This window comes from Oryctolagus cuniculus, chromosome 9, assembly GCF_051225735.1.
Source record: "Oryctolagus cuniculus isolate XC-2025 breed Fujian yellow rabbit chromosome 9, ASM5122573v1, whole genome shotgun sequence".
NCBI lineage: Eukaryota > Metazoa > Chordata > Mammalia > Lagomorpha > Leporidae > Oryctolagus > Oryctolagus cuniculus.
In genome coordinates this window covers 62284476-62428654 of record NC_142875.1, presented here as the reverse complement: position 1 = coordinate 62428654, position 144179 = coordinate 62284476, and the positions used below count along the sequence as shown (strand labels likewise).

The following is a 144179-nucleotide window of genomic DNA, read 5'->3' as shown; positions in this document are numbered from 1 at the left end:
AATTGAGTTAGAAGATGCATTTCCTTGAAGTGTACCAGGTACATCCTCCCTCCTATCATCTCCTGGAACATTTTACCTCTGCTTCCCTCCGTTTAATACTTCCCTCCCTCGTATCTCGATTTTTAAGCATTTCTTTCTCTGCCTGACTTTGATCCCCAAGGCTAAGTCCATGCCTGATTCATCTTTTTCATAAGCAGTGCCATCTTTTTCCTGTAATAGTTACTCAGCAAGTGTTGATGGGTAAAAGGGAAGGAAAGGAGGATGTACAGAAAGCAGAAAGGAAGCAGGGGAAAGAGAGGAAGAAGGAGGAGGTGGAAGTGATACCGGTGAATGGCAGGGTTCTTGTCTTCGCGCAAGAAAGAATTCAGGCCAGAAGGAGAAAAGAAACAAGCAAATCCTAAAATGAAACCAGCCTCCACTATGGAAGGCTGACCTCCATCCTAGCCTCTAATGACATTTGAGAAGTCTTCATTCCAGGATGTCTAGCGTCCCTGAGCCCCACCTGATAAGAGCAGCAAGTTCCCTCTAGTCAATGCAAACACAGGCACCTGCATTACCAACTGCTGGAGGAGGCAGCTGGGACTCTGAGCTGAAAGGGTTCACACATTCCCATCCAGCCCAGCCTCAGGACAAGTGTGGGCATTGTTTTTTCCATGCTCCCAACTCATTCCACTACCCCTTTATGTTTCGTTTGATTTTATGATAGGATTATTCATGGCCCTGTTTGGGGACAGGATGACTAAATAAAGTGCAAATGTGCTCAATATTCATTACCTACCTACAAGACAAGGGGCATACAATGATCCACAGGGAATTGGTGGATAAGGACATTGTCCTAGCAAGCCATTCAGTTCAGAAAAACACTTGTTCTTTTGTTCTATTGGGACAGAGTCTTTTATATATTCAATCAGCAAACCTATTGATTAGATACTATATGTCAGGTATCCTGGTAAATGCTGAGTACATGGATATAAGTAGAACACAGTCCCTGTCTTCATGGAGTTTGTGATCCAATGATGGAGACAGATGTGACCATACTGCAGGAGCTCAGGAAACACTACTCCAAATATATTTTAAACTGGAGGAATTTGAGGAGATAGCAGAAGCAGGAACTTCACTGGCACCTCCCCCCCAGCCTCCCTTCTCCCCTGAAGCAGGTCATAAAACCTAGGGAGGAGAAGAACAGCATTATCTCTGCAAACAAGTGGCCCAAAGGGTGAAGGTTTTGTGGCGCAGCAGGTTAAGGTACCCCTTGGATGTCTGTATCTCATATCAGAGTGCCAGCTTGAGTCCTGGCACCTCTGCTCCTGATCCAGCTTCCTGCTAATGCATCCTGGCAGGCAGAGGATGATGGCCAAAGTGACTGGGTTCCTGCCACCAGTGGGAGATCCTGGCTGGCATTCCTGGCTCCTGGCTTCAGCTTGACCCAGCGCTGGCTGTTGCAGGCATTTGGGAACTGAACCCACAGATGGAAGATTTGTCATTCTTTCTCTCTCTCTGACTTTCAGGTAGATGGAAATATATAATTTTTTTAAAAAAGTGACACAAAGAAGAATCTGAACAAACAAGCCGTGCTAAGTTTCCACAGTTTTTTTTTTTTTTTTTTTTTTTTTTTTTTTTGACAGGCAGAGTGGACAGTGAGAGAGAGAGAGAGAGAAAGGTCTTCCTTTGCCGTTGGTTCACCCTCCAATGGCCGCCGCGGCCGGCGCGCTGCGACCGGCGCACCGCGCTGATCCGATGGCAGGAGCCAGGAGCCAGGTGCTTTTCCTGGTCTCCCATGGGGTGCAGGGCCCAAGCACTTGGGCCATCCTCCACTGCACTCCCTGGCCACAGCAGAGAGCTGGCCTGGAAGAGGGGCAACCAGGACAGAATCCGGCGCCCCACCCAGGACTAGAACCCGGTGTGCCAACGCCGCTAGGCGGAGGATTAGCCTAGTGAGCCGCGGCGCCGGCCAGTTTCCACAGTTTATTACCATCATTAGATCTTACTCTTTGCTCTAATATGTCTCCATGACTGTCCACACTTCATCAAGCCTCCTACAAAAAATGCACAGGTTTAGCATTTCTTTGAAACTTCATTTCCTTAAGAAGTCTCCCAAGTCACAGAAAACCTATATAAATATGTAAACTTTTCCTTTCCTAATCTGCCTTTTGTCCTAGGACCCTCAGCCATGAACCACAGGTGGAGAGAGGAAGAGACAGTTTTCCTCTACTTTAAAACAATGACAATATAGCACGTCAACTGTTCTGATGGTGGCAAAGACCCTGAGGGACATGGCTGAGTGTGTTCATTTCAGCAGCTATTCAGGGACACTCAAAAAGGGCTAAGCAGCGAGCAGTCCACACCGGGCTCTTCCCATCACAGTCGAGGTGGGCCCCTGGTGGTGAGGTGGCGATACACAGAGTCACCAAGAACAGGTTCCACTCAAGCCCTTGAGCTCTGGGCTCCACAAGCAAGGAGACAGCTGGTGCTAACGCACAATCTAGTTTACGACTGGACGAGATGATCCTTGTTTGTCTTTCCCACTAGAGGCCAGCCAACGCATCAGCCTCTCGCTTGCTTAATGACTTGCTTCCCAGAACGAAGCATCGCACGAACACACGGACGTGTGCACTGAACAGATTTATCGTCTCTCCCGGTGAAATACGTGTCTGGGCAAGCTCTTCCATTGAATGCATTCACTTACAAGTGTCACTCCACCCTCCTCCCCCCACCACCGCTTGCCAAGAAATAGGAGCCCAGGACTGGCTGCATGACCCTAAATAGATGTATAAAATGCACACCCTGAATTAGTCCTTAAAGATGAAAAGCTGAGTGCTTGGAAGTCCTTAAATCTTTGTTCAGATTTCTGCTTCCTCCTGCTTCCACGGTGGGTGCCGACTGTAATTCATCAGGCCTCCCTCCTGCTCTGCCTTCAGACATGCTGAGAAATGACCCAATAATTCCAGAAGAAGATGAGCCCGTCGGGGCTCTGAATTTTCAGAACCTCAGGCGGTGTGGCCACCGAGAGAATGAGGCCGTACCAACATGTCAGGGCGGGTGCATTGGGGTGCATTGCATGGGGCGTTTGCAGCCCAGGACTGGGGATCAACAGACATGCACTAACGACCTTGTCTGTAGAGTGTTGTGTGCATCCCAGCGCCCACCCCACCCGGGGAGCTGTGCATGGTGTACATGGCTGTGCACTTGCATGTGTCTGCCCTGTGGTCTCAAGCCCTTATTTGCAAACTCTGCAGGTGTAAACAGCAAAGGAAATCCACTCAAGTGAGACAGGAAGGCATTTTAAAGTGCTCTGTAAACTACAGAGCACATATGGATGACAGTTGTTAGTTGCCTTTGTGGTATTAGTGCCGGTTTAAATCTCTCATTGTCACAATTAGTTAGCATCATCGACATAGAGGGAGGGGCCTCTTGGCTGTCTAGAAAGCTGTGACTGGAGAGTTCCTTCTAGGACTAGAACTGTCTCTTACAAAACACTGTGCTCAAAATCCTTGATGCAACAGGTACAACCCCAATGACTTCACCCCAAGGAGACAGACAAGCAAAGGTTAGGAAAGAGGCAATCAGAAAAGAGGGAAAGGGAGAGGGCCAGAGTCTGGGAGTCGTGGTTTCCAAGGACTTGTTGAACTGGAGGACTTAACTATGAATCTGGGTTGTGTGATGTTGCATTATAAATCCCCCCCCCCCATTTCCCTAAAGCTTCAGGAAGCTTCTGTGTGCCTGACCTGATGGGGCAGACGTATTTAGAGAAGTGAAGGAGGCAGGGGTGGCAGGGAGGAGAGAATCACAGAGGGCGAAGTGGCAGCACAGTCCTTGGAGCCACTCGTCTTTGATGCAGCAGAAATCCAGAACCAGAAGGTTCTAGAAGGGGCAGAGTAACACGGGTGCTCACCACTGTTCCTAGTGCTTTACTTGCAAAAGTTTATGGAATCATCACCACACATTTTTACATGCTAGTATGTGCATTTTGTAGGAAAAGAAACAGAGGTCATATCAGCTGCGCATGGTCACACAGTAAAGACGGCAACTCTGGGGAGACGGACTATAGTGTCCGTATTTTTGTTTACTGTGCTCTAAAGCCGATGTCATTTGAAATTCAAAAGTCAACAGGATCTCGGGACATCTGGACTACACATATGTGATCAGCAGCTTTCAAATGGATGGATCTGGGCTGAGCTGCGTTCTGATGGCACTGTGAGTCTGGTGGCTCTCGTAAAAGCCCATGTCAGGTCGGCATTCACAAGGCAGAAGCCCCAGCAGCCCAGGCAGGTGAGAGTGCATTGCAGTGGCCCTGGTGTGTAGGGCATGCATCATTCCCATCTCTGGGAGCCAGGCTGGCCCTCGAGTATGAAGGAGGAAGAGAGGAACTGACCATGGTCTGGAAAAGCCAGACCCACAATCTGTAAGGTCCAGGATCCCTTATCTGTCTTGTCTTGAAATCACAGATTTGAGAAACCTGGGCATGGGTCAGTAGGGGTCTCTAGTGGCCTGATGCTGCCAGTGGAGGCCTCTGCATGTGCCCTCAAGCAGCAAGGAACAAGAAAAAACTGTAGGCCAGCGCCGCGGCTCACTTGGCTAATCCTCCGCCTGTGGTGCCAGCACCCCAGGTTCTAGCCCCGGTCAGGGTGCTGGATTCTGTCCCGGTTGCTCCTCTTCCAGCCCAGCAGCTTTATAAAAGGGTACGGCATCACACGGAGACACAGGGCTGACAAACAGGAGGGCTTCTCAAAGAGTTCATGGAAAAACGCAAGTCATGAAAAAAAGGGCACGCATCTCAAAGTTGGGTGACACAAGCACAAACCCTCTGGTGCTGCTCCAGCATCCTCACTGGCAGCTGAGTTCACGCCCTCAGTAACAGAGCCGCTCTCTGCATGGCCGCCCGAGGCCCCTGGCGCAGGATTCTGAACGTGTCAACCCCAGCCCTGCTCTGGAACACCCCGCTCCCTGGCTTCCCAGAAATCCTGGGAGTATCCTGGGGGAGAGAGACAGAGATCTCATGACTGATTATTCAACACTGGAGGAAGGGACTGGTAGGGAGTTGTGGTGGTTTTTTTTTATTATTATTTTTTATTTGAAGGTAACCTCCTTTTCTCCTGTTCTGCCAATATGTCGCATCCTAGAGAATGATCAGATACCATTAAATAAGCAATAAAAACTGATATGGATTTAATGAAATGAGTCTGGGTCGGACAAGCTCTTTGTTCTAAGGACTGTCTGGGCTCCTGCACTGTAATTTATCCTGCCACTCGCCAGGAACAGAAAACAGATGGTTCACCTGTTTCCAAGTGGGACACGGAAGGACTGGGGTCAGCAGGCACGTTCCCATGGCAAACACTGCTGTCTGGCTGTGCTGCCATTCCTCTTCACCCCCTGCCCCATTCTCTGTACTCCTCCTTCCACAAAGAGCTAGAAACTCATGCTCTAAGCCTTCTTCACGAAGAAAGGTGGTGTAACAGAACTATGCCACTTCTGAGAAAGATTTATCCTCCTTGATCAAAGGAGGGTGGCACACAATAGAGAACCCTCTTATGTGACTCACCTTTCTCCCTTTGAGCATTATTAGTTGAGGATACAATGTCTGGAGCTGTGGCAGCCATATTGTGCCAATGAGAAGGCCAAAAACTGACTCAAATGATAACCTGGGGTCTTGATGTTATGAAAAGCTAAACTTTTATTGACTGTCTGTTGAGTCCATAAAAGCATTTTTATTGTTTAAGCCTCTCTTATTTGTAGCCAAACATACTGTTTCCAATTTAGTTTCAGTTAACAGAGTGGCTTAGTTAACATATCTGAAAATACACATGGCTGAGGCAGGGCTGGCCGTGGGCCAAGGGAAATGGCGACCCAGCCAGTATAAGGTGATAACACTTGTTAGGGACAGCCAAGACATTTGTCTCAGTCCCTTGCTTGTCATGCCTGGAGCTCCCAATCAGCATACACATCAGGCTGCGATGTGAAGGGAAATGGCAAGGAGACGTTCAGGATGTTGAGTTACGTTGGCTACTTCTTGCAGATTCTAGCAAAATCCTGTAAGAAAGCGATGCAGTCAGAAAAGATCTGTCAGCAGGGAGGGAAGCAAAGGAATTGTTCTGAGATTTTCCTGGCCGGTCCTCTGAGGTCTGAGTTGCCTGAACGTTTCCATCATTTGGAGAATTTCTGGAGTGGGAAGCAGGGAGGTGCAGGCCTAGCAAGAGGCAGGGCTGACGGGACTGGAGCCCCAGCTCCCAGACTCCCCTTGTTCAGCATGCCGGGACAGGCAGGCCTGCGGGCAGCCATCCCATCACCAGGGGGCCGCCGCCCTACCCAGCGCTCTGGCTTTGAATCACCCCAGAGCAGCCGACGGGCAGCTAAGGAACATCGAGGTGAGAGAAACAGAACTGCTAGACCAGATTCCTGGGCCGCGGCAGCCATGGAGCGGCCCCAATCAGCTCTCCCTTCTAGGACGAATTTTCTACAGGAGCGGTTAGAAGTCAGCCTCCGGCTGTTGGCCCCTTTGGGTTACTGCTCAGCTTTTTTTTTTTTTTTTTTTTTTTTTTTTGGGACAGGCAGAGTGGATAGAGAGAGAGAGACAGAGAGAAAGGTCTTCCTTTGCCGCTGGTTCACCCTCCAATGGCCACCGCGGCCGCGCTGATCTGATGGCAGGAGCCAGGTACTTATCCTGGTCTCCCATGGGGTGCAGGGCCCAAGCACTTGGGCCATCCTCCACTGCACTCCCTGGCCACAGCAGAGAGCTGGCCTGGAAGAGGGGCAACCGGGACAGAATCCGGCGCCCCGACCGAGACTAGAACCTGGTGTGCCAGCGCCGCAAGGCAGAGGATTAGCCTAGTGAGCCGTGGCGCCGGCCACTGCTCAGCTTTGGAGCTGAACCTGTGCTTTTTCTAAGCCCCCAGGCTAGGCTGGCTGGAGACAGCACCGGCTCCAGTGTTTAGTGTGAGGCTCTTCTCACGAGCTGTCCTGGCTCTGGAGCAAAGACCTTTTTAGATCTGCATCGTACTCTGCAGCTCGTCCAGCCCAATCCTCCTTCCCTCCGCATTTCTTCCCACAGGTGAGATCAGCACCATAGACCAAGGGCTCTACCTTTTTAAAAAATTAATTAATTAATTAATGTACCTTTGTATGCATATAAAGGGAAGAGATTTAATGTGCTTCATAGATAGAGTCCTAAGAATATAATATTTCCTCCCCTCCCCACCCCCAGTATAATGCTGGCTGTGGGCTTGTCACGCATTGCCTTGATTGTGTTGAAGTATGTTCATTCTATATCCATTTTTTTTCCTCAAGTTTTATCAAGTTTTCTCTGCATCTATTGAGATAATCATATGATGTTATTCTTCGTTTTGTTGATGTGGTGTATCGTATTGATTTGTATGTGTTGAATCCTACTTGGTCTGGGTGGATGATCTTTTTGATGTGTTGTTGGATTCAATTTGCTAGTATTCTGTTGAGAATTTTTGCCTGTATGTTCATCAGGAATATTGGTCTCTAGATGTCTTTTTTGTCGCGTCTTTCTCTAGTTTTGTAATTAAGGTGATGCTGGCCTCACAGAACGTGTTTGGAAGGGATCCTTCCGTTTCAATTGTCTTAAGCAGTTTGAGAAGAACTGGGATTAGCTCTTCCCTAAGAGTTTAGTGGAATTCAGCAGTGAATCCATCAGTCCTGGGCTTTTTGTTGTTTGGAAGGAGTATATTATTGATTCAGTCTCCATCTGGTTATTAGTTCATTCAGGTTTTCTATGTCCCAGTAAGTGCCTCAATTTTGGTAAATTATGTATGTCCAGAAATCTACCCGTTTCTTCTAGATTTCCCAATTTGTCAGCATATAGATGTTTGTAATAATTCTTGATTTTCTTTTATTTTTGTTGTATCTTTTGTAGCATCTCCTTTTTCATTCCTAATTTTATTAATGTGGGTCTTCTCTCCTTTTTTTTTTTTTTTTTTGGTTACTTGGTCCAGTAGTTTATCAATTTTTTTCCCTAAAAAAACAGCTCTTCATTTCACTAATGTTTTATATAGGTTTTTTTATTTGTATGTTGTTTATTTCTTCTCTAAATTGTTTAAAGATTTATTTATTTATTTGAAAGTCAGAGGTCCACAGAGAGAGAGAGAGGTCTTCCATCTGCTGGTTCATTCTCCAACTGGCCACAATGGCCAGAGCTGTGCTGATCTGAAGCCAGGAGCCAGGAGCCAGGAGCTTCTTCTGGGTCTCTCACTCAGGTGCAGGTGTCCAATGACTTGGGCCATCTTCTACTGCTTTCCCAAGCCATAGCAAAGAGCAGATCGGAGTGGAACAGCCAGGACTCAAACCGGCACCCATGTGGGATGCTGGCACTACAGGCAGTGGCTTTACCTGCTATGCCACAGTACTAGCCCCTCTAAATTTTTATTATTTCTTTTCTCCTGCTAATTTTTTTTTGACAGGCAGAATGGACAGTGAGAGAGAGAGACAGAGAGAAAGGTCTTCCTTTGCCGTTGGTTCACCCTCCGATGGCCGCCGCAGCCGGAGCACTGCGCTGATCCGATGGCAGGAGCCAGGTGCTTCCTCCTGGTCTCCCATGGGGTGCAGGGCCCAAGCACCTGGGCCATCCTCCACTGCACTCCCTGGCCACAGCAGAGGGCTGGCCTGGAAGAGGGGCAACCGGGACAGAATCTGGCGCCCCGACTGGGGCTAGAACTGGTGTGCTGGCGCCGCAAGGCAGAGGATTAGCCTAGTGAGCCGCGGCATCAGCTCTCCTGCTAATTTTGCGTTTGGTTTGTTCTTGTTTTTTCTAGGTCCTTAAATTGCACTGTTTTTTGACCTTCCCAATTTTTTGCTGTAGACACTAATTGCTATAAACTTTCTCTTAACACTGATTTTGCCGACATGTTCTGTTGTCATTTTCATTCATTTCAAGGAATTTTTTTACTTCTCTTTTGATTTCTTCTAGCACTATTCATTTAAGAGCAAGTTGTTCAGTCTCCATGTGTTCGTGTATTTTCTAGAGCTTCTTATGTTGTTAATTTCCAGCTTCATTCCAGTATCATCAGAAAAGATAATATGAATCCAATTTTTTGAATTTGTTGAGACTTGTTTGATGGCCTACTATATGGGCTACTCTACATAAAGTTCCATGCACTGATGAAAATAATGTGTTTTCTTTTTGTTCTTTTTTATTATTTTGTTTTAAAGATTTTTTATTTGCTTGAAAGGCAAATTTACAGAAAGGGAGAGGGAGAAGGAGAGGGAGAGAGAGAGGGAGAGGGAGAGGGAGAAGTCTTCCATCTGCTTGTTCACTCCCCAGATGGCTGCAGAGGTTGGACCTGTACCAGTCCAAAGCCAGGAGCCAGGAACTTCTTCTGGGTCTCCCATGCAGGTGCAGGGGCTGAAGCACTTGGGCCATCTTCCACTGCTTTCCCAGGCCATAGCAGAGAGCTGGATCAGAAGTGGAGCAACCGGGACTTGAACCAGCGCCCATATGGGATGCCGGTGCTTCAGGCCAGGGCTTTACCCTCTATGCCACAGCGCCGGCCCCAAGAATGTGTTTTCTGTAGCTGTGAGATGGAATGTTCTGTAGGTATTAGTTAGGTCCACTTTGTTCAATAGTGTAGATTAGCTCTGTTGTTTCTTTGCCTACTTTTTTGACTGTTTGACCTGTCCACTGATGAAAGTGAGGTATTGAAGCCCCTATTATTATTGTATTGAGGCTTATGTCTCCCTTAGGTCCATTAACATTTGTTTTATATAACTGGGTACTCTAGCATTGGGTATATATTCATTTACTATAGTCAAATCTTCCTATTGAATTGCTCCTTTAATCATTACATAATGACCTTCATGTCTCTCTTAACCATTCTATCTTAAAATCTATTTTGTCTGATGTGAGTATTGCTATTCCTACTCGTTTTTGACTACCATTTGTGTGGAATATCTTTTTTCATCCTTTCATTTTCAGTCTGTGTGTATCTTTATTGATGAAGCATGTTTCTCATAGATAGATTAATTTGGGGTTTTTTTAATCCATTCACTAGTCTGCAACTTTTAATTACAGAATTTGGTCTATTTACATTAAAAGTTATTATTGATAAGTAGTGATTTGCTTTTACTATTTTTCCGTAAATATTCCTATTGCTTGTTTGAGTATCTTTTGTTCTTTTACTAGTAGGTCTTCTGCCTTCACATCCTTTCGTGGTGCTGATTATCTTTCCATGTTTGTTTGCTCATGGTGCTGATCATCTTTCTCTGAACATTCTTAAGTATCATTTGCAAGGCTGGGTGGGTGGTAACAAATTCTATGTTTTTCTTTTCTTGTCTTTAAAGGTTTTTATTTCATTTTCAATTATGAATGACAGCTTTGCAGGGTAAAGTATTCTCAGTAGAGTTTTTGTTTCCTTTTAGGACCTAGACTATATATTTATATATACATTCTCTTCTGAATTGTAGGGTTTCTTTTGAAAAATCTGCTCTCAGTCTCATTGGAGAACTTTTTAAAATAATCTGACATTTCTCTCTTGGGCATTTTAGGATATTTTCCTTTTGAAAGTTTGTGTATAATGTGTTGTGGTGCAGATCTTTTCTGATCATGCCAGTTGGGATCTGTGTGCTTCTTGCATTTGGATGTCCATATCTTTCTCTAAACTGGGGAAATTTTCTGTTATTATTTCACTGAGCAAATTTTCTAAGCCAATTTTTTCAGGAACCCATAAGACTCATATAATTGTGGTTTTTGTTTGGTTTTGATTTTTGTTTTGTTTGTGTGTGTGTGTGTATGTTTTGACTTATTTGGGTTTTTTTGTTGTTGCTGTTTTGTTTTGTTTTGTTTTGATATCCTATAGATCTCAGACACTGCTTTGGTTCTTTCTAATTTTTGCCTCTTTTTTGGTCTGATTGAGATATTTCAAAAGATTGGCTATTCTTCTTTCTTAACAAGTCTGTTGTTAAGGCTCTCCACTGTATTTTTATTTGGCTTATTGAAGTCTTCATTTCTAATATTTCTATCTGGTTTTTTCCCTGGTATCTCTATGCCTTTGCAGAATTTGTTGCCCATATCATGTACAGATTTCCTTATTTTATGTAACTGTTTCTCTGAGTAACCTTACACTCATTCTTTTGAATTCCATTTCAGGCATTTCGTCAAGTTCATCTTCACAGTCCAATATTAATATATTATTGTGTTCCTTTTGGGGAGTCTGACTGCCTTTCTTGGTCATGTTTTTTATATTCCTCTCTTGATACCTGGATTTTTACACATCTGGGGAATCACTTGTTGGTGTCCCTCTGAAGCTTTTTCTTCTTGGAAATGTCCCTCTGTGGCTCAGGGAATGCCTGAGGCTTACACCTGAGTTCCAGAGGCATGTGCTGGGTGGGGCTTGGGTGCTCTGGCTACTGCTTGTGGGTGGGGCAAGAGTCCAGAGTGTCACCCAAGTTGGGTGTGGTCAAGCTCCTCTGTAAGGGGAGGGCGTGTTCTCACTGGCTGGTGTGTTCACAGCCCCAACACTTCTCTGTGCCAGGATGGCACCTGCACACCCCACCGGCTCAGGCACGAGAGCCACACAGGACCTCAGTGAGCTCTGTGGTGTGACCTCCACCAAGCCCTCCACAAAATCTGTCCCCAGGACTCAAGGAGCTACAAGCTTCTGGAGTCAGACTGGCAGATTCCCAGGATCCCAGCCACAACCCTCATCCCTCTCTGCTCCATGGCCTAGGCCCAGAACTCCTACAGTCCCAGGGTACAGGGGGCTCCGCTCTCCACCCTGCAAGCTGCCCTGTCCCCAAGCGAGCCGCTCACCGTTCCCCAAGTCTGGACAGAGATCGGATGCAACTCCCCCTTGGCAAACTGAGTCTGGCACTTTGGTTGAGGAGGGGAAGGAAGAAACATGGCCTCCCTTCATGGATCAGAGTACACGCCCTGCTTTCTGCCAACTCCCCAGGCTGGACTCAGAGTCAGCAGGGATGGAGGGGTTCTCCCTCAGGCTAAATCGCCAGTGGCATGGGCCACGGCTGCTCTGTCTCACCTTACCCTGGGAAATGGGGCTTCTCAGCCGGGTGCCAACCGCAGTATTCTCTTTGCTTGTATTCTTTCCAGGGTAGAGGCTGAAGCCACTACAGATATCTGCCTTATCAACCTCTTTGCTCCCGCGGCAAAGCGGAAATCAGCAAGTGAGGCTTCCGGGAAGCTGTTGTTCGTTCTAATGAAAGGAGGGAGGTGCATGGGGAGAGATCTTTTCCGCTCCCCTGCTTCGTTTCTGTGCACGACATCGTGTTGAGACATGATCCAGCTATGGTAGCCATCATCACAGGGTATAAAAGCAAGAGAATGGCGGAAACACAAACCCAGACCCTGATATCTGGTAGCACCTACCCCAGAAAACCTTGTTGGGTAAACAACTTGTGATTTCATTCATTACCAGTTGGGTTTTTCATTGTCTGTACCTGGTTGATAGATGCGAACTGATCTAATCTCAGACTCCTCCGAAAGAAGCATCTCCAGTTATTTCGATGACATACACACCGAAGTTACATACATCTTCATTTAGATTATTTACCATATTAGAGAATAAGTTAAAAATCATAACTTTATTTATAGAAATAAAGTTTCACAATCACTAGTTAAGAAATACATCGTCTAATCACTCAACCCCAAATCATTGGATCAGTTGAAAATGCTAATAAAATACTCAATCCCATGCATTAGATTCAATCGAGCGGACCAGGCCTTGAGCTGTTTGCTTTTCCAGTCTTATAGGTGAGGAGTGTATCCACAGCACAATGACAGGACTCAGTCTGTTGACATTGAGAGAGGGCATCCTGCTTAACCTGACTTGGCCACTGCATTCCTCCACCAATTTGCCCCAATAGAGGGATCGAGCTGTATAGACATTATGTCTCCCTGCCAAGCAATTTTAGTAACTGGTAAGAACCGTCTGGGAAGATGACTTCCTGTTCTCCTAGCATTATTTGGTATCATCCATCTGATACTTTCACTACACAGACAGCAAGCACATTGAGGTTCAAAGTTGTAGGGTGATTTGCTAATTCACTCTGCTACCTAGCGACAGAACAGAGGTGGGAAATTAAATTCATGTCTCCTGCTCCCTGTCAAGTGCTTTTTTTTTGAACTTTTCCTTCCCAATGGGCAAGGACAAGCATGATCTCCTCTTTTGTATCACTTCTTCCAAAAATATCTAATCCAGAGCTGTCATAACCTAATAGGTTCCAATAAAGGTTTGTTGAATGAATTAATGGCTTTAGTAAAAAGATGGGATAATTACTTTGTGACTGCCAAAATCAGACTTGATCTCAAATTATCCCACCAAAATGAAGCATTGTATCACTATTCTGCAGGCCTGGGACATCATAGGCACTCAATTAACAGTTGCTGAATTGAACTGAATGAAATTGACTCTTTATGGGATCAAAAATATCACAACTTATGCATATTTAGATAGATGTCTTTGCTGCTTAATTGCATTATTAGCAGAACCATTAGAAATTAAGTTTTCTAAGAATATTGTTAATAGGAGGAGATAGAGATGCCTACATTTCTCAAAAATACACAAGAAAGGACATCGTTTTCTGAAACAATTTGCACATGAATTAGCTAATAACAATTCAGTCACCTTCATTGAGCATCTCTTATCCACAAGAGCATGTTAGGCATTTGGAGAGTATTAGAGATGAAATACACACAATATCTTGCTGTTTTCTGAAAGCACTAAAAATATAGAAATTCAGATAAAACATGGATGTCTATAGCCAATAAATAACTTTATTATAGACAATATATATGACCACAATTGTGTATACATATATACAATGTGTACACACATGCATATATAAACTTGGGAATGGTTCATGGACTTGGCATTGAGCCTTCGAGGTTGAGTGTCTCTTTCATCCACCCTGAGATTTCAATAGTGCTTTCTATGGTCACATATCCAGCCTATTTTGACCTGGTAGGAGCTGTATGGGAGCAAATGAAGGATTTTAACCTCTCCTGGGGAACTACTATTGATTGAGTAGGTGGGTTTGACAGAGTAGGGTCCAAAAATATTCCCTTCCAAGTGAGTTTTACAGTGACGAGAGAAAGATGAGCAGGGGGTGAGCAAATGGAAGAAGGATGAGGAACATTCAACTCAGAGGGGCGCAGAGGGGAAGCCCCACACGTCAGGAACCCAAGCAAGGCAGCAGGGCTGAGAGGCGAAGGGAAAGGAGAGAGGCAGGCAGGGACCTCAGATGCCGGGTGGACAATATTGGTGTTTATAGGAAAGCCATTGAAAAATTTTAATGAAGCAGCTTTTGTGAAAAAAAAAATAATAATGTGGATTTAAAACTGCTTATTAGTCAGTCAAACTGGGGTGATTTATCTCACTACCTCGGCATGCTAATTGTAGAGTTGGGACACTGGGGACAGACTCTGTGACTCGGCCTCAGAAGCGTTCCTGCTCCCGGCTGGAGGCTGGTGAAAATGCACACGGGCCCTCCCCCTGGCTGTTGGCAGCAGCCAGCCCTTAAGTAGCACCGACAGCAATCACGTTGCTGATCCGGGTCGGCCAATGTCTGGGGCTGTGTTTGCATCCTGACAGATTTAATGTATGCTAGCTCACGGCCTCAGTGCTTTATCAGAGGAATAAATGGCAAGTTATTCTGGGCTGAGAGGGTAAAGAGATCAGTTGATGGAAAAGAGAGGTTCGTTATGCACATACTCTGTAAACTGCAGATCAAAAGCCAGAAGAGGGGCGCCGACCATGAATAATGAAATCACACATCCAGAGGTCTGGATGCAGGCAGATGTACTGACGGGTTCTTTTTAAGGAAAAAAAAAATCAAGGCTTTTGCCTCATGCTGAATGCTTTGAAGATAAGTGCTCTGAAGACAGAGCAAGATAGCAATCACTTTCGGCAGAGATAGGTGAGCTTCCAAAATTGGGTTCATTCAAATAGCGTGCCCTGGAGTGCCCCGCCGGACAAGCAGGGGCAGAGTGGTGAGGGCACTTTAACCGCCCCCAACATCTGAGGGTTCCATCATGTCAGGAGGTGAGAGACCAACCTTACCTGAACACTTTACTGTGTGCTAAAAATCCTAAGCTGGAAAATCCCAAATATGGTGCAGTTGTCAGAAACACATAGCACAGATCATCAGAGTCACGTCTGGACCCAGACAGGGGCAGTGCTGAAGGTGCACTCACTCCCCATGCGTTGAAGCTTCAGCCTGCCCTCTCCCTACCCTCAATTCTAGTGTGACTGCTGGTGCTCAGGGAGAGTGACCGACTGTCCCTGTATGCCTGTGACTGTCTAGTTTTAGCACCGGAAGTCCTGCACCTTGGGCTCTTTCTCCAGTTGTGGGCAAACTTTGATGACTGGAGTCATCAAAAACACCCTACTGGAGTCACCTGGACTCTGACAGACACATGTGGAGACTTGCTTGCATCCCACTGTTGGCCTCTAACAGCTGTGGCCCTTTGTCTCTCCTCTCCTTCCTCCACCTCTCTGCTCACGTTTCTGCTGATCAACCACCAGCATGTCAGGCTTCTCACGATTCTGCTCCTTGAACTTCTGTTTCTTTTTCCTCACCATGACACTAGGTGCAATAGTGTGTCTCTCCAAGTTCATGTCCACTCAGAACCTCAAAATAGGACCTCATCTGGAACTGAATCAGGGTGGGTACTGAATGCAATGATTGGTGTCCCTCTAAGAAGAGGAAAGAGCACACAGGCCAGACAGACACAGAGAAGGCCATGTGACTATGGCAGTAAAGATTGGTGGGATGCACTTGGAGGGCAAGGAACACCAAAGAGTGCCAGAAGCTACAAACGGAAGAAGTTTTCTTTAGGGCTTTTGGAGAGAACATTTATTCTAGACTTCTGGCCTCCCAAACTGTGAAACAATCCTTTCTGTTGTTCTATGCCACCCAGCTTACTATTTGCTATGGTAGCCCTGGGAAGCCAAATACAGCCATCCTCTTGAGTAAAAAGCTTCTTCAAGCCTAGTGGTTTCAGGTTCGTCTGCATGCCTGTGGCATCTAGCTCTTAAACCTGGACCTGGAGCTTTTTCCTGGGTGCTAGATGTGTTTCCCAAAGTCCCCTAAAGCAACTGAGACAATAGGACTGGATGCGCCGCATGTGCTGTGTAACACGTCAGCTCTGACTCTCTGCAGCACACCTGCACTGCCCTCAGTAATTTTAGCCTGGGTTCATGTCCTCACCAGATATGTTCCTCTCCCACCTCAAATCTTGATGCTACCCTTGACCGTTTCTACTCCTTCTCTACATTTACATGGCACTAAAACGTCATAATTCTCTCAGATGTCTCTTTCCATGGAGTGTTGGCCAAGGGAGAGGGTGCATTCTACTCAATGGTCCCTTGGTTCCATTTCAGACAGGTGTCTGGGCATGTCCAATGACTTGGGGCCACAGTAGGGGCCACGGAGCCAGTCAGGGGCTGATTTGAGTAAAAGATTTGTGTAAATTTGTGAGAGTACAGGCTATGTATTCCTGGCCTCACCAGCCCGTGGTTGCAAACAGAGTGTCATCTTTCCTTCTTCTTTTCTTTTTAACTTACAAGCATTGGTCTTTTTTTTTTTAAAGATTTATTTATTTATTGGAAAGGCAGAGTCACAGAGAGGCAGAGGCAGAGAGAGAGAGAGGTCCTCCATCCGCTGGTTCACTCCCCAGATGGCTACAATGGCCAGAGCTGTACTGATCCCAGGAACCAGGAGCCTCCCCCAGGTCTCCCATGTGGGTGCAGGGGCCCAAGGACTTGGGCCATCTTCCACTGCTTTCCCAGGCCATAGCAGAGAGCTGGAGCAGAAGTGGATCAGCCGGGTCTCAAACTGGCATCCATATGGGATGTCGGCACTGCAGGCAGTGGCTTTAACCGCTGCACCACAGCAAAAACCCCATCATCTTTTCCTTCTATAATCCAAATTATCATGAAAAGAGACTTGCCATGATAATCTTCTTGCCTGAAGGAAACAAGTCTTCCCTGAAATGTCCTCGTGTTATTCCCTGAGACCCCTATGGGGATATCTCATCCGCATTTGCTAATCGAACTGGCACCTGCTGGCATTGGAACGTGCATTAGCCAGGGCCCTTTTGGCCATGTGTGTCAGAACCCATCACAAACTAGCTGGCAAAAGGCACGAGAGCAATGGGCTACACTGTTGAGGGAGATGCTGAGGGTTCGCGTGTCAGTGAAGTAGCAGGGGAGGGAACCGTGGCCCTGAGGACGGTGTGAGGACTCAGTGCCACCACCGCTGTCCTGCCCTTGCCTCCCATCCGCCACTTCCAGCAGGCACTGGCTGCAGTCTCTCTCCTCACCCACATGGCACACGGCATGGCTGAGAGCAGCTCTCGCTTAGCAACTCCAACGGAAAGGAAGAGCTTTGCTCATCCCTGAATCACTCCCAGGCCACTCCCCCGTCTCCCTTGGTCTTGCTTCCCTGCTCCGGCTCCTGCATGTCCCCACCCACCGTCTCCAATGCCACACAGCAAGGCCTCATCACGGCCATCATGAGACCTGCAGCACGAGCAGCACCACTTAAGTCCCAGGGCCAAAGGGCACCACCCAGAAGAGAAGAAGGGCACTCTTTCACCTGAAAACTCCTAGTCTGACACCCAAGGATACCCAACGAGACCAACAGTTACACTACAGAGGGTGCAGAAGAAAGCATGATGATGGATGACAGCATCCGGGTTAAGGATCCGCTTGAACAGGAGGTGAAGGTTATGAGAACCACGGTGGAGCTAGGCATCCATCTTCAGGCTCTGCAAGCACCCAGAAGGTCAAGGACCAGGTGCCAAGGTTGGATTTCTGGCCAGCAGCTCAGATAGGACCAGCTGAAATCGAGAGTTGAGAATGCGGAAGCTGGAGTCTTACTGACCCAGTATTTCCTTCTACAGGGTCGGAGGGTGTGTGTGTGTGTGTGTGTCCCCTTACAGAGCAGAATGACCCGTGTCAATGAGTCAGTTGGCTCTAGACAGATTCAACATGCTATAACGTTAGAGTCCCTCTTTCTGTCCTCAAACCATCAGGTCACAGGTGCACATTCTACTGCAATGTTTGCCTTCCACTTCCAGGCCTTGCGACCACTTCCTCAGGACAGCACCAGGGCAGTACCCGCTTCCTTTGGCTCACCTAAAGGAAGGTCGATGGGGCTGGCAGTTGCGGCGTGTGCACCGGACTGCCTGCTTGTGGAGTGGAGTCCCGGGAGCACCCTCTGGCTTGGGTGGTTACCCTGAGACATGAGGCTGGAAATCCTGCTGCATCCTATCCTGCTTCAGCACAAGCCAAGACTGCTGGCTCTACCATCTCCTGGGCCCTAACTGTAGCAAGTGGATGAAGTCAAAGTTGGCAGCCGAGGCTGCCTTAAAGGGACCAATTCAATTTATCCTCACTTGCAGCATGAAACCCAAATGAGCGTGCTTACCCAGAGAGGCTTGGGGAATAGAAGTTTGTGGCTTGACAGAGTGTAATTAACACATCATCTACACAAAGCCCAAAGACGGGACTCCGTAGCATCATGATGATTACTCCCAGGAAACGCGCTGTAATTGTATCGGCCCATCCAAATGCATTGGGACAAGCGTTTATGTGTCTGGATGAAAGTCAAGGCAGATTAAGAAGTGCTCGTGCCAGAGGCAGCTTCCCTAACCAGCATGAAGATGCAAGAGGTGAGAGGAAACCAGAAGGAGCTGGCTCAGTAAACAGTTCCACAGCTCCACAACAGCACGGGATGTGTAACGAGGGATTACATGCAGAGGAACACGCAGTGACACGGGAAATGCTCATGCTACAATGTCAAAAACGCAGCCTAGAAAATTGTAGAAATAGGATAAGCTCGGGACTCCGAACTGCTTCTTGCTTCTTTGTGTGCGCTTTTGGAGAATTTCCTGATTTCTCTCTGTGCTCCTAAGTTCCACGCATAAACAGAAAGTCCCTATTGGTAGTATTTAAAACAAACAAACAGTAAAGATCAGAAAGACCTTTCTCGTTCTAGTAAATTTCTCTCATTCATTCATCCCCTTCCTTCCCATTCTCTGGCACTGCACCTTGCCCGGGCATCTCCACTGAGAAGTCAGCCTTTCCCCTTGTCTGCCCCTACTAGCAGGTGGAGCTCCTGGTGGCAGGAAGCCTCAGGGTCTAATCCAAGATGGGATGCACACACAGACAGTAAAGAGAGCCATCCCACTGGGGCTTGGAAAGTAAACGCTTTACCTTAATGGTGTTCTATAAAAACTGACTACTAAGGGAAATGAACGACAACAAAGGCGCACCATGAGGGATGGCCATCTGCTGCGACCATGCGAAAGAGAACGCTGCCTGGGGAGGGAGGTTGAGCCAAATTACTTCTAAGGGCTTCTTCAAATCTCAGATTGCGTGAGATAAATGGTGAGCTGTAATCACAGCAAGTACAGGAGGAACAAAGAAAGGGGAGGAAAGACTGCGCTCTGCCTTGACATATATTCTGGGATTTCAGTGGCTGCTCAGCCTCACATTGGTCAACTGCCCTTTCTTTGTGTTCCAAAACCTCATCTCAGGAGCTGAAATTGTGGTGGAGCAGGTTAAGCTTCAGCTTGAAACACTGGCGTCCCAGATTAGAGCACAGATCCAAGTCCTGGCTGCTCCTCTTCCAATTCGGTTTCCTGTTAATGCACCTGGGAGGGCAGCAGATGATGGCCCCAGTACTAGGGCCCCCTGACAGCCAACCACAGGGGAGACCTGGATGGAGTTCCTGGGTCCTGGCTTTGGCCTGGCCCAACCCTGGCTGTTGCAGCCATTTGGAGAGTAAACCAGTAAGTGGAAGATCTCTCTCTCTCTCTCTCTCTCTCTCTCTCTCTCTCTCTCTCTCTCCCTCTCTCCTCTCTCTCTCTTTCCCTCACTCGCTCTGCCTTTCAAATAAATAAATCTAAAACTCAAAAACCAAACCCCAAAACCCTTAGGTATCTTGTGTATCCTTGAAGAAAACCTGGTCATCGCCACTCTTCTGTCTTTTTGGACAGTGCGGGGCCAGTCCCTCCCTTCCCTCACCAGCTGCACACACACATCCCCAGGGGTGCTGAGTCGCTCTCCCTGACCAGCAGACCCCTGAAGGAAGAGTGTCCTCTCCCAAAAGGGCTCAGCTCAACGCCTCCTCCCTCCACCCTGTGCACCCTGGCAGGGGCAGCAGAGTGTGGGGGGGCGGGGAGGGGCAGGGCGGCGGGGGACAGTTTCTCAGTGCCAGTGCAATGGAAAAGAAGGCAAGCAAAGCTGCTACTGGAAACCAGTAGTGCTCCACACTAGGCTGTGGGTATTTGCAGGGCCATTAGGTTTGTGTGTGGGATATGTGGGGGTGAGCGAGTAAGGATTCATCAGACTTAGCATAGGGTTCTTCCCCTCTGCTGTGTCTGTGGGAAAGCAAGGAGGAAGGAGGGGCTAGACTTGGCTAGCGGATAAGACCCACGTTGTGTGCTTCTCTGACCTTACTCTTCCCAAGAGTTTCTTTTCTTTTTTCTATTATTTTTTTTTAGCATGAGAACCATGAGTCTCAAAATATTCAAGTGACTTCCTCAGGGTCATGCAGCCAACAAGGGGCAAAGTAAGGGTGAGAACCGGCTTTGTCCGCTTCTTAAGGTTTCATTCAGCCAATTGCCTTTTTTATTTATTTGATGGGAAATGTAAGATTTGGAGGTGGTGAGAACGAATGTAAGGTAGGGGACAGAGACACGGTGAGTTGAGAAGAATGAGTTCCAGTGTTCCACAGCCCAGTGGGGTGGCTCTGGTTCACATCTCCTGTTACTGCTTTTATGAATGGATACAGAGGTGCCCAATGTTCCAGCCTTAGAGTGGTGATGGGAAGGGGAGACACTCATTGCTTTGATCAGTGGGAGAATTGTGTGCACTTGTGAGTGTTCATCAGAAATTCCAAATGAGACCCGGGCGTTTGGCTAGTAATTAAGACACCCACATCCCCCACCAGAGCACCTGAGTTTCCTTCCCAGCTCCAGTGCCTGATTCCAGCTACCCACTAAGGAGGACTCTGGGAGGCAGCAGGTGATGGGTCAAATAATTGGGTCCCTGTAACCCACAGGGGAAGATTGCATTCCCAGCTACTGGCTTCATCCCTGGCCCCAGAGCCACTGCAAGCATTTGGGAAAGTGAACCAGTAGATAGGAGCGCTCTGACTCCTCTCTCTCTCTCTCTCTCTCGTTCTCAAATAAATAATAAATAAAGAATACTTTAATTAAAATATTTTAAGGAAGTAGAACTGTTCACTAACCTAATTTAGTTATCACCAATTGAATAACATGTGTTGAATTATCACACAGTACCCCATAAATATGAACTATTAATTTAAAAAGAAATAAATAATAGAGAAATTTTTTTAAATATCCCAACCACCAATTCATTTTACTCCTAAATACTTCAACACGTGTGGTAGTTTTGCATATTTTTCTTTTTGTTATATACATAAAGAAAATGTAAGCTATGTTAAATTTTTCTGAGGCATGACGTCACCTGGGAAAACATTAATGAGCAGATATAAAGGTCATATTTGTACCTCAACACTATTTCAGCTTAAATTTCAAGTTATGTGTAATTAAATTGCATAATTTAGACCATAATGATGCCACTGTATTAGTAAGATAGACACACTTAGTGAGGCTTATGCCGAACACAAAAGAGCCATTTAATTTAAACAAGATAATTCAAACGTTTGATTTGCCTAAAGCTCATAAAGTACCATTTCATTAAATCATGCTTTCATTTATGTAAAATGACTGTTGTAGCAAAGCTATTTTAAAGCTTTATAGACGTGAGAACAGTATGGTGTATTGTTATTAAATTATGAACATATAAGGAAAAAACTTTTTTGGAATAAAATACACTTGACTATATTCATTTATTTACCCATCTAATAACTAACAAGTGTGCTGGGTGTGCTTCTAGGCATTTGGGGTGTAACAGATTGCCCTCCGAGTAAGTGCACAGGGACAGAAATTATAGAAGGCTGAGAAATGGCCCCAAGAGCTATCAGGGCCTAATCTCTGGACCCCATGAATGTCACCTTACAGAGAAAGAGGGGTTTTGCAGGTGTCAGTGAATGAGGGTTCTCGCCATGGGAGATTATCCTGGATAGCAGGATGGGTTCCAAATGCATCCTTCTAAGAGGGAAGCAAAGCTGGGTTTTGACACAGACTTACAGAGGAGAAGGTGATACGAGGACGGAGCTGGGAGACATTGGAAGGTGATGTAGTCAAAGATTGCAGTGATGTGCCCACAAGCCAAGGGATGCCCACAGACACCAGGAGGTAGAAGAGGTAAGGAACGGATTCTCCCCTGGAGCCTCTGCAGGGACTGTGGCCCTGTGGACACTGGCACATTGGCTTTAGCCCAGTGATGAGGATATTGCATGTGGATCTCTGGACATAGACCACATTCCTGTGGGGTTGTGGTTTTTTTCTAGATTTATTTTATTTATTTGAAAGGCAGAAGGGCAGAGAAGGAAGGAGAGAGAGAAAGAGAAAGAGAGAGAGAAATATTCCATCTGCTGGTTTACTTTCCAAATGACCACAGCAGCTAGGGCTGGGCCAGACCAAAGCCAGGAGCCAGCAACTCCATCTTGGTTTCCCACGTTGGTGGAAGGGATCCAAGCACCTGGGCCATCTTCTGCTACCTTCCCAGGTGCATTAGCAGGGAGTTGGGTCAGGAGCAGAGCAGCTGGGACTTGAATTCATGCTCCAATGTGGGATGGCAGCTTAACCTGCCACACAGCTAAGCTGGCCCCGCGTTCCTGTTTTTTTCAGCAGCAAGGAGAGGCTGGTAGCAGACATGCTCAAATAAACAGAATTCTACTGCTGGTCACTGACAAAACTGGGAAATGTGATAAAGGGTGACTGGAGGGGCCACTTCAAAGGGCACAGCCCCCGCCGTGAGCCTCTCTGAAGGGTCCTGGGAGCCTGGCACAGGGATAGGCAGAGAGAATGGCTGGCTCACGTGGCCCTCCTGGCTTTGTGGGGTGGGAGCAAACAGAAAGGGAGGCAGCAGCAAGCTAAGACCAGGGCAAAGGGGTAGGAGATGGCGTCAAAGAGACAGGACGGGGGCTTTTGTATGCTTCGATGGCAAGAGCGAGAGACTGAATTTTAGATTTGAAAGCTGCAGACATTGCATGGTTTTAGCAGAGAATATCATGGTCTGCTTTATACTGTGCAGAGATCATGGTGCAGAGAATGGATTGTAAGAGTCAAGGTGAAAGCCAGGGGCAGGACGGCAGCAGTACAGGGTAGAGGTGCTGGTGGCTGACCCCAAGGCACCATCTTGTTCCAGAAGTCCGCCTGGCTGCCTCAATTTTAACTGATATTACCACTGCTTCCCCAGGGGCCTGAGACAAGTTAGAGGGTCCTTTTTACTTTTCCTTCTCCCAGCCCACCCACGTCTCTCCTGCCATCACGCATGACCAGGTGCACTCAGTTCCCCAACATCACAGCTCACCTCCACCTTCCCATCGCCATGGTCCACCTTGGCCCGAGGCCAAGTGCTTTTGCCTGGATGAAAAGATGAGAGCGCCTGGGTCATACCCTCTGTCTCCTTGTCTAGGTGACCCTAGACAGGAACTTGACTTCCCTGTTCCTTGGCTTCATTGTCTGTCAGTGGGGAAAGCAGCAGTCTCACTTCCTGGGAGGGCGTAGAGATCACAGGAGACAGCGCTGCAAAGCGCATAGACCCATGATTGACCTTCATCAACGGAAGTCTTAGCTGCCTTCTTCATCTTCTTCACCATCTTCCTCATGCTTGCCATCATCTTCATCGTCACCATCATCATCCTTGTCCTAACTGGCCCCCTCCTACCTTCCTCCCCCTCCCCGAGTCCTACCTGCACACCTGATGGGGTGAGCCTTCCTGAACCACTGCCTTACCACACACGCCCCCAGGAGCTGCGGGGTACCCTGTATGAAGCATTGGCTCCACGGCCTGGCTCCGAGCTCCTGCCGCTTTCCCCGCCTTCCCGCCTCCCTATCTATTTCCTATCTGACTGGGGATGCTCACTTTTCTTGAGTACAAACCCAGGCTGCATCTGCTTTGCTGCCTCCAGGCTTCTGCTCTTTCAGTTTCCTTTGCCAGCTCTGCCTCCGGGGCACCTGCTCTGCGGCCTGGCTAAGCTTCTCAGTCTTTGAGCCTCTTCCAAGGTCCATCCATACTTCCTGTGGTGTCCTCGCCAGTGTCTGCACTGAATAAGCTCATTTCTTTACGTGTCTGTATAGGGGTGGACAAGGACCCCTCTTTATTGCCTGCTTTTATCAGAAGACATGAATCAAAGAATTCAATTGGGAGTAGTTCCCCATGGCACCATATCTACCTCCACCAAAAAAGACCCACCTCCTGATGGCCCTGCCAGACCCAAAGGATCCACTGCCTCCCTGCCCAGCAGTGAGACATCCACTGTTCTAAGAGACAAGGCCAAAAGCAGGCAAATTGCACACCTGCCCCTTTCTCCAGGTAGGGTTACAGATCAGGCTGTACAATCTCTGGGGCAAACTGGTGCTTGCGTTGCTAAGTGCAGTTTCCTAGGTGCCCCAGAAGGAGGCACTAGGCTTCATGATTCTCAAAGAAGCCATTAGAGAGGCATGGCGTTGTTCCAGGACACCTGCAGGCGTCTTGCACAGAGAGACCTGGGAAGTAGCTGCAGCGTGGATGACCAGAGAGAAGACTTTCAAGGCCGGAGCTCACAGAGCATCTGAAGGGACAGTCTCCCCGTGCAGCCCCACATCTGGAAGGCGTGGGGAAAGGAAGTTTCCACGTAGAATTTCAACTCTCATCTTCTCTAGACATGGAAATAGTCTTCAGGTTTTTCTGGAGGTGCTGTGCTAGCCTCACTGCCAGGAACACTCCCAGCTGCCTCCACCAACCCATGTACACACCTGTTTTCATAGAGGAACGGGGGGTTTTCATTCCAAGATCAGAAGGAAGGATGGGAATACTTGTTCATCCTACCTTCCTTCTTCCAAAGGATTCATGGTCTGAGACACAGAAATCACTGGGGTCATGTCTCACATACTAGTGAGTGGGGTGCTTGACCCTAAAAGTGGGGAACAGACTGAACGCCTCTCTTTCTTCCTTGGACCATCAGTGCTCGGGACCATGGGTCTTCTGTGTTCCCAAGCTCCATGCTGGGTCACAAACCAGAACAGGGCTGCTGTCGGAGGCCCTGCCAGACTCTGCCCTGTGTTCCTTCTCCTCCATCTGTGACTCAATGAGGAGGTGAGGCTAGCCTTCCCTGGGGCCATATAACTTCCATTCTGGGGGACAGAGCAAGAGGGTGCATTTGATCCCAGGGACCTTACAATGTTGCATTCCAAAGTTTGGGGGCCTGATACTCTCAATGATCCTGGGTACTACTTGGGCTCCTAATAAAATAGATCCCACATTTTTTCCCCAAAGTGGACGCTTGTAACACTGCAGAAAACTCCAGACCAAATAACCATTCAGTAGAGAATGCCTTGTGTCTATAGGTAGTGTTGAGTGTTGAATTTGGCAGCATCTAAAGTGTAGGGTGGCCCAGTGAGAAATGGACGCAGTCCAGTCCTTTGGGTGGGTTGCTCCTGAGGGCTAGATGCAATGAAGATGTTCTTGTGCAAATTTAAGAGTCAGGTCAAAGCAACGGCGCTTTGATGGGGTCAAAAGTAATTCCCCCGAAATATCACCATTTTATTTAAATAAGAAGCAAATAATTCCACCAAGCTGAACCAGCATCTTTATTTTTTTTAAAGATTTATTTATTTTATTTGAAAGGCAGAGTTAGAAAGAGGCAGAGGCAGAGAGAGAGAAAGAAGTCTTCCATCTGCTGGTTCACTCCCCAAATGGCCGCAGCAGCTGGGGCTGGGCTGATCCGAAGCCAGGAGCCAGGAGCTTCTTCCAGGTCTCCCACGCAGGTGCAGGGACCCAAGGATCTGAGCCATCTTTCACTGTTCTCTCAGACCAGAGCAGAGAGCTAGATCGGAAGTGGAGCAGCCAGGACTCGAACCAGCACCCATATGGGATGCCGGCACTGCGAGTGGTGGCTTTACCTGCTTCGCCACAGTGCCAGCCCCCAGCATCTTTAAACACAAAGAATAAAGGGCTGTGAAAGGGGAAAGGAAATTATCAAAGGAATCCGGGACCTCTCTATGAATTATGTGCTTGTTCTCTTATCTCTCACGCAGTTTCTTGCACATCCTCCTCTAAGAGGTTACAAATGGGTCTCCCCTAATCATTCAACTTTGCTGGTTCTGCCTTGTGCATGAACACACATGCACAGTATACAACTGCCCCTCTCCACCGAGTCTATGCTAAGTTGCTGTTCCGAACAAGATCCACAAAGAAATAAAGACCCTATGTGATTATCATCAGGAATATTGCCCCAGGCTCTGGGACCCTCCTTGTGTGGTCTCTTGGGTGATGCAGAGGCCAGCTACTTCCTGGTGATTAACAACCAGGAAGGCTAAATTAATGACCTGAGATTCCCCCCTGGGCCGTTAACTTTAGTCAATTATCGAAGTTACTGCTAGTTTGGAAGTAGTGTTTGCTTTACATCTCAAATAACGTAAATCTCACGGGCAGCGCCAGTCCCTCCTCGGCCATTCCAGCTCTAGTGAGAAACCAGGAAAGGTGCTGAGAGGTTCCCAGGCCAGCGTCCGTCACTTGACTACCACAGCCATCATCCTGACCGTGCACGGAGCAGAGGGAGACTTTTGTTTGGTTGTACGCTTGTTGCAGAGAGAAGGCCCCCAGCTTGAGTTTCAAATTATGGTGTAATAGCTCATTTATGCAAATCATAAACGAGCTTATATAATGTCAATACGAATAAAATACACCCACCAACGTAGGCAGGCATTTCTCCCTTGTTAATCCTTACATTTTGTTTGTATTTAATACACCATTAAGATCTAAAGTCCTAAAATGTGTTCATTCAACCAGAATTTACAGGCCTGTGGTAAGGCAGTGCGCTCTGGGGAACCTCCAAGCTCCCCGTCTATGGGTCTATCCTATTGGTCTATCGCAGGAGATCAGATACGCTCACAAGCAAATGCACTGACCCCTGGGCTGGAGGGGCTGTAAAAGGGTGTGGTCTTTGCTTGAGGGCTGCCACAACAAGGACCACAGGCTGGGGGCCCTAAAATGCTGGAAGCCGGAAGTGTGCCATCAGCATGGGCAGAGCCACGCTCCTTTTGCAGGCTCTAGTCTAGGGGAATGTCCTTCCTTGTCTCCCTGGTTTCTGTTTGCTTTCGGCAATCCTTGGCTCTCTGTGGCTCTGTCTTCATCATCACGGGTGCTCTCCCAGTTCTCCCAGGGTGCCTCTCTGTGTCTACCATGGCCGTCTCTTACAAAGATATCTGCTATACTGGAGCAGCCTCCCCCCAACCCCCACTCCAGTAGAGCCTCATATGATCTGATGACATCTGTTAACAACCTGCTATCTAAGCAAGGTCACATCTGAGCTATGAAGGTTAGAATTTCAACACGTTTGGAGAAGGGGGCACAATTTGATCTATAACAGAAGAATCTCTAAATCTTAAAGCCCTCTGTGAATGTCAGTTTTCACTCATACGTGTGTGTGTGTGTGTGTGTGTGTGGGCGTGCGCGCGCGCGTGTGTGTCAATCAAGCCATGAATATATAATCCAGCTCCTCTGGTCCAGGGGATCAGCATTTCACACCAGCTCCCACCAGATGTTTTTCCTCTGAGTGTCAGGACATCCCTGCCAGAAACTCACAGAACCTCTGAGGTCCAGCCTCTGGGGAGTGTGCACCCCTCTCCTTGCTTCTTTTCCCTATTGCATCTTATGCTGGACCCTAGGGTGTACTTTTCAGGCATTACCCAAGCAGTTCTCACCAGGGCTCTTGAAATGTGTAGCAGTCTGAGTGATGCCATTTCCAGTTGTTTACATGTATCTGGAGCAAAAGAAAGTGGGAAGCTCATGAACAGTCTTTGTGGACAGGCGACTGAGGAACAAGGGCCTTCACAGGTGCATGAAGGGAGGTCCGGACATGGGCACCCACCCAGGCCAACGCCCGGGGCCTGTGAATGCCTCGCCCAGGCAGTACCACCTGGACGCTCAGATCTCCCCTCCCCTGGAGGGAGAACAATTTAGGAGATCAAGAGAGAGACCACAGCACTTGGTAAGCTCCCAACATCTCACAGCCAGAGCTCACTTGCAGAGTTTCGTTTCCCATAACCCCCTCACTGAGGCCATTGCTTCCTGAGGAAGTTACCCCTGGGGAACCCACATTCAGCTGTGAGGCTCGGGACCTTCAGAGGACAGTGCACTGAACTCAGCTGAGAGCCCTGTACCCGGCTGCTCCTATTTCGTCTCCTGGTCCCACAGGGGCCGAAGCACAGGGCCAGGTGGGGCGGGCATGGCCTTGTTCACGTCTTCCTGCCCTGTGGGTTTCTGAAGCTGAGTCTGGCCAGAGGTAGAGGAAGAGAGGAAGCTTTAGGTAGAGTGGAGACTGCAGTTTTGATTTTAGATTGTTTAGAGAGTTTTTAATATCTGGTTATAAGAATGTGTGTTATAACCTGAGAGTAACCCAGAAAAACTGTGCTACATAGTGCCCAAGATCAAAGGTAGTGGGATTAAGAGGCAACAGAAGCAGAAAATCAAGCGGCTATTGGTGCCCCATGCAGTGTGTGCAGCTGGGAATGTCAGTTAACAAGAGGATTGAGGTGGAGCAGGTAAAACGTTGTTTCTTGGAGGGTCAGGTGGAGCTCACAACAGCATCAGCACGAGGCAGAAAAAGAAGTCCTGAGTGGATCTGACTGCACTCAATTCTGCCACCCAAGGATGGACTTGCTGACTTGAGTCTATGACAGGAGGTTAAAGGGGCCGCCCATGGAGACCCTCCCCCACCCCCACCCACCTTCCTTGGAGTCTTGCCCGGACCCTGCTTGCCCCATCCAGCTCCGTCCCACAGGTGGCCCAGTCTTCGCCCCCACCTTATTCCACCCCAGAAAGCTGCATCTCTCCCCAGGTGAGGTCCAGCCCCTTGCTTCCTTCCTTTGTGTTGTAGCACAGGGCACATACAGGCAGATGCTGGCTGGGAGGTGTCAGCTCAGTTCTGTCCACACCAGAACAGGGGCTGGGTTTTCTCTTCCCACGAGTGAGGGTGAGAGTGGATCCTGCACCTGCAGCTGCTGCATCACCTGGGAGGTGAGGAAAGAACCTCAGGCCCCACCTGAATCTGTGGAAGCCGGATCTGCATTTTAACAGATCCTGCAGGGACTCAGGGGTGCATTAGCATGTGAGAAGCCTGCTTTTGTCCCTGGAAACCAGGAAGGAGCTGCAATCTGCGATCATCACGTCCCCTTGCTGATGTCAAGGACACCAAATCAGGCAGCGCTTCCTATATCCCATATGCCCTGTGCGAGGCTGGGCATCCAAAATAGCCTGCCTCTCACAGTCACCCTCTGAATGGCAGCTTCTAAAATCTACCTCTGAATTTATATATACATGTATCATGCATATACATGTAGTATTTAATGTCTAAGGTTTCTGCAGTCATGCTTCCTCTTCCATCTTTGCAAAGCTCATGGCTGCAGCAGGTGTGTCAGCAAGTCTCTAGCACAGCCCACAACCCCCATGACCTCACAGTGGGCCTTTGAGATTCATGCTCCTGCAAGACCCTCAGTGTGCACAATTCTCTAGAAGAGGCATCTGGTAAGAAAGAGAGAACTCTGGCCACAGTTTCTACTCTCCAAACAATAGGAACCAGGGCCCCAGTTGTGTTAAGCCACCACCTGCAATGTCAACTTCCCATACTGGCGCTGGTTTGAGTCCCAGCTGCTCCTCTTCCCATCCAGCTCCCTGCTAATGCGCCTGGGAAAGCAGCAGAAGATGGCCCAAGTGCTTGGGCCCCTGCTATCCACATGGGAGATTGGATAGAGTTCCCAGCTCCTGGCTTTGGCCTGGCCCAGCCCTGATGGTTGCTGCCACCTGGGGAATGAACCAGCGGATGGAAGATCTGTCTTCTCTGTGTCTCTCCTGCTCTCTCCCTTTGTAACTCTGCTTTTCAAATAAATAAATCAATCTTAAAAAAAAAAAAAAGGAAGGAGGGGAGGAAAGAAAACAGGAGGAATCGTGACTAGCAATTCCTTCTACATGACTTAGAGATTTTCACAGAACCTGGCTCTTTAACAAAACAAAACTCAAAATGTGGGCAAAATATAAATCTCTGGCTTTAACATGTGCAGTTCTTTTTTTTTTTCCTTCCAGTAACTCTCCACAAAGCTTTCTAGTGGGATTTGAGAGAACTCTTCTGCATTTTCTCCCAGGGTATTTTAACACTTTATTTTCAGATTCTGGACCTTGCGGGGGGCCTCCTGCTTAGCAACATGCAGCATCGAATCAGTTGATCAAGGATCCAAGCATCACAGCCCTCAGTGCGGATGTGGAAGGAAATCCAGCCAGATTCTGCTCCAAGATACAGATCATGCACTAGCTATATAAGGCCCATTTGAATCATCCACGCTCTTGTTCTCAAAATGGCTTCTAACACAACGTATGCCCAGACATAACAAGGTCATTTTTTCTAATCCAAATTGCAATTCCAGTCCAAGAAGTGTATTCATTTGCATGAAATATTCTTTCCAAGAAGTTCCTCCCAGGTGAGGAATTTTAAGTGCGCTTCTTTCGACAGCAAAGGCAGACAAATGGCTTCAGCTGGTCAAGGCTTATATTTCTCGCAGGATATTCCAATTGGTTTCTCACTCCATGGGATCAATAAACAGCCTGGCTTATATGCATAAAACTGTCTCAGCCTTGCCAGTGCTAACACAGGCCATTTCTTGAGCTTCCCCGAGGTACAGTCTTAAAAAATCCTGACATCACTGAAATATGTCCGGGAACACAAACAAGAAAAAGAGGATCATGAGAGAGACAAACTCTGCTCCGGATGTGCCCTCAAGACAGCTGTTCTGTTCACTTCGAGCTTTCTTCCTGGCCAGAGGAAACTCAGCCCGAATGTGATCGTCAGCAAGAACCAGCCCGAATTTCTATCACCGTCCTGTCCACCCCAGGTAGGACCTCCAGGAAAAATGGCTTCTGGGAGCAGAACTCCCGTGACAGGGCAATCCCTGTTAGCCTTAAGAGCCCTTGAAGGGCAGCAGAGATGGAACGGGTTTGAGTTCTGTGACCTCCACTGCTAGGCGTCCTTAGTTCTTGAGTTTCCAGCAGGTTGGAGCCAAGTCCATCCGGTTTGCTCCGCCCCTGGGCATCAATCCTCAGCTTCACAACTGTGCATGCCTGCAAGGCCCGGGACCCCACACATTTCCTTCCCCTGGGGAGCAGCACTGGTTAGGGACAGGGATAAGTGCCTGTCTACTTCTGGAAGGGGCTGTGTAGAAATGTGGACTTTTCTAAGAAGCTTTTGTGAGAAGGTAGGCTCGGAAGCCACACTGTCATCTCATACCCCCTCTCCTTGGTACCTTTGTTCTTCTGCTCTCATCACCATGACTGGAAACCACTGACCCTGTGATCCCGTCCAGGAAGCTAGGCCACCCACTGGAGTTTACTTTCCTCTACTCCTTCCTACCAAAGCACAGAGAAGAACAATTAAGATGACCAGCATGGATTTCTATAAATACAGCTATCTCGGCCATCATGCTTGTTTAGTCTTCGTTCAACCTCGGAAGAACTGCCCATTGGCCAAGAACTCGTATCGGCCAATCAGAATGGAGTCTCAGTAAGCACGGGCAAATAGAAGACTTAATGGGGAAAAATAGAGAAGATTGCAGAAGATCAGCAGGCAGCGTGAAATGTGGGCATTCTTGGAGCTCATTAAACAAATGGGACAATTAGAGCCAGTGCAAGGCAGCACCCCTCATCTGGAAACTGGAAATCGGAAATGCTCCAAACTGTGAAATTTTCTTTAATAAATTCATATGAAAATGAACTCACATGAAAAGATCTTTTGCTAAAATTTATTTTCATCTATTTGAAAGATGGAGAGACACAGGGAGAGAGGGATGGGGGAGGGGGCGAAACAAAGAGTGAGGTCTTCCATTTGCTGATTCATTCCCCAAATGGCTGAGCAAAAGCCAAAGCCAGGAACTTGGAACACGTGAGTCTTCCACACGGGTGGCAGGGACCATTACCTGTTGCCTCCCAGGGAGCACATTAGCAAAAAGCTGGAAACAGTAGAGAAAGAACTTGCCTCCAGACACTCCAGTATGGGATGCAGGCATCCCAGTGTCTTAACAGCTGTGCCCAATGCCCACCCCAAACTCTGAAACTTCTTACATTCCAACATGACGCCACCATACCTGGAAATTATGTGATCATGTGACAGGCTGCATTTAAGACACACACTAAAAATATTATATAAAGTAGCCTTCAAGTTATATGCATAATAGAATATAAGAAATGTAAATGAATTCTGTGTTCCAACTTGGGTCCTGTCCCCTAGATATGTTCTTATAGATAGGCAAATATTCCAAATCTGATAGAAATCTGAAAGCCAAAGCACTTCTGATCCCAAGCATTTTAGACAAAGGATACTCAACCTGTAGTATCCAAGAAGGGATATTTATGGGCGATTTCTCTGGGCTGAGAGCGAGTACTTGGTTAGGAAGACTCCACACTGTCCTTGAGGACTTGGGGGCCTAGTGAGGAGACCATGGAAAGGTGAACGTGTGGCCATAACAGAGTGGGGGAGATCTGGAAACACAGGTGGGCAGAAAGTCATCTGCCACCACGGGGTGGGATGGGGTGGGGGGGGGACTTCCTGCGCGTTTCCCGGCAGCGAGCAGACATCAGTGTTTCAAGTCACGGGGACCTGGGTTTGAATCAGGCCTCAGACCCTCCAGCAGGCTCTGTGGCCCTGGGCAAATCGCTCAGCGTGGAGAGCTGGGTGAGCCTCCACTTCTGAACCTGTTAAACAGGGATGGGAATGCCTGTCTCTCACAAGGCCACAAACGCCACAGGACATACAAACTGCTCACTTGGGACTTTCACTAAAAAGCAACTTCTATTATTTTTTATATTCTGTGTTTTGGTCCTTAACTTGGACAATAGACCACATTTGAAGGAGAGAGAGAGAGAGAGAGAGAGAGAGAGAGAATTCCTGAAGGAAAGGAGACTTGTGACTCTTGGCCCGCACTCCACCCTCCCCCTCACCCCCCACCGCCTCAACTTTGCATTTAAACAAGTGAAAAGGGGCCAGAATAGAAAGCAGCTCCCCAAGGCATTGCGTTAGCTAGGAAAGGAGAGAACTTGCTGGTTTTCCTTCCTTTTAAGTGTCAGGCTTTGAGGGAAATCTGAAGAGCCGGCCCCATGAAAGGGAAGCCCGCCGCCAGCAGCGTCCTTGCAGCAAGCCTGTTTCGTTGATGGACGGAGGCTTGCACAATCGATACAGGCTCGGGCTGGCGAGCCCTGTTCCAGCCCGCCCCACGCCTCAGGGCTGCTGATCGATCTGCCGCCCTGCCACCACCCCGCTGGATGAAGTCAGGATTCCTAATCCGCGCTCTAGAGGGAGCAGGGGCCGACCCCTGGAGAGGCATCTGGGGACCTGAGAGTTCTCACAAGGAATTCATGGACCGAGAGCTCCGAGAACCAGGCTCCTAGGTAGAGAACCAGGCTCCTAGGTAGCGGAGGCGTCCTGGCCGGGTAGTGTTACAGAACACAGATCAGCAAAGTGTTAGCAAGCAGCAGGAATTCAGCAACGTCCTACCAGGGCTGCCAGGTTCAGCAAACAAAAATGCGGGATGTCTAGTTCCGTTTGAATTTCATATAAACAGTGGATTTTAAAAAAAAATCCCCAAATATTGCATGGAACATAATTATACTAATTATTTTACTTGATATGAAATTCAGATTTCCCCCAGTATCCTGCATTTATGTCTCAAATACTTCATGGGGCATGGTTCCATAGAAAACATAGCTACTCAGCCGGCGCCGTGGCTCAATAGGCTAATCCTCCACCTTGCGGCGCCGGCACACCGGGTTCTAGTCCCGGTCGGGGCGCCGGATTCTGTCCCGGTTGCCCCTCTTCCAGGCCAGCTCTCTGCTATGGCCAGGGAGTGCAGTGGAGGATGGCCCAGGTGCTTGGGCCCTGCACCCCATGGGAGACCAGGAAAAGCACCTGGCTCCTGGCTCCTGCCAGGATCAGCGCGGTGCGCTGGCTGCAGCGGCGGCCATTGGAGGGTGAACCAACGGCAAAAGGAAGACCTTTCTCTCTCTGTCTCTCTCTCTGTCCACTCTGCCTGTCAAAAAAAAAAAAAAAAAAAAAAGAAAACATAGCTACTGTTTATCTGAAGTCTAAATTTAACCGGGTTCCTTGTGTTTTATGTCTGGCAAGGATACCCACGTATGCAAAGACTCTTCAACATATTTGTGGGAAATTCATATTATGAGAAAAACTATGCATGGATTGCAATTATTTTGCACCACAATTAACTTATCTCAATTCTATTTTCCATGAACTTATTGAAGTCCATGTGTGCGCTTCAGGGAAACACACGTGCCTCTGCTTGTGACAACCCTGCCATCCAATGCCAAAAGATAACATCTGTAAAAGTCCAGTTTTTTTCAGCTAGCATTCTGAGGGTTCCACAAGGTGCCCTCCTCTTCCCTGGCCCTTTTCCTATTTTTTCCCAATGAAGCCACTGTGTTCTAGCCCAGAGAGTCCTGTTCTGAGCCCCCAATGTGTCCAGAAACTCTCACCATCACTCGCGCTCAGTGCTGTAGACCTAACCTGCACCTGCTCCTTCGGCTTAAAGACCCAGGTCTCACCTGGACAAGAGCTGCTCAATAGATGATGACCAGGCACTGGATAGTTCTCTTAAAAAAAAAAAAGAAGAAGAAGAAAACATTTTAAGTGTTTTTAACATAAAGAAACATTAAATGGGGCCGGCACTGTGATGTGGTAGGCTAAACCTCTGCCTGCATCCCACACAGGGGCTGTTTCGTGGCCCGGCTTCTCCGCTTCCCATCCAGCTCTCTGCTGTGGCCTGGTAAAGCAGTGGAAGATGGCCCAGGTGCTTGGGCCCCTGCACTTCTGTGGGAGACCCGGAAGAAGCTCCTGGCTTTGGATCAGCCCAGCTCTGGCCATTGTGGACATTTAGAGAGTGAACCAGCAGATGGAAGACCTTTCTCTCTGTCTCTCCTTCTCTCTGTCTGTAACTCTACTTCTCAAATAAATAAATAAAATCTTAAAAAAAAGAAAGAAACATTAACTGTAGGTAAAGATAGATTTGTTTACCCTGCTTGGATATTACACAACCTATACATGTATCAAAACATCACAGGTATCCCATACAAATGCACAATTTTTTATGTGTCAGTTAAAATTTTTAATTTATGTAACTCATAATTTGATATATGTACACATTAATTCTAATTTCCCTTCATCCTCAAAGTATTCCATAATGATCCCTTCCCAATGCAATCCTTTAGTCTCAGCAAGGCCCACCCTACTTAGAAGCCAGGCAATGTTTGCCCTATCTCATTCCCTTGCCCCTGAGTTGCCTTGCCAGGTAATTTTCAAGTTTCTTTGGCAAGTGTGACTTGACTATTATACTCCATGGTGCAAATGGAGTGCAAATGGAGAAATGACACTTTTTGCATTTTTATGCATCTGTCCAAAGCCCTCACCTTCCTGACTGGTGGGCAAAGTAACCCAGGCATTGGATGGACTCCCGTTACAGGATGCCTGTGACTCCCAGGCTGGTAGCACACACGAGTCCATGGGGATGGGGCGGGAGTAGGTGCTAATTCTCAGTGTTCAAGTCTGAAAACTCCTAGTCGAAGCACATTTTCTCGCGAATTACATGGCCAGTCTGCTACCACCTGCTTTAGGGGGCAGTGGGGATGAGTGAATGAATGAACACTATGCAGTCTTGAGATCCAGCTCGAAATCAGAATTTCTGACGAAACCTTTTCTGAGTCCTGCAAGAAGCCAAAGCCTTGCATGGACCTGTAGACTTCACGGATCCTCCTTCCCCCTTTCCTCTTGGCTGCGTCTCCCCTTGCTCCCCCATTACCCGCCAGGTCCTCCCTCTGCTACCCACAGGCCCAGTAAATGTCCCCCTTCTGCCCTTGCTGTCATGTCTCTTCTCATTGAGGCCTATCCTTTCCACGCTGTCATAGTTACAGTGCCTTCTGGGCCACCTCTGCCTTGCTTCCAGCTGTATTTTCCCCTTCACATTTATCATCATGTAACATACATGTCTTTCATTAACTTGCAAGTTATTGTCCAATGTGCAATCCCCTCCCATTGGAATGTTAAGTTCTGTAGAGCAGAATTTTAAATCTGTTTTGTTAACTGTAGTATCTCAAGTACCTAGATCATAATAGGAAGCCAATAAATATTTGTTGAGTGAATAAATGAATGACTCTATTCTTCTATATTTTCATAAAACATTACACCAAATCTGCAGCTCCAGCTAGTTTATTTTCCGATGCCTACAGATGAGCCTCCCCAGGAGATTGTGTGAATTAAGAATGAATGCGCAAGGGAATTGAGGCGAAAGCAATGTGTCATCATCTTTAATGGAGCAGGCCTTGGAATGTATTTGCTGATTGCGAAAGGGAAAAATGTACATACACACATATGGGTACACACACACACACACACACCTCTTAGAGAAGATCAAATAGGTAATCTTGGGAAAACTCAACGTTATCCTTTGCACAGAATAAAGGCATTCAGGGGACTGGCTATTTCTCCCCTCAAATGGAGACCACACGTCGCGCCATCTACTCTGTTCTCCCCCACCCAGTTCTGTTCACCCAGAGAGACACAGCACAAGTTCCCATCAGAGCAGCTGGGGCAGCCTCTGGTGGTGGAGTGAAGTTAACCGGCCCCCCTGGGGATGGAGCCCAGCCTGGCCTCATTAGCACCAGCTGCAACCAACCCATCACACACAGACTTAACGCTGAGAGATCACAGGCTGGCTGGGCCAGGTGCATGAATAAACCAATACACCTGTAAATAATGAAATATTTGCACGAGGCTGGGGGTTTTTAGCAAGGAGGTGGGGCGGGGGGGGAAGCATTGCATGGAAGGAAGGAACGTTGACTTTCTCTTCTCTGAGCCCGGGAAGGCACCGTCACCACCTCTGTGGGTTTTAAGGTAGGCGGTAGGTCGCCTCAGTCTGATAGCCTGGGGATTTTGTGACCTGGGATGTGGCTATTGTTGCTGGTTTCCTTTTGATTATTTGGAGGAATCGCTTTTCTGTCTTAAGGGGAATTAATTGAAAATGTCTTGGATGCAAGGAGGCTTAGTTTTCTCAGTTCAAGCTGTGTGATGGTTAAGATAAAAGGCTTATTTCACCACTTTAAAATATATGTTTATAAACACTTTTATTCGCCTGTTAACTCCAGAATATGCCGATCGCCAGCTAGTTTTCAGCACTTACATTTCCTCCTCGTGGCCGCCTAAGAATGCGGTGAATTGCAAAACAGAACAGAGACATGGGCAGAGCTTACACAGGTGCAATACAACTAGCAAGTCTGCTGGTGCCTTGCTGAGACTGGTTCAGGTCTGTTCCCTTTGCCAGGGAGTTGTACGTCTGTGAATACCATACCAGCCTGTGGCGGGGTTTCATTTTCTGGTTGGTTCTCAGTGGATTCACCCAGACTCCGACGTGAGCCTGTGTCTGTGCCACACACTGGGGCACTTCCAATGTCAAGGTAACAGTGCAGGTGGCTGCCACCTGGGCCAAACTTGAGCTCCGGCGGGAAGATTTTGTTCGCCCGGGTTTCCCAGTGCGTCCGGGGTGTCAAACCTCATCCTGGTAAGAACAAGGGTCTCACAGGAGATGTCGGGGTGTGAACATTGTGTTCTTAGCCTTTTGCAGCTTGGATGGTTTGAGATGGCGGTGCGGGGGTGGGAGGAGCATTTACAAGCTTGGGAAGTCTAGCACCTGTGTTTGCCTTCCACCGTGGAAGTGTTGAAGGTGTTCTCCTAGGGTAGAACTATGGCTTTGTCTCCTCTTGGGGTGAGGTGAAACCACTCCAGGCACCAGATGAGAGGCTGTTGGAGTGTCCCTTTTTCTCCCCCTTTGGTCATAGCCCTGGCAGCTGGTAGAGCTTGCTTCATGGTGTGCTGTATGGTCCCATTTCTGCTCAGCTGGGAGAACGTCAGTCACGTTGGCTCGATGCCAAGTGCCTGCACGTGCCACCAGCTTTGGTAACTCCAGCAGCTTGGAAATGCCCTCCAGGTGAGCCCACCTCTTGCCGTGCAGGCTCTCGTGGAAACACGGAGGGTCATCTCCACCATCTGCTCCTCTGTGTCACAGATGTGGATGTTTGCTGGATGGCGACAGCTCCCACCACCCCCAGATTCCTCTTGCTGTGGCCCAGGAAGCTCCTCTCCTCTTCCCTGCCCAGCCTGTGTCATCAGCAGGGGACTGACGTCCCCCAAGTTTACAACTAGGGCAGTAGGTTTCAAGATCGTGATCGTCTGCTGCCCAGCCTTTCTGGGTAGTAGGGGCAATGAAGTTGGCTCCGATGAGACATGGACTTGAGATTGGATAAGAGACGGGGGTGGGGAACATGACTGGGCTGGCAGAGCCCAGCCAGGTTCGCGGGGTTTCTTTCTTGGCCAGTCTCTGCTGCCTGTGGCTTGAGTGCAACGCTTTCCATCTGCAGAGACTGATGTTGGAGGTCAAGTTCAGGGAGTTAGCCTGGCATGTGAGCGCTTTGGTGACGTATCAAGACTCAGATGTCTACCGTTTCCATGAAACGTTAGATGTAAGCCAGAGGAGCTGATCTCGGTCCATTAAGCTTTTTTTTTTTTTTAAACGTAATGGAATATGTGCCCATTTGCTCACAGACCGTTCATTGCTTTTCAGCCGTGTGTGTGTGTGTGTGTGTGTGTGTGTGTGTGTGGGTTGTAAGGTCAAAGAATGAGGCAGGAATACAATCTGAGGAAGTCTTTGCCCCAGCCCCCACCACACAACAGCACCAAGTAAATCAATGCATTTGGCTGTTTTAGAGGCAGCAAATGAATAGAAGTCTCTCTGCCGTCACCCTGTGCTCAGAAGAGACAGGGACCCTGCCTGTCCTTTAACTGTTCTATCTGCAAGATCCATTGTTCATGCTTGTTGTTGTTGTTTAGGAGGAATTCAAAATTAATTTGGTTTCCCTGCATCTTGTCCTATTTTTATATAAGTGCTAACTGTTCATTCAGGAATAAAAATAAAGAATCATCCAAGATGCACACAGCTGCCTTTTATACTTAAGGATGAAAAACTGGTTATGAAGGAGGTTAACGTTGTTATTCCAGAGAGATAACCCTGGTTGCTATGGTGAGGAATCTTCTGTCAATCATCCTGATGAAGTTGGCTCCTCTTTGGAGGCCAGCTTCTATTAGCGCTGCGGTTTGAATGCATTTGCCGCTAAGCTTGGACTCGAGTGTTTAACTTCGTGGACAGGTCTGCGTCCTCTCAATTCAGACACTGTGCACTTTGTGGAGTCTGGAGACTGTAGTTGAGTGAACGTGTGTGTGCTCACACCGGGCCAATTTATCTGCCCAGGCTCGGTATTCTTGAATCTCTGAAAAAGTAGAGAATTCTGGCAAGTACACAGCTGTCCGTGATCTGCAAAGGAGGAGCTCCCAAAGAATACGTTAAAATACAGGGTGTGACTTGGTTTCTAAAATGAAAGCTCCTTTTGATGGATTAGTTGATTGACTTTTTTTTTTTTTTTTAAATCTCAATGGTTTTGATCTGTGGCGGTCGCTGCTTAATGACCTGCCGTTCCTGCTGAAATTTATTCAGGGAATAAACCACAAGAAATTGGTTGTTTTCAGCAGTTTATGACTTGTTATTTAACATTTAACAGAATGGCTATTTATTTTGCAAACAACCAATTCTGAGAGGTTTATTGCTATTATAAACCATAATCAACTGCTTGTATCATTACTAGTTTTGCGAGAGAGAAAATGGGCAGCTGCACAAGGAAAATTGTCGAGTAGCTCTAAACATTTGCATTTGCAATTGTACGGGAAAGTCGCTTCACCTTGAAGTTCGCCTGCATTGGCAACAACCAGCACGCGCTCGCTTTCCGTAGGAGATATTCCGCGCCGTGGTTAAAATCGGATCCAAATAAGATAATACTTTAGAAGGTCTTTGCCATTTTTTTTCAATTACTCACATGGAAAAAGAAGATAAGATTTGGATGAGCAAGGACAATGCTGTAGATTACATTTTGTTTATCCCAGTATCATAGCGGGAATTAAGTTTCATCGCTTTAGTAGAAACCCAAGTGTTGAGTAATTTATTCCCCCAAACCCTCAGAACTGCTTCTGCTCCAGGGTTTCTGCTGTAGCGCACGCGGGGAGGCGGTGAGATTCACTGCTGGGGACGGAGACGGAGGATGTGATTAGCTGTCAGAGCTTAGGCAAGTGCGTGGGGCTTTGCACTGTGGTTTGTACGGGATGCGACATGCATCAAAGCCACACAGGTGCTTGTAGGCAACTTTGGCCTGAGATGTTTGGGATTTCCTGTAAGAATAGGAGTGCTAGAGCTGACGGGGGAGCCTCGGGGTACGAGGGGGCTTGTGGTGGCCAGGGAGTACAAATCTGGGTCCTGGAGCAAGGGAGGTAATTCTGTGATGAGCACATTAATTGTGTCTTTCTGAGCCTTGTTATCCATTCAAAATAAACAGGGCTAATCATAACTTACGATAAAATGCTTATTCTGAGAAGGAAACATGGGATAAAACATCAAAAAGCCGATTGGAAAGGGTTAGGATCAATGTTTTCATTTTTCTTATTTTTTGACAGGCAGAGTGGACAGAGAGAGACAGAGAGAAAGGTCTTCCTTTGCCGTTGGTTCACCCTCCAATGGCCGCTGTGGCCAGCGCACCGTGCTGATCCGAAGGCAGGAGCCAGGTGCTTCCTCCTGGTCTCCCATGGGGTGCAGGGCCCAAGCACTTGGGCCATCCTCCACTACACTCCCGGGCCACAGCAGGGAGCTGACCTGGAAGAGGGGCAACCGGGACAGAATCCGGTGCCCCGACTGGGACTAGAACCCAGTGTGCCGGCGCCGTAGGCGGAGGATTAATCTATTGAGCCGCGGCGCTGGCCATTCTGAACACCGTATCCTCAGTGACTGCATGTCTCTGGGACAGGCAGCCTATATCCGTGAGACTGCTACGAAGGGTTTCTTTCAACACATTTGCTGTTGGGAAGTCAGATCCACAACCACCGTGGTGGGACTTCCTCCATCAGAAGTTTTTGCCAGGCAAAACCCCACCTACAGTATTTTCCCTTTAGAAAACGGGATTTGGATTTAAGCGTTTGTTTTATTTTAAGTCGGTTACAGAGAGAAAGGGGGAGACAGAGACAGATCCTCCATCCACTGATTCATTCCCCAGGGGGCCACAACGGCCTGCACTGGACCAGGCTGAAGCCAGGAGCTTCATTCGGGTCTCCTATGTGGGTACAGGGGCTCAAGCACTTGGATGATCTTCCATTTCTTTTCCCAGGCCATTAGCAGGAAGCTGGATTGGAACTGGAGCAGCTAGGACATGAATCAGTGTCCATATGGGATGCTGTCACCACAGGCAGTGGCTTACCCCACTATGCCACAGCGCCAGCCCACCCTGCTTAAAGATTTATTTTTTTAGTTGAAAGATGGAGAGAAGAGACAGTTTTTCAAATAAATAAATCTTAAAAAAAAAAAGTTACACAGAGAGAGGTCTTCCATCCACTGGTTCATTGCCTAATTGGCCGCAACAGCTAGAACTGCACCATCCAGAGCCAGGAGCTTCTTCCAGGTCTCCCATGCAGGTGCAGGGGCCCAAGGACTGGGGCCATCTTCCACTGCTTTCCCAGGCCATGGCAGAGAGCTGGATCGGAAGAGGAGCAGCCTGGACTTGAACCAGAGCCCATATGGGATGCTGGCACTACAGGCTGGCACTACACTTTACCTGTCACACCACAGCGCTGGCCCCAGGAAATCTAGTTTTATCACAGGCCCTGAGAGGGAGGATCTACTTCTAGTGTAGCAGCCTCCAGAGCTGCAACAAACACCTGCTGAGCACATGCAGGGCTGTGGGGTTAGGCACCTGCTGATTGCTCTCTGCTCTCCAGTCCACACTGGAAGGGACTCAGATGCTTGAAGGGGCTGGAGGAGACAGAGTGACAGACCAGGGAACAGACAGACACACAGGAACATAGAGACGAGCAGGGGACAGATCTGAGGGAACCAATCATCAAGAGAGGCAGGGGCTTGCAAAGATACGCAGGAAGGAGAAAGACAAAGGGGGAGACGTAACCGTGGGAAATACTTGTATTCTGCTATGAGACAAGATGGGAAGGGTGGTGAGCACGAGGCGGAAGTCATGGTGAGAAATGGAGGAAGGGGGCTAGAGCTGTGGCAAGGCGGGTAAAGCCCCGCCTGCAGGGCCGGCATCCCACATGGGCTCCGGCTTGAGTCTCGGCTGCTCCGCTTCTGATCCAGCTCTCTGCTGTGGCCTGGGAAAGCAGTGGAAAATGGCCCAAGTCCTTGGGCCCCTGCACCTGCACGGGGAGACCAGGAGGAAGCTCCTGGCTCTGGATCTGTGCAGTTGCGGCCAACTGGGGAGTGAACCAGCAGATGGAAGACCCCTCTCTCTCTCTCTGCCTCTCCCTCTCTATTTCTTTATTTGAAAATGAGAGTTAAAATCTTTTAAAAGAGAGGAAAACGAGAAAGCAAGAAGGGGCCAAGGGGAGGGGCTGAGGAAGGAGGAGGAACAGACAAGACGGCTCCTCTGAGTGAGACAGCTCTTCCTCTCCTCACCCCGGGGAGCTGACCAAGGCCCTCCTCTGTAGCTGAAGGACTTGAACAGAACAGGGGCGGGAAGGGACTAGAGAAATCTGGGGAGTGTCCCTGTTCTCGATTTTTCTGTAAAGGGCAAGCTCTTGGCAAAGAGGACAGGCCTAGAATTGAAAAAGTCCTCCCAAGCCCCTAAGGGAAACCCCAGAAGTGTGGAAAGGTCTGGGAAGGTCGGCAGTGTGCTCTTGCTGGAGCCCGCTGTGGAGAGTTGGCCCCACGCCTAGAGAACTCCAACTCCCAGGGTCAGCTCCTCCCAGTCCCCACCCATGGGAGAGGGGACTACAGCTCTAGCATGAGACAGAGTCCTGCTCTCTTGTCATTTGCACAGCTTTATAGTGCAAAGGTAGTGGTAACTACTGCCTCGTACTTAGTGTGGTCCTTGGCACATAATAAATGCTAAACGTCTCATGTGCAACACCACCTTTAGTCCCCACAGCCCTGTGAGGGATCCACTCCCTGTTCACAGAGAAGGCCCAGGCCTGTCCATCATCTTCATAGCCACTCTGATACCTGGAATGACATTGAAGGAATTTTGAAAGAAGAACGTCCTCGTAATTCTATGTATTTTCACGTAACCTGTTTCTTGCAGAATTGTAATTCTAACAAATTCATGTTCTTCCCCTGTCTTCCATATACATGTCGTCATCTTCATTGTCATCATTATAGTGTCTCTCATTCCCTTGGACCACAAGGAAGACAGTCGGCGTGGGAATTATCTGGCTGGTCTACACCAGGTCCCTGAAGACCTGGGTTAGCGCTCCATGCCAATGCAATGAATGTTTGCTGAGTACCGAGCACTGTCCTGGGTCCTCGTGTAGCAGGCAGAGCCCCTGCTTGGCCTAGTGTGAGGGACAGGATGCAAACACTTCCCTACAAGCTAGGACAGGCGTGGCACTCACTCGAGCTCCAGGGCTTGCTCCAGGTCCCAGGATGACATGAGTGATGGGGAGGGCTCTACTCCAGACTGCTATTACTTTGGTTTTCCTTCTGAAGCAGCCAACAGTGAGCCATACAAGGCATGGAGATGAAGATTCTAGAGTGAACAGGGTTCCCCATGCCCCTGTCCTTTGTCACAGGTGCACCCAACATGTCTTGGTCCTGACAGCTGCTGTGGATCTGAGGTCCACCAGGATGGAGGAAGGTAAAGTTACTCCCTCACTGCCCTGGTGCCTCCAGCCCCGTCAGCCGCCAGAAACCACTGCTATGACCCAGGCGGGCAGCCATCTTGCCGTGCCACCTGGAATTTCAGACCTCTACGCCAGTGTTGTCCAGGGGACATTCATGACATGGAATTGTGCTGTGGCTGTGGCTGAAGAGCGCTGGGTATGTCTCTAGTGTGTCTGAGGACATTTCTAGTTGTATTTCACTTAAACTATTTCTAGTTCACCCTGAAGCAGCCACACGCAACTGCTGACTGCCATGTTGGATAGCGCAGTTCTAGGCTTTGGGGTTTGGGGTGGGCCAGCTCTCGGACTCCTTTAGCTGGGCCTGTATGCTTGGGGTCAACAAAGACTTTATCCATGTTTCTTAGGGACTCTGGCAGACCTGCTTGTGTCCCTGTATTCACATCAGTTTGACGCTCTGCATGTAGGTGGACGGGAGACAGACAAGCCGTACACATCAAGTAGGCACTGGGATCAGCTCAGACTGATCTGAGCAGAAAACACACTCATTACAGGGATGTGGAGAGATGCCCACAGTCACCAGAAGTGGGCAGGATAGAAAAAACCAGGTTCAAGGCTGCGTTGAGGGGGAGGGCTGGGCCTATATTACTGATTCTGTTAGTTCCCATCATTGGATACCACCAGTCACTGTGGCTGCCAGTGCTGTCCCCAAAAGGCCAGCACCCTTGACACAATTATAACTCTGGGGCCATGTGTCTGAGTGTGGCCCAGATCATGGCCCAGCTGTTAGCTGGTGAAGCAAGTAGCCGACACTTTGAGCTTCTGCAGTGGGAGACAGGACCTGCTTTAGCCCAGGGAATTCCACCAAGAAAGGCAGCGCAGATGCTTGGGATGACAAGAGTAAATGTTCAGTTGTGATTACCACACAACCCTTATCCAAATCTCCAGAGGCAACAATGTGCAATTCCTTTAGCTTTAGTCCAGCTTCTTCCTGCATCCAGCCAGGTGAACAGCAAAGTGTCCAGCCAAAGCCATTGTTCTGGTCATTGGGTAGCCTGGCTAGGCCTGAAGGCTACTTTGGGTGATGCTGTTGGTGGTCAGAAAAGACCACCCCACAGTCTCATGAACCATAGCACATCAACCCTAAGGCTATTGTTGAGGATGTTGTTTATGGCCCCCACAGGGTCCTTCCCATGAGAGAAGTGGGACTGAATCCTCAGTAACTGCTGTCTCTCCTGAGCAACCATGCAGAGCATGGATCAAGGACATCAGGCACTGCCCTGAGGCTGGCTGCTGGAAGATGTAGAACCAAAACCATGCATGGCCAAGCTGGTGTGCAGGAGGACCCCAGTGTACGTACAGGGCATGCTCAGGTAGTTCGTGGAAAGTGACGTTAAAAGATAAGTTTATTTGGGTGGAGAAAAATTTGAAATCGTGGATCTTTTTTAAAATTCAAAATACATACTTCCCATGAACTTTCTGAAGACCCCTCTTATATTTTACACATAAAACTCATTCTGTATTTTTTTCCCTCATTTCCTTTTGCTCTGATTTGTCACTCACTTGAAAAGCAGTTACAGCTTTATTTTTTTAAAATCCACCTGAACTCCCTTTTGGAGCAAGTCCAGATAAAAGAGCTAATAACAGCAGCCCACAAGTGTGGCAAGTGTGCATCCCAGTGTGCACAAAGCAGGACTGGGGGGCTCTGCCTGGGGAGGGGGTCAGGGAGGCAGGGCACTCTGAAGGCTCAAGGCTCAGGTGTCCGTTCATGAAAAGGACAAAGACCCTTCAGGCAGCATGAGAAAGCCAACGTTCCATTTGGCTTCAGCATTTTTTTCCCCCAAACACTCGCTATTGCCGTCTAGAAGCAAGTTTTTCTGCACTCGGCTCTTGGATGGTTTTTCTCTATTTTTGCCTTCCACGTTTTTTCCATCTCCAGAGGGGCCCAGTATGGGTGGGAGAGGACTCTGGGGCTAAATTAAGAGGTTCTGTGCTGGCCCCACTTGAATCCCATCTGCCCCATTTGGCTTTCATCCTCTCGACAGGTGTGCCTGGCACGCCAGCTCAGCCTTCCAGTTCATAGTAGGCAGCCCTGAAAAGATCTGTTCATTCATTTTTAGAGGAAAACACCCAAATAAATCCACCCTCCTTGGTGCATTTAGCAGCCAAAAGTGGCTTTCTGGAGAGCAAGTGGTGCCAGACCAATTTAATTTCCTTGTGTGATAGGGCGAGAGAGCACCCAGCACAGGAAAGGAGCGCTCGGTGCAATGTCCTGGGGCTGCCGAGAGCTTGCCACTCCGCCCCAGGGGACACTCGTGCGAGCTGAGCGGAAGGGCGAGGACCCACTGGAGGGAACTACACACGAGGGTCAAGTAGCACTTGGGGAGCTGCGTGTCTGAGCTGAAGAGAACCTAGTGGAGCCAGGCTCTGGGGCCAGGAATCGAAGCGCAGTGTTTCAGGGGTTGTACAGAGACTGAAGGGCTCTTGTATTCGAAGGGCTGGCAGGGGCTGGGGTGCCCTGGGGCCTGTTGGTGGTGGGAGACCCTCCCGGGCTAGGGAGCAATGGCTCTCAAGTTCTGCTGGGGACTCCTCCTCCCTAGTCCTGGCACCTGCTAGGGAGGTGGCCCTTTGTGTTTGAAAGAGCCTGACCTTGCGTGTGTCTGGATGTCGGAGGTGGATAGCAACTCTGTCCCTTCCCGTTAGCTGGGCGAGCTCTGCTGATCACCTAGCTTCTCTGGATCTGTGTCCTTGTTTGTAAGGTGAGTGAGCGTCATTCTAGTTCCTTTGTAACCTGAGCACTCCAGGGTAAAGTAAGTGTCAAATGCTCAGTGCCTGAGGCACAGTAAATGTTACTTCCTTTCTCTCCTAACCCCAAGCTTCTGACTGCTCTTCACATGGTTTGTCCCCAGTGAACCAGCACAGGTCACATTAGCCCGGATACCTAAACTGCCTCAAGGGTTCTATAATAAAGCCAGTATCCCCTGTGGGGCCCAGAGCCTGCAATATGGGGCATGTACACCAAGTAAAGCACTCAGGAGCGTGGGCCCAGGAGGAGATAGCCTACTGGACTCTGTACTTGTGTGCATGAATTTTAAGACTTTTTTTTTTCCCCCTTTGGTGCCAAAATCAACTTATCCTTGAACTTTTTCCATGAACTTTGGGACGTATGCTTCGTATTACTGAGTTTCTCCAGGGAAACAGAATCAATGTGTAGGGGTGTGTGTGTATGTATGTGTGTGGAGAGGGATTTCCTTTATGAAGCTGCCCATGAGATTATGGAATCCAACAAATCCAAAGGGTATAGGGTGGGCCCTGCACACTGAAGCCCCTCTGCTGCAGAATCCCTCCCTGTTTACAGTAGGTCAGTCTTTGTTCTATTAAGACCTTCAACTAATTGGATTAGCCTCTACTCACATTGTAAAGGATAATCTGCTTTAAAGTCCCCTGATTTAAAGGTTATTTCATCCAAAGAACACCCTCCCAGAAACATCCAGAATAATGCATGACCACAGATCTGGGCACAGACTTCCTGTTGCACTCACATGCTTGTGGCCGGGGGAGGGGCACTCATTTCAGTCCTCATTGCTTGTCACACTGCGTGAGGGGTTTCCCTCTGGGCTGCCAGGATGCACAGGGTCTTGCCTTGTGCCACTGGGGATCCTGGCAGAGCCAGACTGGTAGTGTGTGTTTACTAAACTCTGGCTGAGCATACAGGGACTAGGAGGTTGGCAGGTGCTTATTGACTCAGCCCATAGCCTCTCTGTTGCCTTCTCACGTGAAGATTAAGCAGCAATCCTTCATCTGTCCCCCTATGCCTGAATTTAAGATTTTTATTTGAGAGGCAGAGTTAGAGACGGAGAGAAAGGTCCTCCATCCACTGGTTTACTCCCCAAGTGGCTGTTTGGCAGGAGACAGGCCAATCTGAAGCCAGGCGACAGGAGCCTCTTCCAGGTCTCCCATGTAGATGCAGGGGCCCAAGGACTTGGGCCATCTTCTGCCACTTTCCCAGGCCATAGCAGAGAGCTGGATCAGAAGAGGAGCAGGCGGGACTCGAACCAGCGCCTGTATGAGATGCCGGCACCACAGGCGGAGGCTTAGCCTTCTATGCCACAGCGCCAGCCCCTGTCTGGATTTTTTAAGCTCCGCTCAGGAGCATCCGTGGCAGGTAGAGGTTGAAGGCCAGTGTTCCCGCTCCCCAGTGTATGCTTTTGAACCTGCTCCTCCCAGCTCCCCCAGCCCTAAGAATGCAGTCTGGAAGCAACAGAGGTCGTTCAGTAAACCAGGAGCAGCCAGCACAATGCCTGCAGGGGGGCTGGGCAGTGTGCCTGTGACACCCCACAACCTCCAGGGAGGCCTAGGGGCCCCTTTGGTCTAGGTTTGGGGACAAAGCAAGTTAAAGCAGTGATGGGGACAATGGCAGCACTGTTACTTGAGTCTCCGCTGCTGGACATGTTTGCTCTATCCTGTGATCATCACACACTAACAGGGCAGGCCAAAGTGTTTATGCCAGGAGCCCTTTTTCCAAGACGTTTTCAACTGCATACCCACGCAACCACCCCCAAATTTGCAGGCAATTAGTTTAAAATACAGTTTCCATGAAATTAAAAATGACTTGTGATGCAGCAATGTGTGTACCTCCTTACTAATGGATTACATAGCAAGATCAAGTTTAAAAATGAGATTTTGAAGGAGAGGAATCCAAATGGTATCTCAATAATGCGACCACTGCAATGTGAAAATATCCATGATTTCTGCTGGGGAGGCCGCCATGAGCTGCTCGTGAGAGCTTCCATTCAATCGTGGAAGAAAATGCTAACTTTCCGTTACAGGTCACTGCCAATAAATGATTTTTTTTTATGTCCACATAAGTAGACCCCTCTATTCCATTGGCAATTTCTGTGGAGATTCATTATCGAGGTAAAGCTTTTGGTGCCTAACTTACAGCTGAAGAAATAGCAAGTAAGCTGTCAAAGGCACCCAGGAAGTTGAAGAGCCAGGGTTCAAACTCAGAAGCGCCGTTTTTCCCTCGAACCGGTACAATTTTCACCGTGGTATTGCGTCTCCAAGTTTCACACGCGCGCTGCTTGCTGGGAATCTTGTTAGTGTGCACGTTTCCAGGCCCCGCCCCTACTGAGTCTGACCCACGAGTCGCTGGTGGGGTCTGAGGCTGTATTTCGGACTAGCTCTCTGGTGCTGCTGGGCCCAGAGCATCCATGCCGGCCGCGATCTGGGCAAACTGCAATGGGAGAAATGGTTTTTCAGGTTTCGGTTCCTGGGGGCAGAAAGAGACGATCCCTTGGGGCAGGTGGCAGGGAGGCAGGGAGTGCCTCTGCCATCAGACCTGCGGCTCCGCCGTCTGGCTTGCTCTCGCTGTCTCCTCCTGGCCGGCCCTCCCTTTCCTTGTATGGCTCCTCAAGGGCCAGCTTTACCTCTAATTGTCGCCCAGCCCTCCCTGTAATTCCATTCTAAGCGGGTTAGCCTTGCACAGCAATACTGTGGGGGCGGGAAGGGCCCGGGGAGATCAGCCTGGGGCCCTGTGATGGCCTTGCTGGCAGCTCCTGGTGTCTCCCACGCCGTCCCCGGGACCCATCCCCTGCTGCTTTGCTGAGCTGTGTTCCTTCCTGCATAGCCGACAGGCTGGGCTCCGGGCAGAGGCTTCACACAGCTCGGGTCTAGTCCAGGGATGCCCGGCCTTGGCTGGACATGGAAACACCAGAGGCAAAAGCTTTACAAAATCCTGCTGCCTGGCTCTGCTCCAGGAAGCTGCTCAGCCTGCAGGCTGCCCGAACAGGACGGATTTGTAGACGCTACGCAGGTGATTCTAAGAAGCAGCCAAAGTAGAGACTCGCTGGTTACGGGAAGGAAATCTGTTATGCTCACATTTGAGGGATGGCAGTCCCACTGCAGGGACTGTGTGTGATGGTTTTACACATGGGGCTTTATTGCATTCCCACCACCATCCTGTGAAATGGCTTATGGGTCATATTCCCATTCTGTGGATAAGGTTCATCGAGGTTCCGGAACCTGTGCAGAGCCACGCAGTAAAGGGATGAGACAGACGTAACAGCCTCATTAGTCTGACTCCAAACCGTGAACTGAGAGTCCACCTCCTGGTGGAGGTGACAGGTCGGCTCCTCGACCTGACGCTCGACCTCTTAACTTGGTGTTTTATTCCCTCTGCTTGATCAAGTGCTTATAAAGTGGCCTGGCTCTAGAAGTCCATCATGGCAAGCCTCTAGGAGGTTTGAAGATCTACAGGGTCTTTCACGGTTCCAGCTCCGGCTTCTGGGGTCCATTTGTCACAAAAATGCCTTCTGTTCATCTTGCTGCATACCTCCCTTGGCGTCCTAAATGCAACATGACAAGTGACAAATGTTCTGCAAGGGAAGAAGGTCCTTGGATTGTGATCACGTTGGGATGAACGACTACCCAAACAGACTTAATAAATTACCCAGCGTTCACTCTAAGCCAGGAGCAAAGTTTGCAAGAACTTATGCCAAAAAACTCAAAGGCCAGTTTTGTCTAGGTCTGGGGATGCTCTCTGGGAGGGAGGGGAGAAGGAGAAAGCAGACAGGTGGATGACAGGACCCGGAAGCAGCTCCAGCCCCAACCCTTCCTGTGTGATTCTATGAAGGGTACTGAAGCACTTGAACAGCCTCTGTGAAATGGGGATAAGGGTGACCAGGTAACTGGGTTGCTATAGCATTAGAGATTATCAAGAGGAGCATAAATACCAGGTACTCCAAAATGGATCATCATTAACATTTTCATACCTTTGTTTTAAACCTGGCTGAACTGCTATTTCTCCCCTTCTAAATGCTCTTGGATGACATTTTCAGTTGCTATTCTTACTTAGCCACAAGTATTGATCATCAGTTGCTTATTTGAATCGAGATGTCCTGATCTCATTACAATGTTACTGAAAAATAAACCACAGTCCACTCTTCAACCCAGAGGTCTATTTGTCCATGGGTATTTCCTATAAGACAAATCCCTAAGGATCTAGGCAAAGATAAACTGGAAGGGATTCTAGGAAAAACAAACAAAAGCAACGGGTTGAGGTAAAGATGTTGGGATTATTGGTAGCTTGTCTGTTGTTAAAAATCCATGATTGTCATAATATTTGGGCAGTACCTGAAATAAGATCTTCATAAAAGGGAGCCTATGAGATAGGCTGTAGACATGAACGTTTTTGGAGAACCTTCCATGGATGGGCCCTGAGCAATCACATCTTATATCCCCCCATATAACCCTCCGGGGTGTGTATTACTAGTCCCAGTTTTCAGGTGAAGAAAGATAGGAGGCTGCGAAACTCTCACGGGAGCCCTGTGCGAACGGCGGATCTGGCGCTTAACTTCGGCCAGTGTGAATTGTCTGCAAAGCTTTGTCCTGGAGTAAGCATCAATATGAGCGGCTCAGAGGCTTGGACCTGTCCAAAACCACCAGGCTCACGAGCTGCAGAGCTGGGACATAAGAGCGAGTCTTTAATCCTGGAAGTTAAGGGAATTCAGGTCTTTATAGTTTTTTCCAAAAAAAAAGTCTAGGTCAGACATGCATTATTATCAGAAAATGCCTTGTTAATAAAGATTTCTCATCCCCATATCCTCCCAAAGCATTTTGGATGGGTGGATACGGTTTCCCAAGATCAGCATCGTGAAGAGAAACTCCAGGCATCATCCTTCTCTCTCTGAAAGTGGATCAGCCTGGCTATATGTGTAGGCCCGAGGGGAGTAGGGAGAGAACAAGGCCAAAGATGACCCCCTGTCAAGTGCAAAACGTCTTCATGCAGAGCTGAACATGTGCAGATCACATCAGAGCAAGGCAAGTCACCTGCAGGTGTTACTGGGCAGCTCTGCGAAAAATACTAACTGGCTTCGAGGTCTAGTTGGACACCTCATTGGCTGGGTTTCACAAGAAAGTTGAAATCCCGCCCTGCGGTAGCTTTGCAGCACGGAGCCTACGCAGGGCGTTCTGAACGCAACACAGTAAGTACACGCTTGATGCCGGCAGATTCCTTTACACCGATCTCCAAGTGCAAAGCTACAGCAATGCAGCATTACCCAAGACAGACTTAAACAAACCAGAGATTCCCCAGCTGCCTGCAAAATGGAGCTAAGCCTCAAGCCTGGAGCAGGAAATTAAAAAATCCTGACTTGGAATTCTGTGCTGTCAGGCTGGGGGTGAGGGACTGCCCCCACGTGTGGACGAGAATGGCTCAACACGCGAGCGACGCTGTGCTCATGCAAAATGATTCTCTGATGGAAAATCAATGTTCTCTTGCCTGGCAAAAATACTAACGATGCTGTGACCAAGCACCCCTCTTCCAGGGAGGGAGGATGGGCTGAGCGGTTCTCTTTGTTACTCTCCAAGCCTTTGTCATTAGTTTCAAGATCCTGTTCTGTGTGCAGGGAGATGTGTGGCATCTCGGGTGGAGGGGAGGGGAACAAGGTGAGACAGCCTGGGAGCCAGGCTGTGGGCCCAGGGTGCACTGATGGCCCAGCAGGAACCACACCCCGGTGCTGTATGTGTTGAGCAGGTGGATGCAGGTGTAACTGGTGCAAAAGTGATAGGGGCCAAGAGAAGATGACAACAAAGGCACAGAGACTTATTAGGACAAAGAACAACTTGCATTGCTGTTGTGGATTTACAACTCCCAGACGGCCAAGAGCAGCAGCTCTGTCTTAGGCTAAGCAGCCCAAGAGTACGAGAAAATGGTCGATGCTGGAGCTAGGGGAGCGAGACACACAACGGAAAGGAAAGAGTCGGTGCGCTTCATCATTTACTCCAGCAAGTCCGAACCCTTGTCAGTACCCTGAACGCTGAAACTCTTTAAACCTCTTCTGGTTGATCAATTTGTCCCTGAAAGCCAATTTATACCATGGCAATTCCCGCGGCTGCTGGCGAACAAGGCACTGGACAGTCACCACCTGACCCACCGCTGACCTCCACTAACGAGGTGTCCACGGCGCCAGATCTTTCTGGGCTGTTTAGACTGCAGACAAATTTGTCAGCCACACTGGTCTTCTTTCCCCAGGAGTCCCTGTCAGCTGGGCTTTGAGGAAATCCCCCGGCCCTCTGCCTCCCTTGATGGCATGAAATACCGGAGACCCTGGCACCTGCAGATGCCAGAGACTTGACCCTGAGCCCGAAGGGACGACGACGCAGCCCACCAAGGAGTACTGAGCCACATGCCAGGCCCAAGGGGCAGCCCTCTTGATAATTCTTGCTCTGAAATCCACTGCAGGAAGGAGGATGGTCGCATGTTAGAATCCTCGGGGTCTTGGTGTTTCTACATAGAAGTAAGGGATTTCTGTTGCATGTAGATGCTGAACAGAAATGGCAAATAACTGCCTCAGCTGCATCCTTGGATTTCTTCTGATTTCCCTCTTTACTGAATTGTTTAGGATTTAACACCCCATACCCCATACTCGATTCTTTCATGAATTCACATCATGATAACATGTATTCAATCGTGTCTGTACCGAAAAATGATTCCATACATTCATCCCATCACCAGAGGTGAATACAACATGCTCACCGTGTGATCCTGTGTATTCTTAATTCAACAGGCTGCTGTGGAAAACCTATTCCTCCCCTGCCTAAACAAATTCAAGCTCCTATTTCATGGTACACAAGCCCTCTGTTATGTCAGCGTGACACTGCCAGTCTGCCTTCCCCTGTGGATTTGAAAACATCACACAGTGGTGCCCGTGACAGCAGAAGACCCTCCCAGGCCACTTAAGTGACCACACTGCATCGTGTGCCCGACAACTGTCTAACTGGCCTTGATAAGTTACCTACCAAGATGAGTGCAAGGGGCTCTGTGTGTGTGTGTAGGAAGACACAGGAAGGGTGAGAGAGGAGGAGCAAACAACACCTATCTCTAACTCTCCTGTTGGAAGTTGAAAACCAAACAGTGAGCATTTCTTCGCTTATTCTAACAGTGGGATCCAAGCAACTTGTTTTTTAAAGACTTATTTATTTCAAAGGCAGAAATACAGAGAAAGAGAAAGCACTCTTCATCCACTGGTTCACTCCCCAAATGGCTGCAATTGAAGCCAGGAGCTGCTTCTGGGTCTCCCACACAGGTGCAGGGGCCCAAGCACTTGAGCCATCTGCTGCTGCTTCCCAGGTGCATTAGCAGGGAGCTGGATGGGAAGTGGAGCAGCCGGGACTCAAACAGGCACCCATATAGGATGCCAACACTGCAGGCGGGGGCTTAACCTTCTACACCACAGCACTGGCCCCATGGGATCCAAGCATTTGTGTAGACATATGCAGCAGTATATTCTGGGGGGGGGGGGGGACAGTTCAGCAGTATCAGCACTTCTACTGCCAGTGCCTATGTTTAGAGTTCTTAATGCAGTCAAAAGTGCTGAAGGCTAAAAAATGACATGAAGATACCTGAGGCAAGACATACGTAAATAAACCAGGCAACCAGGAATATTTCTTTGGTATTTGCATTATAAGATAGAAAAATCAATCTGAAAGTATTTTTGGACTGATTTGTATTTTTTTCTCTTATTTTGATATGAGAGGTAAGATAATTAAGTTTTATCTTACAATAATTGTTTCTAAGAAGTCACATGTCTGTGATTTGGGTTTCTAATGGCTGATTTTAGGAGTGAACCAATTAATGCCATGTCCTGAGAGACCGCTGGGCCGAGCAGCTCAGGAAGTAATGGGAAGCATAAAAGAAGAGTTGTCCCTTAGTTAAAAGATGTCACAGGTAGATGAAATTACATAAGGTGTTCTTTAAGTGATGCGCAAAAGAAAATTAGGTGTAAATTCAATTTCAGCCAATTGGATTTTTATTTGGACTGTATTGGAAAAGTTTATAGATGAAAGCATCTTACAGTTCACAATTTCAGAGCAAACAGACATAATGGCATTTCATTTATTTTATTTAACTTCAGCATGGCCACGTTTTCACATATTGGCTTAAAAACATGCCTGTCTATAAGAAAGGCGGCAGGGAGGGTGGGGAAGGGAGAATGCCCGAGCAAAACTGTAGCATAGGAGTAAGTACAAAATGGAATAGAGCAGAAGGTAAACTGAATACTTCAGTTCCAAGAAGCAGAGGAGCGGAGCTGACTGAGACGGGAGTGGGCTTGCTGTGTGCAGGGCTCTTTCGGCAACGTTGTACCTTGTGTCTCCAGACAGCCTGAGAGATGAGAGTGCATAGGGCCTCCCATGTTGCCATTAGAAGACAAACATCAGATCATTTCATCCTACTGGAGTAGGAGGAGGCGGGGAAGCCAGTATGTAAACACTTCTGAAGTCAACTCTTAATTGTCGGCAATTCACAGAAGGAAAGATATAAAGGCGCAGGTAATCTGAAAGAGCTGATCAGCGCAAAGATCACCAAGCTGGTTAAGGAATGTGCTTCATTTTGAATATACGTGTAGCTAATATTCAAGCAACTCGGAAGTTGATATAAATATTAGTCATGAAGGGTTTGAAAACTTCAGAAGTTGGAAACCTTTTCATCATTTGATTATAACCGCTGGAAGGATAGGGAGTTAAGTGATCATCTCAAAGACACATTATTAGACTGGTGGCTAAAGTTCTGATTCTATGAGACAACCCTATAACTATGCAAATATATTTGGAGATTTTGCATAAAAACATGGCATAGACAAATAACCTAGTGTACAATTGGGAATAAGTGATGGAAAACAATTTTTAAAAAATTCTACCAAAGCATTGCAATTCTTTTTCAAATGGTACATGTTGTCTCTTCTCATTTCAGTTGTCTTTTTAACCTTAATTTCTTTCATTGTCTCTGTTCTTTTCAATAAATTTAGCCTTCTTGTACTCATCTTTAATATACTGAGCTATCTTTTTATTTCTCTCCCAAGGTCTGCTGCTTTGCTTTTGTGAGCCATCTTCTGAACATTGGTCTGGATGGTCTTCTCAAAATCTTGCCCAAGAAGGTTTTAAATAAAATCTCATCAAAGCTGCCTCCACCCCCACTGTGAGTCAGGGAACCCCACAGAGCTGAACTTTACAACTCAACTTTTTCCTCTGTGCAGCTAGAGGGAAATCGCAAGCTCTCAAAGCAGAAGTAAAAACATTAGGAACTCCTTGCTCCTGGTGCACAATGGCACTGGGTCCATCCATAGCCCTCTTAGCACATTTATAACCCAAAGTCCCAAGCAAGAAAGGAATGATCCAAATGCCTTGCAAGCCCTTTCATTCCCACAGATTTTGAATTAGTGCAATGCAATGGAAAGGTAAAGAGATGTGTTTCAGCATAACTCAAATTCAGTTTGGATCTGAGAGCTACTAGTTAATGGCTCTGGGATCCTGAAAAACTTTCTAAACTGAGTGTGTGTTTCATCATCTGTAGAACAGGAATAGTACCCAACTTAAGGTATCTATTAAAAGAGATAATGGAGGTAAAATGTTTGGCACACATGTATAACAAATATCAGCTGTTAACATGTTTATAAAAATGAACCAATTCTAATTTCTTGGTCCTTAGCACCATAGCTTAATAGATGTAATGTTGAAGCAGTATCTCAATGTGGTCTTGAAAATTTTGGAAGTTCTGGGGCTGGTTGGGCATTTGCTCTGACAGTTAAAATGTCCAAGTCTCACATAGGAGTACATGCCTCTAGCTCCTGATTCCAGCTAGCTACTAATGTAGACCCTGGGAGATAGACTTGATGGCTCAAGTAATTGGACTCCTATCACCCAAATGGAGAGATCTCGATTGATTTTCCAGCTTTTGGCTTCAACCTGACCCAGCTCTGGCAGTTGTGGACATCTAGGGAGTGATCCAATGAGAACTCTTGTCTTGCAGATTTGTTTTCAATTTAAAAAATTCTAACTAGTATTCAAACAGAACTTTATACTTTGTGTGGGTGCAAACTGTCAATCTTTACTTAGTATATACTAAGTTGATCTTTTGTAGATAAAGATAATTAAAAATGAATCTTAATGAAGAATGGGATGGGAGAGGGGTAGGAGATGGGATGGTTTGTGGGTGGGGAGGGTCGTTATGGTTGGAAAAACCTCTGTAATCCAAAAGTTGTACTTTTGAAATTTATTAAAGTTTTCTAAAAAGTTCTCAGAGAAAGGTATTTTCCATCTACTGGTTTATTCTCCAACTGGTAACAGCAGCTTGGGGTGGGCCAGGATGAAGCAAGGAGTTAACCAACATCTCTCTATCCCTCCCCCCTTTCTCCTACCATTCCCAGCCTCTGGTAATCAATATTCTAAATTCAAATAAAAATATTTTACCTTCCACACATGAGAAAGAACAAGACAGCATTTGTCTTTTTTATCGGGCTTGTTTTACTTATCCAGTTCAATCCATTTTTCTACAAATGTCAGAATTTCATTTCTCTGGGCACCAAGGTTGATCCGATGCCTTTTCTGTTGTGAATAGTGCTGCCATGAATGAGAGTACATGTATCTTTTTCTACATGTAGACATTATTTCCTTTGGATATATACCCAGAAGTAGAACAGATGGGTCGTATGGTACCTCTGCTTAAGTTTTTTGGGGAACTTCTATAATGTTCCTTATAGTGGCTATAATTTGCATTCTCAACAATGGTGTAGTTCCTTTTCCTAATATGCATGACAGAATTTATTTTTTGTCTTTTTGATGATAGCCATGCTCACAGGAGTGAGATAATGCCTCATTGGTTTTGACTTGCCTGTCCTTGATGGCTGGTGATATTGAGCATTTTTTTTTTAAGTAATACAACAGTATTAACAGTCATTTTGATTTATTTTTTTGGGGAATCTTTCAGATCCTTTCCCTATTTCTTACCTGGATTGTTCATTGGTTATTGTTTTTGAGTTGATCGTGATGTTCTAGATACTAATCCTCTGTCAGGTGCATGGCTTGTGAATATTTTATCCAATTCCGTTGGTTGCCCCTTCACCCTGATTATTTCCTTTGCTGATAAAATCCCACTTGTCTACATTCACTTTCATTGCCTGTGCTTTTTGGATCTCTTTTTTTCCCATTGCCTGTGCCAATGTCTTCAAATGTTTCCTCTAATTTCTTCTAGTACTTTTATAGTTTCAGGCCTCACATTTAGACTTTGGTCCATTTTAAGTTGATTTATAGATAGGGTGAGAAGTAGCAGGGGATAGGTTTTAGTGGGAGGTGTTTGTCTTCTACTTACAGGTATCCAGTTATCCCAATACTACTTATTGAAGGGATGATATGGTCCTTTGCAGAGTGTATGTTTTTGGCATTTCTGTCAAGAACCAGTTGGCTGTAGACATATGAATTCATTTCTGGGACCTCTGTTCTGTTAGATTGGTATGTGGGTCCGTTTTTATGTCACCATCATGTTTTTACTTACAAAAACTCTGTAGTATGTCTTGAAATTAGGCATTGTAATACATCCAGCTTTCTTTTTTTGCTCAAGATCAGTTTGTCTCTTTGGGAGCTTTTTTGTTTACACATGAACTTTTGAATTTTCCTAGTTATGTGAAAAATATCATTGATATTTTTGATGGGGAATATGTTAAATATCTGTAAGTCACTTTGGGTAACATAAACATCCAGTACTGTTTTGGATGAGAGCAGCAAGACTGAACAGCCTTCTCTGGTTCCAGATCTTAGAGGAAATGCCTTCAGTTTTTTTGCACTCAATAAGATGTTGGGTATGTATTTGTCATATATAGTCTCTATTATATTGAAACCTATTCCTTCTATACCTTTTTCAAGTTTTTTTTTTTTTTTAAACCACAAATGGATGTTGAATTTTATCAAATACCTTTTCTGCGTCTACTGGAATGATCTATATAACTTTACCCTTCATTCTGTTGATGTGATATTTGGTGACTTTCATGTATTGCACCCCCATAATAAAACCCACTTGATCATGGTGGATGATCTTTATGATGTGGTGTTAAATTTGATTTGCTAGTTATCTTGTTGAGAACCTTTACATGTATATTCATCAGAGACTGGTCTATATTTCCAGTGTTGTATCTTTTTCAGGTTTTAGAATCAAGGATAAGGGTTGTCTTATACAGGGAGTATGGAAAGATTCTCTCACTTTCAGTTTTTTGGGAAAAGTTTTAGAAGAATTGGTGTTAGTTCTTCCTGAACATGATCTTCATCTTGTCAGCAGAAGTCATTTTCCACTGTTGATTTAATTTTCCAGGAGGCACTTTTTCCCTTTGTGAGTTAATTTGAAATTTATGGGCACTAACTAGCCCAAGTAATCATATTGTGCCCATATGAAATTAAACTTTACCTCTTACTGCTGGAGATTGCATGGATATATATATCTTTCTCTAAATAATAGTATGTTCAGATGTAATACGTTGACTCTGCTGCTAGGCATTGTTGGATAGATCAGAGGGGAAAGGGTTATTATGGCAGAAAGAGAAATGAACAGTACTTAATGAACTTGCATTTCAATTGAGCAGGGTTTTTAATAATAAAAAAAAGCTTTTTATAAATTCTTCTGCTCAGCAACAATAAAAGGAGGAAAAGAGCACTCAGCTGGGAACAATAGCTACTCAGCTCATAAAAATCATTAGAAAGAACATTTTCTTTGTCTACCAGGCCTAGTAATTTTACTGGTGGGCAATGATCCAGATCACTTAGACTCGTTTTTATAGGTGAATCTGAGTCCAGAGAACCGTCTCAACTTTTTCAGCTAATAAATTATACTGACAAAAAAATCAAATTTTCCAATGTGTCAATGTGTAGAATTCTACTCTCTATATAATTCTGGCTCAGAATTCACAGAATACTTTTGATAAGTAAATGAGAGTGATCTGGCATTAATAGGATATGCTCTTTAGGTTGGTCTTCCATTAGTGAGGGAGAACGCTGGCATATTTACTCATCAAATCCTCCTTGTAGCCCAAGCACTGGGTCCAGGAAATGACTGCCAAGTGACACACAGAGTGCCTGCGGACAGCGTGGCTCCCGCTGTGTGAAATGACCTGGCCAACTTAGATATTTAACACCTCACTGTGATCTCTGGAGCTTATCCTTAGTTGAGTCAGAGAGACTTCAGATTTTGACATTAAAGGCCTGGCTGATTCATCTTCTCCCACAAATGTCATTAAACTATCTGAAGTTAATTGTGAAATGTGTTGAAGGTAAATCATTAAAATGTCTTTCCTAATTCAAGGTTCTCCATGACAACCAAAAGATCTGTGCACATGGAGACATATGTTATTTCTAATGACCCTGCTGGGGACCATCAACAGGCTCTGTAATACAATTGTTAATATTTTTCCTTAAAAAGTATAGCCCCGCACCCCGCTAAAGTTACCGAAATTTAAGGAGGTATATTTTTCTATTTAGCTTGCACATAAATATTTTAAGAATGAATTTACTTTGACTTTACCACCTGACATAGTAAGTGCTCAACATTTGCTGAATGCCTAAAATGCCTTTCAAAGTAAAGAAAATGCTTTGAAGACTAAAGCAACGTTTTCCAACCCTCAGTGCTTTTTCCTCTACTACACGTCTATCCATTTTTTACTTTATACCAGAGATTCACATCATCCACTATAAATAGCATTCCATGCTACCCTTTAATTAACTGTCCATCTGACTTAGAGTTTCTCTGTGAAATAACTGTTCTGTTTTTAAGAGGTCTTTCTTTCATGTTCCCCTAGATTGCATCTAAGATGTTAGAATACACAAAGATTGCAGTATCAACAAAGAGCTTAATTAAGCAGAATATGCAATGACAGCAAATATGTAAAAAGCAATCTTTACTAAAGACAGGTAACAATTCAAATAAGCCTTTTACAGATAGTAAGGAGCTGAAGGTGGATAGCTAGTCAAAATCCAATTTTCTAAGTATACTGTTACTTAGAGAATTCTTACTGAATTATCTGCCTGAAACAATAGTGAGATCATCTGAGATTTCCTGAGCTTATATTCCAAATAGTGGTAGCTAGATTATACACCCTGATTTTTTTTTTTTTTCAGATTTTTATTTATTTGAAGGTTAAAGTTACACAGAGAAGGAGAGGTAAAGGGAGAGGTTTTCCATCTGCTGGTTCACTCCCCAATTGGCTCCAAGGAGCTGCGCCAATCTGAAGCCAGGAGCTTCTTCCACGTCTCCCATGTGGGTGCAGGGGCCCAAGTACTTGGGCCATCTTCTACTGCTTTCCCAGGCCATAGCAGAGAGCTGGAATGGAAGTGGAGCAGCTGGGACTTGAAGTGGCACCCATATGGGATGCTGGTACTTCAGGGGGCAGCTTTACCCACTACGCCAGAGTGCTGGCCCCTCATCCTGGTTTTTTAAAGTAATTTTTAAAAGATTTATTTATTTGAAAGGCAGAGTTCAGGTTATTTGTCTACTGGTTCACTCCCCAAATGGTTGCCATGGCCAGGGCTGGGCCAAGCTGAAACCAGGAGTTTCATTTGGGTCTCCATCATGGGTGCAGGAGCCCAAGCGCTTGTGCCATCTGCTGCTGCTTTCCTAGGTGCATTAACAGGGAGCTGGATCAGAAGTGGAGCAGCCAGGACTCAAAATGATGCCCATATGGGATACCCACACAGCAGGTGGTGGCTTAACCTGTTCCACAGCACTGGCCCCTTAAATAACTCTTTAAATGATTTGATTAAGGGGGGGGGGGATCCCAACCCTGCTCTAATATAGATTGAAGAGGCCACTAATACTTTCACAATCCTGTCTTCTCCCTTTGAATCAAGTTCTACATTTCTTGGACCAACTGAATATGGCAGCAATGATTCCCAGAATGAGTCTGGCAGTTTCCACTTCCTGTCCTTTTGAAACATGGCTGTTATGATGAGATGATGCCCTGGTAGTCCTAGAGACTTGGTAAACAGGAACGAAGGCTCCCAGCTGACAACCAGTCCTGACTTCGCCAGCCATCAACTCCTATGGTCAGAGTTGATGCTGCATGGAGTAGAGATGAGCTGTCTCACTACCTTTTCCAAACTGCAGGTTCAAGGGCAAAATAAACCATCATTGCAACACACCTCAAACTTTAATCCACCATATTTAAAAGACATAATTAATTAAGGGGGGCAGTGAAGGAAGTAATATTTTTTGAGACTTTGATATGACTAATGCTTTATACATCCCTACCCCTTAGAACATCTTTATTAGGTAGTATTACTCTCTGTATTTTACACATGAGGGTTATAACTCACAAATTAAGTAACGGTCCAGGGCCATATAATAGGACAGTTTTCAACACCAGTTTGGCTCCAAGGCACAGGAAAATACTACTGAAAATGGAAATAGCAGGAAAATGGCAACGAAGAAGGAGATTTCAAGTTAAACTGAAGTAACTCAACTTTTCACCGACACAGTTTGCACTAGGGAGACATGACATCATTTGACAGGTGTGTTCTGGGAGTGCCCCCGACATTGCTCGGTATAATTTCCCAAGTGGTAATAAAATATGCTTTGGTACATAGTATTCAGATAGCAGCAATATTTTTTTAATACTTAAGAAGCACCATAAAAGTTTAAGTGCTCCATACTAAAAGCATATTGCAAAGATAAAGACAAGACTCTTCTTCTAAAGGGTCTTGCACTTTAGTAGGAGAAATAAGGTATGTTATCACAGAGTTGTTTCACAAGGTACCGATTATCGTAAGTGAGGGATAAAGTGCTATAGGAATGTATTCGTTCATTCAGTGAATATTTATTGAGTGCTAATGCAGTTGTGAACAAAATAGGCATGTGTGGTTCCTGTTCTGAGAGAGCTAAAAATCACATTGCTATGCTGGAGACACCAGAAAAAGAGGATATATTTTAGCTTGGTCTTGAACTATGACTTGACTTTGGCTATGAGGAAGGCAAGGGATTAGGATGCCATTTCAGGCACATAAGTTAAAGAGCAGAAAAATGCAAAAACACTAAAGCATGAAAAAGTTAGGCCATGGGGACCCTCATTGTGGCTCAGCAGGCTAAGCTGCCATGTGCAGTGCTGGCACACCATATGGGCTCCAGTTCATTTCCTGGCTGTTCCACTTCCTAGCCAATTCCTGCTACTGTGCCTGGGAAAACAACAGAAGAAAGCCCAAGTGGCTGGGCCTGAGCCTCTGGACCCATGTGGGAGACCTGGAAGAAGCTCCTCGCTTCAGTCTGGCCCAGCCCCAGGTGTGGCCATCTGGAAGTGAACCAGTGGAAGGAAGATCTCTCTTCCCCTCTAACTCTGCCATTCAAATAAAATAAAGTTAAATATTGGCTGGCGCTGTGGCTCAATAGGCTAATCCTCCACCTGCAGTGCCGGCACACTGGGTTCTAGTCCCGGTCAGGGCACTGGATTCTGTCCTGGTTACTCCTCTTCCAGGCCAGCTCTCTGCTGTGGCCCGGGAGTGCAGTGGATGGCCCAGGTCCTTGAGCCCTGCACCCCATGGGAGACCAGGAGAAGCACCTGGCTCCTGCCTTTGGATCAGCGCAGTGTGCTGGCCGCAGTGCGCCGGCTGTGGTGGCCGTTGGGTGAACCAATGGCAAAGGAAGACCTTTCTCTCTCTCACTGTCCACTCTGCCTGTAAAATATATATATATATATATATATATATATATGGCTATACATAGGAACTTTAAAGCAAGGGTTCTGTTTTGTTGGCTATAAGATCCCAATTTTAAATTGGACCATTTTGTGTACCAAAAGAAAGTATATAGAACATGCAGAGCAGGGGGTCTCACCTTGGGCAGTTTTATCCTCCAGTGCACACTAGGCAAGGTCTGTAAACATTTCATTTTTCTAGAAGTCTGTGCTCTGTCAATTGAACATTTGAGTAATAGAACACAAGTTGCTTGCTGAATACCCTACATAAGCCTATGACTAAAGTTTGAGAGCCACTTAAAACAGTGCATATACTTTTGATAAAAACTCACTGCTAAGAATACACAAATTATTATGGCCACAAGTTGCTTTTATGTTTGAAAATATCTTGAGTACCAGCAAGTACATCAAAGAGTAGAATTTTTATTTTATGTTAATTAAAAAACTTTATTAACATGAAATACTTGTATACATTTATGGGGCACACTGCAATACTCTGACAGATGCATACAGTGTGCACTGGTCAAATCAGGCAACCAGTACCACCACCTTGCCACCCTTCCCCTGGGTTTGGCACCCACAAGCCCCCCTCCTCCATTTTATCATATTGTATGTATTACAGCATTGTGATCTGCCACTGCCCCACTGCCTGTAACATTAGAACCTATTACTTCCACTTAACTGTGTTTTGGTACTTTCTAGCTCCTATCTCCTCTTCCCCCACCAACTCCCGGTATTAAGTAACTATTTTAAGTTCAAGCAGGCTTTATTTAAGTTTCATATATGAATAAGAACATACAGTATTTGTTTCTGTGTCAAGTTTATTTCTCTTAACATAATGACTGCCAGTTTCATCCATTTTGCTGTAGATGTCAAGATTCCATTTTTTTTATGGCTAAATACTATTCTGTGTTACACACACACACACACATTTACCCATTCTATCAACTGGCACCTTGGATCTTTCCATATATCAGCTGTTATGATAGTGCTGCCATGAACACGACAGGCACAAGTATCACATTCTAATCTTATTTCCTTCAGATACATACCCAGAGGTAGGATAGCTGGGTACATGCATGTTTAGTTTTTAAGGTTCTCTAATTTGTATTGGCAACTATTACACTAATTTGTATTGCCAACAACAACAATAGTGTTTCCTCCACAACCTTGTTAATATATATATATTATTATGAGATATATATATATATATATAGGCAGATTTAGAGAGAAGGTCTTCCTTCCGTTGGTTCACCCCCAAATGACTGCAACAGCCAGCGGGCTGCGCCGATCCGAAGCCAGGAGCCAGGTGCTTCCTCTTGGTCTCCCATGCAGGTGCAGGGCCCAAGCACTTAGGCCATCCTCCACTGCCTTCCCAGGCTACAGCAGAGAGCTGGACTAGAAGAGGAGCAACCGGGACTAGAACCCAGAGTACTATCGCCGCAGGCAGAGGATTAGCCTAGTGTGCTGTGGCGCTGGCTGTGTGTGTGTGTATATATATAAATAAAAAGATTTTAGTCATTTGAAAGGCAGACTGACAGAGACAGAAAGCGACTTTCCATCTATTGGTTCACTCTCCCAAATGGATGCAATAGCTGTGGCTGGGCCAGGTGGAAGCCAGGAGTCAAGAACTTCATCCTGGTCTCCCATGTGGGTTGCAGGGGCCCACATACTTGGGCCATTTTCTTCTGCCTTCTCAAGAGCATTAGCAGGGAACTGGATCAGTTGCAGAGCAGCTAGGATTCCAACTGACACTCTGAAATGAGATACTGGCATTACAAGTGGTGGATTAACTTGCTGTGCCACAATGCCAGCCTCTATTTTTTCTTTTTGATGAGACATTCTCTCTAGAGTGAGATGATTGCTCATGGTGGTTCTGACTTGCATTTCCTTGATAGTAAGTGATGCTGTAAACTTTTTCAGTTGTTTGTAAGCCATTTGTATTTCTTTTGAGAAATGTCTGTTCATGGCTTTGCCCAGTTCTTAACTGGATTTTTTTTTTTTTTTTCGTGGTGAGTTTTTTTTAATCCCTTATATAATCTACATATTGGGGCTGGCGCTGTGGCACAGCAGGTTTAACACCCTGGCCTGAAGCACCAGGATCCCATACGGGCACCGGTTCTAGTCCCAGCTGCTCCTCTTCCAATCCAGCTCTCTGCTGTGGCCTGGGAAAGCAGTAGAAGTTGGCCCAAGTCCTTGGCCCCTGCATCCGCGTGGGAGACCCGGAAGAAGTCCCAGCTCCTGGCTTCGGATCTGCACAGCTCTGGCCTTGGCGGCCATTTGGGGAGTGAACCACCGGATGGAAGACCTCTCTCTCTTTCTGCACCTCTCCTCTCTCTGTGTAACTCTTTGAAGTAAAATCTTTTAAAAAATATATAATCTAGATATTAATCCTTTGTCAGATACATAGTTTGCAAATATTTTCTCCCATTCTGTATATTCACTCTTCCCTCTGTTTCTTTGTTGCACTGAAGCTTGAGATAATCCCATTTGCTTTTGCTGCCTGTGCTTTTGAGGTCTTTAAAAAAATAAAAAAACATTGCCTATGCTGATGTTTCAAAGCATTTTCCCTGTATTTTCTACTAGCAGTTTCATAGTTTTAGGGCTCACATTTAGTCTTTTGAGTTAATTCTAACATTTGTACAGGATGACAGGTAGGCGGGGGTCTATTTTCATTCTACCTATGAATATCTAGTTTTCCCAGCACCATTAGTGAAGAGGGAGTCTTTTGTCTAGTGTCTGTTTTGACCACAGTGAAGGACTGGTTCACTGTAGATACTTGGATTCTATACTAGGATCTGTATCCCACTGCTTTAAATTTGTTTTTGTACTAGTACCACACTGTTTTGATAACTCTACTTCTATAGTATATCTTGGAATTGGGTATTGTGATACCTCCAATTTTGTTCTTTCTGCTCAATATTGCTTTGGCAATTTGGGGACTTTGTTTACAGAAATAAGTCTTCAAATTTATATGAAATCACCAATGTCCTTGGTATTTTCATGGGGACTGCACATGAGATGTACATGCAATGTGAAGTCTTTATAATTTCACTAAGTTGTACTGGCCTCACTTTTACATGCAGCTAAAGAAAGTGACAATAGGCTAAGGACAGCAGAACATTGTGAATGCTGTACCTTCGCAATTATCACCAATTAAATGACTGTTAGCTAGTAAGTCTTAATTTATATATTAAAGAAACTATATAGAGAATACTACAGAAACACAGTGAAAAGACTGAAGTTTGTTCATTTCTGTGCAGGAAGTCCCTTCACATCCAAGCTTCATTGTATGCTGTACTTCTGACTTCAAAATTTACTTCTGTTATCACTGCATCTCCTCTTTTTTATCTTCTTTTTGGTCCCCAGTGCCAGAGCTTCCAGAGCCTTCTCACTTGGATGCTATCTTTTTGTATACCATTTTGGAGAGCTTTAATGATGTCTACTGAAGGGAAGATGCAATGCTGCCTGTTTTCTCCTGTTTTACTGTCTTTTTCAAGTGAGGAGTTCCCTCATTTTAGGAATCTCTTCTTTTAGCTTGTTGCATTCATCAGCAATCTTGGTTTCTGTGTCCTCAGTGATTCTTTCAGCCATATTAATTGCTTCAACCTGTTCCTTCTTTCGCTGGTCTTCCTCACAATACATCTGCATTTTTAACCCTATTTTCAATGTCATCTTTGCTTAATCCACCCAAAGACTGGATTACAATCAGCTTGCATCCTACGTCTTTATCTTTGGTAGGAACATGTACAATCCCATTGGCATCAATGTCAAATATAACTGTAATCTGTGGGACTTCTTGGGGTACTGGAGGAATTCCAATCAAAGTGAATGGTCCAAGAAGTTTGTCTCCAGCCATCTCTCTCTCCCCCAACATACTTTAATCTCAACTTGAGTCTGCCCAACAGCAGCAGTAGAAAAATACCTGGCTCTTCTTGGTTGAAATAGTGGTGTTCTTGTTTGGTGAAGACACCTCCTGGTCTCAATACCCAGAGAGGGGAGTGACATCCAGGAGTGGCACATCTGTGACAGCACCAGCCAACACACCTCCCTGACTAGCAGCTCCAACCACCACAGCCTTATCAGGATTGACAGCTTTACTTGGGGCTTGGCCAAAAGTGTTCAGTCCTGCTGAACCTGGACTAATGTAACATAAAAGGCTAGTCCAGAGCCTTTAATTTTCTTAGGTTTATTCAGTGCATATATTTTTTCCCAAGCCTGGATATTTCAAAGGAAAAGTAAAGAAAATAAGGTCTTAACTCAAGCCTTAAACTCTGTTTAAGACTTCAAACAGGTCTGTGCTCATTCATTAGTTTTCCATGCATCTGTGAGTTCAGAATGGGTGTTGAATTTCATCAGTGGCTTTTCTCTATTGAGATATTTTATCTTACATTATACTGATATCATGTATTATAATCATTGATTTGCACATGCTGAACCATCCTTACATTCCTGGGAAAAATCCCAACTGATCATGGTGGGTCATCTTTTTCATGGGGTGTTTGAGTCAATCTGCAGGGTTTTTGTCTTGAGAATTTTTGCAACAATGTTCACTAGGTTTAGTTTTTGTCTGTATAATTTTGCAATTAATATACTAGTTTCATGAAATAATCTTGGCAATAATTTGAGAAAAATTGTTCTTTACAAGTTTAATATAATTCAGAAATGAAGTCCGATGATATTGGGCTTTTCTTTGTTGGGAGACTTTTTTTTTTTTTAACAGGCAGAGTGGACAGTGAGAGAGAGAAGTCTTCCTTTTTCTGTTGGTTCACCCTCCAATGGCCGCCGCACCGTGCTGATCCGAAGCCAGGAGCCAGGTGCTTCCTCCTGGTCTCCCATGCGGGTGCAGGGCCCAAGCACTTGGGCCATCCTCCACTGCACTCCCTGGCCACAGCAGAGAGCTGGCCTGGAAGAGGGGCAACCGGGACTAGAACCCGGTGTGCCGGCGCCGCCGGCCTGGGAGACTTTTGATGCTGTTCCAATCTCATTACTTGTTCAAATTTTCTGTCCTCAATTTCTGTTTTGATTGAACAATATTTCATTGAATCAGTACAGGTATTCAGTTCTATGTTTTTGTGTAATGCCAATAAGGTTGCTGTTGCTCATTTCTACTTCTGTTGTGGGCAGGAAAAAAATTCATAAGTATGACTTGATTTGGGGACTAATATATGGTCTATCCTAGAGGATGTTTCATAGGGTAATAATCTGTTGGACTGAATTTTCTATAAATGCCTGTTAGGTCCATTTGTATAATAGTATTGTTTAACCCTGATCTTTGATTTTCTTGTGTTTGTACAGGATCTGTCAATAAGAGTGCTGAAGTTCTCCACTATCACAATATTGGAGCCTCTTTTCATCTAATGATGGTTGCTGTATAAAACTTTTAAAATCATTATATCTTCTCACTAAATTAGTCCTTTTGAGCTTCTTTTTGGAGGTTTTGTCTTCAAGTCTGTTTTGTCTAACATGAGGAAAGCTATTCCTGCCTCACTCTGGCTTTTGTTTGCATGGGACAACTTTTTCTGTTCTTTTACTTTCAGTCAGCCCAGGCTTATGTCTTTACAGTGGAAAATCCAACAATGTGAACTTTCGTTTCATGTGCAAAATAAAAATATAACATTACCTTTAGACTAAGGTATGTGAAATATAAATGAATTTCATATTTAGATTTGCATCCCATCTCTAAGATATCACAGTATGTATAGACGATTATTGAAGAATTAGAAATCTAAAGGGCTTCAGTTCCAAGCATTTTTGGTGGTGGATATGTAACCTGTACTAATCTAGTTGTTAATAGGCCAAACATGTTGCTAATCATATACAATGCACAAGAGAGCACCCCAAGAATTATCAAGCCCACATGTCAACAGTGCAAAGCTTGAACTCCTAAATTATGAGATAGTGTAAGTTGAAATTGCATCTAGGATGTTAATACATATTTTTAGGTGAAATAGTCATTCTGCTTCCCTGGAATGAACCCAGGATTTCTAAGACATTGGGAAATGTTGCACTTTCTTCTGAATCTGTTATCTTTTGGAGAAAGCAACTTAATGCTGGCCTTTCATGACCACTTTTATCCATTCCTACCTTTCAATACATCTTATACTCTAATCACACTAATGGATAAGATCCATTTCTATTAATTCTGTTCAGAGAAATATTTTTTCTTAAAGCCTAGTGCTATGCTAATTACTCCATGAAGACTCCTTCCCACCACCACACACTCATTTTAAGTTACTTTGTTGTTTAACGTATCTGTACCTCTCTACTTACTTATGTGATTAACCCTTCCTCTAAATATAAGATCTTTTGGGTCAGGATCCATAACTGGCTCATATTTTTAACTCTCAGAGGACTCACTATGGTGCTTTACACATCATAGATGGAATAAATATACAGTGCTGCTAGAAGACTATAATCAGTTTTTCCCAGTTCTTTTTAGCCTTGTTCTGGTAATGTTATCATTTTAGTAGCTTTCCACGTTCTCATGCTTCAGCCAAGGGTATGACAGCAGCATTCTTCAAGTTCTAACAACTATTTTACAGAACACCTTTTAGTCAATTCCACTGTTTTCAAAACATTTCCCCATGAGATGGCAGCAAGTATTTGATTTCAGAGGACCTTAGTTAGGCAAAGCCCCTTTCCTATGAAGAACCAAGAAAAAATGAGGGCACAAACATAAAACAGTAAGAATTTCTACTCATTGCTCAGAAATCTCAATTGCATTTCTGATGGTCATACTGGATTTAGGACTGACATAACAAGGCTATTAATATTTTATTGCTATAGAGCTTAATGCCAAAAGAAAAGGCTGTGGTCAGCATACATATTTTAGACTAATTTGCACATCTTTCCTTTCAGTGTCCCCTTTTGTTTCCTTCAGTATAATTCTTCAGCATCAATCAATGCTTGGTGGTTGCTTCTAACAAATCTTTTGCTTCGTTTATTTTAGTAGCTAGATAAGGCGATCCTCCTAAGAGAACAAAGAAAAATAAATGGATAAAGTTAATAATGAAGTATTCTGTAAAAGTCCCCAGTGTAGATAGACTCAGAATTCTAATATTTTCCCATAAATCCATCCTGTAACAAAACAGTATACATGTGTTCAATGACATACCACATGCCCAGCAATAAAAAAAAAAAAAAAAAAAAAACCTGTGAGAAAAATAATGAAAGTTATAATCACGAGTAAAACTTTGGTCACATGCTTGGTGAATGACCAGTGAAATTTTCTGAAATTAATTAAATGGATGGTTCAGTAAGCAAAATAGTCTTTAATCATGCCTTTTATTTTTTTAAGGGTTGATTACTCATCTGAAATAGGGTTAACTTTCTGATGGAGGTAAATTGACCCAAAATCTTGTCAAGCCTTATAATTGGAAAAACAAAACAAAAAACCTATTATACAGTGCTAAAAGTAGTTTTTACTAAAAATGAATAGTAAAAGTGATGTTAAAGGGAATCCTCACTGTTTTCTGAAATGATCCTATTGGAATACTCAGAGTATAATCCTGGATTCATACTACCCTAAAATACAAATTGAGTCCTTTTTAGAATTTTTTGCAATGAATTCTAAAACAAGAAAATTGAGATGAATTTCAAATGCAGAATCATAAACAGAGCCTATTTGATATGTAAAAATACTAGCTCCAAACTGTTAATTAACGCTATTTAAACATCATACCCTTTCTAACTTCTAGTCCTGAATACTGTCATTGCTTATTGGTCAGCCTAAAAATCATCTAACCGTTCACCAGTCTCTCTGTATTTGTTTTCATTTTGTATTCTTCCCTTAAGTGCAAACCATTGGCGGCAGCAGTGGAAAACATCGTATGTCCTCAGTAGCTTACAACAATCCAAAAAGCATTTAGACAGTACTGCCGTAAAGTGTCCTAACTCGGGCAATTTATTGATATCACACCACTCAGCTGATGGGGGGAACTGGATCAACGAACACGGCACTGTACTAGAAAGGGCAATGCTGGAGGAAACCACACTGAGATTTTTGCCTGAGGGTGACACCAACACTTTCATAACTGCTACAAACAAACATATAAAACTTACAAAGAAAGTTGATAAATTTTATGTATGATGTTGGGATTAGCTAACATGGGTCCTGATAAGCTGTATAAACTGAATTAACAAGGTGATACAAATCATCTCATGTTCTCAACGAATATTAAAATAGTAATTGAACTTAATCTTTGATATGCCTTCTGGATAGTTAGAAGAACTGAAACAACAAACAGCTGTACTTTCAGGTGAGTGCTGAAAGAACTAGTAAGACTCATAGGCCTGGGGTGGAAGCATAGAAGGCGCAAAAGAAAAAGGGCACTGAGATTCAGCTCCCTGGCAAAGGGGAAGGAAGCCCCCTGCAGGGAAAGGGTAAGCAGCCAAGCCCACCTCCAGGAATGCCTTTATGGGGCACTCCTAGCTCCAAGAGGAATCCAGAGTCATTACTGGTAAGGAAACCCACCTAGAGAACTTGGGTTACTTTGCCTCAGGAAAGGAACTTATACTGGACCTCCCTTCCCAATCCACCAGCACAGCTGCAGCATATGTCAACAGCTGAGAATAAAGTCACTTTAGGAATCCGTACTGCTTTAGAGGTTAGACTCCCACACAGCCCCATCTCTGTGGCCCCATAGCTGTCTCACCTCACTAACAAAAAAATGCGGGGTTTGTAAGGCTAAGATTAGTCTCAGGAGAACTGTGACTTGAAAGCTTTGCATTACAAGGAACTGGGAATGCAGGAAAGTAAAGGCATTCTGCCCCCAAGAACCCAGTAGGGGTGGTGGCCTCTCAGACTTGAGGCCAGCCCCACCATCTCACCTCCTACCACCAGATGGTGCACTGCATGCTGCCACTGGGACTCCCAGGTCCAATTCCTGCAAGTCTGGCCTACATCTCCTCAACTGCAGCAGCTCCAGGAGAATGTGTGCCTGACATCTGGCAATCACGTTGGGTACAAAGAGCATCAAAACTCCACCTCACTGGTGCTGCGGCTCACCAGGCTAATCCTCCACCTACGGCACTGGCACCCCAGTTTCTAGTCCTGGTTGCTCCTCTTCCAGCCCTGCTCTCTGCTGTGGCCCTGGAAGGCAGTGGAGGATGGCCCAAGTGCTTGGGGCCCTGCACCCGCATGGGAGACCAGGAGCAAGCAGCTGGCTTCGGATCGGCGCAGCACACCGGCCATAGCAGCCATTTGCGGGGTGAGCCAACGGCAGGAAAACTCCACCTCAACTGCCATCCGCTACAGGAAAAGATGGTGTACAGGGAGTATATGTACTGTGGCATCCACAGCCAACATAAGCCTTCCAAAAAGACACATCCTGAGAAAAACCTTTAATTCATAAGAGCTCTTCTTTAAAACTGATGGGGCAAAAGGTGTTGGGCATAGTAGTGAGGATATGGTTTGGCATGCCTGGGTTCCAGACCCAGCTGAGTTTCTGATTCCAGTTTCCTGTTGAGCCATCACTGCTGCCTTCTAGGATGTGCCTTAAGTTGGGTTCCTGCCATCCATGTGGGAACCATGGATTGAGTTCTTGTTCTCTAGATTGGGAGGGCATTTGTAGTGAATCAGTAGATGGAAGCTCATTCTGCGTCTTTCTGCCTTTCAAATAAATAAAAATTGTAAAAACTGATTCAGATGCAATATTATGACACAAAAGGAACATAAAAGTCTCCCTTTCTTTAAAGTCTGATTGCTAAAGTACTGTTAAGTTGCCTAATAGGTAATTCAAAAGTAATTATAAGACTACTAAAGATACAAGAAAACAAAGGAAATCAGAAAATGAGAAATTCAGGAAAGATAGAAGATCTTGAAAATGAAGTGTTAGAAATGAAGAACTCAATAGCAGAAGTAAGAACCTAAACTAAAAGGGTGGGAGGAATGAACACAGCCTTGAAAACTTTTAAATTTGGGAGTTCTTGAGGGGGAAGAAGAGAAAAAGCAGCATAGAAAGCCCATTCGTGGGAAAGTTGTCAGCTATTAATTCAATCTAGGAAGAAAAAAGGATATTTAAATTGAAATGAACAGAGAATTCAGAGGAAAAATAACAGGAATATACACTTGGAAAAACTGGGGCCTACGTTGTAGCTGCCTGTGATGCCAACATCCCAATATGGGCACTGGCTCTAAGCCCAGCTGCTCCATCTTGAATCTGGTTCCCTGGCTACTGTGCCTAGGAAAGGTAAGATGGACCAAGTACCAGGAGACCCTGATGAAGTTTCCTGTTGTGGTCATTTGGGGGAATGAACCAGCAGATGAAGTATGCAAATATGACTTTCAAATAAGTATACACATATATAGTCATTTAATATAGCAGTATAGTCCCACAGAATTTAAGAAGTTGGGACTTAAATAAATCTTAATGCTTACTTTCAAGTAAATTTTATTTGAAAGGGCTACACAGAAAGAGGTCTTCCACGTGCTGATTCACTCCCCAGTTGGCCGCAACGGCCAGAGCTGCGCCAATCTGAAGCCAGGAGCTTCTTCAGGGTCTCCCACACGGGTGCAGGGGGCCCAAGGACTTGGGCCATCTTCTGCTTTCCCAGGCCATAGCAGAGAGCTGGATCGGAAGTGGAGCAGCCGGGACTAGAACCAGCCATGCTCATATGGGATGCCAGCACTACAGGTGGCGGCTTTACCCACTATGCCACAGTACCAGCACACCAGAGACAAAAGAAAACAGCAAGTCTATCAGTATTTCTCAGAGTATGTTAACTGAACATAATACAATAAAGCTAGAAATCACTAACAAGCACATACAGGGTATCCCAATGTTGACTTCTAAAACAACTCACACACTAAGGAAAAGTATCATAGCAGAAATTGTTCAAGAGGGAAAAACCAAAGGTTAGTCTCTATCATACTGAAAATGATACAAGAACAGAAAATGTAAAAACTCACATCCATTTGAGAAATTGAGTCTGTAAGTCTGTAATTAACACCATTCTCAAAAATCCTTGTCAGGATTTTCAGTAATTTTTCTTCCCCAAAAATAGGTGACATGGATAATACTTTTCAACTTCTTTTATAAGGCTAACATATCCTTGATAACAAGTCATGATGAAGTGATCACAATAAAACATCAGTTTTAACATGAGAACAAATGCAGAAAATCAGTATCATGACCAAGTTTCCTTCTAAGTTATCAAAAATGTAATAGGTTACAATTAGCAAAATGTTGAAACTTTTGGCTCTGAGATCAGTGACAAGAAAAAAATACCTACTATCACTGTTTAACAGGATATCAGAGGCCCCTACTCCCTGAGCATAAAATAAGGAATGGGAACAAAGTGTCATTCTTCATAAATTTTAATATGGAGTATGTAGACAATCCAAAAGGACCTGAAAAATCATATTTTTTTTTTTATATTTTTTAAAGATTTACTTATTTTTTTTTTAACTTGAAAAATCATATTTTTAAAAAATCGGTCTTACTCCTAGCAATCAATAACTATGACTTAATTTATAATAGCATTTGAAAAATTAATACACTGGAATAAAATTATGTATCACCCAGAAATATGTAAAACTGTTGGAATTAAGATGACCTAAATAAATATCATTAAGATGTTAATTCTCCCAAGTAGATTGATAGATGCATGGTTATTCCTATCATAACCGAATGAGATGTGTGTATAAATGTGTATGTTGTGTGTGCATAACGATAAGAAATCTTAATTTATACTGACAAGCAAAGGGCCAACAATAGCCCTCCCATGAAGATACACAAATTAATATGTAAAATGTGGCAATGGCACAAGCATAAAGAAATTAGGCAATGGAAGAAGAGAAACAGTCCCATAAATATCTGGTTATTTATAACAAAGGTAACATGGCAGATCACTAGGGAAAGAATGCCCTTTTTAAAAGTGCTTGACTACTTGGATATTCAAATAACTACAATGGAAGCTTTATCCCTACCTCACATCACAGTTAAAAGGTTCAGGAAATTCATGACCTTGATACTTTTATGAATCTGAGACACAAATTTCTTTTAAGAAGCACTAAGAAGGCAAATCCTGATAAAATGGACTGTTTTACAGTTAAGAACTTTTACAGGGCCAGTGCTGTGGCATAGTGAGTAAAGCTGCAGCATGCAGTGCCAGCATACCATTTGGTGCCAGTTCAAGTCCTGGCTGCTCCACTTCCGATCCAGCTCTCTGCTTGCTATGGCCTGGGAAAGCAGTAGAAGATGGCCCAAGTCCTTGGGCCCCTGCACACATGTGGGAGACCCGGAAAAAGCTCCTGGCTTCAGATTGGCCATTGCAGCCAATTGGGACATGAACCAGTGGATGGAGAGGTAGAGATCTTCCTTCTCTGTGTAACTCTTTCAAATAAATAAATCTTTAAGAACTTTTGTTAATGAAGGGACACCAGTAAGTATATGCAAAAGAAAGCCACAGAGAAAATACAACTCGGACTAAGCTCTAGAATACCAGAATGTATGATGTTCACAAAAGTCATAAGAAAAAGTTTAATAGGGGCTGGCATTGTAGAATAGCAGCTTCCTACATGAGTGCTGGTTTGAGACGTGGCTGCTCTACTTCCGATCCAGCTCCCTGCTAATGTGCCTGGGAGACCTGGACCCCTGCACCCATATGGGAGACCAGAAGTTCCTAGTTCCCAGCTTTGCCCAGCCCCAGCACCAGCCATTACAGCCATTTGGGGAATGAATCAGTGGATAGATCTCTCTCTCTTCTCTGTAATAGTTCTATTTTTTGATCTGGGCAAATGGCTACAAAAACAAGATCCTTTGTGACAATTCACTGAGTTGTAAATTTCTATTTGTGTACTTTAATTTATGAATGTATATTTCAATTTTTAAAAATGCTTATTGGAAAATGTTATAGATCACCGACCTCTACGTAAGGTTTGATGACACTATCCAGGACTCACTGGGGCTCAAAAAACCTTATGATAACCATGATGACAAAGGCAGTGGGGCAATATTGTTCTAACATCTCATTTGGTTCTTCCAACTATCCTGTGGAGTAGTTCTGTACTTACTTGATTAAGGACACTGATTCACAAATTTACCTGCCCAACACCAGCTACAGAGCTAATATGGGGTGAGGCCAGGATCCCTAGGAAGACTGGCTCCTGAGCCTATACTCTTTACCAAAATGCCTCATTTGTTTACAGGATTTCATATTAAATTCTCATCTTTTTTTTTTTTTTTTTTACTTTCTTCAAGTCCCTAATCCCATCTCATATCCTCTTCCTTACAGAAGATAAAAAGATGAATCACAGGGAGTCAATCACACACCAATAGATAAATTCCTCAAAGAGTGACCAATTCTTGGAATCTGTTATTAATACACATTTTAGTATGTTGTGCCCCAACCTAGTAAAGGCATCTTTCAAAAAACCCTTAATGGGGAAAGACATGATGTTCTTACTAAGATCAGAAACAAGATAATGATAGACATTCCTACTACTTCTATTCAACCTTGTATTGGAGATTCAAGCCAGGGCAATCAGGTACAAAAAATAAAAGGCATCCAACTTAGAGAACAAAGTATAACTATATTCATAGATGAATGATCTTTATACTGAATTTCTTAGGATTTTCTGTATATAACTATCTAAACTAATAAATGAGTTCAGCAAGGCTGCAGGACAAAATAAGAAATTAATTGCAGAAGGAGTAGGCAATTAGTCTATCAATTAAGATGTCCCGGTCCTACACTGGAATGGCTGCGTTTGACTCCCACCTCTGGTTCCTGACTCCAACTTTCCACCAGAGCAAACCCTGGGAAGCATCAGTGATGGCTCAAGTAAACAGGTTCCTCTCACATTTGTGGGAGACCTCGATTGTATAACAGGCTCTGGCTAATACAGGCATTTGAGGATTGAACCAGTGGATAGGAGCTCTCTCTCTTCCTCTCAAAGAAAAAAATATATTCCTATATACTTGCAATGCGCAACCTGGACATGAGATTAAGAAATTCCATTCACAACAGCACCTCCCTCCAAAAAAAAAAAAAAAGGAATAAAGTTAATGAAAATACAAAACGTATATTCTGAGCTACAAAATGTGATTGGAAGAAATTAAGATGTAAATAAAGGGGGAAATGTCCCATGTTCACAGATCAGAAGAATATCATTATGCTGGCAATACTCCCCAAACCGACTTACAGATTCAGTGTAATCTCTATCAATAATCAGTCCCAGCTAACTTTTATAGAAGCTCATGTGGAGTCGCAAGAAGAGTCAAAACAATCCTACAAAAGTATGGATGTATATTTCAATTTTTAAAAACACTTACTGGAAAACTGATGTTATAGATCACTGACTTATCAAACCTACCTAAGGTTTGATGACCCTATCCAGAACTCATGGGGCACAACAAAGTGACAGTAATAGAGACAGGGTGTCAGTGCTAGTAACATTGGCATGAGGACATATAGATCAACTGACTAAAAATCAAGGCTTGGTGATAACAGCTAAAGGCTACAGAGTTTCTTGCTGAGGTGACAAAAATGTTCTAAAATTGTGATGTCTGCACGTACCTGAATGAACTTAAAATTGGAAGGGTCTTGGAGAATTGTACCTCATCCACAGTAAGTGAATACCACCTATGACATCCCTAACTAGTTTTTACCTTCATTGCTTCTTCCTGAACATCACTTTTTTCCCCACTGTGTAGCCGCAGTGACCAAAACAGTTCTGGTTCCCAGTAAGCCTTAGTAATTACTAGTTGACTGATGTCTTATGTAGACCAATTAAGGTAGCTCCAACTAAGAGTCATTTTCCTTACAGTGGTAAAACCTTCCCTGCTTATAGTTCTTCTCAGTGAACATAATGCTCCCCTGATAAAGACACAGAAGGAATTCCTATATATGTGTTATATTTTAAGCACTTAATGTTATATAGGTCATCCATGAATTTCTCAATATAGCCAGTTGTTTTGTTCTTTAACCATAGGTTTGGAAAACCCTGGGAGACATCCTTCCTCATTTTTTCTTTGGTCCACCAGGAGGGAGAGAAAGAAATCAACTGGGAGACCAGGAAAAGCACCTGGCTCCTGGCTCCTGCCATCGGATCAGCGCGGTGCGCCGGCCGCAGCGCGCCGGCCGCGGCGGCCATTGGAGGGTGAATCAACGGCAAAAGGAAGACCTTTCTCTCTGTCTCTCTCTCTCTCTCACTGTCCACTCGGCCTGTCAAAAAAAAAAAAAAAAAAGAAATCAACTGATCTTCCAATTGCTGGTTCACTCCCCAAATGGCTACAAGAACCAAGACTGGGCCAATCTAAAGCCATAAGCCAGGAACTCCATCCTGGTCTCCCATCTGAGTGGTCCTCAGGGGCCCAAGTACTTAGGTCATCTTCTGATGCGTTCTCAGACACGTCAGTAGGAACCTGGATTGGAAGTGGAATAGCCAGGACTTGAACCAGCACTCCAATATGGGTACTAGCATTGCAAGCAGCGGCTTAATGAAATGTACAACGCTGGCCCCAGCAACTTTTTTTTTTTGAATGAATGAATGGCCCATTCCTATGACATTGTTTTCCTCCTCACAATCCTGTTTGGTTTTCTCAATACTAAAGTTTGTCAGTGTCCTTCCAAACCTGGCATCTGGAAACAATATCTAACTGCTTAAGCTGTGTACAGTTGGGTAAATAATTGCTGGTTGAATGAATGAATGACAAGTACAGAAGATTATGGGAATATTTAGTCCTTTAATATGTGTCCTTTAATACAGCTTAAGACTGCATAAACTTCTTGGCAGCTTTTTCACTGTTAAATCTTACAGGCTTTGAGATCAAATATACCCCATGGCTCTTTTTTCATGTGAAACACTGCCAAATCTCTTTCCTATATTTATACAATTGATTCTCAGGGGCTAAAAGAACATTGCATTTATCCCTGCTGAATTTAAATTTAATCTCCTAAATCATCAATCTCTCTAGTTGATCACTTCCATTGACACATAAATTTGCTCAATCACTCAAGGAGCTTCTACATTTAAAACATAAAAAGTAAAAACAAAACAAAACAAAAACAAAAAAAAACAAACATTCTTAATGCCTCTTCCTCCTCGTCTTTTTCCTCACAAAAAACTCTCAAAAAGGTTGACTATGTAAGTGAACTTCCTCATCTTTTTACTCAACCTAGCACCAGTTAAAACTGACTTTAAGCATACAAAATCTTCCACTGCTGTAAAAACACTATAGATCCATCTTTCTATGCTCTTATTAATTGTTCATATGGCAGCATTCAGCACTGTTGATTTTGGTTTCCTTTACGTAATTCCTGTTTTGGCTCAGATGGCCCATGGCACCATTTTCTCAATATTTTTCCTTCTGTCTCCTTTGCTGATTTCTCCTTTTCTAATTTGATCTTTACATTTCTAAACTCCTTACACTGGGATCCTGGGGTTTTCCCCCTCTCTCCATTTAATCACTTTCCATGTTCATTTTTTTAAAAAAAGATTTGAGAGGTAGAGTTACAGAGGGAGAACCAAGGATCTTCCATCTGCTGGTTCACTCCTCAAATGGCCACAACGGCTGGAGCTGGGACAATCTGAAGCAAGGAGCTTCTTTCGAGTCTCTCACACTGGCGCAGGGGCCCAAGGACTTGGGCCATCTTCTGCTGCTTTCCCAGGCCATAGCAGAGAGCTGGATCAGAAGTGGAGCAGCCAAGACTAGAACTGGCACCCATGAGGGATGCCGGCACTGAAGGCAATGGCTTTACCTGCTTCACCACAGTGCCAGCCCCCTATGATCTGTTAACACTGTTTTCAATACCTTCTTAAGTTGATGACTCCCGAACAATTAAGCCCAGACCATTCTTCTGATTTCTAGTGTCTCTATTCAACCTCCTACTCTCCATTTCCACTTGGATAGTTCCTGGAGAATTTAACATCGATAATGTTTCTTCCCAAATCTGTTTACAAATGAGCCGCCCCCCTTCTAAATCATACTCATTTCTATCTACCTAAGTTTTGTTCAGAAAAAGGAGAAATATAAAATTTCTTAGATCAATCAGCAGTAACTGTAGATCTTGTTTCCAAAATATAAGTCAAATTTACTTTGTCTCCACCCTGAACTAATTCACTATTATTTCTCATTGAGATTACACCAGACTCCTAAATACCAACTAGACAATTCGTGTGGTATACAGCCTCATCTTAAATGTCCTTCTTTACTTCTGTTTTTGATTATGATGGAATAGCTTGTTAGAGATCGATGCTCACATTGAAAGCAAGGCCATACAAAAATGAAACTACTACCAAAAAGACCCACCACTGACTAGTATTGCAGTGAAACTGCTAAGGATATTAGCCTTTGAGTAAACCAGTGGATGGGCGATTTCCCTGTCTTTCTGCCTTTCAATAAAGTCAAACTAAAAAAACTTTCTCAGTTTTGATTTCTAGCACTGTAAATACTGACAGATGGAATTCATATAAACATTTGTTTTGATAACAAAACGTATGACATCAGAAAAATGACTTTGCAGGGCCAGCACTGTGGCATAGTGGGTGAAGCCAGTGCCTGCAGTGCTGGCATCCCATATGGGCGGCTGTTCCACTTCTGATCCAGCTCTCTGCTATGGCTTGGGAAAGCAGTGGAAGATGGCCCCAGTGTTTGGGCCCCTGAACCCACATGGGAGATGCAGAAGCAGCTCCTGGCTTCGGACTGGCACAGCTCTCTCTGGCCATTATAACTATTTGGGGAGTGAGCCAGCAGACGGAAGCTCTCTCTGCCTCTGCCTCTCTAACTCTTTCAAATAAATAAATCTTTAAAAAAAAAAAAAAAAAAGACTTTGCAGACCAAAAGAAGGCCTGAAAACAAAATCACAATAGAAATAGAGTGAGCCTGATCTTACAAGCATCAGACAAGGGCTTTGAAAGAACTACGAATATATTTTTTAAAAACAGAGAGGGGGCAAGCATTTGCTTAGTGGTTGAGCTGCCTATATCCCCTACTGAAGTGCCTGGGTTTAAGTCCCTCTTCTACTTCCAATCCAACTTCCTGCTAATGTGCAAACTGAAAGGCTAAGGTGACAGTTGAAGTATGTATGTTCCTGCCATTCTTGTGGAAGACCCAGATGGAGTTCTTGGCTTTGGACTGGCCCAGTCTCAGCTATAGGGAGTGATCCAGTGGATGGAAGTTCCCTAATTCTGTGTCTGCCTTCAAACAATTTTTAAAAAAGATTTATTAATTGAAAGGTCTTCTATCCTTTGTTTCACTCCCCAAGTGACTGTGAAAGCCAGAGTTGAGCTGATCCTAAGCCAGGAGCTTCTTCCGGGTCTCCCACGCAGGTGCAGGGGCCCAAGCACTTAGGCCATCTTCTACTGCTTTCCCAGGCCATAGCAGAGAGCTGGACCAGAGGTAGAGTAGCTGGAGCGCCCACACCTGATGCCGGGGCTGTAGGCTGGGGCTTTAACCCATTGTGCCACAGTGCCAGCCCCTCAAACTTTTTTTTAAAAAAATAAAATACATGGGGGACCAGCGCTGTGGCATAGTAAGCTAAGCCTTTGGGCGCCAGTATGTGTCCTGGCTGCTCCTCTTCTGATCCAGCTCTCTTTTTATGGCTTAGGGAAGGCAGTGGAGGATGGCTCAGGTGCTTGGGCCTTTCCAATCATGTGGGAGATCTGGGAGAGGCTCCTGGCTTTAGATCAGCCCAGCTCCAACCATTGCGGCCAACTGGGGAGTGAACTAGTGGATGGAGGATCTTATCTCTATCTCTCCTTCTCTCTGTAACTCTACCTCTCAAATAAAGACACATGCCAACTTAGAAACAACACATAAAAGTATGCAGAAGTTCAAAGAATTAGAAGTGAAATTAAGAATGTGATAGGTCTTGGGGCCGGCGCTATGGCGCAGCAGGTTAGAACCCTGGCATTCCATATTGGCGCCAGGTCTACTCCCGGCTGCTCCTCTTCCAATCCAGCTCTCTGCTATGGCCTGGGAAGGCAGTAGAAGATGGCCCAAGTGCTTGGGCCCCTGCACCCCTGTGGGAGACCCGGAGGAAGCTCCTGGCTGCTGGCTTTGGATAGGCTCAGTTCCAGCTGTTGCGGCCATCTGGGGAGTGAACCAGCGATGGAAGCCCTCTCTGTCTCTACCTAACTCTTTCAAATAAATCTTTTTTTTAAAAAAGGAATTTGATAGGTCTAAGAGATTACACAGTGAAGAATGGATAATAAACCGGAAAAACATACACAAAAGAGGATGGAAATATGGATAAAAGCATGAAAACGTATGCAACACTGAGGACATGATTAGCTTGAGAGAGAGAAAGCAGAGGAGGCAATATTGAACAGATTACTGAAAATGGAGAAGCTTCTAAAACGGATAAAAATATCACTCCATGGATTCAAGTTCTACAAATCACAAGCAGCACAAATGCAAAGAACACATCAAATCACAGTAGAACTGCTGACAATCAAAGACAATCATAAGTGTTTTAAGGCCCTAGCATTATTTAAAATAAAATATTACTTGGACCACTTAGATTGTCAGATCAAGGAAGCATGCTTAATCTCTAGAAAATCACTAAAGAACGATTTTTGAAAGCTGTATCTATCAAATTACTAAAGAAAAAAGAATAAGAAAAAATCTGAGCCAAAAGAAGTCAAATAGCAAAAGGAACATAAAACAGGTAAGTCACATATGTTTTATGTTTACTCATAAAAAATTACATGTTGCTTAGAAGAGACAAGTACTTGGATACTGTTCCAGGCTCCTGGCTTCAGCCTGGTCCAGCCTTGGGTGTTATAGCTATTTGGGAAGTGAAACAGCAGATGAAAGATCTGCCTTTCCCACCCCCAACTCTGCCCTTCAGATTATATATATATATATATATATATATATATATATATATATACTTTAAAATAATGAAATAAGTATTTTAATTTGAATGACTGCTGACCCCAATGATGTAGCTATCCATTTCAAAAAATAAGCAAAAAAAAAAAAAAAAATAAAGACAACAGAAATAAAAATGATGCAGAAAACTGACAAATGGAGGTTAATAAAATAAAGGTATGATAAAAATGAATAAACTGTCCATACTGGGAAGGAAAAAGTAGCTTATACTAAAGCTACTTACATATACCAACTAGGCAGTAAGATATAAACAATTAAAGATCTAAAACTCAGGAATTTTTAATTTTCCCTAAAATTTCAAAAAATTAACCAAAACTAAAAGGAGATGAAAGAGCTGTATATCTTTAAATAACTGAATCTGTAAATCTAAACCTGCCCAGTCTCCATGCCCAGATGGCTCCACTGATGAACTATTAGACTAATTTTACACAAATGTTCAGAAAGAACACTGCCCAATTCCTTTTAAGAGGTCAGAGTAACCTTGATAACAAAATCAATTTAAAAAAAAAAACCCACCAGTTAAATTTCCTCAGAGGCACATTTTTTCCTTTAAATGGTATGTATGTTTTACTTTGTATAAGAAATCTTTGCCTATTCTACTATATATATATATATATATATATATAGAGAGAGAGAGAGAGAGAGAGAGAGAGAGAGAGAGAAGCGAACACTTTATTGTCTTTCAAATTTAGGTTAAATAAGGAGGCCATTAACTATCTCCATTTTGTGTTCCTACATAAAAGAACTGAAACCTAATTTAAGAACAGCCACTTTTCAACCAATTTCCAGGCAGCCAAATAATTCTACCACGCTCAAAACAGATGCCTAGCAGTAGCTGATCAGGTGATTTCTCTACTTTGCTCCTGTGTCTGGCCTATAAAAGCTCATGCTGCTGGATGAAGCCCACTGAACCTTTTAGTTTCGAATGCCCAATCATGACTTTTTCTTTACTCAAATTATTAAATTTAATGTGTCTTAGAATTCTTTTAACAGGTTATAATCCATTAAGAATTTCGGATTTTGTGTAAATGGAGGTGAAGATCTGTTTTTCCCATCTGTAAATATGAACAAGTGAGTGCCACTGCCCTGACTCATGCTAAAGACATTAGCAGTTTTACAAACTGCTCCTGTACAAATGTCAACCCAGTGAGAGAGGAAAATAAGTTATGTACTTTTCTGCCTATGTATTGCACTTCTGTAAGTGTACTTGAAAATAAACTGTTTGAATATAAAAATGATTTTTAAAAGGTACACTGAGTTACATTATTTTTTAAACTGACATTACTTTCTCATTCCATTTAAGGTAGATTCAAAATTTGGGCACTATCTACCTTATCTCCTGCAACCTCTCCTTCTTGCCCATTTCATTCCTTTTAATTCCTTAACCACACTAATTCTTTCCTCCCTCAGAGCCTTTGCATACGCTAACCCCTGCACTTTCTGATCATTCCTCAGAGAGCTAGCTCTTTCTCATTCTTTCCAATCAACCTGCATAAAGCTGCCGCTCTTCCATATGTTGTATCTCAGGTCACTACAGGAATTGCCCTTATTAACAACTTGAAATAGTTTTGCCTTTTGTCTGTCTTTCCATTAGAATGTATGCTGGAGCTGGCACTGTGACACAGTGGGTTAAGTTGCCAACTGTCTGCACCAACAGCATCCCACATGGGTGCTGGTTTGAGTCCCGGCTGCTCCACTTCCAATCCAGCTTCTTGCTGATGTGCCTGCGAAAGCAGCAGCAGATGGCCTGAGACCAGGATGAAGCTCTTGGCTGCAGTCTCACCCAGCTCTAGCTGTTATGGCCATTTGGCAAGTGGACCAGTGGATGGAAGAGTTCTTTTTCTCTCTGCCTCTGCTTCTCTACCTTTCAAATAAATAAATCTTTTTTTAAAAAAAGTATGTTCCATGAGGACAGGGATTTAATTGTCTTGGTTTAGTTACTGTCTCAAGATTTAGCACATTGTCTAGTAAGTACTGAATAATTTCTGAATGAATGAGAGAACAGCTGCCAGTTGTTCCATATCTAATGAGTCTTTAAATTTTCTGATAAATGATATCAGTTATTACTGCCAAACCCCATTTTACCTATGGATTTTATTTGGACCCCTTCTTTATTTCCATTTGCTTATTCATCCATGCATTAAAAAAATCCTTGTCATTTATTATGTGCAGCCATACACACATATAAAATTAAAGATGAATAAGCCATGTTCTTTGTTTTTAAGAATCTCATCATTTATCAATAGTTTTATCATGCATTGATTTTCCTTATCTCTATCAAATTAACTCAAACATAAGCAAAAACTTACATCAAGATGCTGAAATGAAAAGATGTGCCCTTCTGAAATAGTCTAGTACATCTATCAAAAAAGGAAATCCAGGTAATTATAGATCACTTTTTTCCTTAGTGAATCCCTGTTGACTCTTAGCCATCACATCCTTTTCCTAAAATGTTTACAACACGTTTTAAATTTGGTATACTGTAATAAATTGCAATAAATTATCACCGGGGCTTCATGTCAAAATTATCAGGGCAGGAGTTTGGGCTAGTGGTTAAGGGGCTGATTAAGATAACCCATGTCCCACATGGGAAAACACCGGTTTGATCCCTGGCTCCAGCTTCCTGTTAATGTAGGCCTTAGGAAGCAGTGTGATTGAGTTCCTGGCTATCAGCTTTGCCTCCTCAGCCATTGCTGTCGTTTGGGGAATGAACCAATGGATAGGGAGCTTCTCTCAAAATAAATAAGCACGGGTTGGTGTTGTGGGATAGTGTGTTAAAACAGCAGCCACCAGTTCAAGTAGCTGTTCCACTTCCAATCCAGCTCCCTGCTAATGTGCCTGGGAAAGCAGTGAAAGATGGTCCAAGTGCTTGGGCCTTGCAACCATGTGGGAGACCCAGAAGAAGCTCCTGTCTTCAGCCTGGCCCAGCCCCATCCATTGCAGCCATTTGGGGAGTCAATCAGTGGATAGAAGCTCTCTCTTTCTGTCTCTAACTCTGCCTTTCAAATAAACCTTAAAAAATAAAAATCGTCTGACCATGCATTTCTCAGAACATATCCCTGTCACACACACATAAAATTAGCTTCCTCTACAGTATGAATTATGAAAATCCATCAACAACATAATTGCTTTGACTTGTTTTTAATTCCAATATTCAATTTTGATTCAAATACTACTTAAGGGAAAATGCAAATTCTGTGTATTTAGTGAAATCGGTGTCAGTGGAAAAAAACTGGCAATCTCCAGTGCAGACTGGTTTATTCCATATAAATGTAAGGAAGAACTTTCTAGTAGGTAGAGCTAACTACCAGTGCAGTGGGCTGCCTTGCTAATCAGGAAGCTCTTCAGGCCATCTACCCCAGGAGGAAGCACAAAGTCCTGATTTGGGAGGCAACATTGATTTCATTGATTTATGAAGTGCCTCTCTAACTGTAGAGAGTACCTATATATGTTATGTTTAAATTTCCAATCCGTAGCGGACCAATACTTCTACATAATACAAAAAGATCACATATTTAGATACCCTGGCAATGTCAAACTGTTTTAAATATTTCTAAATGTTTACTTTTTAAAAATTATTTCAGAAGCAGAGACTGGGGGGAAGGGGGGGGCGGAAAGTGAGGAGAGAGAGAGAAACTCTTAATCTGCTATTTCACTTTGCAAATCCCCACAACAGCAAGGAACTAGGGGCTTAGCCAGCCCAAAGCCAAGAGCCAGAAACTCAATCCAGATTTCCCATGTAGATGGCAGGGACCCAAATTACTTAAGCCATCACCACTACCTCTCAGGGTCTGCATTAATAGGAAGCTAGAATCTGGAGCCAGAGCTCAGAATCAAAACCCAGGTATTTTGATATGGGAAATGGGCCTCTTAACTGGTATACTAAATTACACCCCTAAATATTTACTTTTGTTTTTAATTTGTTGCACACAGGTAACAAAATGTGATCTGGTACAACCAGCAAACTATACTCTGAGAAGTGCTAGAATAGCTTATAAGAAATCTCTAAGGTTCTATGGTTTTTCAAATTTACCTAGTCTTGTCTTCCCACCTTCTACACTCATTGGACATTAACACCAAACTGCAGATTTCAACAACTAATTTCTTTTTTCAGTAATTTAGAAAAAGCAATAATCTAAAAGATATGAGCCTGAAAGCATTGGGTTGAGGTTTGTTTCTTCTTTTTTAAAACTGCATTAATCTTTTACTTTACTAAAATGAAATAGTACAATTCACTTATAAAAACTTTTCTGAATGTTCATTTAAAACTAGTTAGAGGCTGGCATTGTTGCACAGTGAATTAAGCCACTGCCTGCAATACTGGCATCTCATAAGAACACTAGTTCAAGTCCTGACTGCTCTACTTCTGATCCAGTTCTCTGTTAATGCACCTGGAAAAAGCAGAGGAAGATGGCCCAAGTGCTTAGTTCTAGGTTCCTGGCTGGCCTGGCCCAGCCCCAACAACGGGGGGAGTGAACCAGTGAATGGAAGATATCTCTCTCTTCCCCTGTCTCTTCAACTAACTCTGCCTTTCAAATAAATAAAAATTTTTTAAGAAACTAGTTACAAAAACTCTATTTTCAGCCATTTCCCACACCTAATTTTCTGGGTGTCAGTGTCTTTGTGAAGGTTGATAATAAAATGTGTAAAAAATTAGAGCTAATCACACATTTGAAATTCCAAATTTGTTCTACCAGCTGGTAGCAAAACCAACAAAGTTGCTTGGGGTGGGGGTGACACACTGATGAATTTCACAAGCATCAGGTGGAGGATTTAAGAATTTTCAAGTACCTTAATGCATTCCAAGAACCTCAAAGCAAATACAGTGAAGAATTATAAAAAGGGGAGGCAAAATGAAGACTTGCCATTCTATTTCCCCAAATATGTTTGGTTCTTTCTCCAAGGGCACTAAGATATTTTTGTTTAAATCTATTATCTTACCCTCGTTAAAAACAAAACAACTTCTTTTTTTTTGGACAGGCAGAGTGGACAGAGAGAAAGGTCTTCCTTTGCCGTTGGTTCACCCTCCAATGGCTGCCGCGGCTGGCGCACTGTGGCCGGCGCACCGCGCTGATCCGAAGGCAGGAGCCAGGTGCTTCTCCTGGTCTCCCATGGGGTGCTGGGCCCAAGCACTTGGGCCATCCTCCACTGTCTTCCCGGGCCATAGCAGAGAGCTGGCCTGAAAGAGGGGTAACTGGGACAGAATCCGGTGCCCCGACAGGGACTAGAACCGGTGTGCCGGCGCCGCAGGCGGAGGATTAGCCTAGTGAGCCGGGGCGCCGACCACTTTCCTTTTCAAAAGATAACTTTCAGATTTATGGGTTATCATCTCCCAATTCCATCATGATCATGTTATCTCCCCTGCCAGGTAAGTATCCAATTCCATCATACACAGTAGTTTCACTATTTCTTGATTCTCTTTACATTCGATAGAGCAGATGAGAATGGGTGAGTTTTAGGAAGTCCATGAACTCTGAAATTTCAAATGTTTTCAATATTGGAAGAATGACCAGTTATATGGAGAAAAGCATCCGCAGTATCAATACATTTTTAGAGGTTAAAATAACCTAGAGATTTTAAAAACATTTTTCTCAAGTCAAAACTGATATTAATACAAACAGGATACAAGATTCTCCACTAACAGAATAGGTATAAAATGTTATTATATTAAATCATGTGTATACAAATGACCTTAGAAATAAATTTGTTAAATTTTTCCTTCTGTCTTTGAGAGCAAGAAAGAGAGGTAGGACTCCCATCTACTTGTTCACATCACCCCAAATACTTGCAATGGATGGGACTGGTCCAAGCCAAAGCCAGTAACTCAATCCAAGGCTCCCATGTGGGTAGCAGAGACCCAATAACATTAGCTGTATCCCAGAGTGTGCATTAGTAGGAATGTTGTAACCAAGGGTAGAGCAGGGACTCAAAGCCACACATTCCATTCTAGAATGTAGGCATCCCAACCATTAGCCAAATGCCTGCACTCTCATTTTATAGATGTCAAAACAGACATTTGGAGAAGTTAGAGAATCAATGGCCACAATACTAGCGAGCAGGCAGAATCCAGGGGGAAAAAAAAAAAGAAAGCTGGTCTCCTATTCCCTCCCATGCAGTCAGATGGAAGGATATTAACAAGCATACTACAATGAATACTCCCATCTTGAAAAATGCAGAAATTCTTCAAACACTACTGGTTCCTAAGATAGACAAACATTTTCTATTTTACAAAAGGTATCTAAAAATACAATTCAGATCCTGCATCCTTGCAACAGCACAATCAACAACCTGTCAATCATCTGAAAGACATGAGTGCTTAACTCTCCTGCAATCAGTCAGACGTGGGTATCACTTGACCGGGGGACAAAGGCTCTTCAGGAGACCGAAGGCTTCCAGGAGGCACTTAAACACATTTCTTTTTTAAGCGCAATTACTCTGACACCATATGATGAAAAGTAAATTAGTTGAATGGATCTTCCAGTAATTGTTGAAGCTGTTTATAGAAATTTTAAGCAAAACCTCTTTGCAAAGTTTATTCTCTTGTTTATTCACACTGAAGAACAGTAAGTGCAAGAACCACCAGAGATGATGTTCAGGGAAAGATTTTATTGTATATAATTAAGTGAGAAAGCTGAAAAAGAATGTCTTATTTTGTTGTCAGACTGGATAGGAATCCAAAATTTAAGTTTTTCCAAAATAATTAAAAAACAAAGTCTGTAAAAATTAGAATCCCAGAAACCCGTCACTCTTCTCCCCCCTTTGACTTCTGAAATACAGTGCAACTCTCTACCATCTGTTATTTTAAAGCTGAAACAGTAATGAACATATGGGCTTTCTCTCTCAAGCAGCTGTAGTGTAGTTAAAGTTATAATAATTGTCTTTCTGTAAGATAAATTTACATTAAAAACCTGGCCAGTTAAAAACAAATGGCTCAGCCTCAGAGCCTTCCAGAATAAAATTAAGAAATTCTGAATCATCTACGACATTATGTTCAGAGATTTAGAGGAAATCCTCCAAATTTTGTGTTGCTATGTTTTAGGTTAAATAACTACAAGATGCCCAAGTCAGTTTATCCAGCCACAGTACACAACTCATGTTTTCTTCCTTGATCAATATGGTAAGAGTTCAAGTACTCATAAATAAAAACCAGTAACTACGATCTTGAAAACTGATGGTATAAATCTACTACTCCTACGGGCAACTGAATGACCATTTATCAGCAAAATTCCAGTATATATGGCAGATACTTCCATCTCAATTATCTGTCTTTTATAACAGGTAGAAGTAAACAGGAAGGAATTCACAGCATATTCTGATCCAAATTTTATAAGAAATAGAATTTCTACCTACCTTTATCTGGGTGATTCAAAATCATGATTCTCCTGTGAGCTGTTCTAATCTTGGCCTTACCAGCAGATGGGCTGTAAAAAGAAATTAAACTGCTTGTAATAAATAGTGCCAAATGCAGATTATAAATTAACAGTTTACATAGGTTTCAAGAAATTAAAAACTAATGAGAATTTCACCATCTTGTGGACAACTATGAAATTACAACTTTTAACTTCATTTCACTAACCACCAAAACAAATCATTGATTCAATGCTACATGTATTTTGCTTCAATTCTTTTTAAATTCCGTCCTCATTTTGAAACAATTTAAAGAAACAACACAAGGCCAGTGTCGTGGCTCACTAGGCTAGTCCTCCACCTGTGGCGCCAGCACTCAGGGTTCTTGTTCCGGTTGGGGCGCCGGATTCTGTCCCGGTTGCCCCTCTTCCAGGCCAGGTCTCTGCTGTGGCCCGGGGAAGGCAGTGGAGGATGGCCCAAGTGCTTGGGCCCTGCACCCACACGGGAGTCCAGGAGGAAGCACCTGGCTCCTGGCTTCAGATCGGCACAGTGCGCCGGCCATAGCAGCCATTTGGGGGGTGAGCCAACAGAAAAAGGAAGACCTTTCTGTGTCTCTCTCTCACTGTCTAACTGTGCCTGTCAAAACAAAACAAAAACAACGTAGGTTAATGGGGTCACTATCTGCAGATTAGAGTACAAATTATTTTGAGGGAAAGCAGTATATATCATATAGGAAACTGGTATCTGGATTCTAGAACTAAACTGCTAGGTTTTAAAAGAAGCATTGTCATTTTGCATTGAGTAACCTTGCTCAAAGTTTTAGACATATTTGTGAGGCACAGAAGCAGAAACAGAGAGCTCTCACCTGCTGGTCCTCTACCCAATTGCCCCCAACAGCTAGAGCTGGGATAGGGCCACAATCCAAGTCACCCAACATGGGTGGCAAGAACCCAATTGTCACCACTGCTACCTTCGAGGGTCTGCATAAGCAAGAAGCTGGAGTCAGGAGTCAGATCCGGGCACTGCACCCAGGTACTTCAATGTAGAATGTGGGTGCCTTAGCCACTATGCTAAAATTCCACTCCATCACATTTTTAACTCTATGTGATTCAGTCTCATCATTATAAAAAGCACAACAGCGTATTAGTTGTGGACTGTAAGAATTAAGGAGTTGATGCATGTAAAGTGTTAGAACAGCAAATGCTCCATGGACAATGTAAGCTAATATTCATGAAACATGTATTATAACTTAAATTAATCTAATACCTCTTAAACAATTCAGAAGCATTATAATGAGTATTGATTAAATCAAAAGAAACTCCCAGGTCTGCAGAAGTTGCTTTGCTCTTCAAAATGGACCTAGAATGCTACCCATTAAGTTCTTCAATCTGTTTTGAACATGCTACCAGTTGGCAATCCTTGATTCTGCTAAGTGTTGCAGTTTCTTACCAGTTACTTGTTACCTCTAAGCTTTGTGGCTAAATAACAGATCACTAAGCATGTTAAAATGAACTATTAATTACCTTATAAGCACATAAAATATTCTTTTATTTACAAAATGAGTAAGTCTTCTCATATAAGGACTTAAAAGTATTCATTTTGGCTGTCTGGTCTTTTACGGAACCATTTAAACTCATTTTTTGGCTTATAGTTACCTTGCAGACAATCAGACTTGTATGTCTGATTATAGACGACTGCTGGATATCGAGAAAATAACCATTAAATACTGTACCAGGCCTATGAACACAATATTGTTCACCTGCTTATTAAGAAATGAGAAACACATTACTTTGAAAGACTCTAGTATGATTTAGTTTTCTGTGGCTCACCTACATTTATCATTCCTTTTTCAAGTGCTCTATATTGCAACTTTCCTTTATTAGTTACATTTTTGGTATGTATTTGACATGTCTTCCTAGGTAGATTCTAAATTACTTAACAGCAGGAGTTATGCTTTATATTTTAATAGAATATCTAGGATTATATATGCAACAGGTGCTCAATATACCACGCTCTAAAAGAAAATAACTGTACAAGTTAAACTCCTTAGAAGAACCATCTATACATTAGTAAGTACTACCATATAAAGGACTAACATTACTGAAACAAAAGTTTAATTTAAAAAAAAAAATGAAGCTTTAAAAACCTGATTTTAGGGACAGGCATTTAGCGCAATAGTTAAGATGCTACTTGGGATACTCAGGTATCCTGGACCAGAGTGCTTGGTTTGAGTACTGGCTCCATTTCTAATTCTAGCTTCCTGCCAACATGCATCCTGTGAAGCAACAAAGAGGTAATACTTCTAGTATTGGGGTTCCTTCCACCCATATGGGAGACCCAGACTGAGTCCCTGGCTCCTGGTTTCAACCTGGCCCATCCTTGGCTGCTGTGGGCATTTGGAGGTGAACCAGCAGATAGAACATTTCTTCCTCTCTGCCTTTCAAATAAAATTAAAATGAGTAATTAAAAACCTTATTTTATAAAGGTCACTGAATGGGGTCCACTCATGACAATGTGAATTCAGAAAGAAAGCAAATTTCCACTGTACATTCTTTTAAAGGATAGATGGTAATTCGCATTTTATTCTGGATATTACATCTTAATTGAGCACATATAATCTGAAAGTGATTTCAGCCAAAATTATCCTTGAAGATCAATTACATTTATATATATAAATTCTAAATATACATATATATATAGTTTTTTATATATATATGTGTATATATATATATATATATATAAAACAAACAGCACTCATGGTTTTGTACATCAAACTCCATCATAGACACTGAGGTCTGCCAACCACTGAACTAGATTAAAGTAAAACACATCAGGAAGGAAAGCCCAAGTATAGGAATTCAAACATTCTGTTTTAAGATAAAAATAATCAAATTCCTAGTGGTGAGCTTTGGGGATGAGAAGTATTCCCATTGCCTACAGGTTTTATTCCTTTTTTGCTCTTCCTATGTTAAGTCTCTAGGACCTTAATACATTTTAATACATTTGTTATTGTGAAGCTAGAAGAACCCTAGAATATAGTAGCAGTATACTTCCAATATATAATTTCAGCATGAAATTCAAAATCCATCTTTAAACATCAAGTTACCTAGATCAGGGAATTCAAATGTTGTCCCCTGGAATGCAGTTGGCACGCAGTGGGGAATGGGGTATATGGAACTGAATAATGTCCCCTAACCTTGTGACATATGAGCAGTTTGATGTTACCTTTTTTATTATTGGGTTTTTGAAAACCACGGAGTTAAAATGCTCCAGAGGCATTTTTTAGAAAGCCTGAAAATCACAAATGTGTATCATTTCAGATAATACCGGGTACAGTTTTCTGTGGGGAGCAACTCGGACTATACTGTTACTGGAATTAAGACTTATTCTATGCATCTGCTCTCCCACAATATGGCGCTGGGAGAGAAGAAAACAGCTTCTACACAGCTGCCTCCAGTTCAGCCAATAAACTGTAGGACTTGCTCCTGATTGGAGGAGAGCAGCGTACTCGGCGTGTGGGCAGCCGAGTTGGGATTGGCAGAGGAGGACTATAAAGGAGGAGAGAGACGGCATGCACCAGGAACATCTAAGGGGAACATCTATCTGAAGGAACACCTGTGCAGCCCCCGAGAGAGCCGGCCGGCGGTGTGCCGCTCCCCTGCGGAAGTGGGGAAAGTGGCCAGGGGGAACCGCCCTTCCACGGAGGTGGAGGGACAGTAGCCAACCCGGGAAGAACCAGCAGCAAACCCGGGGAGGGCCGAGCAGACGAAAGAACAGCGCAGGGTCCTGTGTCGTTCCTCCACGAAGATGGGGAGCGACATTTTCCAGGGCATCTCAGGAAAATATTTCACTTTTTTTTGTTACAGACATGAGTTACAGTAGAGAAAACTATTTTTCAAGGAAAAACAAAGATTCAAAATGTATATTAGTAAACAACCACCATTACATGCAATATAAAATATGTGGAATCAACTAGTAGCACACAGAATTTTTTAATGAAGTAGCAGCAGGACCATTTTGCCTTTATCTACTTGTCATATACAGAGTCAATGGTCACAGAAAGTGGAACCAAAGCAATGTATCCGAATCTAGAAGTGTCTTGTTATAATCACAACTGCCTGCTGAAAGACAAGGCAGATAAGCTTTACTTTTCCCATCTAAAATTTAGGGACAAGCATTTAGCTACTGTTTTCAAGACAGAGCTAGAAGAGAAGAGCCAACATTAATTCAGAACCTGTTACTTGCTAGGCATTTCTCCAAAAAGACATCACTGTATCATTCTTATCCTATCCTAATAAGAAACTATTATTAATTCCAATTCCAAAATGAAGACACTGAAATACAGAAAAGCTAAAAATAACTTGGCAAAGATGATATGACACAGTGCCTAAGTTGCAGAATGAGGATAAAGATCTATTTGCTTCACTGATATTTCTTGAGTAGTGACATAGTGCCATGTTTTGTCTTAAGAATCACACATACATTCACATCCTTTAATCTTCATAACAGCTTTATGCAATTAAACCAACATTATTTCTATTTTACAGATGATAAAACTGAGTCACAAAATCTATAGGTGGTAAAATTGGTATTCATAGCCAGAAACACCTGATAGGGGAGAGTCTGGGCTCTTACCACTGAGTTTTCCTTGTGAATTTTACATAGCTTTCAGTTTAATAGGATAGAAAATTATAATCGTGAATCTTAAGAGAACTCAAAATTCAATCAAGTCCTGTGCTAACGACAAAAGTGCCTTGGATGGTATTGATATCCTCAAGGACCTTGATTTGTTAAGATTTTTATATTTTACTTATTTGAAAGGCAGAGTTAGAGAAAGAGAAAGACACAGAGATCTTCACTCACTGATTCACTCCCCAAATGTCCGCAACAGCCAGAACTGGGCAGATCCAGAGCCAGAATCCAGGAGCAGCTTCTAGGTCTCCCTCATGGGTGCAGCAGCCCAAAGTCTTGGGCCGCTGTCTGCAGCTTTTCCAGGTGCATTAGCACCTGGATCAGAAGCAGAGCAGCCAAGACTCGAATTAGTGCCCATATGGGATACTGGTGCTACAGGTGGTGGCTTTACCCATTATGCCACAGTGCCAGTCCCTGATGTTAGCTTTTACAACGTATTTCATACTCAAATTTCAAGACTATGAATGAGATATTATAAAGAGGCCAATACTTCAAGAAAAATAATGCCATTTTGCTAACATCAAACAAGGAATAGTAAGAAATACCGCTAACTTCCTGATCTGTTTCCCTTTATCTCCTATTTTCTGTTCTCTGAAAAGGGAAGGTATCATCACTTCCAGATTTAAATAAAGCACCAAGCAAAATTAAGTCTCTCCTCTTTTTCTCTTGCTAGGACATAAAAAATAAAGCGAAGTTTTGCTTTAGAAAGTATGCTGATATATAAGACATTAAAATTTTTGTCTGAGTTGAGTGTTTAGCCTAGTGGTTGAAACACCAATGTCTTACATCTGTGTACCTGGGTTGGATTCCCACCTCTGGCTCCAGACTCGAGCTTTCTGTTAAAACAAGACCCTGGAATGCAGCAGTGATGGCTCAAGTAACCGGGCTCCTGCAATGCATGTGGGAGACCTGGACTGAGTCACTGGCTCTTGGCTTTAGCTACAGTCCAGTCCTGCTCATTATTAGCATTTGGGGAATGCCCCAGTGGATGGGGAGAGTACTCTCGCATGTGCTCTATCTGCGTGCGTGTGTGCCTGCCTCTCAAAAATTCAAAAACATTTTCTCACCAATATAGGACCCTATTATTCACTCTGCTTAATTATGTTGATAGGAAAGATTTGTTGTGGGTAGCGCATTGTCAATGCCCACAAAAATATGAGAGTGGGCCCTACAGGAATACAGTTGAATTAAACATGAAATGGTAGTATTAAACCTTAAGTGATATCCCACAGCAATTATACTATCATTAATTTTCTCCTATATTATCCAGAGTTATACAATAAATGGATACCAGGGTGAACAGGCCAGTTGTCAAATCATATAAGCAGAAAAGAACCATGAAACAAGTCTTGCATTATAAATTAAAATGATAGTTATCAAACTTTAAAACTGAATCCAGAGAGAATCCAATGTCCCAACAGAGGATGTTTTTACCGAATTATATTTTCAGAATTGTAATAGTTTTTTTGTTAAAGAATCAAGACACATTAGAACTTTTCTTCCCCTCCCTTCCTAAGGCAGTACCCAAGGAGAGTGGGTACTCCCTTAGATTTGAGGTTTTGAAAAGTAAACATCTGATATATTCTCTTGTCCTCCTCCTTGTAAATTTAAGGAATGATAGCCTTATTGCAATATTTTTCCTTTTTTATGATAAACTTGGCCAAAGAACAAAATATTGGTTGTCCAGCATACCTACCTTACACCTAAAATAAGACTAGCTTCTCGCCTACTCATTTTCTGTTCAAATCCTCCTTTATAGTAGGATGAAAAACTCTGTATAGGAAAAGAAGAACAAGAGATAATTAGTTCCACGTATGAGACGGCATAAGCTCAACTGCATCACACAGCTGCAGTAAGAGCACTGCATTTTACTAGAAGTCAACTTGAGATTACAGGAGGGGAAAGTATCAGTGCTCCTTTTTTCAAGAAACTTTGACCAAGATGAACACTTAAATAGTAATTTTTAAATTTCAAAACACCAGTATTTCTACACCGAGATATAACTGAAGGGAACAACACACTGTTAGAAGACAAGCGTCTGAACTTGTTCTAAGGTCCGCCATACATTCCTTACTGGGTTACTTTGACCAAGTCATTTAACACTGACCTGGCAGACATCTTTTTGTCTTCTAGAGTGGCTGGTGAAGAAGGGGAGGAATTGACAAAGTAGAGTACATCAGGATAGCAAACAGGTAAGCCGAGAGAAGCTGGGAATCTTGATTATGAGGTCACAAGTTTAGAAGGGTATGAACAAGGTAGGGAGAGGAGATTTGAGAGGTAACAGGGTACAGATTGTGAAGGGTCTTGTAAGCAATGGAAAGAATTGAGGATCTTATTTTAAATAAAAGGAAAAGCCAGAGTACTGGAATAATAAGATCTGACTTTGTTTTGCAAGGATTACTCTAACTACTAACAATAATATAGGCAAGAGAGGTGGTGAAGAGTGGCCATATTGTGTATGTATTTTGAAAGCAGAGCTAACATGTGCTTGATTAACCACACATGGGATAAAAGAAAAAGGGAGAGATTAAGACTGATGTCAAAGAACACTGCTATGCGCTACTCAGACAATCCCCTTCACTAGCTTACTCCTCAAAGCTGGAGAGCTGCTGGTCAACAGCTCTCAGCTCTCATACTAGGGTAACTGGTTTCCCTGAAAAAAGTCAACCTCATATCCTTATCTTGAGCAGTCTTTATCAAATGACTAGGCATGGAGGTAGAGACACTGAAGTTCTTGAAGATTCAGTCCTTGGAATTACATATACTGACTTCTGAAGTGATGTCATTGAGTCTCATGCCTCCTCTTGCCCTAACTGAGACAACCACAATAAGCTGTCTCCACTTCGGAGGTCCTAGAGTACTGGTCTTTAAGTCTGCACTACAGCCTACCTTCCTTCCTTCTCTTCCTGATTCTAAGAATGCTCCCTCTCAAGCTTACGGCAGGTTAACCTGCATCTCAGTCTGCTTTTCAGAGAACTAAACTACACGGAAGATTTCACTGTTGCTGGCCTAAACTGCCAGACTGGAACTTAATGACTTATGGGAGGAGCAGCTGTTTGTTGTGGGTGATAGATACGAGAATGGTTTTGAATTTTTTAAGCTTTAAGTGTCTATTAAATATCTAAATGGAAGGTAAGTTTGACTTAGAGATAACATTGGCATCATCAGTGTACAGATGGCATTTGAAGGCACAAGACTGAATGAGATGGCCTAGGATAAGAAGTCCAAGGATTGAGCCCTACCTAAGATCTTATCATTTAGTGACACAGGAGTGGAGGGCAATCAGGAGAGGAGGCTGAGAGGTTCTGCAGTGAGGTAGGAGAAAAAGAAGCCAAAATAAGGAGGTGAAAGATGGTTTCAAACTCTTCTGACAGATAAAAATATGAGTTCAAATGGCTGGGTTTAGCAAAGAGGTCAAGGAAGTTGACAAGAGCTAAAGGGGATGAGAGTAAGAGTCTCATTAGAGTGAGTTTAAGACAGAATTCAAGGAGAGAAATGGAGGTAACAAGTAAAGACTATTTTCCAGAGCTCTAACTAGAGAAACAGGAAGTATGAACTGTTTATAGCAGGAAAATTATGGATATATGATTGCACACATACATGTTGCTAAAACAAGCAAGAAGAACAAGTTAAGGACAGTGTTCCCGAGGTATCCAAGCGAGATTAGTTCCAGGAAACATTTTCCCTTCCCTAACCTCAGGAATACCAAAACACAAAAATGCTTAAAAGTCTCTTACATAAAGTGGTGTAGTACTTGCACAGAACCTACACACATCTTCTTGCACACTTCAACTCACCTCTACCTTACTTATTATACCCAATACAATGTAAATAGCTTTATTGTAATGCAAGGAGAATGCAGAAGAGCCTGCACATATTCAGTATAGATACAATATTTTTTCTCAAATATTTTAATCTGCATTTGACTGAATACAGATGAAGAACCCAAAGATCCATAAAGTCGACTATATGTTTGCATAAAATAAAAATTAAAAGTATACATATCAAAATGTTATTTTAGGGGCCTGTGCTAATGCGTAGCGGGTAAAGCCGCTGCCTGCAGTAGTGGCATCCTATAAGGGCACCGATTTGAGTACCGGTTACACTTTGGAACATTCCTCAACACAATCAAGGGAATATAGGACAAACCCATGGCCAGCATCCTATTGCATGAGGAAAAGTTGGAAGCATTCCCAGTGGGATCCAGAATCAGATAAGATGCCCATTTTCACCACTGCTATTCAACACAGTCCTGGAAGTTTTAGCCAGAACCGTTAGACAAGAAAAAGAAATCAAAAGGATACATATTGGGAAGGAGGAAGTCCAAATCTCCCTAATTGCAGATGACATGATTCTATATATAGCAGATCCAAAAGACTCCACCAAGATACTATGGGAACTCAGAGAAGTGTTTGCTAAAGCAGCAGGATATAAAATCAATACACAAAACTCAACAGTGTTTTATATATACAGACAATGCCATGGCTGAGAAAGAACTTAAGATCAATCCCATTCACAATAGCTACCAAAAAAAAAAAAATCAAATACCTTGGAATAAATTTAACGAATCATGTCAAATATCTCTAAGATGAAAATTTTAAAACATTAAAGAAGTAGAAGTTACAAAAAAATGGAAAAGTCTTCCATGCTCATGAATTGAAAGAATCAATATCAAAATATACATACTTCTGAAAGCAATTTAAAAATTCAATGTGATACACATCAAAATACCAACAACATTCTACTCGGATCTAGAAAAAAATGATGCTGAAATTCATATGGAAACACAGGTAACCTCAAATAGCTAAAGCAATCTTACACAACAACTAAAAAGCTGGAGGCATCACAATACTAGATTTCAAGGCATACTACAGGGTGGTTGTATCAAAACAACCTGGTACGGTTACAAAAACAGAAGGATAAAACAATGGAACACAACAGAAACCCCAGAAATCAATCAAGCATCTACAACCAACTTATATTTGACAAAGGAGCTAAAACCAATCCTAGGAACAAGGACAGTCTTCAAAGAATGGTGCTGGGAAAACTGGATTTCCACACACAGAAGTATGAAACTAGACCTACCTTATATAAAAATCTACTCAAAATGGAATAGAAACATAAATCTATGACCCAATACCATCAGATTATTAGAGAACACTGGGGAAACCCTGCAAGACATTGGCACAAAGAATTCTTGGAAAAGACCCCAGAGGCACAAACAATCAAGGCCAAAATTAACAAATGGGGTTATATCAAATTGATAAGTTTCTGCACTGCAAAAGAAACACTCAACAAAGTAAAGAAGCAACTGACAGAATGGGAGAATTTATTTGCAAACTATGCAACTGATAATAAATTAATAACCATAATATATAAAGAGATCAAGAAATTCCACAACAACAAAACAAACAACCCAGTTAAGAAATGGGCAAAGGACTTGGACATTTTTCAAAAGAGGCCCAGGAGTGTAGTGGAGGATGGTCCAGGTCCTTGGGCCCTGCACCTGCATGGGAGACTAGGAAGAAGCACCTGGCTCCTGGCTTCAGATCGGCGCAGCACGACCGCTGCAACACACCAGCCGTGGTGGCCACTTGGAGGGTGAACCAACAGAAAAAGGAAGACCTTTCTCTCTGTCTCTCTGTCTAACTCTGCCTGTCAAAAAAAAAAAAGGAAATCCAAATGGCTAACAGACACTTAAAAACATGCTCAGGATTCCTAGCCATCAGGGAAATGCAAATCAAAACCACAGTGAGGTTTCACCTCACCCAGTGAGAATGATTTCATTCAGAAATCAAAAATGCTGGAGAAGATGTGGGGGAAAAAGGTATACTAATCCACTGTTGGTCCGAATGTAAACTGGTAAGGCCACTATGGAAGACAGTATGGAGATACCACAGAAATCTGAATATGGACATACCATATGATCCCGCCATCCCACTCCTGGGAATTTACCCAAGAGAAACTAAATCAGCATATGAAAGAGTTATCTACACCCCTATGTTTATTGCAGCTCAATTCAAAATAGCTAAAACAATTAAATAACTTAAATACATGTCAACCAAAGACTGGATAAAGAAATTATGGGATATGTACACCATGGAATACTACACAGTGGTTTAAAAAAAAAACTGAAATATGGTCATTTGTAACAAAATGGATGAAATCTGGAAAACATCATATTTGGGGCCAGCACTGTACCACAGCAGGTAAAGCGACTGCCTGCAGTGCCAGCATCACATGTGGGCGTTGCTTTGAGTCCCGGCTGCTCCACTTCCCATCCAGCTCTCTGCTATGGCCTGGGAAAGCAGAAGATGGCCCAAGTCCTTGGGTCCCTGCACCTGAGTGAGAGACCCAGAAGAAGCTCCTGGCTTCAGATCGGCACAGCTCCAGCCATTGTGGCCATATGGGGAGTGAACCAGTGTATGGGAAGACCTCTCTGTCTCTCTCTCTCCGCCTCTCCTCTCTGTGTAACTCGTTCAAAGTAAATAAATCTTAAACAAACAAACAACAACAACAACAAAACAAAAAACCATACTTAGTGAAATAAGCCAGTCCCAAAGTGATCAAATACAATATTTTCTCCCTGTCCTGTGAGAACTAATAGAGCACCTAAAAGGCAATCTGTAGAAGTAAACTGACACTTTGAAGCAATGATTGAACAGCCCTTGGTGTTGACTATTTAGGAAGTCACCACCCCATGCCGTTTCATTTGTTGAACTCTTTACTTAACATAGAAGTAAACATAGTCAATGGAAAATAGATCTCAGTAAAAAAGAAGAGTGGGTATAAGAGAGGGAGGAGGAAGATGCGTGGGAGGGTGGGCACAACGGGAAGAATCACCATGTTCCTAAAGTTGTTTAGGAAGTGTATGAAGTTTTTTTTAACTGTAAAGCTCTATTGTTCTGCATAAATTTCTATGGACTTACTTCTAAGGGTACAGTTTAAAAACTTGCCATGGGACCCCAAATCCCCTTAAACTGGGTGGTAAAAACATCATCTTAAGTGTTATAGTGATCATATGGGTAGGATTAAGTGTCTGGTAATACTAATAGAATTAAAAGGGAGTGAATGCTCCAACACGGTAAGCAGTCCACACAGCAAACTTAGACTTACAATCACTTTATATAAAGCACTCTGACCTCAGAATCACCAATTAAAGTATTCTGGCCTGGCCGAAAACCCTACAATTGCACTTCAGGCATGGACAACCAAGACATTGTGGCAAAAAATTGTCCTACATGAAGGACCTCTGCGGGTGAGACCCTAGTGAAAAGAATCAGCCAAAAAAGGATGCATTTCTCTCTGAAGAGAAAACTTCCACTTTGCTTATGGCCATGTCTAGATACTGACAGTTTGTGGATTCAAAAGTGGGAGGCGGAGCCAAGATGGTGGAATAGTGAGTGCATCATTGATAGTCCAGGAAAAGATAGTTTAATAAAAGTAGAGTTATTTGTAGTCTCAGGGAAAGGCTCGGGAAAAAAATTGCAGAGGAAACTCTTCCCGATCTAGTGGATGTGACATGGAGGACCTATGGGGAGAACAAGGATACCCACGGCTTGGAAGCCCAGCCGTGGAGTCTGCGCACCAGCGCTGGAAGAGAAGGTGAGACAAAAACCTCGGTAGCCCGAGACATTGGCAGAGAAATGGCAGAAAGAGCCTAGAGGGAACGAGGCTTGAAGCCCCGCTGGGGGAAGTTCACCAGGCTGACTGGAGGAGACTAAATAAATAAATAAATAAATAAGGGGAACCAGCACAGACACGAGCCTCTCTCTCCACTCACCTTACAAAGCCGAGCAAGACAAAGAGCAGGCGCCATTTTGGACATACGTAAAGCGGCACCCACCATCAGCCAAGCAGAAAAACCTGACTCTGGTGGGGAGAAACAACAGGAGGTTAGGACCTAGTGAAGGTGTGGAGCTAATGAACTGAGACTGTGAAAATCTGAAGATGGATGAGAGAACTCACTGAGTACACAAACTTGGTAACCTTGGCAACCCGGTGGGAGACTGCAAAGAAATTTGAGACCACACTGAGGGCTGCATAGACCCTTTGTGTGGTCCTTGGGGTACAGTAGACGAATACCCACAGGGGCCAGATTCCAAATATCTACTACCCTCAATTCCACTCAGCTGTGCGGAATTACTCCCCTCCTGAGTCAAAAAAAAAAAAAAGAGGAGGAAGAGAGAGAACAAAATGGGTGAGTCACCTTTGGCACACCCTTAACCCTAAAGAACCAAACAGAGCTCTCTGGCCACACCCATCACAGCCTCTAAGGATCCATCAAAAGCAGACTGTCCACTTAATCTAGAGTCATAGTATAATGAAAAAAACAACTACAGCGAAAAAAACAAAGAATATCTCCACAATGCAGAAACTGGGGAAACAAGAACAAGGAAGACACTATGATGTCCACAAATGAACAAGACACCCCAATTCAAGATTATGAAGATGATGACATAGAAGAAATGCAAGAAGCAGATCTCAAAAATTGATAAGAACATTAAGAAGTTCTCAAAAACAAATTCTTGAACTACAGAAATCCTTAATGAACAAGATAAAATTTCTCACACGAAAATGAAATATTAAGGAGGAATCAAAATGAAATGAAGCAACTAGAAGAACATGAAACTATGATAGTGAAGAGAAATCATAATGAAATGAAGAATTCAATAGATCAAATGACAAACACATCAGAGAGCCTTAAAAACAGAATGGGTGAAGCAGAAGAGAGAATATCGGACTTAGAGCACAGGAAAGTATACAGTCAAACCAAAGAAAAGAGAGAATTAGAAATCTAAAAAATATTGTCGGGAATCTACAGGATACTATTAAAAAAACCAACATTCGGGTTCTAGGAGTTCCTGAAGGCATGGAGAGGGAAAAAGGATTAGAAGGCCTTTTTAGTGAAATACTAGCAGAAAATTTCCCGGTTTGAAGGACAGAGACATCCTAGTACAGGAAGCTCATAGAACCCCTAATAAACATGACCAAAAGAGATCCTCACCACGACAGGTTGTAATTAAACTCACCACAGTAAAACAGAGAGAAAAGATCCTAAAATGTGTAAGAGAAACGTCAGATTACTCTCAGAGGATCTCCAATTAGACTCATAGCAGACTTTATCGGACACCCTACATGCTAGGAGGGAATGGCGAGATATAGCCCAGATACTAAGAAAAATTACCAGCCCAGAATATTATATCCTGCAAAGCTCTCATTTGTGAATGAAGGTGAAATAAAGACCTTTCATAGCAAACAGAAATTGAAAGAATTTGTTGCCAAATAGCATATACTATAAAATATCTTTGGGAAAATGGCAGGGCAAAGTTACTACTTATCAACAGTCACTTTGAACATTAATGGACTCAACTCTACAGTTAAAAGGCACAGACTGGCTGAATGGATTAAGGAACAAAACCCATCTATTTGCTGCCTACAAGAAACATCTTTCCAACAAAGATGCATGCAGACTGAAAGTAAAAGGTTGGAAAAAGATATTCCATGCCAACAGAAACAAAAAAAAAAACCAGGTGTAGCCATATTAATATCAGACAAAATAAACTTTAACACAAAAACTGTTAAGAGAGACAAAGAGGGGCACTATATAATGATTAAGGATTCAATTCAACAGGAAGATGTAACTATTATAAATGTATATGCACCTAATTACAGGGCACCGGTTTATTTAAAAGATTTGTTAAGGGACTTAAAGAGAGACTTAGATTCCAATACAATAGTAATAGGGCACTTCAATACTCCACTCTCAGAAATGGATCAACCAGACAGAAGATCAACAAGGAAACAGCAGATTTAACCAACACTATTGCCCAAATGGGTCTAACAGATATCTACAGAACTTTCAATCCTACATTTAAAGATTTTACATTCTTCTCAGCAGTGTATGGAACCTTCTTTAGGACTGACCACATACTAGGCCATAAAGCAAGTCTCAGAATTACACCATGCAGCTTCTCAGAGCACAGTGGAATGAAGATAGAAATTAGCAACTCAGGAATCCCTACAGAGTATGCGCAAACACATGGAGACTGAACAACATGCTCCTGGATGAACACTGGGTCATAGAAGAAATCAAAAGAGAAATCAAAAACTTTCTGGAAGTAAAGGAGGATAACAACACAACATATCAAAACTTATGGGATACAGCAAATGTTGAGAGGAAAGGTTATAGCAATAGGTGCCTACATCAAGAAATTGGAAAGGCACCAAATAGATGAGCTTTCAATGCATCTCATGGATCTAGAAAACCTGCAGCAAACCAGACCCAAATCTAGTAGGAGAAGAGAAATAATTAAAATCAGAGAAGAAATCAACAGGATTGAATCCAAAAATTACAAAAAATCAGCCAAGCGAGAGCTGGTTTTTTGAAAAAATGAATTAAATTGACACACCACTGGCTCAACTAACTAGAAAAAGAGAAAAGATCCAAATCAATAAAATCAGAGATGGAAGAGGAAATTTAACAACAGACACCACAGAAATAAAAAGAATCATCAGAAATTACTTCAAGGACTTGTATGCCAGCAAACAGGGAAATCTATCAGAAATGGATAGATTCCTAGACACATGCAATCTACCTATATTGAACCAGGAAGACATAGAAAACATAAACAGACCCATAACTGAGACAGACATTCAAACTGTAATAAAAGCCCTCCCAACAAAGAAAAGCCGAGGACCAGATGGATTCACTGCTGAATTCTACCAGACATTTAAAGAAGAACTGACTCCAATTCTTCTCAAACTATTCAGAACAATCGAAAAAGAGGGAATCCTCCCAAATTCTTTCTATGAAGCCAGCATCACCTTAATCCCTAAGCCAGAGAAAGATGCAGCATTGAAAAAAAATTACAGACCAATATCCCTGATGAACATAGAAGCAAAAATCCTCAATAAAATTCTCGCCAATAGAATACAACAACACATCAGAAAGATCATCCACCCAGACCAAGTGGGATTTATCCCTGGTATGCAGGGATGCTTCAATCTTCGCAAATCAATCAATGTGATACACCACATTAACAGACTGCAGAAGAAAAACCATATGATTATCTCAATAGACGCCGAGAAAGCATTCAATAAAATTCAACACCCTTTCATGATGAAAACTCTAAGCAAATTGGGTATAGAAAGAACATTCCTTAATATAATCAAAGCAATTTATGAAAAACCAACGGCCAACATCCTATTGAATGGGGAAAAGTTGGAAGCATTTCCATTGAGATCTGGTACCAGACAGGGATGCCCACTCTCACCACTGCTATTCAATATAGTTCTGGAAGTTCTAGCCAGAGCTATTAGGCAAGAAAAAGAAATTAAAGGGATACAAATTGGGAAGGAAGAACTCAAACTATCCCTCTTCGCAGATAATATGATTCCATATTTAGGGGATCCAAAGAACTCTACTTAGAGACTACTGGAACTCATAGAAGAGTTTGGCAAAGTAACAGGATATAAAATCAATGCACAAAAAACAGCCTTTGTATACACAGGCAATGCCATGGCTGAGAAAGAACTGCCACGATCAATCCCATTCACAATAGCTACAAAAACAATCAAATACCTTTGAATAAACTTAACCAAGGATGTTCAAGATCTCTATGATGAGAATTACAAAACCTTAAAGAAAGAAATAGAAGAGGATACCAAAAAAATGGAAAAATCTTCCATGCTCATGGATTGGAAGAATCATCATCAAAATGTCCATTCTCCCAAAAGCAATTTATAGATTCAACGTGATAGCAATCAAGATACCAAAGACATTCTCCTCAGATCTAGAAAAAATGGTGCCAAAATTCATATGGAGACGCAGGAGACCTCAAATACCTAAAGCAATCTTGTACAACAAAAACAAAGCCAGAGGCATCACAAGACCAGATTTCAGGACATACTACAGGGCAGTTTTAATCATAACAGCATGGTATTGCTAATTTCCAACTTCATTCCTTTATGGTCTGAGAAGCTGCATCGTATGATTCTAATTTTTTTGAATTTGCTGAGATGTGCTTTATGGCCTAGTATGTGATCAATCCTAGAGAATGTTCCATGTACTGCTGAGAAGAATGTAAATGCTTTATGTGTAGGATGAAAAGTTCTGTAGATATCTGTTAGATCCATTTGGGCTATAGTGTCATTTAAATCTACTGTATCCTTGTTGATCTTCTGTCCTGTTGATCTGTCTATTTCTGAGAGTGGAGTACTGAAGTTCCCATGTACTATTGCACTGGAGTCTAAGTCTCCCTTTAAGTCCCTTAACAAATCTTTTAAATAAACCGGTGCCCTGTAATTAGGTGCATATACATTGATAATCATTATATCTTCCTGTTGAATTGATTGTTTTGTACTACTACAACAAAGCCTGAGGCATTACAATACCAGATTTCAGGACATACTACAGGGCAGTTGTTACAAAAACAGCATGGTACTGGTACAGAAACAGATGGATAGACAAATGGAACAGAATAGAAACACCAGAAATCAACCCAAACATCTACAGCCAACTTATATTTGATCAAGGATCTAAAACCAATCCCTGGAGTAAGGACAGTCTATTCAATAAGTCGTGCTGGGAAAATTGGATTTCCACGTGCAGAATCATGAAGCAAGACCCCTACCTTTCACCTTACACAAAAATCCACTCAACATGGATTAACGACCTAAATCTATGACCCGACACCATCAAGTTATTAGAGAACATTGGAGAAACCCTGCAAGATATAGGTACCGGCAAAGACTTCTTGGAAAAGACCCCAGAGGCACAAGCAGTCAAAGCCAAAATTAACTATTGGTATTGCATCAAATTGAGAAGTTTCTGTACTGCAAAAGAAACAGGAGAGTGAAAAGGCAACCGACAGAATGGGAAAAAATATTTGCAAACTATTCAACTGATAAAGGGTTGATAACCAGAATCTACAAAGAAATCAAGAAACTCCACAACATCAAAACAAACAACCCACTTAAGAGATGGGCCAAGGACCTCAATAGACATTTTTCAAAAGAGGAAATCCAAAGGGTCAACAGACACATGAAAAAGTGTTCAAGATCACTAGCCATCAGGGAAATGCAAATCAAAACCACAATGAGGTTTCACCTCACCCCAGTGAGAATGGCTCACATTCAGAAATCTACCAACAAAAGATGCTGGAGAGGATGTGGGGAAAAAGGGACACTAACCCACTGTTGGTGGGAATGCAAACTGGTCAAGCCACTATGGAAGTCAGTCTGGAGATTCCTCAGAAACCTGAATATAACCCTACCATACAACCCAGCCATCTCACTCCTTGGAATTTACCCAAAGGAAATTAAATTGGCAAACAAAAAAGCAGTCTGCATATTAATGTTTATTGCAGCTCAATTCACAATAGCTAAGACCTGGAACCAACCCAAATGCCCATCAACAATAGACTAGATAAAGAAATTATGGGACATGTACTCTATAGAATACTATACAGCAGTCAAAAACAATGAAACCCGGTCATTTGCAACAAGATGGAGGAATCTGGAAAACATCATGCTGAGTGAACTAAGCCAGTCCCAAAGGGACAAATATCATATAGTCTCCCTGATCGTCGACAACTAACTGAGCACCAAAGGGGAAACCTGTTGAAGTAAAATGGACACTATGAGAAACAGTGACTTGATCAGCTCTTGTCCTGACTGTTGATATACAACTACATACTTTATCCCTTTTAGTATCCCTTTTAGTATCAGGACAGAGACGAGACTCAGGGCTTTACCCCTCTCCACAAAAGTCAGCAGTAAGTAGACATTAGCTGAATCCATCATATACATTGAAATGCATGTAAAGGGGCATTCACTCAAAAGAGCAGACTGAAAATCACAAAGGTGGTTAGCTTTGCAAATTGCTTTTCAAATGAGAAAAAAATTTGACAAGAAAAATCCATAACACCAGAAAACAAGAAATGGGACAAATAGTGAACTGAAACATTTATAGAAATTTGGAATACAGAACATCACACAAGATGGTACATTCAGAAAATTCACAGCAACCCCTAAACACCAGGAAAGAAGAAACCATTCTCAGGAAACCAAGAAGAAAACAGCTAATGGATTTAGCTAATGTCTAATTACTGCTAACTTTTTTGGAGAGGGGTAAAGCCCTGAGTCTTGTCTCTGTCCTTTTTATTTTTTAGTTTCCCTTTATTTTTTTTTTCTCAAGGAAACCTTTTATTTAAGGAATACAAACTTCATGCATTTCATAAGTACAACTTTAGGAATGTAGTAATTCTTTGTACCATACTGCCCTCCCAGCCCTCTCCCATTCCCAGTCTCATTCTCCACTTTTTTTAAAGCTTTTATTTAATGAATATAAATTTCCAAAGTACAGCTTATGGATTACAATGGCTTTCCCTCCCCATAACTTCCCTCCCACCCGCAACCCTCCCCTCTCCCGCTCCCTCTCCCCTTCCATTCACATCAAGATTCATTTTCAATTCTCTTTATATACAGAAGATCAGTTTAGCATACATTAAGTAAAGATTTCAACAGTTTGCACCCACACAGAAACATAAAGTGAAAAATACTGTTTGAGTACTAGTTATAGCATTAATTCACAATGTATAACACATTAAGGACAGAGATCCTACATGAGGAGTAAGTGCACAGTGACTCCTGTTGTTGACTTAACAAATTGACACTCTTGTTTATGGCATCAGTAATCACCCTAGGCTCTTGTCATGAGTTGCCAAGGCTATGGAGGCCTTTTGAGTTCAACAACTCTGATCTTATTTAGACAAGGTCATAGTCAAAGTGGAAGTTCTCTCCTCCCTTCAGAGGAAGGTATCTCCTTCTTTGATGACCTGTTCTTTCCACTGGGATCTCACTCGCAGAGATCTTTCATTTAGGTCCTCCTCCTTTTTTTTTTTTTTTTTTTTTTTTTTTTTTGCCAGAGTGTCTTGGCTTTCCGTGCCTGAAATACTCTCATGGGCTCTTCAGCCAGATCCAAATGCCTTAACGGCTGATTCTGAGGCCAGAGTGCTGTTTAGTGGAGATGCACTTTTGTTGTTGTTGTAAAGATCTCCTTAACGAAAGCAGACACCATACTCAGTATAACTATCAGAATCTCTTGAACTGCATTCTTCTATCTGTGCGACTACCTGGCATTGACAATTGTCTCATCTTCTTGTTCTATCTTCCTTTACAAAGTTAAATAATGTAGTCTACAAAACTTGGAGTTTTCTATTTATGGTATGCATATATCTACCAAAGATTACCAGAAGAGGAATTATTTCTGAAATTCTCTCTACTTATTTATAAATACATGAAAAGACATTAACAGTATTCCTTTAAAGGACCATGTACTGTGACCATTACTATCACTCTATGTAGAGCCATCATCATCTATCACTATCTCAATACACTAACTGCTTTCACAATTTCTACTTCAGCTAACTCTAGGAAACATGCAGCAGTGTGTGGAAGACTCCTAACTGTGAGAATAGAGCATTCCATGTGCTGTAGTGGGTGGATGGTATGTGGTTGGGGGTGGTGACCTCCAGGATAGCCTTCTGCCCCAAGGTAAATACCTTTAAGAATGCATGTGGGGAAAGGCTTGTGTCCTTGAACTGATAGCCTTGTTTTTGGAGAACACTAGGGAACACACGAGGTTGCTTTGACAATACATCAACTATGCTTGTTTACTGCTTGCCATTTAATGATGTGCACTCTGACAAGGTGCAGATTACCGACCTGGGGTAGCCATCAGTCACTCCCACGTGTAAAATGAACCCAATAGGATCCCTAGGTGACTTCTTTAGAACTGGCAAACATACGCAAGCCTTCTCAGAACTTGAGCTCAGCTGTGCCACAAGCAGGCATGCGGATAACCTAAAAGGCACATCACAATGTCCCCATGCTCAAAGGCATTCCACCACACTTACCGTAAAATCCCAAGGTGTTTTCCTTGGTCTATTAGGCATTACAGTATTTGGGCTCAAGCTACCACTACTCCCTTCGTAGATTCCAATGAAGTTATTCTTGCCACAAAGCTATTGCTAACTCAGGACCTTTGCAGTTGCTACCACATAGAAATCTCTTCAGATGCCCACAAGACCTGTTCCCCCCTCTTATCAGGGAGGCCTTACCTGACCCATCTAATTTAAAGACTCCTTCTGCTATTATTCTTTAACTTTTTACCCTGATGTGGTTTTCTTAAAAGCACTCAACTTGTGTAGCTAACCATTTTATTTTGTTTATTTTGATGTCACTAAAATACAGCCTCCTATCAGCTCCATGGCTGTACACACTGCCTACAATAATGACTAGCATACTGCAGGTGCTCAACGATACAAGTATACTGTGAAAAGTTGGTGAGAAAATGGGATTAAAAACTGTTTTGGTGGGAAATAAAATTGAAAGTCATAAATAGTTTTTTCCTAATGTGCATTTTCCATGAACTTTTAAAAATTTGAAAGGCAGAGAGAGAGAGAGAAGAGAGTGAGAGTGAGAGTGAGAAAGAGAAACAGACACCAAGAAAGATATCTTCCATCTATTGGTTAACCCCCAAAGTGGGTAGCAACATGGCTGGGCCATGCTGAGGCCAGGAGCCAGGAACTCCATCTGGGTCTGCCACATGGGTGGCAGAGTCCTAAATATTTGGCATCACTCTCCTTCATTCCCAGGCAAAATAGCAGGGAGCTGTATCAGAGCAGATCAGCTGGGACTGAAATTGGCATTCTGATATGGGATGCTGGCATTGCAAGTGGTAGCTTAACCCAAGGTGCCACAACACTGGTTCCTCATGAACTTTCTGAAAATCCCTCACATGCATGCATTTCAAATTTTTCTGCACTAAAAGAAATGTATCTTTTAGTTTCACTTGACACTAACTTTCTGAAGTACCTTCCTATTTACTAGATGAATACTGAATACATATTAATACATTATCAAAAGTTAGAAATAGCCAAACAAAAAATAAACATATCATCTTCTAAATACAGACATGCATTTACAGGTCTACAAAATCACCTGCAGTTCTTTTGAAGCTGGGTTTATTTCTCAGTGTGCCATCCTTTGAAAGTGCTGTCATCATTCATGGCTAACTAAGCCTCACAAGCCTCTAAGACCTTTGCTCAAATAAGCCATTCATTCCCAAATTGCTGCAAGCCAAGCTGATCTACTCAGATCTGCTTCTGTTTCCCAGAAATCAGTTTATGCTGCAGTACTTCAGTGAGTTTTCTTTGTATTGTCTGCAGTGGTCACTAACCACAATTCACTCTGTACATTTTTAGATACTCCAGAGCCGCCACAATGCTGGTAGATGAGTCTGTAAGCCCAACAGGTTTCCACGTTTGGAACCTTGTAATTTTATGCTAGAGATGGCCAGGTGTGGTGGAACAAGTGGACTACTTTAAAATTTCAAGATGAAATAAACTCTTGAGTAAACTCCATCAGTGCAGGAATATCTGTTTTGTTCAACTATTTTGGCATAGGGACTGATATATTGACAGTAATTATACAAAATAAATTACCTAAAAGTTGACATAAAAGTACTAAATGAAGCATAAGGACAATCAACACAAATAAGATTGGATATAAAAATAACATGACCAAGAACCTTAAACTAAATCAATAAATGAGACAAACGCACCAATGATGCAATGAAGTTAAATTTTAAGAAAGTTGGAAAATCTAAGACATTTTTTGAATTACTTTTCAATATGACATACAAAAATCAACACGAGTTTTCCAATTAAAGCCACATTTCACTTACAGGAGTTGAAATCTTTCTTGTTGCTTCTGTGATTACTTGTTCTAAAGGTTTCCAGATCTGAAATGCATAGCGACCTGAATAGTGAAAGGAATAAGAGCAAACATGTTTTATAATCAAAGTCAATAAACACCTTCAAGATGCTTACTATAGTATTTTGATAGTTTATAATATGTCATTTCAATAAATACTTCAAAATTCACCAGAAAGTCTTATTTCTAACTATTGAACAGAATTTCATTTACTATTATCATATACATTAAATTTATCAAGTTCTAGTTTACAATTATATAATTAGAATTTCAGTATTTATACATATTTATATGATGTTATGGATCACAAAAAATAACATCTTGGTATTTTTTAACAACAATCTGTAGATAAAATTCCTTTATGTTTAAAAGGTACTCAAGATACTAAAATGATTAATTGTATTGCTTTTTCCTAATAAGTATCACTATAATACTGCTTATGGTCTACAGAAACTAGGAGTGCTTTTAATGAAGGTAAAGTTAAAAAAAAGCAGCTATGTACAAGATATTCATCAAGGATGTTAATTATTCATCTTTCTCACTGAGGATGGCTACTCTCTCTAAAAATTTACTTTTAATTCTTTCCTTTCTAAGGCATCCTAATAATCAAAACTTCTTTGAAAACTAAAACTCAATAGCAAAACAGGTCTTACATTATTTTCAGAGCATCAAGTAAGAATAAAATATTACCTAGCAAATTTACTTTTTTACCCTAATCGGAAATGTGTGTCTTCTTTGTTTCTTCCTCTAAAAGTCTTCCTAGAAAACAGCACATGAACTGGAAGCTATTTTTTAAATTTATTTGAAAGGCAGAGTTAAAGAGAGAGAAGAATCAGACAGAGAGAGAGAAAATCTTCTATCCGCTGGTTCATTCCCCAAACGGCTGCAACAGCCAGGGCTGGACCAGGCCGAAGCTAGGAGCCTAGAACTTTTTCGCAGTCTCCCACGTGAGTGTAGGGGTCTGAGGACTTGGGCCATCTCCCACTGCTATCCCAAGTGCATTAGCAGGGAGCTGGAAAGGAAGTAGAGTAGCTGGGTCTTGACCTGGCGCCCACATGGGATGCTAAAGTCACAGGCAGAGGCTGAGCACCATGAACCAGAAACTCTAATTCACTAGAAAGTATATTTGCAAATCAAGAGTACCACTGGGCAAGTTCAACTATTTAGATCTTTTAGAAAAGCTACCTGCCTAAATATATCCTTATTCCTGTACAGACAACACGTTACAGTGAAGGACAGGATGCTAGAAATGAGAAAATGTCAAGTTGCCAACCTAAGTATGAGACAAAAAGCTCTTGGGATCCAGTAGAACATTAAATAAAGTGAACCTAAGTGAGGTACATTCTCCTAACTCAGATCTCTTATCACATACATGTCACCTTCTATTTGATTCCGTAATTATAAAAATGTAGATTTAATTTACCCCAATATTCTTCAAAATCATAATCAGGGACAGTGACTGGCTTCCTGTCTCAGTGAAAAACTAGTTTTAGGCTTCAAAAAACACCTAGGTTTACTTTAACTATAAACCGGAAGACCTAGTTCCAACAACTCAGAGTACTTTCTCTTAAATTCTATTACTCAATTGTAGTTGGCTCTGGCAGAGATCTGCTATTTTAGTGAGTAATGACTTTGGTAACACTGTGATCTGTACTGACTATCCATACCAATTCTTGTCCTTTTAAAAAAGACAACGCTGGAAAAGTACATCTTTCTCTAATTTCAATGAAAATCATTAAAATTTGTAATAACTATGTCTATTAATTACCATAATAAATTTTTTTTAATGATTATGGGCAAGTTTGTTAGAATTCCTTTTGAGAAAACATACTTTCATCATGAAATCTTAGAAATCAGTTAACTGGGGCTGGGGCTGGCGCTGTGGCACAGCAGGTTAACGCCTTGGCCTGAAGCACCAGCATCCCCTATGGACGCCAGTTCGAGACCCGGCTGTTCTACTTCCGATCCAGCTCTCTGTTATGGCCTGGGAAAGCAGAAGATAGCCTAAGTCCCAGGGCCCCAGCACCCACGTGGGAGACCTGGAAGAAGCTCCTTGTTTCAGGTAGGCTTAGCTCAGCCGTTGCAGCCATTTGGGGAGTGTACCAGCAGATGGAAGATCGATCGATCGATCGATCGATCTCTCTCTCTCTCTCTCTCTCTGCCTTACTGTAACTCTGCCTTTCAAACAAATAAATAAATCCTTTTTTAAAAAAAAAATTAATTAGGGAATGCCTGTGTAATTTTTTATTTTTATTTATTTTTTTATTTTTTGACAGGCAGAGTGGACAGTGAGAGAGAGAGACAGAGAGAAAGGTCTTCCTTTGCCGTTGGTTCACCCTCCAATGGCCGCCGCGGCCGGCACGCTGCGGCCGGCACACCGCGCTGATCCGATGGCAGGAGCCAGGAGCCAGGTGCTTTTCCTGGTCTCCCATGGGGTGCAGGGCCCAAGCACCTGGGCCATCCTCCACTGCACTCCCAGGCCACAGCAGAGGGCTGGCCTGGAAGAGGGGCAACCGGGACAGAATCCGGCGCCCCGACCGGGACTAGAACCCGGTGTGCCGGCGCCGCTAGGCGGAGGATTAGCCTAGTGAGCCGCGGCGCCGGCCGAATGCCTGTGTAATTTAAAACTATAAATTAGTAACTGAATCACATGGCAATTTTACCTCACATCTTTGCAAACTATTCTTTCTGAAAAGGTAATTTAGGCAAAGAAGTTTTCCTGGGTTGATCAAAAAAAGTTAGGTTAATATGTTAAAAGATGAAGTAATACACTACAGAGAACAATTAATGTTTTATCAGAAAGAACTTAAAGCCTAAAAAATGTGTAAACCTATCAGCGAGAAAAACATGGGAGAACACAGAACTCTATCACTTATATTGCTTCTTAGTAAGTATCTGTTATTATAGTATACTATAGCTCAAACTGAAAAAAAAAAAATATTCCAGGAAGTTCAACTATTTTCGGGGCTAGTTTTCCTAGTTTTTTTATTATTAGTTTTCCTTCATTATAAAGCTTATGTAGATTTTGCTTCGCTGACAAGTATTTAGACTACAAATGACAGAGAGCATGGGAATGAACAATGCCTGAAACCAAATACTAAGTCTGTTCATGAATGACTACAGAATCTGTTTGGAAATTCACTGATAAATAATTTTCATTCTTCTTACCTGCAAATGCAAGAGCTGCAACACCCAATCCTACAGCTATCAAACTTCTTGCCTATGGAGGAAAAAATGATTATCACTTACAGTGTTACACACTAGGATTTAAAAGTACGTCATTTTTAATGTTTGTAAATATGTTAAATAATACATTCAAGTTGTACTGTGTAAAAAAATTTTAGCATCTATAGGATTATACAGGCTACTTGCTTTATCAGCTAATTTTCAGTGAACTAAAATAATTCTAGATTTTTACTTTATTACCATATGTCGGAATTCACTCTAATCAAGCTTAAATATTGTCAATTGCTAAAATATTTTATAGATTATTTTAATTCTATGTTTAACATATTTATCTTCTACAAAAAGGTACATTTCCAACATATTTTATATTTGCAATACTCAACAGCATTTGTTATAAATGTTTCTAAATATAGATTTAAGATTCTAAAGAAGTCAAACTTACAAAAATCAATAAAGTTGACAGTTATTTAATTCCTACCCTTCTATTCTAGTGGTACTTTCTACCAAAGTACCAGCTAATTCTGATAAAAATATATATTTAAAACTGGTTATAGACCCATAATATTCCATACTTTTCTCCTTAGACATCTCAGGAAAATACTTAAGCCACAACAGAACAAGGCGTAAGTGGCTAAGATCAATGTCCATCCCCTAGTATCCATTCTTCTTTTCTTCTATAGAGAAATTGTTTTTAGTCAGACATGTATTTTCACACCCCTTGGACTTACATATGGCTATGTTCACTAAGCATTGGCTTACAGGATATAAGCAGAGTGGTTTGTACAATTTCTGAAGAAGTCCTTCAAGGGACTGGAGAAATACCCTTCTCCTTTTCCATTCCTCCTTCCTGCTGGCTGGAATGCACACAGTACACCTAGAGCAGCTCTCTTGCATAAAAGCGGAAGAAGGGTGAGATGAAAGATGACTTAATCATAGAGTTACCTTAGCACCCCTGGTCTGCCTCTATTTTGTGAGAGAAAAGCTGTGTCTTCCCAAGTCACTATATTTTGTTTGTAGGCACTTGCAGCCAAAACAAATTCTGATACAGAATTAAAAAGTGAAATTACAGAAACATTCCTAGTAACATAAATCCCAAAGATTCAGCAAAGATATTTAAAAAGCTAGAATAATCTCACTAGGAAATAGAATGAATTCATTTTGCACTGGTGCTGACATCGTAACATGAAGGCTGAGATTGAAGAGACAGTAAACCCAAAAAGTTCAAATGCTGTAACAGAATACGTAACTTTTAGGAAATGAAAGCTCCAAATCTTCCAAAATGATGACAATTAGAAACATGAGGAGAAAAAGGACAATTATAGGAAAGTGCTCTACCATTAATTTCCAGCAACTCTCTCCAAGAAATCTAGAATTTTTTATAGACCAGACGAAAAAAATTCATCTCAGTTTCTGCCTCTCAGTTCCAGCTCTACTCACATAGCTTTTCAGCAGACAATGACACTGGGGCAATTTCAGTAAAGGAAGATTCATTCTCTGGCAGAGAAGGGAAAGCCTGGAGCTACTACCCACCCAGAGAGGTAAAAAGTCTTCGTTCCTTTCACACTGTCTAGACTTAATTATTCCAGAAAAGGCAGGGAAGTACTGACTTTAAGAAGATGCACTATAGTGACACAATTTCACTATTTTCTAGAGTTCCCCTCGTTCTATGTATTTTGAGCTTTGTAGTCTTATCTTCCATTATTTTACTTTACAGACCCTCTAACAACTCAACTTACACATGTGAATTATATTTTCTTCTAACTTTAACTTGACCACACAAATTCATCTTTATTTACCCAAATCCTACCAACTCTTTTTTTTTTAAAGATTTGTTTTATTTATTTGAAAGTCAGAGTTACAGAGAGAGAAGGAGAGTCAGAGAGAGAGAGAGAGAGAGAGAGAAGAAGAAGAAGAAGAAGAAGAAGAAGAAGGGAGGAAGGGAGGGAGGGAGGTCTTCCATCCACTGGTTCACACCCCATTGGCCAAAACGGCCAGAGATGCGCTGATCCGAAGCCAGGAACCAGGAACTTCCCCCGTGTCTCCCATGCGGGTGCAGGGACCCAAGGACTTGAGCCATCTTCTACTGCTTTCCCAGGCCACAGCAGAGAGCTGGATCAGAAGTGGAGCACATGGGTCTCGAACCAGTGCCCAGATGGGATGCTGGCACTGTAGGCGGAAGCTTTACCCACGACACCACATCACCGGCCCCAACCTACCAAAATCTTAATACCTCAACTTGAAGAATCTACAAAATGGTCCTCAGTCATTTATAACATCTAACAATGGGCACATAACCAATTATATGACATATACATAATCCCTTCAAATTAATAAAAAAGACAGGGCTGGGATTGTGGCACAGCAGGTTAAGCTGCCGCCCACAACACTGGCATCCCATGTGAGCACCTGTTGAAGCCCTGGCTACTCCACTTCCAATCCAGCTTCCTGCTAATACACCTGGGAAGGCAGCAGATGTTGGCCCAAGTGGTTGGATTCCTGCCACCCACACAGGAATGCAATGGAGTTCCAGGTTCCTGCCTTTGGCCTTGCCCAGTCCTGGCCATGGTGGTCATTTGGGGAGTGAACCAGCAGATGGAAGATCTTGCTTGCTCTCTCTCCCTCTCTTTAACTCTGCCTTTCAAGTAAATAAATCTTTAAATAATAACAAAAAGATAACTCAATTGGAAAGAGGGCAACTAAGCACCTAAAGTGGTCAAGCTAAATGGCTAAAACATGAACAGGTGCTCAAATTCAAGACTAATCATGAAATTAGAAATTTAGAAATATTAATATTCTATTAAGTATTTGTAGAACTTGTCTACTGAAGGCATCCTCATCCCCTACTGGGATACTGTGAGGCTAAAACAGAATATATGTAAATGTAAGGGATTTAGCATAACAGCATGGCACATGTTAGGACAGTCAGTAAATGTGAACTACTTTTGGTATGTATTATCAATGAAGAATAACAAACTATTGTGAATGATGTAACAAAAGTACAAAATTCTATAATCCTGAAATTTAAGATTTATTAGTGAAATGCTTTTTGAGGTGGGCACTAGAAAATGAATTGGTCTTCCCTGGATTAAATATCCCAATTTTTCACATTTTAAAAAATGTACATTTTAAATTCAAAGTCTCGAAAAATATGAGTTTTCTAATTTCAAACTTGTATAGATTAGTAATTATTGCTTCCTTTTTACTGTTTGAACTATTCAAAATACATGAGAAAAACAGCTGCCTCTGCAATTCCAGTCTCATTTCAAGGACTAGAGGCATTTAACTGAAAACATTAAGCCATTAAGCATTTGCTCATTTTTCACTTTACTCTAGTAAAATGTAAAGCTACTTTATGTTAAACAGTAAAATTTTAATTTAATTCAACAAATACGCCTGAGTACCCTGCTAGGATTTCCCGATTGTTACCACAGATCCATTCTCCACACTCCTCTGCCCTGCTCTGTACCTTTGCCTCCTCTTATCTCTAAAGACCAGTTCTCTATTTCCAGTACCCTCTAGCTTCTAGTTTGATTTCACTAGTGAGGGGAAAAATCAATAGAAAAACAAGGGGTAGAAGGAAAAAAATGGGGCACTTCATGCACCCCATTTCTTCCACTGCCTTTTCTCTCTGACCACGGTTTGTGCTGGGGAGTTCCTCTTCTACACCTTCAATTGGAACACGATTTCTAGCCTTGCCCCTTTATAGGTTTCCAACTGTTACCAGGCCACGGGTGACACACTGTCCCTTTTTGGATACCTTAAATCATGCCTACAAATCTGCCAATAGGCCCCCCATTAACTACCTTCACCAAAAAAATAAATCCATCTATTACTACCAGGACCTTTGGTCACTACACACCAGTCACTGTATCATACAAGGAACATGGCAACCTTGCCTCAAAGGCCTGTATCATATGAGTCCCATGTAGGACCTGGAACATGGTAGGTCTTAAATATTTATACTGTTATCCCAAAGATCTTTATTTTTATCCTTATTATAACATTTATTGAACTAACTTATAGTCAGATGTGTTGTTCTGTCTCCTTCACTTTTTCCAGTTATAGTCTTTAAATCATTTATTTTCAGTTCATTTGAAAGGCAGAGAGATAGAAAAGAGGCAATGACAGATCTTCCATCTACTGATTTACTCCCCAAATGCCCACAACAGCTGGGGCTGAGCCAGGCAGTCAGAAGCCCAGAATTCAATGATGGAATTGGAAGCAGAATCAAGACTGGAACCCAGGCACTTTGATAAGGTATACGGGCACCCAAGCAGCATCTCAACTGCTGTGCCAAATGCCCACCTCTTTACAGTCTTTTAAAAGCTTAACAAAATCTGCCGGCGCCGCGGCTCACTAGGCTAATCCTCCACCTTGCGGCGCCGGCACACTGGGTTCTAGTCCCAGTCGGTGCACCAGATTCTGTCCCAGTTGCCCCTCTTCCAGGCCAGCTCTCTGCTGTGGCCAGGGAGTGCAGTGGAGGATGGCTCAGGTCCTTGGGCCCTGCACCCCATGGGAGACCAGGAGAAGCACCTGGCTCCTGCCATCGGATCAGTGTGGTGCGCCGGCCGCAGCGTGCCGGCCGCGGCGGCCATTGGAGGGTGAACCAACGGCAAAGGAAGACCTTTCTCTCTGTCTCTCTCTCTCACTGTCCACTCTGCCTGTCAAAAAATAAAAAAAAAAATAAAAAATTAAAATAAAAAAATAAAAAAATATCTAAAAGCTTAACGAAATCTATGGACAGTTTTCCCAGAAAAGCACAGGTACACACACACAGACACACATACACACACAATTTTGCATACAGGTGAGAGGATTCATGATTTTCCATTAAACCCCTAAGTTCTTAAGCTACAATGTAAAAAGCAGGGTAAGAAGTGAAGCAAGCAGAGTGTCTAATTCACATTTGAGTACCCAGAGCACCGAACAGGTACATCGTGTATTTCATTTTTCACTCAACAAGGAAAAATAATGTTGATGCATTAAAAACATTAATCTCTGAATTGAGTCTTCAAAATAACATGAATAGACTTTTTCCAATCTTAAAAAAATTACCAACAATAACAGGGGCTGGCATTGAGGCATAGTTGGTAAAGTTGCCATCTACAATGCCAGCATCCCACATTGGCACTGGTTTGAGTCCCAGCTGTTCCATTTCCAATCAAGCTCCCTGCTCATGGCCTGGAAAACGCAGTGGAGGATGGTTCAAGTGTTTGGACCCCTGAATCCATGTGGCAGACCTGGAAAGAAGCCCCTGGCTTTGGCCTGGCCGAGCACTGGATGTTGCGGCAATCTGGAGAGTAAACCAACAGATGGAAGACCTCTCTCTGTGTCTTTCCCTCCCTAACTTTGCCTTTCAAATATAGAAATTAAAAAAAAAAAAAAATGAGGCAAATCACTGGAAAAAACATGGATATTCACTAAATAAAGGACCCAAACTATGCAGTCAAATCTTGCTGATCCACATTAAAAAGACAAAGGATATAGCACGACTAATCAAAAACCTATTTCTTTATTGGAACTAAAATTCCATTTCATAAGGGCTCTGTAACTGAGTATTTAATTGTATTTAGTTAATTTGATATTAAAAAAGCTTATAGTTTTGGAACAGAAACAATTACACAAAATAAAAGTATTTAAGTGAAAGTCAACCTGAAAGTAAAAAAAAAAAAAAAAAAGAAATCATATCAAGCAAACTGTAATAACCAGACATTTTACCCTAAAGCACCAAAAAAGTCCTCAAACTTTTTCATGGAACACTATAACAGATGTATAAACAATTACAATTTTATTGACTCAAAATAACATGATTTGTGTCCTGGAATGTGGGGGAAACTACTTATCCACTACCTAACATTTTTCATTCACTGAAAAGTGCCTAGTATCTCTTTTCAGAAAAATTTAGCGAGTTGGGAAACAGTATCAATTTCTCCCAACCCTCCAAACACCCAAACAAGAAAGAGAAAAAAAAAATCTAATTTCAAATATAGAAAATCAAAGTTAAGAGAAGGGTCAATCTATAGCCTGAGTAAGTACCTTACACAGAACTCCTAAATACATCTTTATTTGATCTTAATTTTTATAAATAAAAATCAAACATACTAGAGCTCTGATTAGTCCATCGTTCATTTGGAGTAACTATATAAATATCAGATCCAGCAACACGTTCTCTATTTCACTACTGAAAAAAAATGTTTACATAGGCTTTATCTATATGCCATTTCTTATTAACTTAAGTTTCAGTACGAATCCTGGGACTAAAAGGGTGCTTTTATATATGCAACACCATATTGGACCCAGTTGAAAGCATGAAGACATACTTCAATTTTTATTTTGAAAGCTCTTGTAAACAATGATGCTTTAAAACTAGATTGCCAGGCCGGCACTGCGCTCACTAGGCTAATCCTCCGCCTGCGGTGCTGGTACTCCAGTTTCTAGTCCCGGTTGGGGCGCTGAGTTCTGTTCCGGTTGCTCCTCTTCCAGGCCAGGTCTCTGCTGTGGCCCGGGAAGGCAGTGGAGGATGGCCCAGGTCCTTGGGCCCTGCACCTGCATGGGAGACCAGGAAGAAGCACCTGGCTCCTGGCTTCAGATGGGCACAGTGGCCATTTGGGAGGAGAACCAATGGAAGGAAGACCTTTCTGTCTCTAACTCTGCCTGTCCAAAACAAACAAACAAACAACAACAACAAAAAAACACAAACAACTAGATTGCCAGTCACAAAGCGAGAAAAATTACATTGAAACGACAACATAAAAACAAAATGGCACATCAACCAAAGTGTTAGCACCACTAATATAGTAATTTTCTATCAAGTAGGCAATAACCAGGTTAAATGTCTAAAACTGCTCATGTGATTAGACATCACAGTACATACATCTGAATTTTACAGAAATACCATTTCTTTGACTTGAGAAAATTAAGCTATGTGCTGAAAATAAATCAGATTTTTTTTTTTTTAGGCTAGATATATTCCTGCATCTTGGTGTTTGCTAGAACTGCCAAAGGTATCACATGTAGGAAAGAGTAGATGGTAAAGTGGATACCATATGAGGCCTTTTTTTCCCCTTAATTCTTATTTTCCCCCTGTATATACACAAGACAACCTTGGGCAAGCTTTAGTTTAAAAAAAATTTTTTTAAGATTCATATATACTAGTATATCATTTTGAAAGTAGCTACTATTTTCTAGGCCTGCAAAAGATTAAAATCTTAGATACATTTATTTTATCACACAAAATTAGTCTAACATATTTCTATTTGGAGAACAAGCTTATCATTCTATAGATATGTGTCTTCTTTTACAATTGGCCCAGTTAAGGTTTGGGGACAAAGGTCTATATAAGGAAAACAGAAAACCTTATATTCTATTTATGCCAAATTTAGAAATTTAGTTTAACAATCTTGTCAGGGTCATCACAGAAAACAAAGAGGATATGCATTCCCACAAAAATATTTTTGTGATAATGGTAAATTTGTAAAATTCACAACTTTGTTTTTTGCCTTTTTGACAAGGATACTCTAGTTTTCATTGTATCCTTCTGACCTACATAAAGCATGAATATTTTGGATATAAGCATTTCTAGCTACATGTATAACGGCACTATAGAAACAAACTGATGGCAAAATCTCAATGAAATCCTTTACTGATTTCAAAGAGATACGAGAGTTACCATAGAAAATCCTTTCCTAGACAGCTAAGTCTGGCTCAAGAAAAGTGGTAGATCCACACTAAGTAGCAGCCTTGCAGAATTAGGATTTCTTGATGTCCTGCTGGCCCCTCAACCCTACTCAGCACCATCGTTGTCATCCTTAGTACTCTCTCCCAGTCTTCATGGTCCTTACTAACCTAAGTTTTTAAGTTTCACCTTTTCATCACATAGCAAGCATGAACCTCCTCAAGCCTAAAAGGAGCAAAGGGGTGCTATGGGAGGTCCATGGCCTTCAAAGTTAATTAGACCCAGGCTCTAATTCCAACTCAGTGTTTACCAGTTCTGTGACCCTAAGCCATTCTCTCCCAGCCCATCTCCTCATCTATAAAATGGGATTATCACAAGATGCTCAGGATGATTTATGAGACAACGGCAGGACACTGTGTGAACATGGCGGATACCTCCACTCTCACGTCTTCAGTCTTACTCCCGCTCCTCACTACCCTACGCCTCCTGGAAATTCTTTCAACAAATAACCTCACTGCCATTCTCCACTTTCCCCACTCATCTCCTCACCAAAGCAAAACTCTTCGGTGTCAAGTAGTAATCAGCAGATCTCTCTACTACGATATATAGCATATTATTTAATAATGGTGTATCTGTCTATATCAAATCCCTTCTAGCATGTCAGATTCTGGAAGAAGGAATTTGTAGGTTTTATCTTTTTGAGCTTTTAAAATCTAGCAGGGTATCTGGCGCCCAATATGTTTTCAAAGTTTCTGTAATGGGATGAAAACGATTTTATGGTGCGTCCTTTACCAGCCACATGTCTCTTGTAGCATATATTAATTGTGTTCTGTACTGGTGGTTGAAATTTTGTTTTCAAATGGGAAACTAATGAACAATGCTAGTCTAACTTATTTAGGAAAGCAACATATAATTGTACCTCAAAATATCCCAAAAGTCTCAGAAAAGACAAAGAAAATGAAATTAAGGGTCTTGGGTCAGGTAAACTTCTTTACAAAAAAAAAAAAAAAAAAAAAAGAAGATAACCCACAGGTCATGTAGGAAAAAACATGAAAGAATAACCAAGTTGCTAAACATAGCAAAAAGAAATAAATGCCCACTAAAAGGGAAGTTTTAATTTATAAAGTAGAGGCCAGTGCTCTGGCATAGTAGGTTAAGCCACTCCCATATAGGCGGAGGTTTGAGTCCCGACTGCTCCACTTCCATTCAAGCTCCCTGCTATTGCCCCGGGAAAGCAGTGGAAGGTGGCCCAAATGCTCGGGCCCCTGCACCCACGTGGAGACCCAGAAGAAGCTCCTGGCTTCAGATGTGACCAGCTCCGGTGGTTGTGGCCATTTGGGGAGTGAACTAGTGGATGGAGGACCTCTCTGTCTCTCCCTCTCTCTGTGAGCCTGCCTCTCAAATAACTAAGGTAAATCTTTATTAAAAATTTTTTTTATAAAGTAACCTTTCGAAGGCTGTCTCCTGTCTGATTTGTTGATTATGGATTATTAACTCAATAAATACTGGAAATATGTCAGGTAAAATCCATGTCCATGTGAAGCCACATTTTAGCATGAGACAACAATGTAAGTAAGGAAAATATAACATTCTATACAGTGATACATGCAATGGAGAAAAATAAAGAAATAGGCGTGTGTTTAATTGGTGAGAACAACATACTTGGAGAATGAGTAGGGAAAGCTTCACTGAAAAGGTGACTTCTAAAAAGAATGGAAGGAAGTGAGGACGTCAATCCACATCTAAGGAAAGATCACTGCAGGGCCTATGAAAGGGCTGAGACTGGTGTGCTTTAGGAACAGTCAGGAGGCCTGTGGGCACAGAGAAGTGAAGGGGGAAAAGGAATTGGGGATGAGGTCAGAGGGTCACAAAGGGAACAGATCATGCTGGACCTTACAGGCTAACGTAAGGCCTTTAAATTTTTCTTTCAGTGACATGAAACCTGTTTTGAGCAGAGGCCTAAGATTACCTTACTTAAAATTCTAAGGATCACTCTAGTTGTCAGGTTGAGAAAAGACTGTCAAGGGTCAAAAGCAAAGGAATGGAGATCAGTTAGAAATCCTAAACAGACATAATGGACCAGTGTGATCAGTGATGAAAATGGCAAAAGTGATTTTAGATATATTTTGAAGGTAAAGCCAGCAGGGTTTGTGGAGACTAAATGTACAGTATGAGAGAGAAGAATCAAGGATATCAGGGATGTTGTCTTGAACTAGAGGAATAAACATGTCTTTTGCTGCCAGGAAACACTGTCAGCTCCAGGACAGAGGAAGGGGATGACATCAGTTCTCTTTTGGACTTCCTTGTCTAAAACCACGCCAGAATGAGTATGATAAATAAAGCCTAAGCAAAGCAATATGGGAATTAATAACATGAAGGGGAGTGGTGTCTCATCTGCTAATGGAAAAGAACAATGAGCCGGATGTCTCAAAACCATTCTTTGTTATCTTGCAGTGACTCAATCCTCAAGGATTAATCACAAGCAAATCACTTTCTGCTGAACTCAGTGCTTTATGCTGTCTTATTATTTGGTTCACTTTCCACAAAAAAAAAAAAAAAAAGCTCTTTGAATTTAAACAACAGCAAGGAGAAGGGAGAGAAGAGGGAACAAGAAAGACTACCACAAAACAGATTTTGAGAATTCGGAAGAGAGCTATTGTATATGCAGATCAAAATAAGGAGAGGAAGGGAGATTAGATTCTAGGGAAAATGTCTGATATAACATTAGGAAGAGAATTTTCACAATTATCCTACCCCATGAATTTTGCAGACTCACATCTAAATTGGACAAATCCACATTAACCTACTCAGTCCTTCCCTTTAGTGTTCCATTGCCAAAAGCAAATATGTACATTTGAACTTTTCTCAAAATACCAACTCCTATGAAGATGTACATTAAGTAAAAAAGGAAAGGAAACCTAACTACATTTCAATTCACTCTGCTTTGAAGCCACTTATTTTAAATCACAGGCAAGTGTTAATTTCTATAGCCAAGACTAGTGAGTAAATAAAAGAGCAAAACAATAACATAAAATCAAAAGCCAAACATGGCAAGAACCAAAACTCATGGGCTTGCACCAAATGAGTGTCCCTCTACTCTCCAGTATAATTAACAAAAAATTCCCCAAACTTAAATCCTCACTATACATTTCTTAAGAATAATCTTTTAAGTAGTGTTTTACATTATTCAAAATAATGATGTGAGAATTGCCTCTACTTTTTCCTAATAACATAAGAAGCTTTATTTGCTCACATCAAACATAAATGTGAATAACTGTGGCTAGTCAGAAAATCCTGCCCAGTTATCAAGCTAGTCCTTCGATGCCATGGAGGGCACTTGTAGTCCCTGAATTCATTGCAGGTTTGTTGAACCAGGCTGGACACACACACACTAGTTTCTCTAGAGAACCCTGACTGACACATATTTCTGTTAAAGAAATGAGAGCCAGCACCACGGCGCAACAGGTTAATCCTCCGGCTGCGGCGCTGGCATGGTCCGGGAAGGCAGTGGAGGATGGCCCAGGTGCTTGGGCCCCTGCACCTGCGTGGGAGACCAGAAAGCACCACCTGGCTCCTGGCTTCGGATCAGCATAGCTCCAGCCGTTGCGGCCATTTGGGGAGTGAACCAACAGAAAGAAGACCTTTCTCTCTGTCTCTCATTGTCTGTAACTCTACCTCTCAAATAAAATCTTAAAAAAAAAAATAAAAAAAAAAAAGAAAGAAATGAAAAGCTGATTACTAGGGGCTTAATTAAGGCATATCCAAAATATGGATCAATAATCAAACATACTATTGAGAAGTATTTATAGACCATATCTTAAACAGAGAATAAGCGGTTATAGAAACAATGTACGATAAAAAAAAAAGTTGTAAACCAAAATAACAGTAGTTACACAGTAATGGTATCTACCTGCTTTCATTAAAACAAGGTCTCAGGATGACAGACTTTGGAATTAAAGATAGAGTTTGAATTTTGGCTTCCTACTTATGAACTCTACAACCCTGGCCAAATGACTTAATCTGTTTCAGAATTTGTAAAATGAGTATAATAACTAGACCTAATTAATTGGGTTGGTATGAATTTATGTAAATTAAGACATTCATATACATTACCTAGTGTTTAACATTTTGATAAATCTTCAATAAACTGCAGCTATTACAATTACCATATATAGGGCTGGCGCCGTGGCTCACTTAGCTAATCCTCAGCCTGCGGCGCCGGAATCCCATATGGGCCCCAGGTTCTAGTCCTGGTTGCTCCTCTTCCAGTCCAGCTCTCTGCTGTGGCCTGGGAATGCAGTGGAGGATGGCCCAAGCGCTTGGGCCCTGCACCTGCGTGGGAGACCTGGAAGAAGCTCCTGGCTCCTGGCTTCGGATCGGCGTGGCACCGGCCATAGCAGCCATTTGGGGGGTGAACCAACAGAAGGAAGACCTCTCTGTCTCTCTCTCTCTCTCACTGTCTATAACTCTACCTGTCAAATACATAAATAAAAAATCTTAAAAAAAAATAACCATATATAGTATTAGTTAAAAGAAAAAATTATCAAAAAAGAAAAATGTTAGGAAAATTCCACCTGGTCAGAAGGGTTTAACTTTTTAAACTTCAGTCAGAAAACCCTTTGACCTATCTATTTTAAAATAAACTTTAAAAACAAATTCTTCCTGGCATCCTTTAATAAAACAAGTGCACTGACCTTTTATCTTCCTTTTTATCCCTGCCCTTAAATTTGCACCCTGATCATAAAAACAATCTTGCTGTGTCTCTAGCTATCCTACCTCCTATCAAGTGCTCCGATATACTTTTATTATACTGACTTTGAAGTCCTTCGCAAGAACCCCTTTAACTCCCCTTTTTAGCGTCCATCTGATAAGCACCTTATCTGCAACATTCTATAGCTTTGCTTATTTCTTCTCACCTGGGAAATCATCTTTTCAGAAAGATACTTTTATTTCTTTACAGTAGCCTATTTTGTAATTTCTTAGACTGGGAATGCCTACAGCTTAAATTTTCATTATACATTCTTCTTTCCTTCTTTTTTCTGAATTAAGATACAATTAACCGCCGGCGCCGCGGCTCACTAGGCTAATCCTCCACCTAGCGGCGCCGGCACACCGGGTTCTTGTCCCGGTCGGGGCACCGGATTCTGTCCCGGTTGCCCCTCTTCCAGGCCAGCTCTCTGCTGTGGCCTGGGAGTGCAGTGGAGGATGGCCCAGGTGCTTGGGCCCTGCACCCCATGGGAGACCAGGAAAAGCACCTGGCTCCTGGCTCCTGCCATCGGATCAGCGCGGTGCACCGGCCGCGGCGGCCATTGGAGGGTGAACCAACGGCAAAGGAAGACCTTTCTCTCTGTCTCTCTCTCTCACTGTCCACTCTGCCTGTCAAAAAAAAAAAAAAAAAAAAAAAAAAGATACAATTAACCATGTCTTCAAGTTTAAGACTTTTTAAACATATCTTGAAGTATCTGAAGACCCTGAAAATCACCACAAAAATGAAGACTGTAAATCACTCCTTGGAGTTCGATTTCATCATTTTCTGATGTAAGACGAAAAGGCAATGGTACAGTAAGAAAAGCCACTTTACTAACGATACGACCTTGACACAGTTAATTCACCTCTTTGAACCTCAGTTTTGTGTATGAAGGTGCCGACCAGTAGCATCTAACTTCATTATGAGAAGAAAGAAAATATAATCACAGTGCCTGGTACACTGCACACATTCACTAAATGTTATAGATCACTTCCTCCTTAATTATTCCACCGCACATGAAGAATTCAATATATTCATGCAGATTCTATTTATATATATAATATACATAATATTTATATATAAAAATAGAAAATGTCACTAATATGGGAAGAGACAAGAAACTTTTTCAACACACAAAAGACCTTGTATTTGAAAATATCAGGAAGCACTGTTTTAGGAAAAAAACAAAATAACATACTGGCTAAAAGTGAATAATTACTACAAGGACTTAAAACAATCCTCCATAAAGTTTCTATCAAAAATTCTTATCATAAGGATAAAATATAGACGATAACCTTACTGTTAGAAACAAGTATGCTGGCACTTAAAAATGATAATGAATCAACAATTCAAAACTGCATTTCTAAATAGCCAAAGTTGCAAGCTTACCAGAATGGAGGGAATGGCTATCTCAAATCATTAGGTGAACCACTAAAAGGAATATGCAAATTAGCTATCCTTCAAAGCACTTATTAAACCTTTAAAATTCTTTCCATACAAGGCCAGCGCTGTGACATAGTGGGTTGGGCCTCCACCTATGGCATGGGCATTCCATTTGGGCACCAGTTAATGTCCTGGCTAATCCTCTTCTGATCCAGCTCTGTGACCTGGGAAGGCGGTAGAGGATGACCCAGGTGCTTGGGCACCTACACTCACGTGGGAGACCCGGAAGAGGCTCCTGGCTTCAGATGGGCTCAGCTCCAGCCATTGGGGCCATTTGAGGAGTGAGCTAGCAGATGGAGGACCCCCCCTACACACACACACCCGTCTCTTTCTGTGACTCTGCCTTTCAGATAAATAATTTAAAAAAAAAAAAAAAGAAAGAAAGAAAAGAAAAAAATATTTACTGGGGCCAGTGCTATGGCACAGGGTAAAGCCACCACCTGCAGTGCTGACATCCCATATGGGTGACAGTTAGAGTCCCGGCTGCTCCACTTCCAATCCAGCTCTCTACTATGGCCTGGGAAAGCAGTAGAATATGGCCCAAGTCCCTGGGCCCCTGCGCCAGCATAGGAGACCCAGAAGAAAATCCTGGCTCCTGGCTTCAGATCGGTGCAGTTTCAGCTGTTGTGGCCATTTGGGGAGTGAGATCAATGGATCAAAGATATCTCTCTCCCTGCCTCTGCCTCTCTAAATCTGCCTTTCAAACAAATAAATCTTAACAAAAATCTTTACATACAATATAGTGATTATATATATACACATATAATATATATATATTATATATATGATATATATACACATATGTTGTAGTGATTAGTTAATAAAATGTATTCTTAAAAACTGAGATTTTAAGTGTTCTCACCACAAAAAATAAGTATGTGAGGTAACACACGTTAATTAGCTTCAGTTTGCCAGTCTACAATATATTCATATTTCAAAACATGTTGTACATGATAAATACATACAACACTGTCTTAAAAAGTTTATCAAAAAAGATCAGAAAATTGAGAGTAGGGAAAGTAAGTCTTTAGATAACTGACACTTTAAGAAACAATTTTCAATATGTAAAATTAAACTGGTATTTTGAAAAACGCATTATTCAAAAGTCATAAAGCAGATATACTTATAAGTACTTTACAGTATTAAATTCCTTGGTGAATGACACAAAGATCGCTGCAGCTAGACAGTATTTGAGGGCAGAAAATGCTATTTATGGTACCACTGTTGGTAGTTTTTCATCCTTGGTTTAGTTCTCTTTACTTCACTTTTTTTTTCCTTAATAACTTTGTTATGAGTCAAACACATTTTTGTTTTTAAATATTTTATTGGCCGGCGCCGTAGCTCACTAGGCTAATCCTCCGCCTTGTGGCGTCGGCACACCGGGTTCTAGTCCCGGTCGGGGCGCCGGATTCTGTCCCGGTTGCCCCTCTTCCAGGCCAGCTCTCTGCTGTGGCCAGGGAGTGCAGTGGAGGATGGCCCAAGTACTTGGGCCCTGCACCCCATGGGAGACCAGGAGAAGTACCTGGCTCCTGCCATCGGATCAGCGCGGTGTGCCGACCGCAGCGCGCTGGCCGCGGCGGCCATTGGAGGGTGAGCCAACGGCAAAGGAAGACCTTTCTCTCTGTCTCTCTCTCTCACTGTCCACTCTGCCTGTCAAAAAAAAAATATATATATATATATTAAATATATATATTTATTTTAAGGGCAGAGTCACAGAAAGGGAGGGATAAAGTGATACCTCCATCTGCTGGTTCTCCCCAAATTGCCACACGAGCTTGGCCAGGCCAAAGCCAGGAGCTTCATCCAGGTCTCGCCCGTGGGTGCAGGGGCCCAAGGACTGCTTCAGTGAAATTCAAATACGCTCAGAGATGAGATTTCATATGGTGGTCCCAGGCCCGTCTGCATTCACCATTGGCCATTTCCCCCTCTGCTTTGTTGAAGGAGCGTTAAGGCCTGTGAGGTCGAGTCTGACCAGTAGATGCAATGGAAGATGGGAAAGCAGACAGAGACCTTCATCTCTGCCCTGGGCAGCAGTTCGGGCAGCACCAGCGTCTCCTCTATGGCTCTAGATCCCACTAGTGAGATGCCCATAGTTTCAGTGAACATGCGGTGCCTTTTTTTTTTTTTTTTTTTGACAGATAGAGTTAGAGAAAGACAGAGAGAAAGGTCTTCCTTCCGTTAGTTCACTCTCAAATGGCTGCTTCAGCTGGCACTGTGCGGAGCCGATCCGAAGCCAGGAGTCAGGTGTTTCTCTTGGTCTCCCATGCGGGTGCAGGGGCCCAAGCACTTGGGCCATCCTCCACTGCCTTCCCGGGCCACAGCGGAGAGCTGGACTGGAGGAGGAGCAACCAGGACTAGAACACGGCGCCCATATGGGATGCCAGTGCCGCAGGTGGAGGATTAACCAAGTGAGCCATGGCGCCGGCCCCACAGTGCTTTTAAAAATACCAATTCTTTCTTTAGCCCACCAGTCCTAAGACTGCTAGCGGTATTTGGTTGTTCCCAACCTCCAGATTGCCTCGATATGTCCCATTTGATTTCTGAACAATTCCATAACCTGTGAAACCAGTATCTTGCATTATATTTCCTCTGTTTTATAACACTGATGTCATGTCCACTTTCCTGGTGAGTACTTGACAGAAAAGCTGAAGGGGAAACAAAGATAAAAAGAAAGGATATTCTTAGAAACAGAACTTCTAAGATTCATCTTCTTCTCATCTGTGTGACCTGGGGCAAGTTATTTCAATGCTTTAAGTCTCTATCTGCAGGTCAGGGGAGTGATGCGTTACAATAGTACATACACCTCATGGGATTATTACATGGACTGAGTTCACATGTTCAAATAATCAGCCAACCGGACACATTTTAGCTACCATCATCCCCTCCTCTATGTTCCCAGAACACTACCCACCATAACACATTCTTCAGTGACCCTGCCTTCTGCTTTTCTATCCTCTTCTTAAGCATCACATTAAGCTTAATCTTCCTAAAGGCCTCCACTGACAACATAGCTCCTACAAATATGGCCCTCACACTTTAACCTGTCATACAGGGATGCCCACAATTATTCCCAACTTATCTTTATGTTTATTTCTCGATAAAACCTATATTTTAGAAAAACTGTTTTGGCTTCTCTTAAAAAAATGAAATATCTGATAATACTGGTATTTAATAATTTGCCTCCTTCAGAAAACTAAACACTCTCTCCATTTTGCAATTATTAGTATCACTCATACAGAAGACTATGACCCCAGAGCCCTTCATTCATTTGTGCTACCAGCCTGGCCACGTTAGGCATCTAGATACGCCACTTGAAAGATGTTATCGTCTTTTAAGTTTTGCTCATATTCTTGCCTTTTCTCAAGGCTCAGCTCATTCGCTCACTTTTCCACAAAGTCTTCTCCAATTTCCCACCCAAGAACCTCTGAATTCAAGTATTCTATCGGTCTTGTAACACTTACAGCTTAGTTCTTCATTCACTTATCCTTGAAAAGGCATTTACAGTTATCTGTTCTGTGCTTTGCTTGGCCCTAGGGGTATTAGCAAGAAAATTGGACACATCCCTACAACTCAGGGTCTCCTCCTAATCTAAAAGAATGGATTTAGCTCCTGGAGAAATCCTTTGAGGACAAACTCCATGTTTGATTCACCTTTGTATCTACTACAGCACATACTGAAAGAATGAGTCAACAAAAACTGTCAATAGTTAATAGAATCTGTCATTACTAGGGTTTTTATCTTTGATCCAAATGTCTACTAGAACAATCACCTTGTAAACTGTTTTACTGGAACATAGTCGTATTTATATATTCGCTATACCTGCATTCATTCTACAATAGCAGAGTAGTTGTTACAGTCTCTCTGACTGCAGAGCCCAAAATATTTACCACCTAGCTCTTAATAAAATATTTGCTGGAGCTGGCACTGTAGCACAGCACGTTAGGCTGCCACTTGCAACGCCAGCATCCCATGTCAGGGTGCCAGTGATTGCCCTGCTTTGGATCCAGCTCCCTGCGACTGTGCCTCAGAGAGCAGTGGAAGATGGCCCAAGTGCTTAGGACCCTACCACCCATGTGGGAGACCCGAATAGGTTTCTTGGCCCCTGGCTTTGGCATGGCCCAGCCCATTTGGGCTGTAGCCATTTGGGGAGCAAACCAGCAGATGCAAGATGTCCTCCTCTATCTTTCAAATAAATATTAAGAAAAAGAAAAGTTTGCTGCCATTTGAGGATGACAGCCTGGTTCATGTTTATTTCCTACACACACACAGTTAACAGCTTCTACTATCTAGTATTCCCAAAAAATCTATTAAACTGAGTTACACTGATAAACTTTAAAAACAGAAACTATTTCTAAGTTATAGACTGTGCTCTTGGAGGTTTTGATAAGCAATAAATGACCAAAACTTGGATAAGAATATCAGAAGTCACAGTACTTGTATCAGATCATATATAGCATTTATTAGATGCTTATATAGACCTTTCTTGACCAGTAAAAAAGTGAAAGAAGAGGGCTAGTCTCATGTATCTTACCCTTTTTATTCCATAAGGAGTCCAGTTTATCAGCCTATAATCCATTTCCCTAATTCTCTATTTTTTTCCCCAAGCCAACTGGCTGATTTGTTAATCACTCAAGAAAGACACATGGGGGCCGGCGCTGTGGTGCAGCGGTTAAAGCCCTGGCCTGAAGCGCTGGCATCCCATATGGGTGCCGTTTCTAGTCCCGGATGCTCCACTTCCGATCCAGCTCTCTACTATGGCCTGGGAAAGCAGCAGAAGATGGCCCAAGTCCTTGGGCCCCTGCACCCACGTGGGAGACCTGGAAGAAGCTCTTGGCTCCTGGCTTTGGATTGGAGCAGCTCCGGCCGTTGCGGCCATCTGGGGAGTGAACCAGCGGATGGAAGACCTCTTTCTTTACCTCTCTCTGTAACTCTGCTTTCAAATAAATAAAAATAAATAAATCTAAAAAAAAAAAAAAAAAAAACTGCATGGAGCAGCAACCATGTGCCTGACCCTATGCTAGGAGCTGAGAGAATGTGTGTTCTTTCAACTTGCTGGCTAGGTTGCCTATAAAGAATGTCTAATTTTAGTTTAAAAGTGTATTTCATAAAGGAACAGAAACATTATTTAAATACTGACAGCAAATCAACAAGTGAACCAAACTGGGTATGTGGTACTACCATCCAGTTTCAAATATTCCCCAGAAACACACACACACACACACACACACTACTTTAAATGTTTCACTACCATAAATCAAAGAATTTTAGAAAACTGGGAAAACAGCCCACTCCCTCATAGCTGCTGCTGTTAGAAAAAAAAAAAAAAAAGAGACATTAAAATTGTTTAGAAATTCCCCAAGGCATTTTATTCTCCTAAAACACCATAAGCAGTAAATAACCTTCTAGATAAACATAAATTGTCTGACAGTGTTATAAAATGCTAAACTTCTATCTTGAGACTACAACATTTGTGTTCAGGAGAGACAAAAGTTGTACCAGAGGGAAATTAAGAAGGGAAAAATTAATCTTCCTCCTCAAAAGGGGGTGGAAGTTTCGAGGAAGAGAAGAAAAAGGGAGACTACACACCCATTCAGCAAATACTTACTATTTACCACACAAACATTTATTTATCATACGCTGGGAATGATACAAAATTCTGAAGAAAGAGTAGTAAGCAAGATAGATATTTGTTTTCCCTCAGGGACTAACATACAAGAAAACCCTACAGGAGAAAACAGACGTGTCAACATGTTAGAATCAAACACTCCTGTTATCACTGAATAGTCACAGAAGTTAACCGTTTAACAAAAAACAACTGTGCCTGTTACCATGTGCCAGTTACAACACCCATCACAGATGTGATATAAAATATTTTGCCCTGAGGACTTCACACTAGGTGCTCATACAAATAGTTTGAGCATCTCTCATCTGAAACATTTGGGATCAGAAATATTTCAGATTCTTTCAAATTCTGGAATATTTGCATATGCATAACGAGATATCTTGGAGATAGGACCCAAGTCTAAACACAAAATGGATTTCTCTTACATGTATACATCACACACAGAGATTGAAGGGAATCTTACACAGTATTTAACATAATGTTGTGAGTCAAACAGTTTCATGGCATTGAATTTTCCACTTATGGCATCATATTGGTGCTCAAAAAGTTTTAGGTTTTGGAGTATCATTTTAGATTTTGAATTTTGGATGCTTAACCTGTATAACTGATATAAGAAATACAAAATACAAACTTCCTTCTACTAGCAAAGGAGAACTGGGGTCAGTGAAGGCTTTAGTAAGCCACGCCTTAAAAAAACAAGTGGGGGGCCTGCGCTTTAGCTCAGCACGTTAAAGCCCTACTAGCCTGAAGTGCCAGCAGCCCATATGGGCTCTGGTTCGAGTCCAGGCTGCTCTACTTCCATCCAGCTCCCTGTTAATGTGCTTGGGAAAGCAGCAGAGGATGGCCCAAGTGCTTGGTCCCCTGCACCGATATGGGAGATCTAGAAGAAGCTCCTGGATCCTGGCTTTGGATCGGCTCATTTCCAGCAGTTGCTGCCATCTGGAGAGTGAACCAGCAGATAGAAGACCCCTCTCTCTCAAATAAAAAAAAGGTGTTCAAAAAAAAAAAAAAAAAAAGAGTATGAGGGGCAGGTGCTTGGCGCAGTGGTTAAAACTGCCTGGGACACCCCTACCCCACATGAGAGTGCTTGATCTGAGTCCCTATTCTACTCCAGCTTCCTGCTAGCACGCACCCCGAGAGGCAGCAGATGAGTGCTCAGATATCCGGGTCCCTGCAACCCTTGTGGGAGATCTAGGTAAGAGTTTTGGGCTCCTGGCATAATCCCAGCCCTGGTTATTGCCAGCATTAGCACAGTGAACTAATTAGATGGAAATACTCTTTGGGCTGGGGTGGGGACAAAAAAAAAAAAAAAGTTGGAGTTGGCCAGGTAAAGAATTTCAGACAGAAGCAAAAGCTACAGTAAAGTCACAGAAGTGTGAAATATGAGGAACCCAATGCAACCACAGCATGGGCTGAAGTGGATGGAAAATGTGGCTGGATATGAAGTTTCCTACACCACCCTAAAAAAAGTTTGGATCACAGTAAGCTTATAAAAAGGGATGGCACCACTATGAAGTCTGTATTACAGAAACGTACCAAATGGCAGTGGGAAGTTTAGAATACCAGAAGCAAAGTCTGTCTTTACAGCCTATTACAATAGGCCAGAGAGATAGAAAAGACCAAGAACAGCAATGTAAAGGATGAGAAAGAAAATTACAGGATGAGGGTAAATCACTGATGGACAAAACGCTGGAAGGAGAGAGAAACCGGAGTTGATGATGGCATCCTGCAAGGCAGGAAAAAAAAGGAAAATCAACATATTTGAGGAGGGACTATAATGAGCTGCATTTTTTTAAAAAGGATTTATTTATTTATTTGAAAGGCAGAGTTGCAGAGAGAGAGGTCTTCCATCCACTGGTTCACTCCCCAGATGTCCGCAACAGCCAGAGCTGTGCTAATTCAAAGCCAGGGTCCAGGAGCTTCTTCCCAGTCTCCTACATGGGTGCAGGGGCCCAAGCACGTGGCCATCTTCCACTGCTTTCCCAGGCCATAACAGAGAGCTGGATCATAAGTGGAGCAGCCAGGACTTGAACCAACACCCCTATGAGATGCTGGTACTGCAGAAGGGGGCTTACCCACTAGGCCACAGCACTGGCCCCTGAGCTGCATTTTAATAAGCTGAACTTTGTATTTTTGTTCTGCATTTTGACTGCATTCACTGAGAGAACAAATCTTTCCATTCTTTCTCATTTCAGAATAACATTGACTCAACACTGTTTTTCCAGTGCTTACCCCAAATCAATCACCAATATAAATGCTACAAATACTTACCAGAGAGAAAGTTCCTGTCCATGAGTTTACATATTAGCTTACTATTATGGTATAAGAAATGGCAAAGAAAGACTAAGAAAATATTGAAGAAAAATATAGATGTATAGAATTGAGGTGGAGGCTTCAATGTATGTCAAAACAAGTTTCAAAATATAACTGAAAAATAGAAGAGTTCATTTTTTGGTAATGAACAAATGCTTCATAATTTACATGATTGATAGGTTTTAGCTTTCACATATCAGGTTTGCTTATGAAGAAATATATAGAGGCTGGCGCTCTGGCATAGTGGGTAAAGCCGCTGCCTGCAATGCTGGCATCCTATATGGGCACTGGCTCAAGTCCCAGCTGCTCCACTTCCAATCCAGCTCTCTGCTGTGGTCTAGGAAAGCAGAAGATGGCCCAAGTGCTTGGGCCCCTGTACCCGTGTGGGAATAATTTTTTTTTTAAAGTGGCAGGAAATGTTTTCCTTCAACTCACTGACAATCATTTTCTCCTATTTAAGATTACCACACATGTCCCACACCTAGGCCATTTTTTTTTTCTTTCCTAACACCCTTTGCCAGTTTCCCATTGCTTTCAGTACTTCCAAGTTCCCCAAAGTCATTATCAATAATCTTATCTATTTCATCATTGGTCATTGCCCTTAGGTACACAGTGAAAATCCCTGAGGCCTTTTTTGTTCCATAGTAATATGGAGAGGATGGGGAGTATTGGTGGATAGGAAACTACTGATCCATGAAATCCTAAAATATGTACGACAACCATACCCAAGAAAGAACTGTCCGCATCCTTCAAAATGTTTAAAGTCCTCACTGAATATAAAGTAGGCAGAAAGCCTATTTATCTTAGTATAGAACTTTATCATTTTTGCACTGTGTTACTAAAGACAATTTTCCATAAGTGTAACTTCCTTGTAAATTGAGGGAACGATTATTTTGTTCAAAATTTTACCAGGAATTGTTCACCATTCGGGGGAAAAAAAAAACAGTCTGACAATGACAATTCTTTAAGCCTTGCAAGGATGAGGAATCTTTTTTCTGCCAAGGATAGTTTGGATATTTATAAACATGATTTGCAGGTCACACAAAATTATCAACCTAAAATGAGCCTGCTATAGATTTATTGAATTTCGAGTCCCACCTGCAGTTGCCTTGACAGCACCACACAAAACGATTCTGCAGGCCTTTTACAGCCCATGGGCCGGAGAGTCCCCAGCCCACCCCTGCTAAAGGTATTTGAAATGTCAATCCTTCTGATAATCAGTCTGCAATTTCAGTTGTCAAATGACTTTCTGTATTGTTGCAATAAGCCAGTTACTAATGATCACCTCACTGTTTTTTAATATTGTCCTATCTGACCACTTATGTATTTAAAGACATGTTTATTTTCTAATAAAACATTTATTTCACCTTTATGTTTCAATTAGAACAGTTTGTTGATTTTTAAAATTATGTTAATGCACAGAGTTTGTTGCCTATGAATCTCATTTCAGGATTTCAGGAAATACAGGACATTTTACAAAATATTTGTTTTACAGAAAGGTAGATTTCAGAAACCAAGTGGACTTTAATTCAAAAAACATTTCCTTTTTTTATTTACTTGAAAGGTAGAGTTAGATAGGGAGAGAGAGAAAGAATTCTTTCATTCACTGGTTCACTCCTCAAACGGCCCACTAGTGCCAGGGGTCAGGAGCTGCTTCTGGGTCTCCCATGTGGGTGCAGGGGCCCAAGCACTTGGGCAGGCTTCCATTGCTTTCACTGGTGCAGTAGCAGGGAGCTGGATTGGAGGTGCAGCAGCCAGGACATAAACTGGCACCCATGTGGGATGCCAGAATTGCAGGCTTAACCCAGTGCACCACAACACTGGCCCACAACATTTCTTGAGCACTGCTAGGTGCCCGGTACCATCCTCCAGGCTTGGAATATGTAAGAGAACAAAACTGATGATGAAGTTTGGAGTTGCAAACTCTTTGAACTCCTGTGTCTGATTCGTTCCTTATCACAATCCTCTTGAGGAAGGTCCTTGTTAACCTTCAGTTAAGTGAGGGAAGGGAGATTCAGGAAGTTCTAGGTGAAAGGTCACTGCAAAGCACACCAAACACTGGAGTTAGGGAGGTTTACTGTCGGGTGGGGGAAACCTGATGGGCTGCCTCCCCATGCATGAGAGCACAGCAGCCTGTAATAGGGAGAATCGGTCTTAGATAGCTTTGTAGAGGAAAGGAGGTGGGAGCAGCAAATCCTATTAGGGCAGAGGTGCAGCTGGCGCCCGTGTTGGGCCATTTGGTCACCTGACTTCTAGTGAGCCAGGCAGAGCTTAGGAAGCTGGTACCATTTTACTAACACGGGGTAACTGGCGCAGCATCATTGCCCCAGTCGGTGGCAGACCTAGGATTCCAAGTCCTACGCTCATTGCACTCTAACTCCTTGGAAATAAGGATAGGATAGTCTGATGGAGCTTGATAAGATAAAGTAGAAGGAATCTCCATGACAATGTGTAAAAATCGTAGTTGGACGCACTGTGAAATTTTGAAGCTAGAACTGATGTTGATGATTTTATACTTGTAGGTATTTTTACTTGAAAGAGGAAAGAGTGTATAAAATCCAAGATGTCAGGTAGGAGGCATATTTAATAGTCCAGGTAATGGGGCTGGGGGTTGTGGCCTAGCAGGTGGAGCCACCGCCTGCAGTGTTGGCATCCATATGTGCGCTGGTTTGAGACCTGGCTGCTCCACTTCCATTCCAGCTCTCTGCTACGGCCTGGGAAAGCAGTAGGAGATGGCCTAACTCTTTGGGCCTCTGCGCCACATTAGAGACCTGGAAGAGGCTCCCAATCGGCGCAGCTCCGGCTGTTGCGGCCAGTTGGAGAGTGGACCAGCAGATGGAGGATCTCTCTCTCTCTGACTCTACTTCTCTCTGTATAACTCTGACTTTCAAATAAATAAATAAATCTTAAAAAATAGTCCAGGTAACTGAAGGCTAAAGTATAGGCCAGTGATTGTCCACCTGTCCATCTACCTAGGCAAACCCACCTGTGTGCTCCAGAAATATATCAGCTATGATAATCCAGTGCTCACAAAATGAGTCCTTACTAGAAGTAAATAGTCACTCTCTGATCTTAGGAAACTTAGAAAAACGCTGGAAAATTACAGATCAACAAAAAAGATGTCACAAGATAAAGGACAACTAGCAAACAGTATGGCCAAGAGCCATGAATCTGAAGGCAAGATACATGGTTGCGGCTAGAGCAGCGTAAAATAAGTGGGGGAAAAAAAATCAATGAATTAGCCATTTTTCTGGACGTTCTAATCCATTTTTCTTACATACAGCCTGAGAGAACTGCTTAAGATCCCCACCTGTCACTCCCTTGCCTAAAACCCATCCAGATGGTTATCACTGCCCTCCGGCTATCTGGTTTACCAGCTGCTTCCTATGTTCTAGCCTCTGCCCCATCATCTCTGGGAACTCCACTCATCCACACGGCCCACGTGCACCTACTGGGCACTTGTAAAATGGCTAGCCTAAATGGAGATGTTTTTTAGGAGCCAGTGCTGTAGCACAGCAGGTAAAGCCGATGCCTGCAGTGCCGGCATCCCAGGTGGGTGCCGGTTGGAGTCCTGGCTGCTCCTCTTCCGATCCGGCTCTCTGCTGTGGCCTGGGACAGCAGAAGATGGCCCATAGACCTTGGGGCCCTGCACCCGCATGGGAGACCCAGAGGAAGCACTGGGCTCCGGATCTGCGGTGCAGATCCAGCCATTGCAGCCAACTGGGGAGTGAACCAGCAAATGGAACTCCCCCCCCCCACCGCCCACCTCTCCTCTCTCTGTATAACTCTGACTTTCAAGTAAAATGAATAAATCTTCAAGTAGATAAATGGAGATTTTTTTAAAGAGTTAAATATACATTGGCTTTCAAGGATGTAGTTATTACAGGAAAAGAAAAACTGTGAGAGTATCTTAGTTATAGATTTATATTATCAGATGGAACATGCTTCATAGTTGAGTTAAATACCGTTAACATTAAACTCATCTATTTTTCACTTTAATATGACCACAACAAAACTGAAATATACGTATGCGGGCGGCCAGCGCTGCAGCCCAGCGGGTTCAGCATCCCGGTCCCATATCCGATTGCCAGCCCCCCCTACCCAGCTTCTGCTAATGCGCCTGGGAAAGCAGCCAAGACCCAGGACAAGAGCCCCTGCCATCCTCAACGAGCTTAGGCCTGGCTGTTGTGGCCACGTGGGAGTAAACCAGCAGACGGAAGATCTCACTCTGCCTTTCGAATAAAAGATAAATCTTAAACAACACGCGCACATACACACGGGTCCAGAAACGTTTCTTTGGGGACACTTCTCTCTCCCAGCGCCCCATTTCAGCCTGAGTCTGAGCGCCCTGCTTCTCTGAGGGCGACACCGCTCCCCCTCTGTTAACTCCTCCATCTGACCTTGCTTTTCAACCTGAACCGCACCACACCCTCCTCGAGGGTGTCCCGAGGGAGGAGAACCCAACAGACACAGTTCAACGTATTTTCTATCCTCAGCCGCCCGTTTTCTGGCCCGCGTCCCCGACTAGACTGGAAACTCCTAGAGGACAGAGACGCTCGGAGCCGCGCTGTCGCCGACGTTTCGTCATCCAAGCCCGGCACAGAGCAGCCTCCCTCCCCCTAACGAAGGAGCGGCGGGACTGGGTTGGTCAGAGAACCCGAAAACAAACGTTCGAGTGCCGAGGGGGTTCCGCGGGGCCAGGCAGAGCTGGGGGTGCAGAGGAGTGAGGCGGGGCTCGGAGGCGGCTCGGGGGCGCCAGCGGGGCGTGCCCGCGCACCGCGGGGCCGGGGAGGGGCGGGGGACTCACCAGACCGTGGTCGATCTCGGCGTCGGGCCGTTTGGCAGAGGGCGGCACGTATTCGGCATAGCGCAGCCCCTCGCCGGCGGGGGCGACGCCAGCCCGAGCAGCCATGGCGAGGCGGCCCCTGAAGACGCGGAGCGCCGCAGCGCCGTCTACGAGGCGGCCTCAGGGACAAACTACTGAGGGCGCGCTCGTTTGCAGGTCCAGGTGAGGATGCGTCCGCGGCGCCGCCGAAGGCGGAGCCAGCCCGGGAAGAGCTTGTTCCCACCCAGCCTTGGGCAATTTATCCCAACGAAGCCCAGGGTCGTTTTCAACGCCGTGGGACGGTGGAGATTTTTCCTTTGTTTCAGATTTGGCAAGCCAAGGCCATCCCAGGACCTCCTGGGGAACTGCAGGGTGGGGCCTGGCACTCTTCCTAGGCTGCCCTGGGGCCTCGGCTGAAGCCTGTGAGGAGATATTGGTCTGGTCAGCTGCAACCAGGAGACTCAGGGGCCCCGCTGTAGTGCCTAGCCCCTGCCCGAGGGATCCCGGCCCAGGCCCAACACCTGAGCAAACTTGTGTTTAAACCCACCGATTGTCTCATTCAGGAGTGTCATTGAGACGTGTTGTGTCCTCCACTCCCAAATGAAGTTACAGAGAAGAAATTCATAAACCAGGAAACAAATTTCACTCCTCACAGACGGTTTTGTTCTCTTTTGGGTCTAGAAAGACTATTTGGTCTTTAGGTTATTTATTTACTTATTTGAGAGACTAAGAGCGCTGCCATTTGAAGGTTCACGCCCAAATGCTTGCAAACAGCTGGCCGTGAAGGCAGGAGCCAGGAATTCAGTCCAGGTCTACCACGTGGGCAGGGACCCAATTACCTGCACCATCATCACCCAGGGGCCACTTTAGCAGGAAGCTGGAATGGGGATCCACCGCAGGAGCTGGGGTTCCAGTGCATTCCAGTATGGGATGCAGCCTCCTGAATGCAGCCAATGGTATACTACACTAACGAAAATAGTTGTAACCACAGTGCCGTCGGAGTCCAAGGGATGGAATGGCCACTTTGAACCAAGTCATCAGAGAAGGTTTGGTAGAAGCTTTGCATTGAGATGGTCAGTAATGAATGGGTAAGATTTGTTTAGATGGGAGAGGAATATGGGCAGAAATTTCAATTGGAAATAGACGCGAAAACATGGAAAAGATAGAACTCCATCTGGGTCTCCCCTGAGTGGCAGGGACCCACGTATTTCCACTGCTTCCCTAGGTTCGTAAGTAGGGAACTGGATGGTAAGTGGAGTAGCCAGGACTCCAACCGGTGGTCCCAAATGGGAAGCCAATGTCATAAGCAGTGACTTAACCCACTATACCCCAGCGGTG

At 43.3% G+C, this 144179-nt stretch overlaps 2 protein-coding genes and 1 long non-coding RNA gene across 8 annotated transcripts; 2 read left to right on the top strand and 1 right to left on the bottom strand.

The window, feature by feature from the left end:
- The first annotated feature begins 25683 nt into the window (after window positions 1-25683).
- On the top strand, window positions 25684-31884 carry LOC149124576 (uncharacterized). Its single transcript, XR_016212900.1, has 2 exons — window positions 25684-30997; window positions 31466-31884. It is a non-coding gene; the product is annotated as an uncharacterized LOC149124576 (long non-coding RNA).
- Window positions 31885-36949: 5065 nt separating this feature from the next.
- On the top strand, window positions 36950-69192 carry LOC149124575 (uncharacterized). 2 transcript variants are annotated; one of them, XM_089303660.1, is made up of 4 exons: window positions 36950-37050; window positions 43819-44065; window positions 55728-55843; window positions 68664-69192. In XM_089303660.1, the coding sequence occupies exons 1-4, from the start codon at window positions 36977-36979 to the stop codon at window positions 68674-68676; spliced, it is 450 nt and encodes a 149-aa protein (XP_089159786.1). In that variant the 5' UTR covers window positions 36950-36976; the 3' UTR covers window positions 68677-69192. The 2 variants fall into 2 exon arrangements, with proteins under 2 accessions (XP_089159786.1, XP_089159787.1); XM_089303661.1 differs by lacking the exon at window positions 55728-55843.
- A 931-nt stretch (window positions 69193-70123) lies between these two features.
- DNAJC15 (DnaJ heat shock protein family (Hsp40) member C15) lies at window positions 70124-142949 on the bottom strand. Of its 5 annotated transcripts, none has more exons than XM_008260010.5 (6): window positions 142824-142949; window positions 116198-116249; window positions 113001-113074; window positions 96945-97021; window positions 90560-90630; window positions 70124-70338 (listed from the first exon to the last, which is right to left on the bottom strand). In XM_008260010.5, the coding sequence occupies exons 1-6, from the start codon at window positions 142926-142928 to the stop codon at window positions 70268-70270; spliced, it is 450 nt and encodes a 149-aa protein (XP_008258232.1). In that variant the 5' UTR covers window positions 142929-142949; the 3' UTR covers window positions 70124-70267. The 5 variants fall into 5 exon arrangements, 4 of the variants coding, with proteins under 4 accessions (XP_008258232.1, XP_089159783.1, XP_089159785.1 ...); XM_089303657.1 differs by lacking the exon at window positions 70124-70338 and adding an exon at window positions 72696-72978; XM_089303659.1 differs by lacking the exon at window positions 70124-70338 and adding an exon at window positions 72696-72974.
- Window positions 142950-144179: the final 1230 nt, after the last annotated feature.

What these genes read in the sequence shown, in the direction of transcription:
- LOC149124575 (XM_089303660.1), top strand. Translation starts at nt 36,977, where the DNA reads ATGGAAGGAAGGAACGTTGACTTTCTCTTCTCTGAGCCCGGGAAGGCA. An exon ending in CCACCTCTGTGGGTTTTAAG is followed by an intron (nt 37,051 to 43,818) that starts GTAGGCGGTAGG and finishes CCTTTGTCACAG; the next exon opens with GTGCACCCAACATGTCTTGG. An exon ending in CTGTGGCTGAAGAGCGCTGG is followed by an intron (nt 44,066 to 55,727) that starts GTATGTCTCTAG and finishes TTCTCTCCCAAG; the next exon opens with GTCTGCTGCTTTGCTTTTGT.
- DNAJC15 (XM_089303656.1), bottom strand. Translation starts at nt 142,928, where the DNA reads ATGGCTGCTCGGGCTGGCGTCGCCCCCGCCGGCGAGGGGCTGCGCTAT. An exon ending in AGTCTTATTTTAGGTGTAAG is followed by an intron (nt 90,631 to 96,944) that starts GTAGGTATGCTG and finishes TTCTTTTTACAG; the next exon opens with CCCATCTGCTGGTAAGGCCA. An exon ending in TTTGAATCACCCAGATAAAG is followed by an intron (nt 78,537 to 90,559) that starts GTAGGTAGAAAT and finishes TTTTTTTGACAG; the next exon opens with GCCGAGTGGACAGTGAGAGA.